The following is a 144,179-nucleotide window of genomic DNA, read 5'->3' as shown; positions in this document are numbered from 1 at the left end:
CTTAGAATCAGCCCTGTGCATACAGAGTTCAGAGTTATCCAAAGACATGAGAGAAGGTTACACAGATTTACGGCCTTCCCCCTCTGTGACTCTTCCTTCTCAGTACTTCCTTCCTCAATCTCCAGTTGATCGAGCCATCCGAAACTCTAGCCCTGGTCACTTAAGATTCTGGCATTATGGATTTCTGCTGGGGTCATAGGTCCCTGCACCATGTGTCCAAGGATGTGCCTTCATGAAATAAACATCCTGAACTCACCTACCAAGTTTCCTTTATCTCAAGGGTTAAATCATTTCCAGCCTTATCTGCTTTAGGTTGATCTCCAGAGTCTTAAGATAGTTGTTTTATTTTATATCTCCTCTAGAGATATAATAATTGCTATCTATGACAGAGTTAGTCATACATTACTGTACTATTAACAAAACTGAAACCGCCTAGAGATTTATTTAAAAGGCTAAAATCTTGATGAGAAAAGGGTTCATGGAATCAGAGACCTAAATGGGTTTGTTACAGTGATGGTATCATTAGAACATCTTAAAAGCTGAATGCAATTTTTTTTAAGATACAAGATTTAATAAAGACTGCTAGGAAACAGCAGATAATTAATAAGAATGGGTGACAAAAAGAAAAAAAGGTGACTGCTTTTGAACCTATGAGGAAATAGCCTTAGGAAAGAAAATAATATGGTGAAAAACTAGAAGAGTCCCTAATGATAATCTAGACTAATCACTTACTTACAGTTAATCAAAAAGAGGTTGTAACTTGTTGAAGTATATACTGGATAGTTAAAATCTCAAGAGTAGATCCAGGTATAGAGCCGTGTACAGAACCATCCAGGCATAGTTCCATGATGTCATCTTCTCTTAAACCTCACATTACTTACAGACATCATAAACCTATTTCACAGTAGACAATATTTTCTCTGTATTCAACAGTGTAGCCATACCAATGACATCTTATTTCTCCCTAATTTTCTAAATACAGATAAAGATGAGCTACAAAAACTCATGGAGATGTCCATAAATAAGGGATATTTGGCAGGAAAGCTAAATCACTATACTTATGTATATCATTTCTGTATCACTCACTCCACACGGACACTCTTAGATCTTAAAACAAGGTCTACAATGGCCTGGTTAACTTCCACTTGATGGGAGAAATTACGATGTCTAAAAGATAGAATTACAAGTTTTCACAAGATATGGCAAGAATTGGTTGCACATGCTGAGACACAGCTTCTAAAGGGATTTTGACAGAAAGGAGAGGGTAGGCACTTCAGGCAGACAGTAGGTATCAGATCTATTAGTGTCAACAGAGTAAGAAAGGAAAAAAACCTAAAGGTTCGAGGATGTCTTAGCAGGTTACTGGATTTCAGCCAGATGGAGCTCAGGATGATGACCAGATCCAACAAAATGGTTTATGGGAGAGGGGAGCCTAACCTCCACTCTTATATGTATGTAATTTCAATATATTAAAATTATATTATTAATTAATAATTATATTTTTATATTAAATTATTATTATTATTTTATTTTATACCTCCTCTAGAGATATAATAATTGCTATCTATGACGGAGTTAGTCATGCATTAGGTACTCTACTATTAACAAAACTGGAACCGCCTAGGGATTTATTTAAAAGGCTAAAATCATGATGATAAAAGGGTTCATGGAATCAGAGACCTAAATGGGTATTATTAATATAATATATAAACATATTATAATAATTATTAACATAATAATTAATAATATATTGATATTAACTATTTTGATATTGTTATATATTATATTACAATGTTACTATATATTATTGTGTTATATTAACATATGATATAATGTTATTATTAATAACTTTCACTGTTCTTCAAGTTACCATCTCGGTGCTCATCTCTACCTCTACCCCATTTTAACTTAGGCTAAGACAAAAATCTCCTTCTCTGAAACATTCATGTGAAAAAAAAAATAATATATATATATATATCCCCATGTTCACTGCAGCATGATTTACAATTCGCAAGACATGGAAACAACATATGTGTCCATCAATGGATGAATGATAAAGAAAATATGTCATATATATATATCTTACTACAGTCATAAAAAAAATTGAAATCTTGACATTTGTGACAACATGGATGGATCTCAAGAACATTATGCTGAAGGAAATAAATCAGAGAAAGACAAATACATGATCTTTCTTATATGTGAAATCTAAAAACGACAACAACAAAAATAAACTTATAGATACAGAAAACAGGTGGTTGCAAGAGACAGAGGGTAGAGGATGGGAGAAATCAGTGAACTATTTTTTTTTTTTAGTTTAAATAAAATGAATAAATTCTTTGTTTAAAGTCTCCTTCTGGGTACTCCCATGATTCTCTGCATCCCCGATGAAAGCTCAGCACAGTTATCCTAAGGTATTACCCATTTGCCTTGCCCTCCCCCGCCAGGTCAGCACCACAAGCACACATAATACTAGATTGTGAGGGCCTTCAAAACATGGACTATATTTTTTCATGTCTGTAACCCAAAGATCAACACAGTCCTGGGCACATGTTAGATACTAAGTCGTGGATAGTGGATGGATGGACGGTGTCCTAATGAGCGAGGGCCCTCATAACAAAATACCACAGTCTGAGTGGCTTAAACAGTAGAACTTAATTTTCTCACCATTTTGGAGGCTTGAAATCCAAGATTAAGGTGTCAGCAGGTTTGTTTTCTTCTCATGCCTGTCTTCTTGGCTTGCAGGTGGTTATTCTCTTTTTATGTCCTCACATAGTTTTTCTTCTGTGCAAGATTTAGACGTATGTCCAAATTTCCTCTTCCTATAAAGACACCAGTCAAATTGGGTTAGAGCCCATCCTAATAAACTCATTTTGACTTAATCATGTCTCTAAAGGCTGAATCTCTGAATATAGCCACATTCTGAGCTACTAGGGGTTAGGGCTTCAACAGATGAACTTTGGTGGAGACACGCTTCAGCCCATAATCAATGGCACGGTAAGAACACCTACCAGTCCAGAGTCTCAAACACAAGGAAACATGGCAGAACAGAGGTCTGAACTGAACTTTAGCATAAAATGTAAGCTGAGTGTTAAAAAAAAAAAAAAGAGAGAGAGAGAGAAAAGGGAATATGAAATTTGGAGACTGAAGATCAGGGTTCACATCGTAGTCAGCTTACAAACTGGACAAAGCACTTGGATAAACCTGGATTGTGATTTCATGAACTAAAAAAAAGGGGTTGGTAATACTACTTGATTTGCTTCACAGGGTTGTTATGAAAGTAAAATAAAATGTGTGAAATTCTTGGGATCCCTGGGTGGTTCAGCCGGGTAAGTGTCTGTCTTCAGCTCATGATCTCAGAGTCCTGGAATCAAGTCCCGACTCAGGCTCCCTGCTCAGAGGGGAGCCTGCTTCTCCCTCTATCTCTGTGCCCCCCCCCCACCTCATGCTCTCTCCCTCTCTCTCAAATAAATAAACAGTTTTAACAACGTGTGAAATTCTTTATGGAATTCTCTATAGACTTTCTACTACAAACACTAGTTTTTTGAGGTTTTGTTTTGTTTTTGGTTTTTTGGTTGTTTTTTTTTTTTTTTTTTTTTTTTTTTTTTTTTGCATCATTGACAGATCTTAGAAACAAGATCAGGGGATACCTGACTTAGAATTACTGCTGGAGACTGAAACAGCACCAAGCCTGAAGGTGAGGGATCAAGGGTCAGGGAATCTAAAAGTGAATCTTCCTTAACCAAAGGAATCTTGCAGCTCCTGGGCCAGGAATCTTTCATCCTTTGGATCAATTAGTTGGAAAAATAGGCATTAATAACATAAATTCTTTAGGCAAAACTGCTTAGAAGCATGTTAACCTGACCTAAAATGTGATAAAAAAAAAAGAATTTCCAAGGCATAGGTTCCCCTTTGTACTTTATATCGCTACAAAAGAATACTTCTCAAAACAGTACTTCATTCTGCTGTCATAAAATGTTCAATACAGCAACAACAACAAAAATAGTGCTTTTTCTGGTTGTTGCTGTCTTGTCTTTGTCTATCATGGTGATGAAAGAGCAAAAACAGTTTAGTTCCCTTTCATCCAAAATTTCAAATCCAGACAGAAACTGACAAGTATTTTTAAAAAGACAGGACTTAGAAAGAAATACTGAAATCATGGACATTTCCACCCTCATGTTAACAAAGGAAAAAGCTGAGAGAAGCTGGAGCAGGTCCCTAGCAGGTGAGGGATGGAGCGAGCCAGGCCCTCCTTCCCACGGAGTCCAGGGCACACGGGCCCATTCCTTACACCACGCCTCCCGGGGGCCCTGGGAAAGCATTCAGTCCCAAACTGCCTCAACCTGATGAAGCATTTTTAACTTCTAAAAATACATATCTGGGTATTTTGAGCATAATTACTAGTTATCTCTGAATAAAATCTCTAGAAAAATCATTGGCACTGTGGAATCCTTTAATTTACCAAGGATGGTATTTTAGTCTCTAGGAACCTCCATCTAAATTTAGTTTTTTTTCCTGCAGGAATGTTTCTTTAAAATGTAAACCCCATACTACAAGTTAGCCAATTACATCACTTCACCTTTTAGGCGGCTGATTTTTCCAAATATAGATAAATAGTGACTCCCAGTGGCAAAAACTTGTTAGTATCTGCAAACTAAACAAATAAAAATGGCATGCTCTCCTAGAACAATGTTGACTACTTGTGGAATGTTAGCGTCCAGTAAATATACCTTTATTAAAATAAAAAAAGAAAAAGACTGCATGATTCTCTCCTGAATTTTCATACAATATCTCTAATAAGGAGTGAAGTGTTATTGTCTAATTATTTTGCTGTTAAATGGTACCGTTTAATTCTAAGACAGAGACACTTTTTTCATGTTCACTATATTCTAAAAATTAATTGGAAAATTGATTTAAAAGCTGTAAGTACGAACATGAACTTTTAAACTATGATCACAATAAAGTTTTTTTTTAAATAGCTGACCTTAAACTATATTTTAATGTTAGTGCAACTTCAGCAAAACCCAGACAGAACACGATCCATATATCTAGAAAATTGTCTCGTATGTATGTGTTCAGTGAGTGAGAGCCCAGTAGTGAATTCAATCATTATTTCTGTGCTAAATAAATATTGCCATACAGGCTGAGCCTATGAAGACACCTCAAATTCTTGAATATTATAACACATATACTTTCCTTCGTAATGTGTAATAACTAAATGTAAACATTTAGTGTCTTTTCACACTTTTTTTGATTTTATAAGATAGCTCCAAAGTTTTCCACTTAAAAAGCTATAAAAATTGATTCTCTCTGGGGCACTTAACTGAAATAATATGATGATTCATATTTTTATATTTTTTTTAAGATTGTATTAATTTATTCATGAGAGAGGCAGAGACACAGGCAGAGGGAGAAGGAGGCTCCCTGCAGGGGACCCAATGAGGGACTCATCCCAGGACTCCGGGGTCACGCCCTGGGTCTAAGGCAGATGCTCAACCACTGAGCCACCCAGGCGTCCCGAGCTTCTATTTTCTAATAAGTCATTGTGTAAGACATTTTATATGGCTATTATTTCCATCACCAGCAGAAACCTTCATTTCTTTTCAGATTTATTTTCAACATAATAGAAATTCACTAAATCCTTGTGTGTGTGTGTGTGTGTGTGTGTGTGCACTGCATGCATACATTCATGCATATGGATAATTTGCAAATATCAAGGATCTTCTGTATTCTATAAAACTTTGAATTATTGCTGAGGTTTAAAGTATACATCAAAACATGCACATGAAAATGACACTGTCCCTGTGGTTAACAACAACTATGAACTCTCATTTAGAGTAACGGAGGTCTCAACGCACTTTGAAAGGGAACTCTTGGTAATATAAACATAAACTGATTTAGAGAAAAGCAAGCTAACATCATTTGAAGCTGAATATTTAAAATGTTTGCTCTGATGTCTATGAAACACAGAAAAACTAATTCTGATTTTGACAATAATTTGTTTACTCCATTTAGTTTGTAAGGACTCTTCAATTATCCAAATTATTTTGCTGTGTGTGGGAAGGGACAGGTCATTCACATGTGAGTATATTTTTATAAATTTAACAGAATTTTATTTCAGAAAATCTGACAAACTGCTACTTGGGATTTTTACTTTGGGACTTCTATTTCCAACTAAATGGTTTATTCATTGAGCTAATTATCATTAGAGTCACTTAGTTTCCCTGAGATGTTAGCATAACAAAAGGATGAACAAAATACATCAATGGTTGATTTAATTCTATGAATATATTTGGAATAAATTATCTCACTTTGGAAATTCTAATTTCCCCTATAGGACTAATACCCAATAAACAAGTCCTTGAATTTTATAACTGGCATATAGAATCAGAATACACAAATCTGTTGTTCTCCCATTTAACCTGAGACTATGAATACTACATACTGTTAAAGTAGGTTGATTAAATGCTTGTCAATGCAATATTATGTGGATTATAACTTTCTACTTGGGAGCATTTCCATGGTTAGCAATAACTAACCTGGATGCCCTGGAACATTCCCCTATATGATCAATGAAAAATTAATTAGAATGCTTATTAGTTTTGGGGTGCCTGGGTGGCTCAGTCAGTTAAGCATCTGACTTCATTTTGGCTCAGGTCATGATCTCAGGGTTCTGGAATCAAGCCCGCCTTGGGCTCTACTCTTAGCAGAGAATATGCTTGAGATTCTCTCTCTCTCTCTCTCTCTCTCTTTCTCTCTCTCTCCCTTTCTCTCTCTCTCAATCTGCCTCTGTACACACCCTCCTCAAATAAATAAATAAATCTCTTTAAAAATAAAGACTGTTTATTAGCTTTCTGTTACCTAGATAACAAAAACAGCAGTAACATGAGTAACCATGATAGTAACAGCAGCAACAGCAGCTTCCATTTATTGAGTGCTATGTGCTAGTCATTGTTTGAATGTCTTTCTGTTACTAGTCTTGGCTAACACAATCCTATGAGGTAAAGCAGAGGAAAAAGAAAATTCTTAGCAAGGTTATAGACCAAGGTCATATAAGTGTAAAGTGCTAAAGATTAGAAGTCAAAGGTCACAAAGGTATTTATGGATGTCATGAGTCTAAGTCATGCAGACAGTAAGTGGTAAAGATTATGTGTCCAAAGTCACATAGGCAATAAATGACAGAGGTTAGGTATTCAAGGTCAGATAGGTGGTCAGTGGTAGAGGCTGTAGGTCTGATAGGTCAAGATGACATGGGTGGTAAATAATCATGTTTCTGTAGCCTCCCTTCTCTCACTGGTAAACTGAGGGCTTTGGCCTGGGTGATTGTGGAGGACATTACTAGTTACTTGAAATTTATTTTTCCTTTTCTGTGTAGTCAGAGAGCTATCACTGACATGACTCCCTAACCAGTGCCCCTTGTAGACAGGTGTGGCCTACTGACCGATGTCACCAACGGAACGTCAGTAAAAGTGACACCACTTCCAGGTGTGGCCTACAAAACCCTGTACCGAGGGGGGAAAAATTAACTTTTATTTTCTTTAAGCCACTAAACTATTGTTAGTTCTCTCTGCTGCAGCAAACTTTACCTAAACTAATATGGTGAACATTCAGATACCTTAGATTCTGAAATTCTAAAATTTAATCAGAAAAATTAAAAGATGGTATATGCTATGCCCATAAATTTGAAAACAAACAAGTATTGATTTAAGAAACTAGGATCCCCAGCACTAGACTTCTTTTCCTCAGATGACTTACACATCACTTCCGAAAGTCACTTCCCTGGATTCTAATTGCTTTGTCTTTCTGTATATCATGGCGTTGCTAAATATCACATCCCCTTCATATTTCCCACTTAACATCCCCTATCATATTTTCCTAGACTTTTAATCCATACCATAACGTCAACTGCAAACTGTAATAAAGAGATCGTGCTATTTTCTACGGATAAGAAAATCCTGTCAGATCAATTTTCTAGCATTTGAAAAACTTTATGCTCAGAATCCATGACTAAATTGAAAGATATTTTTCCTTCTGTAATACCAATCACCTGAATTTTAATGAACATAAAAGAGGGCAAAACATTGTGAGAATAAATCAATTCTTTCCTTACCAGAATAGCAGCTTCCAATAAGTAGTACATGGAATAACTTATATTACGAAAAATATGTTTAATATTTTCTTGTTGAAAATAGTTCTGTGGAAATTATTTTAGGTTTGGCAAGAAAAGAGTACATTACAGAATAGTAGCAGTTTCATCATTAAATCTACAAGTATTTGGGAGTATCTGTGAGGTGCTCCCAGGGATCAATGTGTCACAAAGATGTATAAGGCGCTTAGAACAAAGCTGTAGGACTTATATGTCCTGGGTTCAAAATTTATTACAAAGCTACCATAATCAAAACAGTGTGATCCTAGTATAATGACAGACTGAGAAGCCAATGGAACAGAGAGCCCAGAAATAAATCCTAGCATATATATCTAAATGATTTTCAACAAGGAGGCCCAGACCATTCAATGGGGAAAGGGCAATATTTTCAAAAACTGGTTGGATATCCACATGCAAAAGAATGAAGTTGGACCCTCATCTGATAGCATGTACAAAAAAGTACCTTAGGATGTACCTAAACACAAGACCGTAAACTGTAAAACCCTTGGGGGTGGGGGGGAGAACAGGGCAAAAGATACACAGAAATAGATCTGGTAATAATTTCTTGGATATAATGCCAAAGGCAGAGACAACAAAAGAAAAAAAATAGACTGGACTTTGTGAAAATTTTTAAATTCTGTGCATCAAAAGACACTATCAACAGAGACAAAGGACAACCCACAGAATGGGAGAAAACATTTGTAAGTCATATTTCTGATAAGGGAATTCATATCCAGAATAGAGAACTCCTAAAACTCAACAATTAAAAATAAATGATTCAATAAAGGGCAACAGACATTCAGGAGACAATTCATAAAAGGATAATAGAAAAAAAAAGGGTAATAATTCTCTAAAGATATACAGATGGCAATAAGCCCATGAAAATATACTTAATATCACTAAGCATTAGGTAAATGCAAATCAAAATTTCATTGAAATTCTACTTCATAGATACCACAATGTGACACAGCTTCACACCCATTAGGAGCGCCACTATTAAAACAAACAAACAAGCAAACAAACAAAAACAAGTAGTGTTGAGGATACAGAGAAATTAGAACCCTTGAACATCATTGGTGGGAATATAGAATGGTGCAAGTGCTGTGGAAACAGTGTGGTAAAAAGCTAGAAATATAATTACCATACTGCCTAGCAATTCTACTTCTAAGTATTTAACCGAAAGAAGCAAAAGTAGACTCAAAAAGAGATATCTGAGTACCCATGTTTATAAAGTGTTATTCACAACAGCGAAGCCGCAGACTCAACCCAAGTGTCTATTGATGGATAAATGGATAAGCAAGTGTTTTATATACACACAATGGAATATGTTTAAGTCTTAGGAAAGGAAGGCTAACATATGCCACGACATGGGGTGAAACTTGAAGACACTAAGTTAAAAAAACCAATCACCAAAAAAATATATATATAAATATTACATGCTTCCCTTTATATGAGGCACTTGTAGGAGTCAAAAATCAGGGACAGAAAGGAAATGATGGTTTCAGCTGTAGGAAGGGTTATGGGGAATTATTGTGTCATTGATATACAATCACACCTCTCTCCATTGAGATATATGATATTTGATTTACAAACAACGATTATTTTGGGGTGCTTTTTAAATTTTTAAATTTGTTTTAAAGATTTTATTATTTAAGAACGAGAGAGACAGAGAGAATGAGCAGAGAGGAGGCACAAAGCAAGAGGAAGAAGCAGGCTCCCTGCGGGGAGCCCGATGAGAGACTGGGTCCCAGGACCCCGGGATCATGACCTGAGCCAAAGGCAGACGCTCAACCACTGAGCCACCCAGGAGTCCCTCAAAGATCCTAAATTTTAAATTGTGCTTGTATTGTGCTTCTTTTGGCAGCGGATATACTGAAATTGTGCTTGTATTCATTCATAGTGGTTAAAGTAGCAGAAACCCTTCTATTCTGACCAAACTAGGCAATTTCTACGTGCCTTTGGAGTTGCCGGCTCCTGAAATTTGACTTCTTCCTGGGGTTGTAGTAATACCATCACCCTCCAAGTTCTTCAAGATCCATGTAGATCTGCAGTGTTACTCACACGAGCCATACCTCCACCCTGTGCCTCCATTCAGCCCGACCCCACTGGCGTCTTCAGCCCCAGTTACCTGCAATCATTCCAACAGCTCCCAGCTTTCCAGCGTGAGCATTTGGGAAACAGCAAATTAAAGCCTGATCAGTTTCTTCTGTTACTTCCTTTGTCTCCCTTTATAATGTCCTGAATCTGTAATCAGCATTTATAAGGTTCAGAATATATGTCAAATATTGTTCTGGATGATGGAGAAATAAGAAGACATAGGACACAATTTCTTCCCAAAAGACACCGACAGCCTGGAGCACATAAGCCAACACATGCCATACAAGAAGTATGGGCAGGATATTCAAGGGGCATAAATCATGGCATGACTGACTATACCAGCGGAGCCTAGAAAAGACTTTAAGGATGGCACTGCATAAGGAACATATTGGAAGAGCAGTAGTCATATGGGCAGAGAGGGGGACTGCAAGCAGGAGATAAGAGGGGCGGGGGCCAGGTACAGAAGAACTGAAGCAACGTGAATAAAAATATGGAGACTTTAAACAATATGGTACAAACTGGAAAAATTGAGGGCTTTGGCTGGCATTGTAAAGAAGTCATAGTGAAATATGACTTTAGAGAGAGAATAAAAGGGCCAGTTCCTACTAAGCAGTAAACATTGTAGTACAGACATTTGAGTAATTCTGATGCATCGGGTTCTATTCTAGACTCAACCTGCATAACCTCATTTGAGTCTCACAAAGCCCATCAGTTTGCTAGTATTCTTATTTGATTTCAAGCATGAGGAAACTGAGGCACAGAGTGGTCTAGTAACTTGTGGAAGGTCACAGAGCTAGAAAATGGAAGATTAAAGAAGTCTGACATGAAAAATTGACCTCTTAGAAGGTCATGACATGAAAATTGACTCCCTTCAGCAGTGTATATTACATTATATTGAAAATGATGGGCCAATAAAAGGATTTAAGAAGAATAATCCTATGACTATTCTAATAGTAGGATGATACAGGATTAAAATTGAGATAGACGGCAGTAAAGGAAAAAATGAAATGCGAAGAAATTATGTTAAGGAAGTAGAGCTATGATACTCAGAGACTGATTACTGCATAATTAGCCACTCGAAAATTTAATGGCTTAAAACAACAAGCATTCATTTAAATCATAAATTTATGGATTAGCTAACACCAGAAGGTTTTAAAGGGCCTTGCTCGTGTATCTAAGTCAACTGGCAGGTGAGGGGTAAGATCGTTATGCTAGTCTTGGCTGGGCTCTCATCTCTAGGGCCTCAGCTGGGATGAATCAGTAGATTCAGCCCCACTCCATGTGGTCCTTTGCCCCCCCCCCCCCCCCCAGTGGCTAGCCCATGCTTGTTCTCAAGGCGGGAGAACAGAGGTCTTAGTGAGAATAGCAGAAGTATGCAAGGTTGCTTGATGCGTGGGCTTGGAAAGAGCTCCAACATCTATTAATCAAAATAAGTTTAAAGGCATTTCTCCAAAAATATACAAATGTACAAATGGCCAAAAGAACATGAAAAGAAAGATGCCAGGGTCATTAGCCATCAGGGAAAGGCGAATCGAAACCATAATGAGATACTGCTTCAAACCCACTAGTTAGGCTATGCTCAGTAAGACAGATCCTAACACGTGTTGGTGGGAATGTGGAGAAAGTGCAATTCTCATATACGGCAAGGGTGGGAATCTAAAATGGTAAACCACTTTAGAAAACCATCTGGCATCTCCTTAGAAAGTCAAACGCAGAGTTACCATATGACCCCGTGACATGAGTGTTCGTGGCAGTATTATTCGTAACAGCCAAAAAGTGGAAACACTCAAATAAATACCTACCAAATGACAAACAGACAAATAAAAAGTGGTAAACCTATACAACAGAATATGAGTTGGCAATGAAAAACAGCAACATCCTAAGACATCATGGACAACCTTCAAAACAGTATACGCCAAACCAAAGAAGCCAGACCCAGCAGACCACATGCTACGTGAGTCCATTTATATGGAATATCCAGAACAGGCAAAGCTATAAAGATAAAAGTCAGATTAGTGGTTGCCTAGCATCCAGGGGTTGGGGGGCTATGGGCAGTAAAGACAGTCACATGGCTACGTGAATATATTAAAAATTCCTGAATTGTACATTTTGAATGGTTGAATTTCATAATATGTAATTGTATCCCAATAAAGTTGTTAGGTTAAACAAGAAGATTTATTGTGCTCAAGACAAAGGGAAACTTGGATGACCTTGGAACTATAGATTTGCAAATATGTCTATTGTACTCGATACTAGAAAAAATTTCTATGCATAAAGTATAAATACGTGGAACAAGGGAAAATACATATTGTCATGTTTATTATATAATAAAGACTCTCTATCTATCACACATACACACATAAAAAATGTCATAGATTCAAGGAGAAAGGATGGCGATCCATCTCTTGATGGGAGAAGCTGCAAAGTCACCTTGTGGAGGGTATGGAGACAGAGAAGAGCGGATAATTGTGGGAAACAGAAGTGATGGGAAAGAGGGAAAGAGAAACTCAATGATGACTCCCTGGCTTCTTGCCTAAGAAACTGAGATGACAGTGGTGTCATCTATAGATGAAGCTAGTAGGACCCCCGCCCTGGTTTTCCCCAGAAAGTGAAGACAACATCCAGGCATGTTTCCAGGGGTCCGAAAGATAAATCCATACAAACAACAGAGTGAGAACGCCTGAGATACCAAGGTAAAATAGTCAACATAAGACTCAATTCTTTTTTTTTAAGAAGTTGTCATTGAAGAGTACATGTCGTATGATGGAGCAGCATGATCTACTGAACAGCGACAGGGTGTGTGGAAGCAGGCCCTGATTTCCTCTGAGGTCTGAGGCAATATGAAGTCCACTCACAGCTGCCAAATCCTACTTCTTGTGGGAATTCACCGAAATGAAACCATTGTCAGGGATGCTATATAAATAGGCTTTATATTCACTGAGTTCTGCTGTTTAAATAGAGTTAAAGGCCCTTCTAGGAATAGGAAAATTTCAGATGTGCTGTTATAGAAACGAGAGGAGTGGGTTGGGAGAGGGAAAGTCTTTGGGGCCAGGAAAACGGCTGAGGGCATTCTCTGTCGTGAACTAGGACACACTAGCACACAACAGAAAGGAAGGCATGGTTGTGGTCATGGGTCATAAACACTCACTTTTTTTTTTTTTTTTTAGCTCAAAGGAGACTTGTCATACTATCAATGATGTTTATGATTGAGGTTCATTTTTTTGTTTAAACACAATCTGCTTCTAATTCCTGATTCCAATGTTCAGTGCAAGTGTACCAGGAACGAATAAAAGAAACTCAGTTTTTTAACACCCTGGTATGTCAGGCTTTCCCCCAGCCTTGCCCCATTCCATATCTTGACCCATATTTCTCAATCCTCTCTTAAGTTTAGCCCATGCTGGTATCCAAGTGATCTACATCCTGTCCACAAATGTACCCTGTCCTCTCGTTTCTTCACCCTCACTCATCTCTGCCATCTGCCTATGCTTCTTCCTCATCATCTCAACTCTTCCAAGATCTTGCTTGTCATGACTTGCCATGACTAACACATGTTGGTGGTCATGGCAAGTCATGACTCCTAAACCAACCAATTCCATAAGTCATGACTCCTAAACCAACCAATTCCAGAAATTTACTGTGATTTTTCTGTTTTCTGAACTTCCACCACATGGTACCTCACTCTTGTCACTTATTCCACTCTGCCTTCTTCTAAAGTTTTCATTTGTTGCTTAAGGTGGGGAATTGGAGGTAAGGGAAGCTTTCAGTTACAAGACAAATTCTGGGGGTGTGAGGTACGGTATGGTGACTATGATACCACAGGGAAATTAAGGATACTGCATCATATATTTTGAAGTCGCTGAGAGTGAATTTTAAAAGTTCTGACCACACACACCAAATTCACAACTATGCGAGGTGACAGGTGTGTTAACTAACCTTAATGTGCTAATCACTTTGCACCATATAAATATATCGTCATCATATTGTATCCCTTAAACGTATATACGATGTTATATGTCAATTATATTTCACTAGAGCTGGAGAAAACATTTTTAATGAAAAAATAAAAGGTTTTACCTGTTTTACCCACAATTTCCTTATACATTTCCTTTGGACACATGAATTCAATCTCTTTCAATATGGAATTGCCAGGAGTAGGAAGTAGAGGAATGAGTTTACAGCTTCCCTCTGCAAACAAAAAAAGTTCCATTTTTATCTGCTTTATGTAAAAGTCTATAGACTTCCACAGAATATAGCATTTGAAGAAAAGTTCCTGTCAATTTAAAAAATGTTCAAAACTTAGCGGCACCTGGGTGGCTCAGCTGGTGGAGCATCTGATTCTTGATTTCCTCTCAAGTCATGATCTCGGGGTTCTGAGATCAAGCCCTGCACTGGGCTCCAGCTGTCCATGGGGCCTGCTTGGGGTTCTCTCTCCTTCTCTTCCTGCCCTTACCCCTCCCACTTGCTCATTCTCTCTTTCTCTCTCTAAAAAAAAAATAATGATGTTCAAAAATTATACTTATTTTGGCATTCACCCCATTCCAAACATTATCCCTTTCTCTTGGTGGTGGGTAGCAATATATATGAGCTAAAATTCGTTAGATGATTAAAATTGTCCTCTCCCTGCCAAAAGGTGACAATAAAGGGATAACAAGTAAGCGAAAGCTCGCATCAAATCAACTGGCATAGATTATTGATTGCAAAATCATTTGCTAAAAAAAATAGAAGTGGCAAACCATCAGAAAAGCAAGTGCTTAAGGTAATTGCATGAGCTCAACTTGGGTCAAACAGTCATAGAAAAGCACGGTCAGAACTTCCTAAAATGATAGGAACTTCTTAAAATATGTAGCAACCTGGTAGGTGGCCAAATTTTAAATTGTAGTGCTTATTCATCCCTCAACTCCCTACCTAAGCAAACAACCATAACTATATGGTATGATCTTAGACCATTTTAGTCTATTTCTTTGCTTTACCCACCCTGGTAGGCAAAATAATGTGCCCCCAAAGATGTTCATATCCTTATCCCTAGGGCCTGGGAATTTGTTACATTAGATGGCAAGGGGGAGATACAGTTGTAGATAGATTTAAGATTGTCTTTTTAAAGATTTTATTTATTTATTCAGAGACAGAGAGAGAGAGAGACATAGGCAGAGGGAGAAGCAGGCTCCAAGCAGGGAGCCCGACATGGGATTCGATCCTGGGACTCCAGGATCAGGCCCTGGCTGAAGGCGGCGCTAAACCACTGAGCACCCAGGCTGCCCAGATTTAAGATTGTTAATCAGCCAAAATTAGAATAAGGAAATTATCCTGGTTATCCAGGTGGGTCAATGCAATCATAAGGGTCCCTCAAATGGGGAAGAGGGAAGCAGTGGAGTCAGAACCAAAGATCTGGCATCATGAAACTTTGCTGGCTTTGAAGACTGAAGGGGGCCAAGGGCTAAGGAATCCAGGAAGCCTCTAGAAGTTGAGAAACTCAAGAAAATAGATTTTCCTTTGGAACCTCCAAGGAGAAATGCAACCCTGTCAACACCTTAATTTTAAGCCCACGGGACCCACTTGAGCATTTGGAAGACCAGACCTGTAAGATAGTAAGTCTATGTTGTTTGAAGATATTAATTTTATGGTAATTTTTAACAGCAGCAATAGGAAACTAATATACCTACAAAAATAGTTTCAAACTTCCCCAAATGTCCAGAAGCTGCTCTCCTATCAAATATCCTTTCCTATTTCAACCACCTGTCAGCACTCCCAAACTATCTTTGTAAGATGATAATTATAATCTGATAAGGTAGTGATGTTTTCTATAAATTTCTTTGTCAAAACAATTACTTGGAAAGATATTACTGAAGACTTGATGAATATTTAAGTCATGATTATACAGCTATTTTAATTAATGTCATTTAGACACCAATTTAGTAGCAAAATATATTTTTAAATCCTCAAATAGCACACAACAATTTTTATGAGGTATTTTATTTCTGAGAAGACAAATCTGCTATTTGTGTTATGAGTTGATCTCTTCTTAAAAACAGACTACTTAAGAAAACTAGTCATTGCGTATTCGATTTTCCAATAATAGGTACATAAGTGACACATAAGAGAACAAGGAGAATAAAGGTGTTATCTCACTTCTAATGCAATTTCGCAAAGATAGTAAAAATGTGTTTAGATGCCTATGAAAGTCAAACACAACTGGGAATTGCAGAACTCAAATTAATATTCAGGGGTGTACAGATTGCTTCTGTTTAAAAAAATGCTTTCATTTCAGTACCTTTTAGAAAAGTATGAGACTCTTCTTATCTAAACAATGAAGAAATCGTTACTGGATAAGATTCGGCAATGTACTACCAACCTTTGTAAACCTCAGTTTTTTATATATGATTTTACCAGATTACTCTCCCTCCATGGGTTAGTTCTGAGGATCAGATGAGATAATGTATTTAAAACACCTTGTAACCTGCCAAATCACTTGTTTTCTCCTTAGTTTCTACTATAGGTCAGACACCAAAATAGCCACACAAATAAGAATTAAACAAGAGTACAATATAAGACACAGAATGCTATGAGGATCCATGTCTAACACAAATCAGAAGGGAGATGGTGAGGTATTTCCACTCCTAGGAAATCAGAGTACCTACTATTTGCCAGGCACTATGCATAATCCTAAATGTTTAATGCATGTTGTCTCATTTAACCCTCACAATAAACCAAGGAGACAGTGATTTTACTTGATAGATAGATATTTTACTTGATGAGAAAGATGATGCTTATATAAAGATATGCTAACTAATTTTTCCAAGGCCTGAGAAAAATAAGAAATAAAACCAAAGCTCATTCATTTTTTTCATGGATTTATTACTGAGCACCTACTTTGTGTGAGGCATGTTCCAGATCCTGAGGTTGCAGTACTGAAGACAACAGATAAAAATACCTACCTTTGAGAAACTTATATTCTAGAGAGGAATATAGAATATATGCAAAATATTTATATACATAATTTATAATAATTATTATATATTAATAATTATATTATATATTAATTATTATATATTATGTATTGTATTACATAATATTATTAATATTATATTATATATTAATATTATTATTAATTGCTGATTATATATATATATATAAAACAGTAGATCATGACAATACCCACTAAAACAAGTGAAATATGGAAGTGAAATAGGAGGTGAGATTGAAATTTTAATGAAGATGGTTAGCAAACTCCTCATGTTGAACATGTTAAGTTTGATATACTTGATAGGCATCCAAGTGTATTTGTTAAGTAGGCGGTGAATGTATGAAGGAAGGTGACATTTGAATAATTGCTTAAAGGTAGTGGGAGAGTTAGACATGCAGACATTGAAGGGAAAAGTATTTGAGGAAGAATAAACAGCAGTCAGAAAAGTCCTGAGATGGGAGGTTGGTGCGGCTAAAGCCCAGCGAGAGAAGGGAAGAACAGCAGAAGGTGAGATATGGATGGTCATAGTGGAGGGGGGCAGCCCTTGTACTTCAGTCAGGTCTTTGGCATTTGCTCTTGATTAAGAAACAAAAACAAAAGGCAAACAAACCATTTGGGTTTTGATTCTAGGAGGACGTGCTTTAACAGGATCACTTTGGCTGCTAAGCCAAAAACAATCTGAAGAGAGGAAACAGGGAGACAGGTTAGAACACGTCTTCAGTAGCCTAGACCTTAGAATGTAGGGCCTCGGGTTAACAACAGAGTTACCCCAATATATTTGAAAGTAGAGTCAACGGGATTTGCAGATAGACTGAATTCAGGGTATAAGAAGAAGAGAGGAATCAAAAATGGCAGCAAGATTGGAAGCTTGAGCAGCCAAAAAGATAAACTGCCATTAATCTCTGGGAAGAGGAGGTTTGCTGGGAAATACCAGGAGCTTTGATTTGGATATGGGAAGTTTGATATCTTTATCAGATAATCATGAGTACTCGTGGAATAGGACGTGGGATATATCAGATTGTTGTTTACTGGAAAGACTCTGGGCTGGACAGGAAGATTTAGAAGCCATTGACATTAAAATGTAATTCCAGATCTGTTTGATTCCCAAACTCAGCTCCTAACAGTTGAGAACAGTTCTCCAGTGCATTCCTACAAGTCTCAGATTACCTTTTCAAGGATGTTTACACACCAAACATCCTCAGAAACTGGAGAGAGTGTCTCCCTTCAGGTTGAAAGGCTGATTTGTTTCCTGATCAAGATAATTAAGGTAACCTCTCCCTTGGAAGGAAAGACTGAACAGATTGGCTTGCAGCTTACAACTCCCTCATAAGACTGGTTTCCTAAACTCAGGGTTCCTCAGCTATGGTACAAACCCGTTGTGTGTGATGTCTACTAGGACCCACTCTGCATCATCCACAGATGATGAAGGGGAAACAAGAGGGACCAATGCAATCATAAAACTCATGCTGCCTGATGTCCCACGAGTAATAAACTATCTAGATCCACTTGAAACTCATTGCTTCTTTACTGACTAAATTTATGGAAATGTCTAGCAGCTGAAGTAGTAGCTGCTGCTTGGGGACTGTTTGACCACTTAACCATAACTACTATGTAAGAAAAACCATTGAAAATTTTGTAACAAGGGCAGAAGCATGATCTGACTTCAAGTTTGAAGATAAAATCCCTCTGATGCCAGAGGGAAAGTTGGACTGGAAAAGGAGAAATGAGTAGAAGAAGATAAACCAGTCAGATCAGACTGTTGTTGCAATAATCCACATAAGAAATGACAAAGGCCCAAACAAAGGTATTAACAAAGGGAACTGAAAAGAAAAGACAGATTTAAAAGATATTTTGGAACTAAAATCAATTGGCTTCCAAGTTGTGTCTTTACAACTTTTAAGTCAGAAAAAATTTAACTTTAGGTAAGAGAATTACTTGGGGTCACTTTCTTATAGGAGAAGAATGGAATGGAATGAAGAGTGTATCCTTGCTACGTCCCTGTCAGAACTGTTGACTTCTCTGTGCATTGTTCTCAAGCAACAGCCTACAGGACCACACCCTCAGACAACAATGTTCCTTATAGGAAGGATGGAAATGTCTTTCCCAGAAGCTTTGGGAAGGTTTCCCCTCATGTTGCATTAACCATATTAGACCAAATGCCCATGCCTTAAATGCACATAAAATTGAGAAAATGAAATCTAGCCCTTTCAGGTCTAGATTTGGTAATGGTACAGAGGTTCTAATAGCAGTGAAAAGATGGTTGGGACTGCCTGTTGGGAAGACAACCAATAGTGTCTCCCCGAGTAGCTGTGGAGGCAGAGAAAGAAGAGGTCAAAATAACTGCTTAGACAAGTGGCTTGGACCATTGTCCAGATGGCATTGACATTCACTGAGCTAAGCAATGCAAGAGGGGAAGAGAGCCAAAGAGGGAATCTTGGAAAGAGAAGCCCATTTGAGAAATTGAAAAGGAAAGACCATGAAGGTAATAAAGAAAATAGCAGAGGGGCGCCTGAGTGGCTCAGCCAGTTAAGCATCCAACTCTTGATTTTGGCTCAGGTCATGATCTCAGGGTTGTGAGATGGAGCCTACTTGACATTCTTTCTCTCTCTCTCCTGCTCCCTCTGCCCCACTCTCTCCTTCTCTGGATTAAAAAAAAAAAAAAAAAGGCAGGAGAGAGCAATATTTTAAGATGGATGAGAGGTCAGTGGTACTAAATGCTTCCCAGAAATCAAATAAGATGAAGAACACCCATCAATTTTAGCAACAAATATGTCACAGTAACAATTGCCAAGAAAGAAAAATAGATAGGGAAGCAGTTATAGATATATTTTTAAATTATTTGTTATGCTGTTTATTTTCTTATGAGGGCAATGTGAGCCCATAGGGGAAGAGCTGAAAGATAGGGGAGTAAGAATGATCAATAATGGTGATGCAGTGTGGTGGAAGGGGAGGAGGGCAGGGGGTAGGGGTGAATGGGTGACGGGCACTGAGGGGGGCACTTGACAGGATGAGCACTGGGTGTTATTCTGTATGTTGGCAAATTGAACACCAATAAAAAATAAGTTTATTATTAAAAAAAATGGTGATGCAATTGTACCTACAACTGCCAGGAAATAGCAGCACAGCCCTCAGACCTAGCACAGCCACCTACCAAGAATCTAGGATGGTCGGTAGAGCTCCTGCCTTCTCCCCACATGTAAAATATTGGGAGCCACTTCTCATTTCTAGCCTTTGGGGTCTTTTTATCGCTATTGTATATTCTAAAGAATAAATTTTCTTTATCAAGGTTAATTTTCTTACACTAATTTTCTTCGGTTTCCTGCTCACACAGATGGAGAGAAATAGAAGCACAATTCCTGTGGCAGTGATCTAAGACAGGAGAGTCCCAGTTCATGTGGAAAAGTGGCTGTTAGCGAAAAAAGATCCTAAAATTTTATATCACTCTATTTTCTCTTTTTCTTTTCCCATTCCCTGGTAAATCTTTTAAATGTCATAAATGAAAGTAGATAGTAAGTTGTATATTATAGCACATTTCAGTTTAATGCCTTTTTTAATAGTCTCTATTGTCTGTTATGGCTGTTCTGTAGAAGGCCGGCCGGAATGAACTACCGTCTATAAAGAACAATTGGAAAAACGAAAAAACAAAAAAATCCCACAGTTCATAAGAAAAGACTATACTAAGAGCACAGCCTGTTCTACTTCAGGTTCAATCATGCCCTCTTGTGTGTAAGTGTAGCACAGCAGCTCCCGTTTTGAAATACAGTGAAAACTAGCACCTACACTGTTCCAGGTTCTGTGCTGGGTGCTGGGGATACACCTGCGGGTAAGACCTACAAGGTCCTTATCTTCACGGAAATGATTTAGGACTTACTTTAGTTATCACAGAAGTTTAAATTCTTTTTGAAAATCTGCGTGCAAAGATTAAACATTTCATTATACGGTACAAATAGTTTTACCGGTTACAAAAGAAACAGTGTCAATAATTCCCTTAGTCTTATAAACCTAAACTATTGATTGTTTGCCCCTAAACTTTTCTCCCTAACTCCTCCTGGTAAAAATTTCATAATATGCTGATTTAGTATTACAGATATTATTTACAAAGATATAACCTTCAATAAAGTGCATTGTGATGTTTAATTTTAAAGCTCTTATTTAATCTCAGTGTTAGTTGTCACTGAGAAGCCTCCCAGGCTATAATTGCATAGTTTACACTCCCAGGAAAACTTTCTTTATTCAAATAGCAACAAGAGACAATGCTTTAGCCTACGTTATTAAAATTGAAATTTCCTAAATCTCATTATATGTTCTTACCATCTGCATTTTTATGATTCTTATCAAAAAAAAAATCTTGTGGAAAATCTCAGTGCTGATAAAAATGCCTCAAATTTTACTACCTGGTTTTTGTGGCTTTCAAAAAAAAAAAAGTTCTTGTTTTGATTTAAAGGAATGGCAAATCAGTTGTGATGGCCGATATTGATGACTTATTATGTAGCTCAGAGTGAACTTTTCTATAATGAATACAAATACAAGATATAAACCATGGTAGGCATATTTGGGAGAATTTGACTTTAATGAAATATCTAAATCAATACTTACCCATTCTAGCCTTTAATTACACAAAGACTATTGTTTCACCTATTATAGATCATCATGTGTTTCTTATCAGGAGATTGTGCAGTCATTCCTAAGTATGAAGACCCACGGAGTATTTCTCATTTAATCAATTGCCCAATCCCTCTTATTTTTACTATAAGAGTGTCTCTCATTCTCCTCTAGTATTTGGGGGGAGTATCCAGCTAAGGTTAGTCCTATGTGTAGAGACTTTAACTCCTCCTCTAAGTATATCAAATCCCAAATAAACCTCATTACTAGTTTAAAACACTAAGCCTGCTATGGACATGTAGCTTCAAATCAAGTTCCTCAGTCTCTCATTACAACTAAATGACTGATTCAAAACCCCACTTACATTAAAAATCCAAATGCCCCCATTGCCTTCTCAGACTGTATATCATATTTTCTCCAAGAGATGAATGATCTGAGCATTTTCCACTTTCCCCTAGGAATCCTTTTGCCCCATCTTAGAGTGTATATTTAAATATCTGGCTAAAATTATAAATGAAAGCTTGTCAAATTTTAATGCTCCTACAATGTCTGTTTTGTCTATGGAGGCCTAGGTCATGAACCAAGAACCTAAACTGACCAACGTTTACTCCTGTGTGATGCAAAAAAGGTAAGACAACATCTGAGGAATCATGAAACCCACCTCAGCAGATAGCTGCAATATCTGTATGAGCTCATGTTTGAGTGTGGAGGGATCCATACGTGATCACAGTCTATCTCTAATGCATTACAGCAGACGTGTATTAGTTAACAACTGCTCTAATGATGATGTGAAATAAGCCATCACCAACCTTTTTTTTAATATAAATTTATTTTTTATTGGTGTTCAATTTGCCAACATATAGAATAACACACAATGCTCATCCCATCAAGTGCCCACCTCAGTGCCCGTCACTCAGTCACCACCCCACCACCACCAAGCTTGATCATGATAGAAGGGGTGTAGGCCTAAGGAAAGAGAAAGAATTGAAGCCATTTCTGCAATCAGTATGCCACATGATGTCCAGTAATAATGACTATCAGATTATCTCCTTTGTGGATCAAATCAGATCTTACTTTTGCTTGTATTATAAACTCTAAAATTAAAACACACATGGAGGCATACACAAACTTTCGGGTCCCTCCCACCGACACTCAGCTCAATCATGCTAAGTTGGGATCCCTGGGTGGCACAGCAGTTTAGCGCCTGCCTTTGGCCCAGGGCGAGATCCTGGAGACCCGGGATCGAATCCCACGTCGGGCTCCCGGTGCATGGAGCCTGCTTCTCCCTCTGGCTATGTCTCTGCCTCTCTCTCTCTCTCTCTCTCTCTCTCTCTCTCTGTGTGACTATCATAAATAAATAAAAATTTTTAAAAAATCATGCTAAGTTGTTACAGAAAAAAGTCACTCAAGATTTAAACTCACTTTTCATATAAGGGCTTACAAATGTCTTCCTGTAATGTGACATATATCAAAAAAGATCAGGGACACCGGGGTGGCTCAGAGGTTGAGCATCTGCCTTCGGCTCAGGACATGATCCTGGGATCCGGGATCGAGTCCCACATTGTGCTCCCTGCATGGAGCCTGCTTATCCCTCTGCCTCTGTCTCTGTCTCTGTCTCTGTCTCACTGTTGTTCATGAATAAATAAGTAAATTCTCAAAAAAATAATAAAACAAAATTTTAAAAAAAAGAACATATACATACAGCACACCTAAGTAAATCCGAGGAGTTTTGAGGGCATCTATGTCAGGCTAGTGGAAAGTTGTATTAACTTCTTCATATTACATAATTCAGAAAAGAAAAATGATATGTAAAGTATTAAGAAAGCTGTTAAGTTTTGATTTGTACAAAACTTCCAAATAAAATATCTTTTATTTTTATTGGCTGAAAAATTTGAACTCATTTCCATGAACATAACATGTTTTTCTATTGACTTTTATGTTTGACATAGCTATAAGTAATCCCTGGTAAGTAAGGACTTCTGTTTTTTTTGTTTTGTTTTGTTTTGTTTTTTAAGATTTTATTTATTTGAGAGAGAGAATGAGTTGGGCGGGGTGTGCAGAGAGAGGAGCAGACTGCCCACTGAGCAGGAAGCCCGATGAAGGGCTAGATCCCAGGACCCTGAGACCATGACCTGAGAGCCTAAGGCAGCCACTCAACTGACTGAGCCACCCAGGTGCCCCTGATAAGGACTTCTTAATGAAGTCTCTTAGGTTGTAACATGGACGGGAGAAAATATATTACTTTTCCACTAACCACATCAACTCACTTCTCAGCACTGGACAGAATTGGGGTAGTAAAATTTCATTAAATGTTATTTTGAGGATCCAACCATTCTTTAAATCTAGCTGAGATGGAGTCAGGGAGATCTCATTCACCTTTCTGACTTAAATAAAAAATTGAACAAAATATATGAAACAACAACTCTCAAGAAACTGTACATTAGGCAGTGAAGGACAATGACCCCTGCATAATGGGGAATGAAAAGCAAGCCCTATGATTATCCCAGCTTAATGCCTAGAGAAAGTTCGACAATGTAGCAAGGGAACAGAACTAAGGTTGAGACCCACGGTTTCTCTGTGTTGAGGAAAGAAAGTTGGGAGTCCAAGAAGCCCTGGTACCACAGAACCGCAAGATTACAGACAACCTGAAAGATCTAAAGGGTGTTCCCCTGGAGGACTCAGCTAAGTACTGGTCAGTACAAACATAGTAGGAAACTACCTGCGGCTGAGAACCACCTGAAAGAATTAGAGGGAACCACACCTGAGGAGCACATAGGGACAGACATAGTTCCTGTTCCCACAACTAGAATAGAAACATCGTAATTCATGAGGTAACGTTATAATATTAACAATAAGGTTCTTGTTTTACAAGTAGGGGAAATTAGCTCTAGAAAAATCCCTACTCTATTCCCACCTTAGAAAGCCCAAAGGAAGCAAGCCATTTCGAAGTGGCTTAGCCATGTCCCAGAACAAATCTCAAGGATATTTTCAGAAAACAGTAATATCCAGCACACAAGAAAGTAAAATTCATGATGTGAAAGTCAAATAAAAATTACTAGGAATGCAAATAAGCTGGATAAGTTGAACCATAATGAGAAAAGATTCATCACCTGAAAGATAACCAGATACAACACAAAGTGATAAACGCAGACAAGGAAATTAAAGAAGTTATTATACTTATATTGCATATGTTCAAGAAGCTAAAGGAAAGATTGAAGATGTTAAGGAGAAACATGGACAATTAAAAAAAAAAAAAACAAAAAAAACAAAAGTTTAGGGATGAAAACTATAATATCCAAACTAGGAAATATTCTGTATTTTGTTAGGTCATTATACATGTTTTAACAGATTTAAGAAGGTTAAAAACATATTAAGTATTTCTTCGAACCATAATGGAATAAAAAGTAGAAATCATAACAGAGGAAAAACACACAAATATGTGGACATTAAACAACACTCTCTTGAATAACAAGTCAAAAAAGAAGCAAAAGGAGAAATCAGAAAATATCTTGAGAAAAAATGAAAATGAAAACACAACACAACAACTTAAATGGGATGCAACAAAAATATTCCTAAGAAGGAAGTTTATAGCCATAAATGCCTACATTAGAAAAGAAGATGGGATTCCAGGGTGGCTCAGCAGTTGAACATCTGCCTTCGGCCCAGGGCGTGATCCTGGAGACCCGGGATCAAGTCCCACATTGGGCTCCCAGCATCGGGCTCCCCGCAGGGAGCCTGCTTCTTCCTCTGCCTGTGTCTCTGCCTCTATCTCGGCGTCTCTCATAAATAAATAAAAAATAAAATTTAAAAAAAATTAGAAAAGAAGAAAGGTCTCAAACAAACAACCTAACTTTACAGATCAAGGAACTAGGAAAAGAAGAAAAAATCAAGCACAAAGTTAGCAGAAGGAAGGAAATAATAAAGATTAGAGCAGAAATAAACAAAATAGACAATGGAAAACTATAGGCCAATATCCCTGATGAACACAGACGCAAAAACCTTCAACAAAATACTAGCAAAATGAATTGAGTAACATAATGAAAGGATCCTGTACCATGACCAAATGGTATTTATTCCTGAGATTCAAGGATGGTGCAACTTGGGACACCTGGATGGCTCAGTGAGCATCTGCCTTCTGCTCAGGGTGTGATCCCTACCCAGGGATAGAGTCTGGCTCCCCCCGGGGAGTCTGCTTCTCCCTCTGTCTGTGTCTCTGCCTCTCTCTCTGTGTCTCTCATGAATAAAGAAAATCTTGAAAAAAAAAACAAAAAGGATGGCACGACATGACTCAATCAACCAATGTAATATACATTAACAAGATAGAGGGTAAAAATCATGTGACCATCTTAATAGATACAGGAAAAGGTATTTGACAAAATTCTATACCCTTTCATGATAAAAACTCTCAACAAACTGGGTATAGAAAGAATTTACCTGAGCATAATAAAGGCCATATATGACAAGCCCAAAGCTAACATCATATTCAATGTGAAAGGCTGAAAGTTTTTTTCTAAGAAACAAAAGAAATATATCTACTTCTAAACATAATACTGGAAGTCCTAGCAAGAGCAATTAGGCAAGACAAGAAAAACAAATGAAAGGCATCCAAATTTTAAAGGAAAAGCAAATTATCCGTTTGCAGATTACCTCATTTTAAATGCAGAAAACCCTAAAGATCCCACAAACTGTTAGAACTAGTAGATGGATTCGGTAAAGTTGCAGGATATAATACCAATATATAAAATTTAGTTTCATTTCTTTACAGTAACAAAGAACTATCTACACAGGGAAATTAAGAAAACAATCACATTCACAATATTATCAAAAAGAATAAAATACTTAGGAATAAACTTAACCAAGCAGGTGAAAGAATACATTTTAAACTATAAAACATTGATGAAAGAAATTAAAGACCTGGAGGGTATTATGCTGAGTGAAATAAGTCAATCGGAGAAGGACAGACATTATATGGTCTCATTCATTTGGGGAATATAAAAATTAGTGAAAGGGAATAAAGGAAAAGGAGAGAAAATGGGTGAAAATATCAGTGAGGGTGACAAAACATGAGACTCCTAACTCTGGGAAATGAACAAGGGGCAGTGGAAGGGGAAGTGGGCGGGGGGTTGGGGTGACTGGGTGAGGGGCACTGAGGGGGGCACTTGATGGGATGAGCACTGGGTGTTATTCTATATGTTGGCAAATTGAACGCCAATAAAAAATTAAAAAAAAATTAAAGAAAACTAAATGGAAAGACATCTCATGTTAACGGATTGGAAGACTTAACATTGTTAAAATGTCCATACAACCCATAAGCAAATCTACAGGTTCAATGCTACTCCCCATCAAAATCTCAATGGCATTTTTTACAGAAATAGAAAAGACAATTCTAAAATTCATATTTAACCACAAACACTCCAAATAGCCAGAGTAATCAGAGAAAGAACGAACCCGGAGGCATCACACCTCCCAATTTCAAAATATAAAACTGTAGTAATTAAAACAGTATGGAGCTGGTATAAAGATAGATATATGGGCAAATGGAACAGAATAGAGTCGAGAAAAAAACAAACACATGCATACATCACACAGTCAACTGATCTTTGACAAGGGAACCAAAAATGCACAATGGGGAAAGGATAGTCTCTTCAACAAATGATGCTGAGAAAGCTGGATATCCACATGCAAAATAATGAAATTGGACACAACACTCAACTCCAAAGAGATTCGAGACTTAAATGTAAAACTGGAAATTATAAAACTCCTAGAAGAAAATATATGGGAAGAGTTTCTTGACATTAGTTTGACAATGATTTCTTGAATATACCGAAAGCACATGCAGAAAAACAGAATTAAACAAGCAGGAGTAGTAGGAGTTCCTTACACATTTTGGGTATTAGCCTCCTAGCAGCTATACGGTTTGCAAATATTTTCCCCCATATGTAGGTTGCCTTTTCATTCTGTTGAAACTGAAACTTTTGAACACGGTTGGTGTGAATGTAAAATAGTGCAGCCACTATGGAACACAGTATGGGGATTCTTCAAAAAAATTAAAATATATAAAACTACCATATAATCCAGCAATCTCATTTCTTGGATATATATCCCAAAGAACTGAAATCAGAATCTCAAAAAGATATCTGCAGTCCCATGTTGATCGCAGCACTCTTTAGAATACTCTGAATATGGAAACAACCTAAATATCCATCAGCAGATGCATGGATTAAAAATGTGATACAGGGCAGCCCTGGTGGCTCAGTGGTTTAGCGCCTGCCTTCAGCCCAGAGTGTGATCCTGGAGACCCCGGATGGAGTCCCACATCGGGCTCCCTGCATGGAGCCTGCTTCTCCCTCTGCCTGTGTCTCTGCCTCACTTTCTCTGTGTGTGTCTCTCATGAATAAATAAAATTTAAAAAAAACTTAAAAAAAATAAAATAAAAATGTGATACACACATACAAAGGAGTAACATTGAGTAATATGCCTCTGCAATGAACCTGGGGCACATGATGCTAAAAAATTTTTTAAAAAATAAGCCAGTCACGGAAGGACAAATAATGCATGATTCTACTTTATACGAGGCATCTAAAAATAGCCAAACTAAGAGTAGCAGAGAATAGGCTGTTGCTTGCCAAAGGCCAGGGATTGGAGAAAATGGCAATCTGTCGTTTAATGTACATAAGGTTTCAGTTATACAAGATAAATAAGTTCTAGAGATTTACTGGATAATATACTATTACGTTAACAAAACTGTACTATATGCTTAAAAAATTGTTAAGAGCGTAGATCTCATGTTAACTTCTAACCACACAGAGTAGGGGACAGGGAAGCAACTTTGGGAGGTGACAGGAATGTCTATTTCCTTGACTGTGATGGTGACTGTGATGGTGGTTTAATGGGCGTATGCACATGCCCAAACTTATCAAGCTGTATGCATGAAATATGGGCAGTTCTTATGTATCAATCATACTTCCATCAATCTAGGTTTTTTTTTTTTGTTTTTTTTTTTTTGGAAAGAAACAAAGACATGGATAGGTTCCAAGTGAAGAGTGGAAAATATATATACCATTTGAAAACTAATCAAAAGTTAGAACGATGATAATAATATCAAAGAGATATCAGAGCAAAGAAGATTACTGAGGATAAAGAATGATAAAGTGGTCAAGTCACACTTTTCCCTGTAAGCATTTTCACCACGTAACTAATTGGCCACAGGCAGCTTTCCTATAAAAGATAATATCATAAAAAATAAAAAGGCATTCATTAAAAAAGACATAAACATAAAAAGAAGAATAACACACACACACACAAAAAAGAATGACAAAATTAAAAAGACTCCTGTGAAATACAAAACATTTGAATATATTTGAAACGTGTGTAATTCAGGTCAATGCTGTGCAAATAAAAGATTTTATTTTTGTGGATTGTAACTAAGCACTAGTCTTCCAAGTCTTTCATTCATAGTATTATTTATTTATTTATTTATTTATTTATTTATTTATTTATTTATTATTTGTTTATTATCTCCTCATTCAGCATCAAACTTGTCTTTTTTTGGCTCAAATTTCTGCCTTCATTAAGTGAGGTCTCCATTTCCAAATGCTGAGATGCTTATTTGTAACTGAGTTTTGTATTGCATCGTGAAAGCCTCAGTGTTCTTGTTTGTTTTTGGCACATCGTCACATATCCACTGATGGATGTTCCAAAGGTCTAGGGAAAATGTGAGTTCAACACCCTGTGCCACCAAAAAAAAAAAAAAAAGAAAGAAAGAAAAAAACACTACGAGGGCTAAGATTTCTGTAATATAAAAATGTGCCAATGGAGAAATGAAACCTAACTTCAACCGGTTGATGAAACCAAACTGTCAACCAGTTTTCTTGTTGTTTTGACTTTTATAGAAAAATTACCTTATGGCCAATTAAATATGCAGCGGAAGACCTGGGTGGCCGGGTGGTTGAGCATCTGCCTTTGGCTCAGGTCGTGATCCCAGGGTCCTGGGATCGAGTCCCACATCGGGGAACCTGCTTCTCCCTCTGCCTCTGCCTCTCTCTCTCTCTCTGTGTCTCCCATGAATAAATAAATAAAATTTTCCAAAAAAGAAAGGAAGGAAGGAAGGAAGGAAGGAAGGAAGGAAGGAAGGAAGGAAGGAAGGAAGGAAGAAAGAAAAGAAAGAAGAAAGAAAGAAAGAAAGAAAGAAAGAAAGAAAGAAAGAAAGAAAGAAAGAAAGAAAGAAAGAAAGAAAGAGAAAGAAAATGCTTGCGGCAGGTCTATGGAAAAGATGTTACTATGAAAATTCTGGACATATCTTCAAAGAAGCCACCAAAAATAAAAAAATAAAAATAAATAAAATAAAAAAACAAAGAAGCCACCAAAAGGCTTGTCTCTTATTTTGTCAAACTCAGAACTTTCATCTAGTGCTACAGCCAGCCCTGGGGAAAAGGAGCATTTGTCAAAAACTTCACAGTCAAGTGTTAGTCACTTCTGGTTGAGAGACGATGGCCAACCCAAATCTCTGCCCCGTTCAGGGGTGTCTCAGCAATGCAAGGTATATTTGACATTTAAAAATCAATCGCTGTGACTCGCTAACAGACTAAATGGAAAAACCAAACTATAATAGATGGAGGGAGTCTCTGATAAAACCTAAGGTCCATTCTTGCTTTTAAAAAAAATAATAAAAGTGATCACCCATTGGTGAAAGGTCTGATATTAGGGCTGGGGCAGGAAACATACAGAATGAGCCTAAAGTCTTTCTGCATCTGGGTCTCTGCTTCTATAATCCAATCCTCACCCATCTACCTCCTTCCTAAAACACAACCTGCTTAGTCTCTTGGCACGTTCAGCAAGTTTTTAAGTGGCTCCCCATTGCTGACAATAAAAGTCTTAAGTTCAACGCATCATCTAAAGGGGACTTCGTTTCACCTCTGGCTCTCTCTCTCTCCAGGTTCAATCTCTGCTAGTTTTTGAAATATATTGTACTCTTAGCTACACGGCAGCTGTTCAGAATGGGTGATGGGCACTGAGGGGGGCACTTGACGGGATGAGCACTGGATGTTATTCTGTGTGTTGGTAAATTGAACACCAATAGAAAATAAATTTATTATAAAAAAAAAGAATTCCATCTGCATACTTTTTCCTTTCCTGGCTGCATACTTTGTGCAAGCTATTTCCTGGGCGTAGAGGGCCCCCCCTCTGTATTCTCTTTCTCGAAAAAAATCCAGCTTACCGTGGTCCACTCCTGACCCACCTCCAATCTCTTGGGGTTTAGCTTTGTTTTGACAAACAAGTTGGATCATGGCACATACACCTGCTAAAACATCCTGGAGCAGCAGAAATCTCACAGGCCACGAATTCCAATACGTCATCTTATGTTTCTGTGATCGCTCTAGATCATTTCCATCTTTAATATTGGCTTTTACTGAAATCTTTCCCCCAGGCCCCATTCTCATGAGAGCAGGAACCTGCGGTCAATTATTTTCAGGTTCATCAAATTGTTTTAGAGTTTTCTCAGTCATCTCAAATATAAATCCTGCCCTTTCTGAGCATCTCCCCCCACCCACCCCCACCCCTTGCCTACCTTCGACTCAGAATGGAATCTAAGGTAGAGAGACTACTGGTGTTTGGAGGCACCAGTGGAGGCACCTCTACTGGTGCCATTTTCCCTTCCCTGCCATCCACTAAGATGATAGGCATCTCTTCATGCATATTTTGAGTCTCTGGCGCAGGGCCCCATTGGTATCTGCGGAAATATTTCTTGCCCACTGGTCTCCACTTGCATGCCCCATGCTGACTAAAACACCACCCCTGGTGCCTGTCAGCTACCTTCAGCTAGGTGGGCCCCTCAGGATGGCAGGGTATGACTGTTGTCTAATGCTTCTCTCAGTGCCCTGCGGTCGACAGGGGCTGTCATCAGGCATGTTTTCCTGTCACCCACACAGCCACCTCTATTACAGCGCTCCTATGCCACTGTGAATCGGTCACCTTCTCTGGGTGACAGCCTATTAAAACTTTTCTTCCAAACTGTCCATCCAAAGCCTTGGTCCGGATGACCTTTCTGTTAACCCTGCCATTCCTCGGGGCTTCATTTGGAGAAACGAGACACACGTCCTTTCTATGCTCGAATCATCTCCAGATTTAAAGGAAAACCTTAATTAGAGTCTTACGACTGAGAATAGTTGGCCTTTTTAGGATTTGCTGGGTGATTTCTATATCCCCACAAGATTTAGTTTACTGCAAGCAAGGACCGTGTGTCTTTTTTACTCATGTTGGTGTCTGGCACATAATAGGATCTTGGCAAGTATTTTTTGTTTTTTTTTTGTTTTTTTTTTTTTGTTTTCTTTTTTTTTGTTTTTGGCAAGTGTTTTTTGATTGGACAAATGAATAACTCACATGTCACTACCTTTGTCAAAAACAATTTTTCTGTTTAGTACTAGGTATTTTTCTTTTAAGGACAGTAACCCCTTGCTGTAATCACGGTGCAAAGAGAATGGCATATGGGTTGCAGGAGGTGAAAAAACGTCAGTCAACTTGAAAGAAGAGGAAGACAGGATATGATAAAGAGCAATGAAGGCAGATTAACCATAGTCAGTACTTGGAGTAGGGGCAGGACTTCTATTTCTAGTGTCAGAAACACAGAAAGAAGTAAAACCACTGGGCAAAAACACAAATATCCTTCTATGCTCCTATAATATCCCCTGCAAAGCTCTTTTTTATTAGCGTCGGGTCTTTTTGACCACGGTAGATGTATAATAGACCTTTGTTAGGTGATAAGTCCTAACGCTGGGAAGGCATTAAAAATTGCTTTTGTAAAGTGAACTCAAGCCCTACAGTGCAAAGAAATCTTGTCCTCTAATCAGTTCAGGAGAAAAACGTGGCCCTGTGAAGTCTTATCATTGACAACGGATCATTCCACTCTTGCCTGAAAAATTCCAGAATCTGACCCCAAGAAATATCCAGGATTTACATCCCATGAGGGGAACTTCAAAGAAAGATTAAGGACGTAGCATTTTTCCATTTGCCTTAACCTTGTCGTGTTCAAGGAAATGGTACCTTGAGTCTGCTTGTCACCGCATGTTGGTGGCCAGATGGTATTGTTCCTAAATGCTGGTTTTCATGGGAACATTAGTGAGGCTGAACGACCCTTATTTGAGTGACTTTTTTTTTTTTTTAAGATTTTATCTATTTATTCAGGAGACACAGAGAGAGAGAGAGAGGCAGAGACCCAGGCAGAGGGAGAAGCAGGCCCCATGCAGGGAGCCGGATGCCGGGACCTGAGGTCACGCCCTGGGCCCGAGGGCCCGCTGCTCTAACAAGCACCTCCCAGTCCTGCTTCCTTCCTCCCCCATCCCGAACAGGGATCTGTGCTGCCCGACTGGTGGCTGACTCTGCTTCCTCTACCTCTTCTGACAGTTGTTCCGCACACGTCCCCGTCCTACCAAGTCCCGAGCCCGGGGCCAGCTGCCCCGAAACGCACGCACTGGCCTATCAATCATCTTGAGTTGAGGCTAATTGAGGAAAACCCGGTGCGAGGATACTGAGACCCTCCTCGGTCACCCAGAAAGCAGGAAACCGAGGTGCCGTATGAAAGACGTCCTTCCCGGGCAGCCCGGGGGCCCGCAGGGTTAGCGCCGCCTTCGGCCCAGGGCGTGACCCCGGAGACCCGGGATCGAGCCCCACGTCGGGTCCCTGCATGGGGCCTGCTCCTCCCTCTACCTGGGTCTCCGCCTCTCTCTGTCTCTCATGCATAAATAAGTAAAATCTTAAAAAAGAAAAGAAAGACATCTGTGCTAGGAAAAGAGGTGCTTAGGTGGCTCGGTAGGCTAGGCCCCGACTCCTAATGGGGGGCGGGGGGGGGTCATGGTCTCCGGGTCCTGAGATGCAGCCCTGCCAGCGGCTCTGAGCTCAGCACCGATCCGCCTGGGGTTCTTTCCCTCTCCCCCTGCACCCCCTGCCGGTGTGCATGCTGTCGCTCTTTCCAAAAAAAAAAAAAAACCCTCTTATCATTAGAAATAGAGACTTTCAGGTTGAGAAAACTGTAGAAATCAGCCTGCTGCATTCCTGCTAACGTCCCTCTGCCCAAGCCCCCGCAGTAAGCTCCCAAGGGCCGTCCGCCTTGTAATCCGGTGCCGACACCCTCCTTGTGTGCAGCTGCTTCGGGCCCCGCATCTCCGGGATGCCCTGCACCCTGCGCCCCGCCCCGGACCCCCCGGAGTCAGACCCTGAGCTGCGCGCGCCGCGGGGACCCCGACACGGACCAGCGGCCCCAGGTGATGCTTCCGCAGGTGCGCGGCCCCGCCCGGTGCCCGGCTCCGCCCCGCCCTCGCGTCGCACGCCCCGCCCCGCCCCGCCCCGCCCCGCGCCGGCCCCCGGCAGCCTCTGAGGGCTGGTCCTCGCCGCGGCCGCGAGCTGGAGCCGGTCCTCGGGCTGGGCCCGCGCATGCGCACCAGCCGCGGGCTGCGCCGCCTGCCCCGCGCGCCTCGGGCGGGAGCACATCCGGGTCTTCGGGCCTGGACGCCGTTCGCCGGCCGGGGTCGCTCGGGGTCGCCCGGCGCTGCAGGCCTCCGCGGTTCCCACGCGGGAAGTGCCGGGGGGTCGGCAGGTGAGGCCCGGGTCGGGGCCCGGCGGGGGGCGCGGGGGGCGCGGGGCGGGCCTGCGGGGGGGCTCGCTGCGGCGCTGTCGGGGATCGGCCGCCGCCGCCCTGGATGCGGGCCTTCCAGCGGCGGGGTGGGGGGGGAGGGGGTCGCTGCAGCCACCCAGACACCGCCAGGTCGGGGGCAGGGGGAGGAAAGGAAGCTCAGAGCTGCAGTTCTGCAAGTCGGGGTGCCCGCGTGGATCCCCTCGGCCGGGCGTGCAGCCCGAGTCGTGTGCAAGTTGGGGTGCCGTGTGCAAATTGGGGTGCCGTGTGCAAGTCGGGGTGCCCGCGTGGATCCCCCTGGGCCGAGCGTGCAGCCTGAGTCGTGTGCAAGTTGGGGTGCCGTGTGCAAGTTGGGGTGCCCGGGTGGATCCCCGAGTCGTGTGCACGTCGGGGTGCCCGCGTGGATTCCCCGAGTCGTGTGCAAGTCGGGGTGCCCGTGTGGATCCCCGAGTCGTGTGCAAGTCGGGGTTCCCTCTGAATCGTGTGCAAGTCGGGGTGCCCGTGTGGATCCCCGAGTCGTGTGCAAGTCGGGGTGCCCTGTGGATCCCTCTGAGTCATGTGCAAGTCGGGGTGCCCGTGTGGATCCCCGAGTCGTGTGCAAGTCGGGGTGCCCGTGTGGGTTCCTCTGAGTCGTGTGCAAGTCGGGGTGCCCGTGTGGATCCCCGAGTCGTGTGCAAGTCGGGGTGCCCTGTGGATCCCTCTGAGTCATGTGCAAGTCGGGGTGCCCGTGTGGATCCCCGAGTCGTGTGCAAGTCGGGGTGCCCGTGTGGGTCCCTCTGAGTCGTGTGCAAGTCGGGGTGCCCGTGTGGATCCCCGAGTCGTGTGCAAGTCGGGGTGCCCAGTGGATCCCTCTGAGTCGTGTGCAAGTCGGGGTGCCCGTGTGGATCCCCGAGTCGTGTGCAAGTCGGGGTGCCCGTGTGGATCCCCGAGTCGTGTGCAAGTTGGGGTGCCCTGTGGATCCCCCTGGGCCGAGGGTGCAGCCCGGGTCGTGTGCAAGTTGCCGTCCTGCTCTGAAGTCGTGGGGTCCGGGCGCAGCGGCGGGCGCTGGAGTGAACGCGCGCCGGAGCAGGGTGCCGAGCTGGGTGACCGAGTGGGGCGCGGGGGGCGCGGTCACGGGTGGGTGCCGGCGGGGGGTGACGCCGGGGAACTGCCCGGGCCGCCCGCCCCGGCCTGCGTCTGCGAACACCGGCACACACTGGCAGGGACACGCTTTTGTGATCCGAGTGAACGGGCGCCCGACATTCCGCTTTCCTGGGTGTGGGTGCTGCGCCCCGCACCCGGGTCCGCAGGGGGCTCCCCGCGAGCCTGCCCGCACCTGCGCCAGGTGCCCAGGGCCTTGACCTGAACCCTGCGCACAGGCCCCTCCTAGCGGCGCCCCTATCCTAGTCATTCTTGTGACTGCAGAGCTTGGGTGCCTGGCCCAGGTGCGGCCCTCCCAGGTGTGTTGAGTTGGGAAAGGGACCTAATGTGGCCAGAACGGGAGACACTTGGAAGCCCTGATGTTTGGCCTCCCCACCCGACAGGGTTGGGTGGGGCTTGTTTGTTTGTTTGTTTGTTTTTCTTTGTACCAGTGATCAGGGCGCTGAATATTCTCGTGAGAAGTAAGCACATCTCTCAGGGACATGCCCTGTAGAAGCAGCTGCATCTGTTTTGCTGCCGGTTGTAGCGTTGAAATCCTTGCTGGCATTGGATCATTTAAATGAATTTAAATAGAGGCCAAAGTGCATTGTGTTGCAGTGAATTTGTGACTTGCTATGTAGGTTATTGTCTGGAAATGCCGTTTGTCTCCCGTTACTGCGCCAGACCCTAAGTCGTGATGGTCCTGACTTCTTAGGGTTTGGGCACCTGGGTGGCTCAGCCGGGCGCTTGAGCATCTGCCTTGTGCCCAGGTCATCACCCTGGAGTCTAGGATCAGGCCCCACACCAGGCTCCTTGCTCCGCAGCGGGTCTGCTTCTCCCTCTGCCTCTGCTCCCCCTGCCTGTCACCCCTCACCCCCTAAATCAAATACAATGTTGAAACATATTTTTTTAAAGATTTTATTTATTTATTCATGAGAGACACACAGAGAGAGGCAGAGACACAGGCAGAGGGAGAAGCAGGCTCCATGCAGGGAGCCCTATTTGGGACTTGATCCCAGGACCTCGGGGTCACGCCCTGGGCGGAAGGCAGGCGCTGAACCGCTGAGCCACCTGGGTTGCCCATGTTGAAACATTTTTAAAAAATAATAAAATAATTTCTTATTGTTATGCCTGAATTCTAAATCATTATGTTCTCAAGGATATCAGTGAGGTTTCATATGTTCCTTGTAAGAAGACCTACAATTCCCATTAATGTCAGGAATTTGACTTATTTTTGCATGTAAAGTGTGGGAACTCAGGACTGCTGAAGCCATTTGTAAAAGGTTGGTGTGGGTGACAGATCCATTTAAATATGAAACTAAGAATTAAAACATGGGAATTAAGACCATAGAACACAATGTAAATGTTATGAATCTTGTCGATATAAAAGTAGTATATTTTACAGAAATCTGAGTTTACGAGACTTTATATCTTTTGTGGTAGTGGGTCAGTCCACATTGTCTGAAATGGAATCATAGTTTTTTAAAAGACTGATTTCTTAATATTAGTGCAATATTATGTCTTAACCTTAGAGTATGCTTTTTAGGAACTAAAACTGCTTTTTATGAATGATTTCTTCTTTTTTTTTTTTCCTTCAGAGGCTAGCAGTTTTAGTTCACTTTAAACTCAGGAAGAATAAATATTACGCTTTTTATTAAAAACAGCATGTCTGATATGATCTCATTGTTAAAAATGATTTCTATACATTGTTTTTATATGTGCACATTAGATAGACCTCTGGGATGTTGTATGCCTAAAAACAGTATTTTATTTATTTATTTATCAGTCTTTATTTTTGAGCGTAGAAATTTTGATTTTTTTCTTCCTATTATACCTTTCTGTATAAACTTTTAAGAAGTGCAAGTATCGTTTTTATAAAAACCCTTAACAAAAACCCTTAACAAAGGGGAGGTCTGGTTTTTATAGTACTTATAGAGAGAGTTCTGGATTTCCATGACTAACCCAGAGGTGGGAAGTGATCCTTGCTACCAAACACTTGGATTCAAGATACGAAATCCTGCTTTGTTCGCCTTTAGGTTTATGTTGCTCCACGTACCGTCCCTGTCAAGACCGTGCAGTGTGGTGTCTCACAAAGACTTTAAGGGTGCCTTGGTGTTACTTCTGGCTTTGTCGTTTAGTAACCGCGTGACCTCAAATTATGTGAGTCCTTCTCACCTACAACCGGGTGTTATATTTACTTCCGAAGACTGTTGTAGGCACTTGCATTACCTAGCCCGCTGCCTGGAGCCCGAGGGCTGTTCAAAAGAGGAAGGCCGTGACTGCCACTCTGAGAGTACAGCTTGCATTTGTGCGTGTGCGTGTCTTTGAGAAGTAACGTCCTTCTTGAAGTCATGAGTGTTCAGACACTTAGGTTTGCGTGTCTGTCCGTTACCTAACGCGCTCTGCAATGGAATCTTCTTCTCAGGTTTGAACCTCTTGTCCTGGAAGCCGTGCGTCCCCACAATGAGGCTTGTAATTCTTGACAACTATGACTTGGCCAGTGAGTGGGCGGCCAAATACATCTGTAACCGCATCATTCAGTTCAAACCTGGACAGGACAGGTATTTCACGTTGGGATTGCCAACAGGTAATACACCATTTTGTTTCCATTCTAGACACGTAAAGTCATGGGATGAGAGTTTCCCCTTTTTTCTTGCCACATCACTGATTGAGCATGTCCGTATATAGAGCCAGAAATGTCTATCTAGTGTGTACATTTCATTACTGTTTTCTTGTATTAAAATTGCAGATCAAAAATAAATAAATAAATAAAATAAATAAAATAAATAAAAAATAAAATAAAATAAAATTGCAGATCACTTAACCAAATGTACAAGGAAATGTCCTAACTTAAGTTCTGGTCATAATATTTTTGTACCTTTTTCTAGCAGTCTTTTTTTTTTTTTAGGGATGCTACTTTCATTATTCATATAACTAGTTAGTAGATTAGCCTTCCTAATGATCAATAAGAGGTGCCTGACGTAGGTACTCTTGCCTTTTCATTTCACCTCCCCCGCCTCCTATGTTTTCATGATCTTACTAGCCCTTTACTATTTCTGTATTCATTTTCTTCTTTTAGAAATACTGTGAGTGAAAAATCAAAGACTGGTCTGTCTTCATAACAGAATAAACATAAGTGTGAATTGCATGTTTTAATGTACTTAGTTCCCTGTTAATTTTTTTCTTTAAAGTTAACCAACTGGCGTCCTTGATCTCATGGCACTTAATTTGATATTGTTGACTTGCCCAGGAAAGAGTATTGGACCTGGAATCAGAGCTGCCACTTTCTCGGTGATCGCAAGGCAGTTATTTATTCTACCTCCCTGATCTTTGGTTTCCTTACCTTTAAGAAGGATAAGGATAATGGTAGCTGATAATGTTGTTTGAGGCTCAAATAAGGCAATGTTTGTGCTACTCCTTTGTCTACTGTAAATACTGCATAAATTTAAGGTTCCCATAAGTGTATCTTATTCAAACAGTATTTTTTTTCTTCTGCTCCTACCCTCATATGTGCTAACGGCATAAAAACGACACACTTTTTTTCCACTGGTGTAATTTCCATAAAAGCTATTATTTAGCTCATCAAGTTGTTTGTTTGCTATTTTGCTTTTTGTCTTTTGGTCCAAGGAAGTAGATTTTTAAAAACTGTATGCGCCAGAAAATTGTATACACCAACAATTGTATACTGGCATCCTCAACACCCACATTTTGGAGACATGAGCCCCAGTGGTTGGACATAGTATCTCTGTATCACTTTGCCTGGGTTGCATCCAGGCTATGCTTTGATCATGCTCTTAAATATGATATAGAAATAAATAGTAATGTTAGTTTGGGAGCGGGAAATCTTCCCCCAGTCTGCAGGCAGTCCTAAACATGCTTTTGTGTGTTTAGATCTACAACTTTTGCTTTGTTTTTGGATAGTTTAGCTGCTAATAATATACCTGCCGATGGGGTATCTTGGAAGACCTTTGCTGGTTTTCCACTTTCCTCCTTCCTTGACCATTAACATGTTAACCATGCTCTCTCCTCTTCCTTGGTTTTGAGGGTTGCACATACACTTCTGCAACTGCATGTTGCATGCTATATTGTCCCTCCAACCAGGCACGGTTTCTGGGGAGTATCTGTTCCGTGTTTATTGACATGACCTTAACAAGCTTCACATGTAAGGGCCTGCATGCGTCCTTCCTCCCAAACTTACTCCCTGATTCCCTTAGTCTGAGGCACAATAGGAAAATTAGACTGCTTGTAGTTCAAACAATAGACCTGAACATGCTGGCTTTACTTACACTCACGTTGCTATAGTTCATATATACTGAAAACTATATGATCCTTGGAACCGAAAGGATCTCTCAGATCCCTGGCTCCTTAATCTTCAATCTTTTTGACCCGATCCTTTCATTCTCAAAATGGGAAAGATAATGCCAATTTCCCGAGGTTGTGACATTTACATGAGCTAATGTGTAGAGATACCAGTGTAGCATCTGGCACCTGGGAAGCATACAGGTGTCATCTCTGCCCGCCGCCCCAATCTTATTTCTGTTCTCAACCACAACCCAACCCTAACTTTTACTATTGGAATCTACCCCTTTTTCAAGACTCAGTTGAAATGTCATCTTCATGAATCCTTCCTCCAACAAACTAGACTATACTCTTTTCTTCTTTGATTTACAACAGTTCTCCAGACTTTTTATAGGTTATTTACAATATTTTCCTTTGTTCCAGTTGTTTTATATTTGCCTATTCCTGTCCTGTGAGGTTTAAGGATAGAAACAGTTTTCATCTTTGTTTTATCTGAATCATACTGAGCACTTGGTAATAGCTATTACAGTAAATGAGTTTTACAAAGCAGATACTAAAATGAGGTTTCTTTAACCAGTGCACCATGTACTATATCTTTCATTATTTTATTTTCTTCAGTGACTTTGATTAAAAAGTAGAAAATGAATGTGGGTTTTGTTTTTTTTCTCATCACCATTGTGACTTCTCCCTTTTTTAAATCATATGTTCTTAAGTTGAAGGAGTCCCATAAATAGTATTCTTCGACATTGAAACAAACACAGATTTGTTTATGTTTCTAGAAAGGAAGAAGGAAAAGCACATTTGTCCATCTTTTGAACAGGTTTTATGTTAGTGGGCTATAGTTCTTTGAGATGGAATTGTTAAATTTGATGTATAAATTATTAATTGCAATTTAAAACGTTATGTTTGCTTTAACTTTAAGAAAATCTCTTAGTCTTCACTTCTCTGAACCAACATTTATTATTTATAGCCACTTGCATTATTCTTTCATCTCAAATGAAAGGCATTTAACTTTATACATTTTAGCAGATATATGCTGAAGATAACAGAAAATAAGAAACAGAATCTCCAGTTAAAATCATAAAGGCTAATGTTCCTCAATCAGTCCTTGCCAATTTCTGAGTCTATTTTGAAAGTAGAGGCGATATTTAAATTTAGCTCTGGTTTCCCTTTTGATTTCATTAAATCATCAACTTGACTTTTCTCTGTTATCACTTATATGATACAAATCCTTCTCTAAATCAGCTTTTTCTCAAAGGTGGGGTGTGCGTGTTTATTTTAATTCAAATGTGCTTTCTAGAAGTTTCTAATCTTAGAATATACAGCATTAATTCCAAATGCTAGACAACTTCTAGAATAATTTTCCAAACTATAATCTATTGACAGATTTCCAGTTTCATTCAACAAATTCTAAGAGTTCAAGGTATCTTGCAAATGTCTGTATAATTTGTAATACATGTGTTTATTGAATATGTATTTAAATTAATAATTGTTTCCCTAGTAAATTAGAAATAGAGAAGATCATTGAGAGTAAAGTAAATAGAAACATTTTTTTAAAAAATAGATTTTTCATGTTATATTAGAAAATGGAATCTCTATCTGTTTTAGGGAGTACACCTTTAGGATGTTATAAAAAACTAATAGAATATCACAAGAATGGAGACCTTTCTTTTAAATATGTGAAGACCTTTAACATGGATGAATATGTAGGTAAGCTATATTATTTGAATATATTATTTGGATATGTTATGTTTTAAATGAATATAGTTTAAGAATTAATATATTGTATTTATGTTTTGAATGTAGTAGGATTATTTTTAGAAGATAATGTACTGCCTTGTGATGAGAGTTGGGAGTTTATATTTAATAAAAATCTGTATTTTTGTGATGCTAGCACAATATAGTGGGAGGAATACGGGACTAGAAAACAGCTCTGTTCATTCTTGGGCTCGGCCAGTTACCAATCATGCAACTTTGAGCCAGTCCCTCAATTCTTATTTTTATTTTTTTCTTAAGGCAAAGTTAAAACTAGTGTGGTGGGGATAAATTGAGTACCACGTATGTAAAACTAATTAATAAAGATTTTTCAAATATAAGTGCATTTATATTTGTGGCTATGAAGCTATTAACATTATTGATTTCTAACTTAACAGGAAAGATCTGTGATGTGAATTAACTCTGTTTTAAACTTGGAACATAGGAATACATTTTTAACGGTAGCCTAAATGATAGCTAAACAATTTTTGTGATTCAGTATACTTTGCATGCATATAGGAAAAATGGAGAAACCTGGACCAACTTTTCAGATGTGTGGCTAATTAATTTATGTTGAGTTTAACACATATATCAGTTCCTTTGGTAAAATTTTTGTGTGTTTTAGAAGTGAAATATGATGATTGAATGCATGTGAACTAGACTTCTGTGTTTGAGTTCCAGTCTTTCTCTGAGAAATGTGACCTTAGGAAAGTTACTTAACTTTTCTGTGCTTTGTTGTTTATCTATAAAATGAGAATGATAAAAGTAATTCTGTAGATGTTGTATAAATTATTTGAATTAATGCATACATGTAAAGTGATTAAAATAACATCTGTCATATGAAGCATATATTCCACATAAAAATGCCTTGAAAAAAAATGCCTTGAAGTTGGATATGGAATTATAAAGGTTATATATTCGTAAATAGCATTTATGGCTTAATCGGGAAAGTAAACTTTGGATTTATTCCTGGAAATACTTAAATTTTTATTGATTAACTTTTTATTTAGGACTTCCCAGAAATCATCCTGAAAGCTACCATTCTTATATGTGGAATAACTTTTTTAAGCATATTGATATAGATCCTAATAATGCTCATATCCTTGATGGGAATGCTACAGATTTACAAGCAGAATGTGATGCTTTTGAAAAGAAAATAAAAGAAGCTGGAGGAATTGACCTTTTTGTTGGAGGTACGTAAAACATTTTGTCATTAATCTTTACCTTTGTTTAATATAGGGAACACCCGTAACTGTCTATATAATATCCATTTATTAAGCTACTGATTCTTATTTTACTTTATTTTCATCAAAAAAAATATTAAGATTACAAGTTAAAATTGTTTAAATTATGTCTTGAGAAGTAAGTTCTAATACCTGCTAAACTTTTATATTAATCTCTTTAGAATTAACAGTTTACCCACCTTACAAAATGACTGATGTTTCTTTTCCTAAATGATAATTCATATATTTTATGATTCCTTTAAAATCCTAACCCATCAAGAATTTCTTTACCAAATTACAAGGTTAAATCTCTAAAAGTTCGCATGAGGAACAGGTGGATTTTAGCATGTCAGTTAAGAATGATAAAGACTTATCATCACCCTGTAGTGAATGTGAACTAAGCTGTATAACTGTCTTCATAAACTCCACATGAATAAATGTTTAATTGGCTAAATTCCACATAAAATTTATGTATATCTGTAGGCACAGGTTCATAATGTACCATTGAAAATAGGAAGTTTATTTCTTTGTAATGACAACATGGTTTTCTGTCTTCATTATGAAGCCTCTGAAACAGCTGCTTAATTGCCCTAAGGATAGTATAGCATCAACTAAACTGAAACCAAACTTTGCTTTTTTGCCAGAAGTTTTAGTATTAAACTAAACGTACTAAAGCTCTAAGTTAAGTTCTCCAGATATATCTTATATTTGATTTAGTAAAAGACTGAAGACTGCTTAAAAGTACATGAGTTAGATGTTCAGGGGAGCTGTTTTGAAGCTACTTGATGGCTGAGGTGGCCCAGTATGGTTGTGGTGGTTGGTTGCCCTTGGGGAAAATTGGGTATTACATACGGTCAGACGTGAATTCACATTCTGTGTTGGTCACTTATCATCTGTATGACCTTGGGAAGTTTCTTTTGAAATCCAGTATAGCTATGTTATTTGTAAAAGAGGATTAATATTGACCATTCCAAAAATAGTGAGCATTAACCATGGTATAATGTATAAAATGCTTTGCACAGTGGCTGGTGTATAATTGGTACTCCATTAAGTGTTACTTCAGTCTTCCCTTTCTGAACTGTAGAATCTGAAATAATTGTTGCTTAGTTCATTGAATTTCCTGGGTTTTTTTTGTTTGTTTGTTTGTTTGTTTTTGTTTTTTTTGTTTGTTTTGTTTTTAACTGAACTATCTCTAATGGTATCCAGTGAGATTGAAATTTTCCCTTTGAGGAAATTTTTTTCTCTACCTCGCACTGCCAGTGTCATTTACTTTATTTTGTAGATAGGATGGTTTTTATCTCAGCAAGAATCTAAGCTAAGATACTTGGCCTCTCAAAATAGAAAGTTACCTGTGTTTTAAATAAAATTCGCTAATAATATTACTTCAGTATTCCTGGAAAACATTTGTATTACAATATTGTCCATATGGTTCAGTTCTGAGATAATTACTATTTGTACTTGCCCATATCAAGGGTATTTGAATCCATGTTTGGGAACATTTAAGGAACGCATTACCCATACATTCTCTAGATTTTCTAAACTCCATAGCAAAATCAAGTAAGATTATTACAATGTATACCTAATTACTGTAACGTAATTGTATCTAATGTATCTGTATTTCAGTTATATTGAGAAATATTTTCACTCATTACCATTATACAAAAAGGCATGGTGGTTATTAGACGTAGCCATTATTAAAAATGCCTTAATGAAAAATATCTTTTTTACTTCTTCATTTGAATGTCTTTTTTTTTTCTTTCCTGTTAATTTATTTGCCTTATATAAGAATCCTTGTGACAAATCCTTTGGGGATTCCATGCCAGAAAATAGAATTTGCAAGGGGGGTTGTTGGGGGGGTACCTAAGAACTCTTGAATTCCATTTTCTCCCTTTGTCTGCTTCCCAGAAAGTATTTACAGCTTAAGGTAATGTTGAAGCCTGACTATCCCTTATCATAGATTTCCCCTAGAACTTTCTTCTTTTCCTATAGCTTTAAGTCACTTTCCATTTCTTTTTAGCTAAAGTTTTTTGGTTTATTTCCTCACGATAGGTCGTCTTAGTTTTCCCTTTGAAACACATGAAGTACAAATTATAATTATTTATGTGTATCACTGACACTTACCACTAGAAAGAACTTTGCTTTGTCTTCTAACCAATTTTTGTCTTAAGGTTCCTGTAGACATCCTTCCCTGACCAAAAATAAATCAATTAAGACAATTTCCTTGCCTCTTCATTAACATCTTCACTGTAGTCATGTCATGCCATTTTATATTCACCGTCCAAAGGACATGATTAGCCTGTGTATCAGGGGAGAGGGGCTAGCTTATTGCATTTTCGCTGAACTTTCTCCTATTTGGGGTCCCCGTTATTGGATGTACACTCATGGAGGAATCTCATTTGATTCTTTTCCTTTGTTGATCTAGGTTTGTTATTGGATTTTTCAAGATGAGGCTTGGTATTTGGGTCTTATCACTTACCCTTCTTTTGTTCCAGGATTTGTTGGTTAATAAAAACACTAAGAACTGAGCCAAATGGGATCAAAATATCAGCCTTATTAAAGGTAAAGTTGGGTTAGAGATTTCAGGTTGGGCTTGAGGCCAAAATGGGGTTTCCTATTCCTCCCCTCTGAGCTGGAAAGAGTAGAAGGAGAAGAGCTCAAGACTATGAATCCGTCCTGTCTTACTCTGGGAAATAGAAGAATTCCCTTTTCTCAGTAGAAAAGAAAAAGGAAATATGTACTGCCAAAAGTTGTCATTCTTCCTGTGATGACAATTGTTAAGAGGAAGGGTAAATGTAACATGCAATCCCTGACCCAACCCCAGCAATAAAATATTCAAGTATGACAGTTTACAAATAAACTCTATAAAGATTTTACTAACTTTACCATTATTTTAAGGTACTGTTTTTAAAAAAATAAAGATAAGACAGCAGGGAAAACTTTAACCCTCTCCAGTAGTTACATGATTAGAATCTTTGGTTTGCAAGTAACTGTAATCTACTTTGGGACCAAAAGTGAATTAACTGGAATGATGCTGGGCTAACTCACAGAATTGTTAGAAGAACTGAAACAGCCAACTCTGTGGAAGAACAAGAACCAAGGAGCCTCAGTCTCCAACGCAGGAACCTACGGATGCTTTCCTGCTGTGCTGCCCTCAGATACCACAGCTGCAGATGCCTGCCTTCTTTTCTGCATCCCTGCTCGAGTTTCAGGATTTCTCTCAGGAAACCTTGAGACAAGTATTTACCACTAGACCACACTCCTCCCGCCTCAGATACAGAGCAGACCAAGGCCCCCTAGTTGTGAGGGAAGCAGAGCGGGGCAGGAGGAGGAGAGGGAAACCATATCGAGCATACCAAAGAACAGTAGCCATTATTCGTTTATTGAGCCACTGGTTATTGAGGGCCTCCTGCGTGGCATGGATTGCTCTAAGAGGTAAGCGTAGAGTAATTAAGAGAAAGTCCTTATTCCAGTGAAATCTGCACTCTGCCCCACAGAACTGTGGGAACACAGGGAAGGCATGCAATCCAGACTCTGAGGTTTTAGAGATGTTTCCTAAGGGGGTGACTGATTAGTCTAGACTTCAAGACTGAATGAGGATTTGGCATGGTTTTTAGATTTCATGATTATTTCAATGAAAGTTTTGTAAAACTTTGTGAAACATTCTGAATGCTTTTAAAATAGTTTTATATCAGGAAGCTCAACCTCTGATGATTATTCACTGGGTGGGCGAGGGACTGCATTGACCTGTGCCGTCATGAACCGCTGCTGATACTTCCAGCCTTACTGTACACTTCTGGTGCACGTCACCAGGTAGAACGGAGGATCTTCCTATTTTTTCTGGAACTTGTACTTTCCTGGTTCCAGGCTTTCTTCTTTATACATACATAGAGAAATAAAATATTTGTACAGATTTATACTTAAGAGGAGAAACAATAGTTTTCTAAATCTAGCAAGAAATGCCCATCTATGATCTAAAGACTATATTTACAAGCGTATAAAAAATAAAAAAAAAAATCCATACATAGTAAGCACAGGCTTTTTATGTCACCACATTAAAAGTTCCTAGAATGGGGTGCTTTGGTAGCTTATAATATGCTCCCCAAGATTTTCATTTCTCTTTTATTCCATCAAAACCAGGTTATTCTTTGTCATAGTTTGTTATGATCTGAGAGAAACTGGTTCAGAGTCAGTAAAAGACACATATCTGTCATTAAAGTAAATATATCAGTGTAACAGGTATTTTGACTCAGAACTTGTGGGTTTACTTTTTCATCGAGGTGGTCAGAGCTCTGGACTAGCTGGTAGGGCATACGTATGTAAGACTTGCTCTATTTATACCATAGAAAGTTTCTTCATTTTATGAAAAGGTTTGCTTCCAATTCCATTCAAATAAGGAATGTCATTTTTTTTTTTTTTTTTTTACCTATATTCTTAGAGGCAGTCCTAGAATATCAGAGCTGGTAGTAGGTCTCCTTAAAGCAGTTTTTCCAGGTTGTGGTCGTCACCCATGAGTAGGTCACAAAATCAATATAGTCCTTCACATTCTGCATTTCCCTTTTGTAAGTTTTGCTAATGAAATAGAAAGGCTCCTCGCAGGGGTAGGTATTGTTTCATGCCGTTCTTGTCCTTAATTACGTTGTAGGTGTAGTTGTGTGTACTAGACTGCAGCGTCAGGTAGATCGCTTGCAGTAGGCCACGGCCAAAGGGTCTGAAGAAAACTACTGCCCTATACTGTCCAAGCTACAGGGAGGTCCACTAGGAATTGCACCCTGTAGACTAGGACCAAGTGAGAGAGTGTTGGCCATAAATACTGATGCGTAGGCATCCGAAGATTGGGGTTTGAGTCTTTTGTCTCTGTATTTAACTTAGTAAGCTTAAATTGTTACCTCGAATAGTCCTGTATTCTCCTTGCATGTCAGTCAGAGTTCCCTTTTGAGCTCACGAAAGCTTGAGGTGATGAGGGAAATAGATATTCCCAATAAGACTGTCTCACAAGATTGTTAAGTGTATGTGGTGTTGAGATGCGAAAAGGCTTTATCAACTGTAAAGCACGGTGCTAATATAAGCTAATATGCTAAATTTTACTGCTGTTGCGATCATGCTAGCGTAGTGCTGAGCATATGGAGAACCTTGGAATGCTCGTTGAATTGAAGACAGGAACAAATGTTTTAATGCAGGATTAGACGCCCGGTTATCAAAATAAACAAGGTGAGCCGTGTTTATGACTGTTTGCTCTTAAAAACAAGTTGAACCCTGAGAAATCTTATTTACTTTATGTGTCTATGTGTGTGTATACTTCTTTTAAAAGGAATCGGTCCAGATGGTCATATCGCTTTCAATGAGCCAGGATCCAGTTTAGTATCAAGGACAAGATTAAAGACTCTAGCAATGGACACCATTTTGGCAAATGCTAAATATTTTGATGGAGATTTATCGAAGGTGCCAACCATGGCTCTGACGGTTGGTGTGGGGACAGTGATGGACGCAAGAGAAGTAAGAATTCAGTATTCTTCGATGTCTATAGATTTTGGAGGAATTATGGCACCAAGTAATTTTGGTTACATCCTGTTCACAATGTAAATTGTTGTCTAGCTTTTAATGACCTATGTCAGTCTCACTGCCATGTTTAGAATCCAACCAAATTAAGGCTTTTGGGGCATATGTAAACTAGGAATTGTGCACCACCCCTTTGGGAACACTGCTACCTTTGCCTGTTCCTGCCTCACAATTTGAGTTCCTAAAATCCTACTGATCCGATGGTCTGTTTATAAGTGAAATAGGCTGGTGAAAGGTCTGTTCGAACAAAGATGCCATGCTGGTTAGCACTAAACTCTTTCGGGAGGCTCGGGATAATTTAGTGTAAAGTACATTAAAAGAAAATGTTTTATTAACTTAGAGAGAGAGAAAGAGAGCCCAAGCACGAGCTGGGGAGGAGCAGAGGGAGAGGGAGAAGCAGACCACCCGGTGAGCAGGGAGGGGGGCCTGACAACAGGGCTCGATCCCGGGGCTCTGGGATCATGACCCTTACCGAAAGCCGACTCCCAACCAGCTGAGCCACCCAGCGCCCCAGCACAGTGTACAATACTTCTTGACTGTGAGAGGGTAGCCAGTTTCTAGCAGAAAAAGAACCCATCTAAGTCCGGCTGGATGTGTCCCAAAATGGATGTACCTAAGAAGGCAGGGACTCCGAATAGCAGATCCTACCTAATTTTTAAATTTTTAATTGGGCTTTGATTTCCTTCCCTGAGAATAGCAGAACAAATTGCAGCCAGCTCATGATTCTGTGGTTCAGTTCTACAGAAACTTCCTTCCTGGTAACAAGATGGGGCAGGTTCGGAGGAAAGCAGACCGACAATACGTCTGGGCTGGGACACACAGATACAACTGTCATTCAAAATGTAGTTTTTTTTTCATCTAAAAATCATCCTTATGTGAAGAAAGAGCTTTGAAGGATTGAAATTCCATAGTAATTACATCGAAAAAAAGATTTTAGAGCCTGAAAAACTGAAAGTTCTGCAAATAGATTTGTTACATTTAACAAGATTTAAGTTGTGATAGAACAGGCTAATTGTTAGAATGAACGGTTACTCAGATCTGATTTTTTTTCTTTTGGTCATTTTTTTCCAAAAAGATTTTGCGATGCTACTCACCTTAGGTATTAGCTCCCGGCGTGACTACAGAGAAAACCATTATGGCAGAACTATTCTAGGACTTCATTGTTCTCCCAGGGGCCTTCGTGCTTTGATTTTTTTTTATAGCGTTGTTTTGACACAGGCATCACCCTCCATGGTCTTCGTTCTTTAACTGCGAGGAGCTTAACGTGTACAGATGTTCATTTGCCAGTGATTTTAACTGTGGCGTGAGCTGTTCTTCAACTTTAGTTTTATTAGGAACAAAGACAATAAAACCTGAAACAACGTGGGGAGATGCTCCTGTTAGGGGGAAGATGCACGTGAGTGGTTCGTGCATCAGGAAGCAGCTTCGTAATTAGGCGGCCCTGCTAGCGACCGGCCCTGAGGCCTTGGGAGTGACGCCTGGGAGTGTCACGGTTCCCCTGGGCTTGGGCATGGTCAGCCCGTAAGGAACCCCTTGGGTGGGCCCGAGGCCTCTGTGCTCCCGGGCCTCCCCCCGCCCCCCGAAACTCCCCTCCTTGACCGCACTCCCCATGGTCAGAGTGACTGTCTTCTGTTCTCTCAGACCACTCTGTTCTTTGCCTTTGTAGCACTTTCCACAGCTCCTGGTTGTTCTTGTAGTTGGACCGGTTTAACCTTACAGTCTACGCTGCCTGCACATAACAGGGCTTACGAACTGCGGGGCGTAGTGTGAATGGACTATGTTGAGACGTCACGTTGGACACAGTTCTGTCCGCAGTTTGCTCATTTATTTGAACCAGCAAATCCGATTCTTGTCGACCTTTGGCTCTGCCAAAAGCTAAATGTACCTCCAAAGGATTACAGTTTTGTTTTTACTGAGGTATATTTAAAGGTGATATCATATATTTTAAAGGCAATTTTGAAAGAGAAAACAAATTGTTTTCCACTATTGCAACATCTTTAGAATTGCTTTATATAATTAAAATACTTTGGATACTTATTCCTAAGGTGACGTAGGAAAAAACCAATAAAATCTAAAAATCTGCTTTTGATTTTGCTACCTTACTGAAAGTCCCCAAAGTCGGGGGTGACCGCTTCATTTCTGACACGCAGCATCTTTCCAGGCCTGTCCTCCTGGGCCTCTTCATCATCTGCACTACGGACCCCCCCCCACCCCTCCCATCATAAAACTCTTGCCATTACTCCTCTTGCGGAGCTCAGCGTTCCTTCCCAGTCTGCCTCCCAAGCTGTTCTCCCTTCACCAGCCCTTTGAATATGGTTGTTCCCTCGGGTCTCAACCTGGAGGCGCACATGGTCTCAACCTCTGCAGTGCTTCTGGGGATGCCTTTTTTTTTTTTTTAAAGTTTTTTTTTTTTTTTAATTTTTATTTATTTATGATAGTCACACAGAGAGAGAGAGAAAGAGGCAGAGACATAGGCAGAGGGAGAAGCAGGCTCCATGCACCGGGAGCCGACGTGGGATTCGATCCCAGATCTCCAGGATCGCGCCCTGGGCCAAAGGCAGGCGCCAAACCGCTGCGCCACCCAGGGATCCCCCTTTTTTTTTTTTAATAAGTCAATAGCAGTCACTCTTTGGAGCATTCTTTCAGTAATCTTGTCACCATTCCAAAAAGATAAAGTACTCTCAGTACAGTGGTAATACCACGTATCTTGTGCTCTTCCTGAAGCTGCACACTGTGTATTTCCACCTTCCAGCTGAGATCTAGATACCTAAAGGCGTATCCAAAATTTATGGTGTCCAAAATTTAAATTTCTCTTTCCGCCAAATTTGCCTTTCTTCTGAATATTATCTCCCTTGGTGAATAGCGGCACTCACCATGAAAATTCTCTGAGCTTGATACATGTCATCATCAGTTTCTTCTCTACATCTAATCAGTCACCAAATCCCAGCCATTTAACAAATAACTTAGAGGCAAATAAGGATCCCACCCTGCATCACCACTGCCTGTTAGTCTATTATCAGTTTTTTCAAACATTATTGCAAACCCCTTCTAAATCATAAAAATGGTGAAGATTCATTCTGACACATACATTTATATTTGCAACATGTTCTTTGAATCATAGGCTATTAGGAACTTGGGACCAAGAGCTTGGATTTTCTATAGTTTGTAAGACTTGTGTGCTAAAAAAAAAAAAAAAAAAAAAGACTTGTGTGCTTTTTATTTTTTTATTTTTATTTGTTTATTTTCTATTTTATTTTATTTCTTTTTTGACTTGTGTGCTTTTTAAAGGGCGGTTCTTGCATTTAAGTAGATCCCTAATGCTTCTTTAAATCTAGTTTTTGTTTCAACTTTAGATAACAATCTGTTCAACAAAATAGTCTTAGGCTTCTTTCTTTTACTTTCACTGTACTATCTGTTGTATCGATTGTCTGGATTAGAGCAATTTGGTTTATCATTCCTGGTTATATATTCTTTGTTGACCTGCAGTTCTGCTTTTGCAAAACAGCCTTTTCTTTTTCTTCATTTTCCCTGGTCACTTCTGCACATCAGTATCTCATGTATTTTTTTTTTTTTTGTCTCATGTATTAATAAGTACACACGTTATGGAATATTCAGTAATACTCCATAACAAGATACTATTTTACTTTAAACCAGAGAGAGTTTCAATATATGCTTGCCTTTTACCTTGAAGAACAAAAATAAATACCTTGATCTGTGAAGAAATATGTACCTATTCATTTTTATTTTACCTTCAGAGGAATATTGGTGCTAATAACATATTTTTTCTTAAAAAAAATGAAGCTTGTTAGTCATTTGAAACATGTTTTAAGAATTAGCTAACATGTAATGGTCATGACTTTTCAGGTAATGATCCTCATAACAGGTGCACACAAGGCATTCGCTCTCTACAAAGCAATAGAAGAAGGAGTAAATCACATGTGGACCGTTTCTGCTTTCCAGCAGCATCCCCGAACTATCTTTGTGTGTGACGAAGATGCTACATTAGAATTAAGAGTTAAAACTGTGAAATACTTTAAAGGTGAGCATTGAAATTGCAGAAGCAGACGGTGAGAATGTCCCATTGTAGAGGATCGGTAAGACCTCATGAGACTATGGAGTGACATCCTGCCCTGCGCCTGTTGAAACCGGCATCTTGCCAACACAGTAGCCAGTTCTTTTTAAGGAATAGAAGCCTCCACCTCAGATAATGGTAGCTTTCAGAATAGTTTCCTATTATTTTCATGAAGAGAAAGTCTTCCGTTTTCAGTAAACAAGATTTTTCTTGAAATCCAAAATTTAATAAAATATTTTACTTTCATACTGTATATTCAAGATTAAATAGCCCAAAAGGAAACGTATATATGTTCTTTCTGATTTTCTTGTCATGGTTCCCCTGTCCCACCTTCCTCACCAACGTTGGGTTAAAATCTCATCAGCAGATACATTGGGTTGCCCACTATATCATTGAATCTTCACGACTTCACATTATCTCCATATATCAGTTATAAGGGTTTGGTGTCAGCAGTTTGGAGTCTGCAGGTAAGCAGGGGTTTGGCTGACCAGCCTTCTGCACGTAGCTTTTCCTTGTGGCTCTTCGTGCAGTCTAGTTCAGTAATTCTTAAACCTTACCATACCAGGTTGTAAATAAAAAAAAAACCCACATGGTCTTGATGTAATGGGTGATTTAAGAGATTTTTCAAGGAAAATTTGACAATACCATTTGGAACCCATTCCCTGCTTAAGAGTGAATTCCACAGCTTTATAAATAGGTGCTTTATAAAGTACTTGTATTTTATATAGCAGATATGAAAATATTACATAACTGGTCTTTTATATATATTTATATATATATATATATATATAGGTAATTCACAGGGTGGTATGTATACTGTTGATCTTACATGAATGATTTTGTATTTTTAATTTTTTTACTCTAGTTACTAGCTATTAATTTATATTAGAAAAAAATATACTGAACCAATCAAACCTGTATTCCAGGAATATTATTGTTTTAACAGGGTTAAAGAAGTTACCATATTTTATTGCTTCTAAGACACATCTTTTTTCACATCTATCTTGTCTGAAATTGGAATGTGTTTACATTATCTGTTATCTAGTAGCATTGTTTCTTAATGGTCCATAAAATACTGTGTGTTTTATATAGTTTTCAGTGTCTCATTCATGAAATAATTATATAAATTTAAGTTATAAGTCATTTTAAAGGAAATCTTTAACTCCTGTAAATGTGTGAATGTAGCAAAAATCTTGAAGATGATACACAAATGGTTGAGGTTTGATTAACAGTGAACGAGTTTGATGTATGTAGTTTTATATTTGCACTTAGTTGTGAGCATTTTCCTGTTTCACTATTCTTCAAGAGCATTTTTAATGGCTATATAAGTCAAGTAGATGTATCATAATTTACTTAAACCTTTCCCTTACTGTTAAATGCTTCGATTATGTCCAGTCATATTTTTATCAAAAATATTTTTTTTTCTTACCAAGCCATAAAAGTATCAAATTAAACTGAAATATTGGCAAGTTTTAAATAAGTTAACAGGTAAAAGAGAAATGTCTGTGATGAGTTGTGAATAAGACCCTTCCTATGGAGTTTTACCCATATATTCCCAAGGAGTCTTTCAGGTACATTACAAATACTAGACTCCTTGAACAAACTAATAGGAGGAATCCCCATTATCCACATATTTTATTTTATTTTTTAAAGATTGTATTTATTTACTCTTGAGAGACCCAGAGAGAGAGGCAGAGACCCAGGCAGAGGGAGACGCGGGTGCCCTGTGGGGAGCCCGATGCAGGACTCGATCCCAGGACCCCGGGGCACGCCCTGGGCCCGAGGCAGACGCTCCACCGCTGAGCCTCCCCGGCGCCCCATCCACATAGTTTAATGCCAGACATTCATTTAACTTTCCCATATTCTGGTACCAGCAATCCTCAGGTAAACCCCTGGTGCTCATCAGGATGTCCCTTTGGTTCCTGTCATAACATGTCTGCATTTCAGGGAAGTGACCGCTTCAGCTACACGGTAACAGCCGGTCCGCCGATGACCAGGCTCAGTTCTCCACGGCTTGTTCTTGGGGTGCGCAGGTCTCACCGCCCAGGGAGGCGGATGTTCTCGTAGTCCCATTTCCAGAGGCGTTCACAGGCCCAGTAGGGCCGCAGTCCCCAGGGCCGCAGGCTCCGCGCGGGCGGAGCTGGGGAGGGAGCCCGGGGGAGGGGAGGCCGCCTCTGGCCTCCCGGTGCTCGCTCAGGAGGAGGAAGGGACTCTGGCTAATGGTGGTTGAGCTTGTGTGGGTCGTTCTCACGCCGGGTAATTGCTGCCCGGGAGGCCCTAGGCAAAGGTTAAGGACAGCGTGAGACAGGAGGAGGGCAGGTGATTACATGTGCTTTGTTCTTTTTAATTCATCTGCCCAGATCTAAGCGGTTCTGAACTCTGTTGAGGTGTAGACCCTCCATGAGAGGAGCGCTGCTCTGCGGAGGCCGTTGTGTGTCCACTGTGGAGCTGCATGTATTCTGAAGAGGTTCGGGGTGTCCGCCCCAGTCAGGGTGCCTCCCTTCAGGACGGAGGAAAGTGGAGCAGAGACGCCGTTCTGGGCCACGTGCAGCCCCCACGGACGGCAGGTGCTTCGCTTCAGGGTAGAGTCCTGACTGTTCTAAACCCGCTCGGCGACCGGCGCAGGGTCGTACCCACGGACTTACCTACCACTTCAGGATGCACTGGAGGCCGTGACCCCTGTAGTCCCCCAGGGTCTACTCACGTTCCTACCCTTTCTTCGGTCGTCCCTAAAAAGTGCATGAAAGGGCTCTAATTCTGTAGGTCCTGAACTGCACCGCACCTCAAACAGTAGAAGTCATTGGAAGTTCATTTCAGGATATACCTTTTGGAAGCTAGAAGTAAATCACAGGAAAGCAGCCTAATATTTCATGTTTTATTCGGATTTGTTTGATTTTGCTGATTTTATATAAAGCCTGTGTTTCACGTCCTTGAGAATATATTTTCAGGACCTCATCATCATGGTGAACATTTTTTTTGTTTGTTTATTCCTTTGTAAGCCCTACTCCAGTAGCTTGAGACGGAGACCGAATGAGTTCAGATTGAGCCAAAACCTTAAAAGTGACGTTTAGGATCTATGACATTTAACATCTTCCAGCAACATGACAGGAAGTCTCCACATTTGAGTACTCAGAATTTATTTTTTTTTTTCTGTTAATGATTTAAGTAGCAATGTTTTGCTTCAATCGAATTCTTGTGTAAAAAATGTCAGTTTTACCTTAAGTCAATATAAATTCTTTATGTATCATCCAAAATGTAAGTAATAAAATTTTCAAAATAATTTCTAGTTTGGAAACAGCTTACATGTAAAAGTGACAGCCAATGTGTAAACTTGATAGAGTTGAATTTTTAATTATTCTGATGTTTTGTGTTTTCAAGCTCTAATGTATTATTTCCATGATCAGAGCTGTCAGCAAATGAGAGAGGAATTGTTTCAGGTAGAACGATCCTAATTCTAGAAGACGCAGGTCTTCTAAACCGAGTATCTAACATGACCATTGTGTGTGTCGTCCCCTCTCCTCCTGGGTGTCTCCAGTCCCCATTTTACTGCCCTACATACTGGTTGTTGAAATGGACCAGGCTTTTCAGTTAAATTCTGTTTTAAATAGTATTGGTTCTGTTCAGATGGATCATCTGGTAAATCATTTCCATTAGCAAGTATTTTTTTCTTTGCTATAAAAATTACCCTTAAATGTTTATTTTTGGTAAATATAAATTGTATTTTCCAGTTAGTGTCATTAGCCGAGAAAACAGGCTGAAGTGCCTTCAAGTACATAGTCTAACGTGGTGTCAGTTAAAGAAGTGTAAGAAGTATCTCTGTCTGAAAGTAGTTGACTCAGCATCATAAAAAGTGGACTGATTAAGTGATTTGAGAAACTTTCATGAAAATAAAAGCTTCACAAAGGGACTTAAGTTTTGCTCACTGCATTATTTCAGCATCTAGAAGTTTGCCTGGCACATTAGAGGCATTTGATAAATTGTGGGTAGTTGGACAGGTACGTGGATGAGAGAACAAAGGACTATGAAACCACCTGAGTCCACGCGCTGAATTATATACAGTCACCCTGTGGAGCCCAAAGGCTATTAAATAGTAGTTGAAGAAAACTTTTTGAGTTGAAAGGATGGAAAGCCCTAGAAAACAGATAGTAGCACTCAGGTTGGAAGGAAATAGCACAGGCAACATCACGGATGTAAGGAAGAGCGAACACAGGAGCAACAAAGTTCCTGTTAATAGACTAGAGAACAGTTAAAGTATATTGATAAAGTGGGGTTATGTTGTATTTTTTTAAGTTTATTTTTTTTTTTAAGTAATCTCTACACTCAACATGGGGCTTGAATTTACCAACCTTCAGGAGTGGCATGCTCTTCTGAGCCAGCAGGGCGACCCTGGGCTGCATTATACTTTTAAAAAGGGAACGTAGAAGTTAAGGTCAAAAAGGAAGACCAGGGGATCCCTGGGTGGCGCAGCAGTTTAGCGCCTGCCTTTGGCCCAGGGCGCGATCCTGGAGACCCGGGATCGAATCCCACATCGGGCTCCCAGTGCATGGAGCCTGCTTCTCCCTCTGCCTATGTCTCTGCCTCTCTCTCTGTGTGACTATTATAAATAAATAAAAATTAAAAAAAAAAAAAAAGAAGACCAGGAAAAAAAATACAAGTAAGTAAGTAAATAAATAAATAAATAGGAAAACCAGGGCTCCAATGTCGTGACTCTTCCCTTCTTTTGAGTCATGGACCATTATGAAAACCTGGTGAAGAGATGGTCCTCCGAACAAAACCCACACCTGCACTCACACTTGCATACAGAACTTTGTATATTAATGCAGGAAATTCAAAGACTCCTTGAACCATCTCAAGTTCTATTCTATCCTAAGAGTTGAGGCTATATTTGATTTCTGCTTCCAGTTGTCATCACTTTGGGAGTCAGAAATGATCCAGTATTAACTTATTTGCATACTAAGTTTAACTCTTTTGTTATGTTTAAATATGGAGTGTTCAACTTTTTTAATGACAACCTTGGTTTTTTTTTGTTTTTGCTTTTTTTGTTGTTGTTGTTGGTTGTTTTTAGCTTCCTTCAGTATAGTTTATTACCACCCCTGTTGTAAATACACGTCATTAGTAGTAAAAATAATTGCCAGATGAATGGATAGGGTAATACTTTGGAGAACTAAAGCTACCTTAGTTTAACAACAGTTCTGAGACCCTGGGCTGGAGGCTGGAAGAGAAGTGCCAGAGGATCAAACTTAACCAACTCATAGATGTAATTAAAATATATTAACCAAGTCAGTATTCAAATTTATTATTTCGTTGAAGCTTTGAAGGGAAGAACTGCTTCTACTCTTTAGGGATCTCTACTCATTCTAGATCTACAGCTTCATAAATAATTACAAATTGCTATTTGCTAGGTAGTTACAGCTAAACATTATGAAACATGTGTATCTGCATTTTTCAATAAAATTTATTTTCTATCAGATGGGAACCAATGTATTTATTGTATCTTATAAACTCTTCTATTTTCTAAGGTAAATGAGGTATAATTCAAAATTAAAAATAAAACTAGAATTGTGTTTTTCTTCTTTAAGGTTTAATGCATGTGCACAATAAACTTGTGGATCCACTATACAGTATGAAAGAAGGAAATTGAAGGAGATTGGAGCAAAACTCTGCTTGAATGAACAGAACACTTTTATAAGTAGTAGATGAATTTTCAGCTATGCAATATGCTAAAACATGGGAATTTTTTGAAGATCGTCATTTTTGAAGTCCAATATCTGTTAAACATTCCATATTTAGAATGTGTCCATTTTATACTAAGATTTAGGAGAAATAGTTGGCTCTCACAAACAGCTGTTTATTATAAAGTACAGAAGGCACAGAGCCACTCTGTAAAACATCACAGAAATGAAATGTTTAAAAGATTTCAAGTCATTTTACATACGAAGAATCTACACATCAAATATCGTTCGTATGAATCCGGTGGCTTTCTCAGAGTTTTATTTTTTAATTACATTAAGACACTCCAAGCCTTTCAGATATCTTAACAAGCATTGCAGACCTTTACTTTTGGAATGTAATCTTTGTATTTTCTGTACATTACACACAAGCTTTTCTGCACGTGGTTGCCTTAGTCATCTTTCTGCAGTAGCATCTGGACATCAAAAGTCCTGCTAGATATTGTTGGAACAGAAAATCTGAAGAGAGGACAGTGCCTAAAAGTACAGTTTACGTCCTTTGGGAAAGTCTGTATAAGTGCATGATTTTTGTGCACCACCTTCTTCTATAGCACTTTTTTACAAATGTGCTTTTATTTTTATTTAATGACTTGGGTTCATGCTTTTAATATAAGTATTTTGGCAATTATGAACTTTATACCTAGCAACACACTTAAATTCTTTTGAAGACAATTTTCTGATTGTTAAACTTCATAAATGATTAGCTTTATTCCTTATGTCTAAAAGGATTACATGAAGTATATATAAAAGGAATTACTGTAAACTTTGCCATTAACAACTTGCATCATTAAATTGCAAATAAGAGTATATTGTTTTCTATCTTTAACTCAAATAAAGCTTATAATAAACAAATGTTACCTAAATTTTATTTCCAGAAGTAAAAACGAATACATGTATCTGATATATTCCAACATTATTAGTAGTATTGATTCTGCATTTACTTTGTTTGTTGCCATCATGCATTTAGGAGATATAAGTTAAAAAGACAATAATTTTACCTATGATTTCTTAGACACTCCTTGGGCAGTAAAAAAATTCTCCCTTCAGCATATTTTGCATCTTACAAGCCCATCCAGAAGGATTACTTTAACTGAAATGTGATTGAAATGTATTTACAATTAAGTTCCTTGACATATTTAAATAACAAATAAAAATTAAAAATGAAACTGTTGGTATAAAATGTTCCTTTAATTCCAAATAATGTAGTTCTAATTGCCTGGTTATAAATGGTCTTTAAATGACTATTAAGTCATATCGTCTTCCAGTCACACAGCTGGTAATAAAGAACTGGCTACCGGGCAATGCCCTATTTATCTTAGGAAGTCACAGTGTGATCCTAAAAATGCTAAACATAACTTTTGGTGCATGATTCACTGTATTTCTGTGCTTTAAATGTGCTAGCTCAAACACAGTTGAGCAGATTTCCCATCACTACCCTTCATGTCAGGGGGCTAGTTGTAGGTCCAAGTGCCCGAGCTCCTCGGCAAACTGATCTCCGGTCACGCTAGTCCCTAGCTCAGAGGCTTCTGGATTTCCACACGGCAATGAAGCCTGGTAGCTAAGAACGGGTATGGTTTGGATTAAAAACAGCGAATCCCAGCTTTGTCAGTAACTGGCACTGGCCACGTGTTAAGTCTGCGCTGCCCGCCCAGGTGACAGATGGTGGTGGTACCTTGACGCCTGGGAGCTCAGGACGGCGGCTGTCACGTGGTATACACCCCAGAAGTGGTGGCTACTCGGGTCCTCGTGTAAATTACTGTAGTGTTGGCAAAAGTGTTAGTATTGGTCCTCGGGGAATATACTTAGCACACAACTCTAAATCATGAAAATCATCTGTCTGGGAGCGTGGTTCAGGGGGAGAACTTAAACTCCTACTACAAAGTCTGAAAACTACATTTATCACTACAAGTAAAACTGCTTCCTACAAAGTCAGGATAAAGGAAAGAGAACTAAATCTGTCCCAATTCTACACACGCTAATAGAGCACAAAGCTTTAACAGCAGAAACGTGGTCCATACTTAGTGCCAGGTACCAACTTACAACCCTCTCCTGACAGTCACAGAACAGAACATCCTGTCTTAGACGTGATCTGTAAATGCTCTTCTGGTTTCAAATATACCACACAAAATACAAATATTGTTATGAAATCTCCTATTTTAACTATTACAGCTAGGGGGGGATAGGGAAGGTACCCGAGATCAGAGGTAGGATGAAATCACGGGTTAACACAATTTTTTTCAAAGATTTTATTTATTTATTTGACACAGCACGCGCACAAGCAGGGGGAGCGGCAGGGAGAGGGCGAAGCAGGCTCAGGGAGCCTGATGTGGAGCTCGATCCCGGGGTCCTGGGATCATGACCTGAGCTGAAGGCAGACACTTCACCACTTAACCACCACTCAGGAGCCCCTTCTGTACACAATTTTAAGTAAATCCCACTATCTTATAGTTACAATATTCACAATGTAATTACCTTTGTATAAAATGCATTGTAGGGAAGCCTGGGCGGCTCAGGGATTGAGCATCTGCTTTCGGCTCAGGGTGTGGTCCCAGGGACCTGGGATCGAGTCCCACATCCGGCTCCCTGTACAGAGCCTGCTTCTCCCTCTGCCTGTGTCTCTCACAAATATTTTTTTAAAAATGCATTGATAATCTTATCTCTAAAAGACATTTACTTAATTCATTCAAGGTAGAGGACAAAATTCAATGGCTAAATTACGTATCTTCTGGTAATACAACCTGCCATCTGGTTTGTTCACTAACCGGGTGAATGGAGTGAAGAGTACATACATGCTTTGAAACATGACAGCCATTTACGGGTTGTGTGATATCCAGTAACTTAATACTTAAAGCTCAGTCTCAATTACAACATCTGGAAATAATTATTAAACTGCCATTAATAACAGCTGCTGCTAATACCAGACACCTATCACTTTGCACCAAATGTACCTTAATTATCAAAATTAAGACAGCCCCTATCCTTAATTTAGATGTGAATATAATAAACTCTTTCAGACATTTATAAAAATTTAAACAAAAACTAGACAGCACATGTCCAGCTAGTATGGTATTTGACTTTAATAACTGACTCGTGAGGCACCTGGGGGGCTCAGTGGTTGAGCGTCTGCCTTCAGCCCAGCGCGTGATCAGCCCGGGCGTGCCTCTCTGTGTCTCTCTGGAATAAAATCTTTAAAAAAAAATCACTGACTCCCTATAAATCTGATTTTATCCAGCTAACAACAAACTGATACTTAAGATGATTTTGAAAATACTTTATCTTAGGCTTGAACTAGATAGAATCTTAAGTATGCTGAGCCTCTTAGTGTAAGAAAAAAAATGTGTGAAAACAAAATAGTTAAAATTCACTCAGCACTTACTATTGTGTCATACTCTTCAGAGTATTTATTTTTTTAAAGATTTTATTTATCCATGAGAGACACAGAGAGAGACAAAGAGAGGGGGGGAGGGGGGCAGAGACACAGGCAGAGGGAGAAACAAGCTCCACGCAGGGATCCTGACGTGGGACTCGATCCCGGGTCTCCAGGATCAGGCCCTGGGCTGAAGGTGGCGCTAAACCACTGAGCCACCTGGGCTGCCCTCTTCTGAGTATTTTAAACATACTACCTGATACAATCTTCACAGCAGCCTTGGGAGGTAAATTACAGTATAATCCTGATTTCACTAAGGAGTAAAGTAATAATTTACCTTGGGGAGTGACTGGAATAGAAATTTAAAACCAGGCAATATGGTTTCAGAATCCAAGCTCATATCCTGCCACCTCTTCCTTTTCAAAGAGCTAATTGATTATTTAAACCTAAAAATACTGAAACCAACAAATTTTATACTTTTCATTCTGTTGTCAACATATAGATTACTAAGTAAAATGAAAAGATACACAAGTTTTAATTTATGAAAATTCATTTTTTTCCCCACAATTATTTATCAGATTGTGTTCTCAGGACTTTTATAAAAGCATCTTTTGGAACTTCAATGTTGCCAATTTTCCTCAGTTTTTTCTTTCCTTCTGCTTGTCTCTTCAAAAGTTTCATTTTTCGGGTAATATCACCACCATACTGAAAAATATTTTTAAAAATTGGAAGTCCAAATCACTCCACAGAAAATTAATCATGTAAGAGACATAATACGATTATAATGACCTTACAATTATTACCCACGAGGCAGACGTCTGCAAAGTCACCTTTCTAACCTCCTCCAGAGCAGATCATAATTTAACATCTTCTCAAAGAATGATAAAGACTTTTATTTTTTGGGTGGAGAGGTAGATCACGAGGAAACCCCATGACATGTTATCATGTCAAAAAGAATTATCAATCTTCTTACTGATTCCAGTCTTAAGATTCTGGATTATGTAGCTATAGACTAATAAACTCACACAGCCCTAAGTGTGCCAGTCCCTACAATAAAGATTTAGAAAAAGCATCTACCATTTATTTCTCATAAGTGAGTTAAGAACTATGAGACCACAAATTCAACAAAGCAACGTAGGAGAGGTGGATTTCAAACTGCCATACTCTTCACACTTAAGACACAGTCATTGTCTTCAAAATGTCTCCTCATAAATTACATCAATGACACATGTTATCCTGGTCGTAACCATTATACTTCACTGGGTAGTACTTCATATAAGGACATTTTTATAAAGATGGAAAAACAAGAATTTATCAAAATGAGTATGTTATCAGCCAAGCTGAGATTTACCTATTTAAAAGAAAACTAGAGATGAAATGGTTATTTAAAAAAAAAAAAACATGGAAACCGATTTATTTATGCGCCCTTTGATTTTAAACTCTTGAAATAAATATATTATTACAAAGTAGAATACATACACATTTTGCCAAAACGTTTTTCCTATAGGCTTTCACACTGTAAAAAAAAAAAAAAAAAAGGAGATTTACATAAAAATTACATAATTTCAACACTCTTTAAAAGAATTTTATTTTCAAAAACAATTTCCACTTTACTAAAGATTTAAATGATCATGCCATACTGAGTAAAACGGATATAAACAAATAATTAGGTAGCTCAAATGCTCTTGTATCTATTTTCATGTATTTGACATAAAAGAGAAAATGAATTCAACATGAATATCAACATAAATTTAAGAATAAAAAAAGGTCAAGGCTTGTGGGTAGTCTTGATTAGGCCAAATTCAATAGTATGATCTTAATTTTAAGAATTATACAAGGTCATGTCTGGCTCAGCCTAAAACTGTTCCTACCACTCACTACTACTTCCAAAAAGTTTAAACACGGTTATCATCACATTACCAGCTCTACCAAATATGCATTAAGACTGACTGGGAAATAATGTATTACTTTTGTAAAACCCTTTTCAGGGCAATATGAAATAATTCTAACAAATCCACCAAGCAAATGCAAGCTAATCTATTTCTATGGGTGTTTCTAAGAAATTTGGAAGAAATTTGAAAAAAGTTCCTTTTATATGTATTCCATAAGAAAAGATAAAAATCTATTTTTTTTCTGTAAGGATTCTTCTACCTCCACACGCTGAGGTTAGAGTCATTTGCTACTTTCAACTGCACCTTCCAGGATGTTCCCTGGTGATCCGTTCCAGTCTGCCTAAGCTCTGGATATTCATGCAACTCAAAACCATTAACTAAAGCAAAATCGTGCTAAGAAATGAAAGTCACTGCAAACATAGGCATAAAATTTATTCCAAAACTATGTAAAAACGGTGGTTGTAATTTCACCGTTACTGATACGTGTAGGTTTGGGTTTAAACTACACTAAATGGCAGTTTCCAGCAAAGGAACACTTCCGACTTCCCAGAAATCAAGGAAACATGATACAAGGTATTTCCTGCACTTAACTGTTACCGGTAGAGCAGCTTGTGTTCTGATTTATACATATCACATCTCTCATAAAAAAGACCAGGGTCCTACTTGAATCAGCCTATCTTCTATTTCTACTATATGTCACACAATCAATGTACAATGCAAAGCTCAACATATTAGCATTCCTCTGCCCGTCATCTTTCCGATTTCTAATTTGGCTACTTCTGAGAAGTGATATTAAGTGCTTTAAGTAAAAATCATAATTTAGGGGCCCTTGGATGGCTCAGCTGATCAAAAGTTAGGCTCAGGTCATGACCCTGGGGTCCTGCTCAGCGGGGAGCCTTTTCCTCTGCCTGAAGCTCTTCCAGCTTGTGCTCCCTCTCTGATAAACAAATAAAATCTTTAAAAAAAATAACTAATTTAGTTTTGTCTTTTGGAAGAGTAGCTCCAAAAGTTTTTTCTAAAGCTTAAAAAGTTTCAGTTGCTATTAGCTATACTTACCTAGGAAATTCAGTGGTCATGAAATAAAATGAGTGGAAATAAAGCAATTCTTCAAACCCATGTCCATTATATCAATAATTCTAAAAAATACCACTCAGTGTAATTTAAGTAAATAACAATTATTAAAATAATTTATATTTTAATATAAAATATTTTATATTTTAATATATTATTAAAATAACAGTGCAGTTTAAGTAAATAACAATTATCACTTAAGTGGAATTAAAATCAGATTAGTGTTTCTACAAGTAGGAATAAGGCTTAAACCAATGTGAAGTTAAATTTTTTAATATCACACTTCATAATATAGTTCTACTCCTATCATTTCCAACCATTTATTCTAAAACAGAAAACAAAAATAAATTTCAACTCACGTTTCTCTTGCAATGATTTTACTTCCAATAGCAGCTTGAATTGCTATCTCAAACAGCTGCCTAGGAAGAGAATCCTTAAGACGTTCACATATGACTTTGCCAACAGAGTGTGCTTTGTCTCTGAGAGAGAAAATGTAACTATTTACACATATCCTAAATACAAATATTTACAGTATTTTTCTAGTACATACACATAATAGATGTAAAGGTGATTTCTTAAAGAGGTTCAAATGGGAACTCAACTGCCATAAATATCCCTTACTTTGAATCATGACTTTTCTGATTGTAAAAATATACCTATTACAGGAAATGTAGGAAAACAAACCATTCTTGCTACCTTTCCCCTCACCATAGAAAGCCAATGTTAAACATTTTAGAATGTGTGTTAAACATATATATGTCCTTCCAGTTACTTTCCTGCATAAGTTTGTTATTTACAGTTTGAATCATAGCATATGTCTATTTTTTATTGAATAGGCATTTTAATGTCATTAATATTACTGTACAATATAATTTTAATACCTTAAGATTATTAAATAGGTGCTCCATTATTTATTTTTATCAATCTATTTGTTGAATATGTAGGATATTATATTTTTCATTATCAATTTATGAATATAAAATTTTTTTTTGTTTTCAATTTTAAATCTAACACAAAGTTTAAAACCATTTCTTCTACTTTGCCTTACCCTGATGTGGGAAACATTTCTTTCCATGACATTATTCTTTTTGGCTATTGTAATTCTATTCTTTCATATTTAACAGTTTGGAAAGAGAAGCATGGGAAAAGAATGGAAGGAAAAACTAGTACAAGGAAATTTAATTACTTTTAAGTGTTTAAACTGTAGCTCTCAAATAAAAATAAGCAAGCAATGATTAAATAAAAACATGTCAAAACTGGTTCCTTTCACATTCCATGATTAGTTTCTATTTAACTTACTTGTGTACAATAGTCACTAGCTCCTCTACAATATTTCCATTCAGTAGAATATCCATTTTTACAAGCTCTGCAGTCTGGTAGCCTGCATCTTCATAATCAAAACTAACAAGGAAAAACATCCAAGTGATAGATAAACATACTTCCCAAGAGACTATTATTTTTCTTTGCAAAGTAGATTTTTTCTACCCATTCCCATACCCCCCCACCCAAAGATATAACTTTCTATCAAAATATTAAATATACATTTCACATGAACAGATCTAGATGACCACAGTGAGGAAGTCCCTCAACGTTTTACATTTATGAAATGAAAGGCAAAAGCAAGAGGAAAATAAAATGGTAAGCAAGTCTAGGAAAATGGGACACTGAAGACAAATGTCACCTTCTTCCCAATGTTTCCTCCCAAGAGCTGGCGGGCTGTAGACAACAGCATATATTCATAGCTCATTCGCAGAGATTACGTGTGGGCTTCTGTTTAGCTTTCTATTACCAGTTAAATAAATACTATGCCCTGTTAAAGGGTCACTATAAATAAGACTTTCGGATTTCACCTACTACTCTTCAGTTTGAATCTTCACAGAGCTTTTTTGGGGATGAAATGAGTGAATACATGTAAAGCACTGAAACAGTACCTGATACAAAAAAAGTGTTCAGAACACAGCCTCGCAAGCAAATAGCACTTCATTAGCATCAGCTATTAAACAATATAGTCAAAGCTTAGAATGCTAATCAAAACAGGTTTAACTTACAAAACTGAAGTCTAGTGAGAAGGAAAACTTCATGCTTACATGTTTTTTCAATTATGGATTAGACATGTATGGCCTAAATTGTCTTAAATTTTAAAACAAACTGATGCCAGAGCACCTGGGTGGCTCCGTGGTTGATCAGCTGCCTTCAGCCCAGGTCGTGACCCCAGGGTCCTGGGATCGAGTCCCACATTGGAGCCTGTGTCTCCGTCTGACTCTGTCTCTGCCTCTCTGTTTCTCTCATGAATAAATAAAATATTTTTTAAAAAAAAGAACAACAACAAAAAAAAAACCCTGATGCCTAGAGCTGGAAATGTTTGGTTTCTAAGCTTTTATAGCAGGAAGGTCACAAGTTGATACTAATACTCTTTAAAGCCAGCCTACCTAAAGTTTTGCTAAAATCCTTTCTTTCTTCCAACAAACATTAGGAATTTACTATATGAAAGATATCTTAAGTACTACGCAGAACACGAAGATAAAATCTACACATAGGACCTAGATTTCACCTGTTGACAATGTTAAAATCTTGTGTGCTCCAAAATTTTAGAATTTCTTCACTCATTTTTTTCAAAGGAAACCATTATACAAATGTTGTCTGTGTTTCCAAGCTGGCTAAATGGAAACCTAAGCTCATTCAAAAGTTATTCATTCCAGTGTACAACACATTGAGGAATGCAGGAAACACATTTAGGAGTCTGAAAGGCTACCTGGGGGTTTAAGGACAAACAGCTCCATCAAACTTCTGACCCAGCAGCACAAGAGTCTTGAAACTTGGTCTAAGAGAAAATGTTCCTTATCTCAGTCCAGGAAGGCTGACTATGGTCACAGACTATGATGCATTTTTATTAAGTTAGGAACTGACTACTTAACAGAAAGATCCATCCTGAACATAAGAATCACATTAATCCTGGAAGCTGGCATTCTTTTATTGTTACAGAGTTCAAACTTAAGCATGCTCTCTCATTTACTCTGAAGTACTCTTAAGTTTCTAAGCTAAAAGATTTTAGGACCACTTAATTCATAAAGTGGTATCTAAATGCGAATATGACTGACAGACTTGGTTACAAATGTTTGTAAACATTTAGCTTAGTCATTGTTCTTTCAACTACAACTGCTTTTTTTTTAAATTTTTTTTTAATTTTTATTTATTTATGATAGTCACAGAGAGAGAGAGAGAGAGAGGCAGAGACACAGGCAGAGGGAGAAGCAGGCTCCATGCACCTGGGAGCCCGACATGGGATTCGATCCCTTGTCTCCAGGATCGCGCCCTGGGCCAAAGGCAGGTGCCAAACCGCTGCACCACCCAGGGATCCCCTACAACTGCTTTTTAACAACAATTCATCTTCCTCTAAATCCCACTGCCACTTATTTGCTTACGTTATCGGAAAGAAGACATGGGAGAAAAAAAAAGGGGTGACAAAGTAGAAAAACTAATTCCTCAACACAAACACAAAGGATACTCCTTTGTAAACAGTTAGGATGACTCTTTCATTATAAAAAGCTCATTTTATAAAGCTGAATTTCCAGGTCACTGTAGCCCAGTCTCTGAACACCGGAATTTTTCTTTGAATATTAATATTAAATATGCCTGCACATGTGTGCAGATGCACGTGTATTTTATAGATGGGAATGGTCATTTTCCCATCTACTTCCCCAGCATATTTCATATTTTCTTTATATTCTAATATATGCTATCCATTAACGTAAGATTTTAGGACACTGTGGGCAGCTAGAGTTATTTATCCCAACATAAAATACTCCCCAAATGCTATGTTTTGAGTTGTTACTTAGTATTACACCTTCCTCCACTTCTATCAGGCAGTTCCCCCCATGTACTCCTGGTTTTCATAATGTGGACCACTTATTCTGGAGAAGATCAAGGTATTAAAGTGCTCACAGATCCAGGGGCACACCTCACATTTTTTACAGACTAAATATGTACATCTGTTTTCCAAATATATTCTGGTGCTCCTAGGAATACAGAAGCACAAATACATTTCAAATGTGCCACTGAGACCACAGCAACTTTCTGAAATCACATATAATTTTTAACAGGGGAGTATACTCTTTCATGAAGAAGACACTATAACTTTTTTATTAAAAGAAGGGTTAAGGGGCAGCCAGGTGGCTCAGCGGTTTAGCGCCACCTTCAGCCCAGGGCGTGATCCTGGAGACCCGGGATCGAGTCCCACGTCAGGCTCCCTGCATGGAGCCTGTTCTCCCTCTGCCTGTGTCTCTGCCTCTCTGTGTGTGTCTCTCATGAAGAAGTAAATAAATTCTTAAAAAAAAAAAAAAAAAAAAAAAGGGTAATGGTTTGATGAGTTGAAGAAGCTTGTTCTTCCAAAGCAAATTATGAACACTCTAACACTTACAAGGTTGTTCTAAGCCTTTCTATCCTTAGAGTTGTTTCTCTACTATTTTTAAGAGAACAGAGATTATTAAATGAGCTGAGAATTAGTATACTCATGTTGGTCAATATCTCAAAAGAATTGTCCAAGTATCTGAACTTCTTGTTAAATTTTACCTAGCATATCCAGAAGACAGGGATTTCAAGGAATCATAAAAATCCACCACAATTTCATTCAAAGGGAAGAGGTATTTAAGCATAACTCTATTTTGATCAATATACATCATATTCTTCTGAACTGCTCTTCGAGCCTAAAAAAGAAAAAAAAAGTGTACTTAATGATGAACCTATTTAAATGATTTATAATGAACATAGAAAGCTGTCAATTACCAACTTAAAAATTCCCTTACAGATCCTAATAAAGAGTGGGCAAAATGAAGGAATATTTACTGGTCTACTAAGAACTTGCAGACAATACTTGTAATACAGAGAGAACTATTTCATACTTCAATTGTAACATATTTAATAACAAAGCTTTAAATCTTTTATCTTTAACAATTTTATCTTTTTTAAATTATATAGTATTTAATGATAAACCAAATACAATTACAGATAATGTCAAAGTTCTAATTTCTTGTTTTACAAATACTTAGGTCCGAAGATATTAAGTAAATGGCCAAAGTTTTCTAGTTTGTGATTACAGAATTAAAATGCAAATCCACTAATACTCACTTAACAGTTCTTTCCTATATGCATCGGAATATTTCAAATAGTTTTGAGGATGATTTGTGGATTAAGTCATTTATTACATCATGGCAAAACTAAGACAAAAGGGAGAATATCCACCCTTTAGTCAAAAGTCTCAAATATTACAGTTATCTTTAAAACTATCTTCAATTCCAAAAAAATCATTCTTTTAGCTAGTCAGTACAAATAAGCATCAAACTTTTCTTTGGGCTAACATGTCAACTCAGTAAATTAACACAGATGATAAAAATTCTGGTTCTATTTTTCTTATTAAACTCAAACTGATTTTAAAAGTATCTATTTCATATAATAAATATACACGTGTGTAGACATAGATCTTTATGGAAACTTCTTACAAATTTAATGTGCTTTACAGAGAGAAAACTTTCAAAACCTCAGTGGGAAACCACTGTTGGAACTAAAATTTACTTTTATATTAAATTGTATTACACTTATACCTGGCAAAGCATCATTACTTTTCCAATATATTCATCTGGTGTGATGATGGTACCCAAAACAACCGGCTCCAAATATTCTGTAACTTTTGATTTATCAGGGAATTGTGCAGGATTGATGATCGTAATTTCCTTTTCTCTGTATTCCTAAAAATAAGAAAAATCATCAAAAGCTTAAAAAAAAAACTTAATTACCCTGTTTTAAAATTGGCTTTTAATTTATAGTAAATATTAGAATTTATAATAATTGCATCTGTTGAATAAAAACAAAAGAATTCCTAAAGGTTAGACTATTATCTTAACAAGCTTATATTTTAAAAACCATACAACTATAACCACTTAATAGCAATTTTATTAAATAACATCTGCTGGACATTTACTAAACACATCTCATGTACCACTCAGAAAAAAATATGTAAAAGGACATTTTAATCTGCCTTTTATAGGGCATTAGCATAGTTTCCTAAGTTAACTTTGATAGAAAATATTTAGATGTTAAAGTTAAAATTTGTTTAAACTGAATTCACTGCAATTCAGATGCAATACAATACTGTCTCTGTCATTAGCTTGAAATTTGAAATTTCCTATATCCAGGTAGCAATGACTGCTTCACTTTTCGTAAGATAAATTATTTATGACCAAAATTATATTCTTCATTTTTGTACTGGGTTTAGAACAGCATTTTAATTACTAATTCTGTTTTTTTATTCTCAGTAACAGGTTAGTTTTGACAATATACAGGTTTCTATCAGGTTAAGAAAAATACTGCATTAATTAGTTCTCAAGTGGCTTCTCCATTATTAGTCATAAAGTAATTCAATTCAATGCTACTAATCAAGAAATATTTCATGTAATAACTAAGTTAATGGTGTATAAAAGTTTCTCTTGCATTTTGCATACATACACACACACACACACTTTTTGGTTTTCCCTTGTATGTTGGTTGACAACAGTACCTTTATCAATTTTGCTGATGAAAGAACAGCTTTATATGGAACAGTAGGGGTTGTCAAAATTACAGAAGCATTATATTCTTGCTCCAGTCGCTGGTTGAAAACTTCCATATGCAAAAGTCCAAGAAATCCCAACCTGGGGGGAGAAAACGTCAAACTCCAAAATGTGTATTTCATGGGCCCTGGTTTCTTTGATGAACATAGTGTTACTTTGTGGGGAGGGGTGGGATTAAGTCATTCCAAATAAAAAAAGTCTGGGCACCTCGGTGGCGTAGTCGGTTAAGCGTTTGCCTCATTCAGCTCAGGTCATGATGGTGCCCCCCTGGGACCAAATGGGGCTCCTGGCTCAGCGAGGAGTCTATTTCTACCCCCTCCCTGACTGCTGCTCATGCTCTCTCGCTGTCTCTCTCAACTAAATAAAATCTTTTAAAAATCCAAATAAAAACAAAAAGTCATTCAAGCAATTCACGTCATAATTAAATGCTAGGCAGCCCGGGTGGCTCAGCGGTTTAGCACCACCTTCATCCCGGGGTGTGACCCCAGGGTCCCGGGATTGAGTCCCATGCTGGGCTCCCCACAGGGAGCCTGCTTCTCCCTCTGCCTGTGTCCCTGCCTCTCTCTCTGTCTCATGAATAAATAAAATCTTTAAAATAATAATAATTAAATGCTAGCAAAACTTCATTAAATAAGATTCAAAATTAAAAAAAAAAAAAAGAAAAACTTCTTTTGGAGTTCTACTTAAAACTGCTGTAAAGCTTTTCCATAGAACATGAATAGAGTATGAAACAGGCAGACGTTTGTTTTGGTGTGCTTTACACTAACCAAATATTCAGGAACAATGAACCACTTAAATTTCACTTTTCAATAAAAATTTGGTCCTACAGGGAGGGTAAAAGAATCTTACCTCCAGCCAGCACCTAAGGCAAGGCTACTATCGCGATGAACTGTCACACTGGAATCATTTATAGTCAGTTTTTCTACAGCACTCTTCAAGTTATTATATTCAGATTGGTCTATAGGATACATTCCTGAGAACACAATAATTTCTAATTATCACATGTGAAAATCTGCCTAAAAACCGAATATATAATGCTTCCAAGACCAAAATTAAACATTTAGCTTTTAAATTACTTCCCTATATTACAACGACCGCAATAATTGGTTTACTAAGAAAACCTGAATATTAAGTTACACTGGCTTCAAAGTATATTGCAAGTTTTAAAGCCTTAATGAATTTACAACTGTATTCACACTCCAAGTGATGTTTTTATCCTTTTGCAAAAATATAAGAAAAATAAAAAAGAACCACGGAATTAGGCCTATTAGAAAAATGCATTATTTCAAGAAACAAAAGTTGAAGACATCCCACAACCACAAATGAAATTCCCTGAGATGAAAAGCGGAACTAGAAATGAAAACTACACTGAACCCTTCACTCTGTACGGCAGATAATCTATTAAAATCAAAGATATGTTTTGCTTTTCTCAATTCATTGACAAAAACCATCAAGTTAGTGATTCATCAGATCCTTTTTCATCTGATCCTCAAGTCCTCATCTCTCAAATCCTCCAAAATCCAAATGATTGGCTTTGCCTAATCAAAGACAAACTTCCTAATTCCCAGGGACAGATACAAGGGGAGAAAAGCAGGTGCTGGATACCAGCACGGAGTAACCTGATGACCTCCGATCAGGCCTTCCTTCCTCAAGTATGTATCACACCACACAGAAGCGAAAGGCTGTGAAGTCCTGCACCGGAGGAGATGCACCGTCCTCTGCCGCTTACACTGGTACTATACAATGTTAAAGGAAGTCCAACTAACAGGAAGGCAGCAATAAATGTCTCCTGAGAATTAGTCATGAATGCATGCTAACTCAAGAAATATTCCAAATGCAATGGCCTACACCCCCAGGGAAACAAAAAGGAAATCCATATCACTATGTTCTTTTACATATCAGAGAGCCCATATTTTCCAAGAAGTCCTAAAAGAAAAAAAAAGTGTAGGAAATGATCTCCCACATAAAGCTTCAATATACATATGAAATTGACACATAAATAGCACTCAAAAAATGAAAACAAAAAGAGTATTCTGGAATTAGCTGTTATTGAAAACGATTATTTCTGGTAATTATTATTTCAATTTACAGAATAAATTGTCCCTCATCCTTGAATTTGTGAGCTCCTCACCTGCAAATACCATTGGTTTCGCGGATTTAAACCCAGGCAAGGGCTCCACTGGTTGTTTATGTAAATATAATGTATCTCCTATTTGTGCTTCAGTGACATCTTTCATCCCAGCAATCAGATAGCCCACCTGTCCTGCATATCTAAATAAAATTATTATATGGAAATATTTACTGCTTTAATGTTTCAAGTGCATACTCACAATTAGCTCTACCTTTCCTGGAAATTATAACATTTTCCAAATAAAACCTCATCTAATTCAGAGTAAGTGCTTCCTATCAATTCTTAACGCTAAACGGTCAGTAAAAGATCATGACCATGCCTTACAATCCATTATCAAAGACCTCTCCCACACAAGCCTATGGCCTTCTTCAGGACTCTGCCTGCCTTTGCAAATTAAATAACAGCTTCTAAAATATAATAGAAACATAGTGAAACTAAGTGCAGAAACATAAGATATTTCTTGTACTGTAAAACACTATTTTATTAATGAATTGTGTCATTGATGCACTTAAAAAAAAAAAAAAAGATTTTTAACCAAGCAGAGAAGTGTGAACTCTAAATGAATCTGAAACCAATTTAATTCTCCTTAGGAAAAGAGCACATCTGAAAATTTCAGAGTTTTAGCTTAGTTTTTGTTGTTGGTTTTAAAGCAAATTTCCTACATAGTAACAAACAACATTTAGGATATCAGAATCTTAAGTGAAGATACGATAACTGTCAATACATGATCTACATGATGGAACACAGATAAGAAATATTTGAGTAAAATTAAAATAGACTTAATGCCTCAAATAAAAAATGCAATGAGCAAAATAGTGCTAGTTTTAGACATTAAACTATCAAGTGTGACCTACACAGTCGCCTGATTCACTACCTTGGTTTTCACCTATGAGGAAACAAAGACCTTAGGTTGCCCCACGTACGTGCCAGGTGATTAATCTCCTCAGTACCTGGTGTAATGCTGGAGTAGGCACTCAAATATTCGTTAACAAATTCAGAATTCAGTTTTTCCAACGCACACTACCTTCCTAACCATGGATTCTAGTTAGTCAAAGTCTTACCATACTAAAGGAAAAATTACCGAATTTTTCTTCACTTTTACATCGAATGATCTACTTATAATGTACTTATAAATACATATAAATATACTTATAAAAAATCAAATACCAAACTGATGCCCAGTATAGTACGGATATGGGTGAAGAGAACTCTCTCTTTCACGGTCTCTTCAAATACATCAATATAGGGCCCAGTGTGCACCAGATCATTAAATTTGTTATGACTAGTCAAAAGGAATAAAAATATATCAAATTTATACCGTCCTTCACATGAGATTCCTTTTGCAAGAGCATTTAATATTTAGTCTCATTAAAGAATCCATTTGGGTTTTTTCTGAGTCACCCAACTGGGATCACCCTAAGCACAGCAAGCTGAGAAAGGCAGAGGTAGAAACACACACAAAGGTATTTTAATTACTACTGCAGATTACTTACAGTTTATGTGTTGGCTGCTCATTAGGATTCAGAACTCCTACTTCATTAACTTCATATGTCTTTTTAGTATGTGCAGATACAATTTTATCTCCTTTGGAAACCATTCCATCAAATAATGCTACATTGGCTATCACACCCCTATACTGGTCAAAGGTGGAATCAAATACCAAGGCTTTCAGAGAATTTTTGCGATGCACTTTGGGACTATTTAAAAATAAGTGAGAAGAAAATATATACATGATAAATTAAAATCTTAATAAAATGCTTATTTTTAAATTCAAATGTTATGCTTAATTTATTCTAGTACCTGAAAAAGGCTGATAACTGACAGCCAAAATAAAAAGATCTTCCTATGAAGTATAATGCCTATTTTTATATTAGTTTTAATTCAATCTTGAGTGTTAAATAAATGACTTTTAAGATCTACGAAACTGATGAAATACATTGATTCAGTATTAAAACACAGTAATTGCTAATGTATTCAAGTCTCCATATTCAAGGATTATTAGGAAGAGATCCATCCTTACCACCCTTGTTTGCTTTCTTTTTCTGTACTGTACTTGATTTCTATTTATTACTAAAAGTAAAAAAAGACTGTATTTTCACTCACAAGAATGATCTAATCTAAAATTACAGATCAGACTGATGGCCTTTGTCTGCTAAAGACAAACAGTAGAAAAACAGCAAAGTACTCACGGGGGTATTCTTTCAATGACTGCCTGAAGAACTCTTTCAACATTTGTTCCAAGTTTCGCAGAAATCTAAAAAAGAATACACAAAAAAAATAAGCATTTAAAGACTATTTTTCTATTCAGGTGACTGAGCTTTATAATTAGAAAAAAAGAAAGAATTCTAACAGTCATTAATTTGAAGAAAGCAGTAAAAAGAAGCACAAACCATATAATAACACTGACAAAACTCTTCCATTACAGTAGAGGAGTCTATGGTTCTTGGATTAAATTACAAAAGTATTCTGATTACCGTATGAAAAGTGGTCTAAGAGTTAAAAAAAAATCTGAGTAACAGTTACAACTCTGTATGCAATGTATGACTTTATATTTTTCCTAAACCTCAAGATTATTGCATATAAAGAGAATAAACAATATACATGCATGGCACACATATAGTTATAAGGCATATTACTACTTTCGTTCTCCAGAGAGCGAGCGAGCGTGAGCGAGCCTGAAGACTCAAAAAAAAAAAAAAAAAGGACACAACTCACCTTTGTTATTAGTAACTGGATTGCCTCTGAAATCCTCATTTCAAAGCCCATTCCCTAAAAACTACCTCTTAACCTTTAAGCTGTCTCTAGATCAGTTTCCCAAGTCAGCACTAATGACGGTTTGGGATGATAATTGTTTTAGGGACTGTTCCATGCATTTTAGGATGTTTAACAGAATCTACGGAATGTCATCAACCCACAAGACGACAGTAGCACCCATTCCCCAGAATGACAACGAAAATGTCAGGATCCCTGGGTGGCGCAGCGGTTTAGTGCCTGCCTTTGGCCCAGGGTGCGATCCTGGAGACCCGGGATCAAATCCCACGTCAGGCTCCCGGTGCATGGAGCCTGCTTCTCCCTTCTGCCTATGTCTCTGCCTCTCTCTCTCTCTGTGTGTGTGACTATCATAAATAAATTAAAAAAAAGAAAAAAAAAAGAAAGAAAAAAAAAGAAAAAGAAAATGTCTCCAGACGGTGCCAAATGGTTCCTAGGGGGCAAAACTACCCTCTAAGGAGAACCGCTGCTCTAGGCTCTAGTACCTTCTTTGCAAGGATCCTTTTAAGTTCCCGTGTCTACACCATTGAATAGACTACCTTTTCTCATTATCCATTAGCTCCCTGCCCCCTCCTTTCCCAGCTGAGACTCCAAGGTCCACTATTTATAATCACTCTGTTCAACCACTATCTATTCTCTCCCTATCTTAAGGTTGGTAAAACTCAACCGTGACTGCTTCCAACTATGTTTTGTCTTTTTCTTAAGGTTTTATTAATTTGAGAAGGGGGGGGAGCGAGCGAGCACACGTGAGAACAGAGGGAGAGGGAGAAGCAGACTCCCTGTGGAGCATGGAGCCCAAAGCGGGGCTCAATCCCAGGACCCCGAGATCATGACCTTAGCTGAAGGCAACACCTAACTGAGCTACCCAGGCACCCCAACAATGTGTCTTTTTAGGCCTACAATATAATCAGAGGGTTCAACATTACTGAGAAAAATCAAGTAACTGGTCTGGTTGGTTTCTTGTGAATTTATGACCACGCATCTCAACATGCAGTTAAACTTCCAACTTCCCAGGACGCGTCCTATAGTAAATTCACATTATCATTCAGTAGGGCATTTCACAACACCTTCCTTTCAATCACACATTTCCCCCTTTGGCCAATTCACTCTTGGTTGATGACTCCACCTATTATTTCATTTAAGAAAACAGAAAATATCACAAACTCCCTTACCCAAAAGATATAAATACACTTGTATTTATATTCACAACCTCTTTGCTGTCTCCCATTACATTTGAAAATTATTCCTTCTCTGAATACTCAATCCGTCCACTTCCTATTCTAAATCCTACTGTGATCCTTCTCAAGTTCTTACTCATAAATACCCTCAAACTGATAAGAACATAGTTTGGCTTCTGGACCTTATCTCTACACTCGTCCTTAGGAAATGATATTCATCTGTAAGACCTCAATACCACATATATGGCTAATAACTCCTAAATATCTATCTCTGACCCCACTCTCTACATGAATGTCTGAATTGTAGATTTACGCAGTATCTCTACTTGGACGTCTAATAGATATTTCAAACCCATTACATCCGAAGCAAAGCTTTTGTCTTCTCCTGTATCTTCTCCTCATATCGGTATCAACTACTACTATCAACTACTTGCTTTAAATCCAAAGCTACCTCATTCTTTTATCACTTCCTTACACGTAGCCTACGAGCAAATCTATCCTATCTACGAATATACATCAAATTTGCCCACTTCTGCAACATCACCATCACATACTTAGCCACCTCCCCAGCCCCTGAGCTATTACTGCAAGCTGGCTTCCCCTAGCTCTTCTTATTCTTTCCTAATGAATTCTCTATAAAGCACCTGAACGATCAATTTATTTTCCTCACTTGCTTTAAAATCCTTTATCTTAGAATAGTTTACAAACCTCAGCACAGCAAGTCTCAGCATGACTTGATTCCTGCCTACCTCTACAAAGCCATCTTACCTAACTTGCCTCCTTTCTGTTCCTTAAACGTGCCAAACCTTGCCAAACATGCAAGCCTTTACACTTGCTCTTTCCTCCTCCTGGAATGCGTTTCCCCCAACTCTTCATTTCTTCAGTCTCAGTTCATCAGAGATGCCCTACCTAACATACTCTGCATCTGAGAAAAAAGGATTTTTTTCTATGATACTCCACCTACAATTTCTTTTCTTTTTTTTTAATTTATTTATTCATGATAGACATAGAGAGAGAGAGAGAGAGAGAGGGGCAGAGACACAGGCAGAGGGAGAAGCAGGCTCCATGCAGGGAGCCCGACGTGGGACTCAATCCCGGGACTCCAGGATCACGCCCTGGGCCGAAGGCAGGCGCTAAACCGCTGAGCCACCCAGGGATCCCCTAAAACACAATTTCTTGAATGAATTTTCTTAACACCTCTCTTACTCAATAATTACTACACTTACTTCTTTCTTTACTTATGTAATGACTGCCTCCCTGAGGAGAATATAAACACAATGATTCAGGGGCTTCATCTATCCTGTTGATGCTGTGTGCCTAGCTGGCACATACCAGATTAGTATCTGAATGAATTTTATAAAGATACATTAAAATCAGAATGTTAATTATACTTTAATATGACCCAAGTTATGAAACCATAATTCCAGGACTGCCTTATGAGGTTTCTCTTTATAATAAGAACCACTGAATTCTGTATGTATCTATCCCCAAGAAAAAAATACTGCTTTTTCGGTTACTACCATGTTGTATATAATCATCCATCGTGTTAAGGTTAAACAAACAAAAATCACTCCGTCACCTCAAACTTGCTCCTTCAAAAATCAAACGAGATGGAAAGTGGAAGGTGAACATTGTATTGTTGCACTGACATACTTTCTATACAAACATACAGCTACACAAGGCTCAGGCTATTCAACACCTACATCATCATTGAAAGGTACATAAAATCCCAATTTAAAATAGTACCAACTTTGATATAAATAAAAATTTATTGTTTCTTAAGATTATTACTATAACAAGGTCTTTTGCAAAAAAAAAAAAAAGCTTTGTCAATTCAAAAACAAATACATACAAATGCCTTTAAATTATTTTGAACCTGCTATTTAAAGAACAGTATTTCCAGGGGCACCCAAGTGACTTAGTTAGGCATCCAGCTCAGGTCATGATTTCAGGGTCCTGGGATGGAGTCCTGAGTGAGGCTCCTCGCTCAGCAAGGAGTAGGATTCTCTTCCCCTCCTCTCAGCCTCTCCCCTGCTCATGCGCACACTGTGTGTAAAATAAATCTTTGACTGAATGAATGAATGAATGAATGGAGTAATTCCATGGAGGCAAAATAGTAACAAGCAATACTGTCATCAGCTGTAGAAGACCTGTTTCTTTGTCCTGACACATTAGCTAACTAGATCTGTAATCTTAGGCGATAAAATTTGTGAGCCTTAGTTCTTTTAAGTGGATCACAAGAATAATTCCTGTCTATCCTAACAAAGATTTCTGATGAAGATCAAATGAAATATTAGTAAAATATTACAAATATTAGTAAATATTTGTAAAATTATGAAAACTTTATATACCAATGGGCCATCAAATACTATAAAATTTCACTGAGGCCAATCCCCGAGATTTTTTTTTTTAGGATTTTATTTATTTATTCATGAGAGACACAGAGAGAGAGAGGTAGACACAGGCAGAGGAAGAATCATGCTCCATGCAGGAGCCTGATGTGGGGCCCGATCCCAGGATTCCGGGATCACACCCTGATCCAAAGGCAGATGCTCAACCGCTGACCCACCCAGACATCCCAATCCCTGAGATTTTTTAAAAGTGTAAATATGTCTTCAAAAAAAAGAGGATATTTTACCTTAATACATTCATTTCTTGGAATATCAAACACTTTTTCAATTTGCTTTTCCACTCTTTCAGGATCAGCATTCTTCAGATCTATCTTAAAAAAAAAAATTCATTATGTGTTAATACAGTAAAAAAAGATGTATTACATATTAATAGTATTCAGAGATAGTTAAGAGCATACCTACGATAACTGATACCTCTATTTTTCTTTTCAAAAGTGTTAAGATAATCCAGACATAGGCAATATAATTTTAAGAAATACATCCACTGAAAAACAGAGGGAAGACAACAGAGCATGCAATAACTTTACGCAGCTGGCAACTCAAGGTAGTAAAAGAGTTCAATAACAATTTATCAACCAAGATCATATAAACTGATTTTATAAATTAGATATAACTTATGACAGCGAACTGTCCTACCTATAAGCAACTTTGCATCTTTTAATCTTAACTCTAATAATGTAAACAAAATTCAACTGAATGCAATTCAGATTTTTTTTAAGTAGGCTCCACACCCAACAGATCCCAACTCAGAACTTGAACTCACAACCCCGAGTCCAAGACCTGAGCTGAGATCGAGCTGGACGCTTTACCAACTGAGCCACCTAGCATCCTGCAAAGTGGATTTTTAAATTAAGACTGTTAATTTTAAAATATAAAAGTTAAGGTTTATCAACAGTGCTCAGCTTAGGACTTCACTGTTATGTTCCATGTGTTATACTATTTCCCCCCAATTAAGGGCTTTTTCTTTTCCTATATGTGTTTTAGCGTAATAAACGTACTTTGGCTGCCCTGCATGTTGTTCCTTTCCTCCACAAATAGCCCTCAATTATTCCATGTCAATCCAGGGAGATGATCTTCTCAACTACATGTAAGGATTAGGAGATTGAGTTGCAATTCTATTACGTGCAATTCAAAGAAATAAATCTTACCAATATATTTAATATGCAGTTGAAGATTCCTCACATAAAAAATAGTATACTTAATAGTCAAACACTAAATTCACTTTTAGAAAGTAAAATACTAAAGGGTATTATTGTCTCATTAGAATTACCTTGTTTATAACTGGAATTACCGACAGCTGTGCTTCAAAGGCAAGAAAGAAGTTTGCTACAGTTTGGGCTTGAATACCCTAGAAAAATCAAGACAAAGGTACCGATATGAGCATTCTACCATCTATCACAAAAGCTAGGATTTAAAACCATTCCACACATCTTCACCAAAAGCAGAGTTATAAAAAAAGTATGGTATCTCACTCCCAGAAATCCGGATTGTTCCTTGTGAAAATTCCTTTCATATCAGGAAATGTTACTGGAGACAAAAGACTTGAAACATGAGCCCTCAAGGTCATGAAAGCCTACTGAAGGACACAGTCATGTGATACGGTTCTTAGAGCCCCGTATCCAATGTACCTAAGGCAGACACTGACTGTTCCTCAGTTCCCTGAGGAGCAAGGAAGGTTTAATACAACAAATACCCTGGGTTTTGAATGAAAACTTTGTGAGAAAATGAAACATATCAAAGACTTACTTTAATAGTACATCATAGCTCCTGAATATGTTTTTATGGTTATCTTCACACCACAAAATAACTTGGTAATGTTACTGACATATTTCCTTAACGGTAATATTTCCCAAATCACCTTAAAATCACCCAAAATGACCTGCGATATATTCATTTTCAAGTTCTGCTAAAAATTAATATTAAAACCCCAAATTAAGAACTCCAAAAATTGAGGTTTTGGTGGGATGAATGTAGTATATACTCCAACAATCCTTCATTCTTCTAGAAGATTAAAGTCTTTAAAATATGAACGAGTCAACCTCAGACTGCTTCAGTGCAATAAAATTGAAATCAACAGGACCAAAGCATATGATTTGGTCTAATACAATAAATCTTATTATTTTCAAACATAAAAATTCTATTTCCAAAATATATTTTTAGGAAAACTTCTTGAAACAACCAAATAGCATGTCACACCACATAAAATTGCAAGTACCTACCTCATTTGCATCCACCACAAGTAAAACGCCCTGGCAAGCAGACAGTGACCTGGATACCTCGTAACTAAAATCAACATGGCCCTGAAGAACAGAAAATATCCATACTTCTCAAGTGAGCTGAATTTTTTTTTTAAGATTTTTCTTAGATTTATTCAATCATGAGAGACACAGACAGAGAGGCAGAGAGAGACACAGGCAGAGGGAGAAGCAGGCTTCCTGCAGGGAGCCTGGCGCGGGACTTGATCCCGGGTCTCCAGGATCCTGCCCTGGGCGGAAGGAAGACGCTAAACTGCTGAGCCACCAGGGCTGCCCATGAGCTGTAATTTTTTAGGGAGAGGAATTACGGTCAATCTACTGAATCCCCTTGATAAAAAATTAATACCTTTTTTTTTTTAGACAATACTTGTGAAACAACTGACTCAAACATAAAAACACTGAGAAAACCAAAAGCAAAATGTTTAATGCTCAGTTCAAAAACTGAACAGGGATTTGTTTGCAGAATCAATCCAAGGCTGACTCAACAATAGAGACAAAATATTACATGTACCGGTGTATCGATGAGATTTAGAAGGTACTGCTTTCCTTCACAATTATAGAAAAGAGACGCTGTCTGTGCTTTAACAGTGATTCCTCTTTCTCGTTCCACTTGCAACTTATCAAGAACCTGTTTATTATTTTTTGTTTTATCAATTGCGCCTACAAGGAGAAAAACACTTACTGAGATTTCTATGGGCTTAAAAAAAAAAAAAAAAAGACACAACACTGCATATAAAATCAAAACCAAAATTTTAAAAGGCACAGTAAAGATGATGATTAAGCACTCGTGGATGTCAATTAACTATAGAACATAAAATGAAAATACCTGTTAGTTCCAGGAGCCGGTCAGCCAAAGTACTTTTGCCATGATCCACATGCGCAATGATGCTGAAATTTCTGGTATTTTCAACAGAGAATCTAGACATGTCGATTTTTTCCTAGAAAGGGAAGAAAAATAAAACATTTATGAGCATACATTTTGCGGGATATGAAACAAGTATACCAATTCCAAGAACATTCCTATAGTCTTCTTGGAATAATTTTATTTATAGGGCAGCCCGGGGGACTCCGCGGTTGAGCATCAGCCTTGGGCCCAGGACGTGACCCCGGGTCCTGGGATCGAGTCCTGCGCCGGGCTCCCTGCAAGGAGCCTGCTTCTCCCTCTGCCTGGGTATCTGCTTCTCTCTCTCTCTCTTTCAGGAATAAATAAAATCTTAAAAAAAAAAAAAAAAAAAAAAAGTAACTCCAGATTTTTAGTTGTAGGCATCCTCTTTAGGGTTTTACGAGGACCCACGCCCACGACTACTCCTGGGCCCAGCGTCACGAACTGCTCACCTCCCTCGCCGGCGCCAGGCCTCGAGATGCCCCGGAACAGCGCGAAGCACACCCGGGCCCAGCCCGCGCTGCCCACGCCCTGGACGCCGTCGGCCGCCTCCAGACACGGTGCACGGAAGCCACAGGACAGGGGAATCCCGGCAGGCTTCTAGGAGGCGGCGAAGCCTGCCAGGCCCCGCCCCCGAGCGCAGCCCAGCCCCCGGCCCGCCCCCAGCCCCGCCCCGCCCACAGGCCCCGCCCCCGCCCAGCGCAAGCCCCGCCCTGCCCCGCCCCGAGGCAGACCCCGCCCCCCGCCGAGAGACAACCCCCCTCCCGTCGCGCCTGCGCAATGAACGCCGCCCCGCTCCGAGGCGCGGTCGCGCGGGGCTCACCTTGCGGTCGGCCGGGCCGTCGGGGCTGCGCGGGGTCCCGGCCGCGGCAGCAGCCGCCCGGGTGGGCGCGAGGGCCGGACTCCGGGGGCCCCCGCCGTGCGGTCGCCGCCGCCCACAGCCTGAGCGCGCGCCCGTGCCACCGGCCGCGCCCCGCGGGCGTCCACATGCTGCGCGCTCCCGGGCCTCAGGGGCGGGTCTCCACGCGGCTCGCCGCCATCGCGCGCCCGTTCGCCCCGGTTAAGGTCCGGCGGGTCCCGGCGCGTCACGCGAGACGCCGCGCGGCTCCCGGCGTCGGCACGTCGCACGCGTGGTGACGTCAGCGCGCCCGCCCGCGAGGCCGCTCGGAAGGCGGGGCGGAGCGCTCGGCCCGGCCGCGGCGCGGGGAGTCGGCTTCGCCCGGGGCGGAGAGGGCAGCGCGGCTCCGAGGCCCGAGGCCGGGTCCTGCGTCCGGGAGGGCCCGAGCAGGGGTGCGCCCCGCGGAAGGCGGCCGAGCCTGCCCCCCAGCTCCGCCCGGCTCCCGGCCCCTCGGCCTCGGCGTCCGGGACGCTGGCCTCCGCCGGGATGGAGAGTGCGAGGCCCCGGGGTCGAGCCCCGCGTCGGGCCCCCTGCAGGGAGCGTGGAGCCTGCTCCTCCCTCTGCCTCGGTCTCTCCTCTCGCTCTGAATAAATAAATAAATAAATAAATAAAGTGCTGAGGCCGGCGTAGCGCGTCAGTGCCCGTCCCCCCCGACGTCCCCACGCTGTCCCCCCACGTGTCCCACGCCGGTGGCTGACAGTCCCCTCGACAGCCCCCATGACGTCCCCACGCCGGTGGCTGACAGTCCCCTCAACATCCCCATGACGTCCCCACGTCGTCCCTCTCAACATCCCATGACTTTCTCACGCTGTCCCCCTCGACGTCCCCATGACGTCCCCACGCTGTCCCCATGACGTCCCTGTCGACGTCCCCACGCCGGTGGGTGACAGTCCTCTCAACATCCCCATGACGTCCCCACGTCGTCCCTCTCGACATCCCCACGCTGTCCCCCTCGACGTCCCCATGACGTCCCCACGCTGTCCCCATGACGTCCCCACACCGTCGCTCTCGACATCCCCATGACGTCCCCACGACGTCCCCCGCGGTCCCCCGCCGTCCCCCTTGCTCTTCTCTGGACCGCGGAAAGGTGGGTGCAGACCGACGGGGCAGCAGCCGAGCAGAGCCCAGGGTCGCGCCTGGTCCCGGCCGCCGTCGGGCTGCGGTCACCGCGGTCCCGGCCCCGCCGATGCCTGCCGTCGCCTCTGCCCCGGGGCCCGCGTCACAGCGGCCTGAAGGGACAACGTCATCCACGGGCTCCAGCAGTGACGGGCAGACCGCAGCGGTCAGTGTCCTCCCCGGTTCACACACGCTCCCGCCACACACTCGGGGGTTCTTTACCGGAAATTACCTTTTATGCGTAATTTATTCTTTTTTTTAAAAAAAAGCTCTTATTTATTCATGAGAGAGGCAGAGACCCAGGCAGAGGGAGGAGCAGGCTGCATGCGGGGAGCCCAACGCAGGACTCGATCCCGGGACCCCGGGGTCATGACCTGGGCTGAAGGCAGGTGCATTTATTTTTTTTAATTAAATTAAATTTAACTTAATTTAATTTTACTTTATTTTTTATTTTATTTTTTATTTTATTTTATTTTTTATTTTATTACTTTTTATTTTTATTTCTTTTTATCTTTTATTGGAGTTCTATTTGGCAATACACAGCATAACACCAACGTGATTTAAGAGAAAGATTTGCATCATCACTGTAAGTCGAAAAAGCATCACGAGCTGTCATACGTTAAAAGTTAGTGGAATCAATAGATTTAAAAAAAAATGGGATTCAATGCTAAGATTTCACCTGTGAAAGGCTCTGAATCCGTATTGATGAAAAGCGTGGAGCAGCGGGGCCCCTGAGCAGCTGGGACAGCTGCGCATCTGCCTTGGGCGCAGGCTGGGAGGTGGCCCTGCCATCAGGGTCAGGCTCCCGTCCCCTCCTGCCTGTCCCCCCGTTCATGCTCAAACCATGGGCACTCTCCCTCTCTCTCTCTCTCTCTCTCAAAAAAACAAAACAAAAAACATAGATTAACAGGCATCAGACAAAAATTTAAAAACATTGCACCAAAGATTTTTGGCCTTGACCTCATTAGCTGCTTTGAAATAAAATGGAGAGCAGAAATTTCCCTGCAGGACTGAGTGCCCTTGATGTCATGCTTCTCTCCCCTGAAACCACCTCCTTATTTCCATCAGTCCCACGCTTCGGTCGCCCTGCAGGGTCTTACCTGGCCGACGTTGCATTCACAAACCCACGGATGAGACATGCACTCAGTAGAAAAACATACATAATTTATTTTATTTTATTTTATTTTATTTTTTAAAGATTTTATTTATTTATTCATGAGAGACAGAGAGAGGCAGAGTCACAGGCAGAGGGAGAAGCAGGCTCCATGCAGGGAGCCCGACGTGAGACTCGATCCTGGGTCTCCAGGATCACACCCTGGGCTGAAGGCAACACTAAACCGCTCAGCCACCAGGGCTGCCCCGTAATTTATTTTAAAAGAAAAATTTGCATCGTCCCTGTAAGCTGAAAAAGCATCAGCGAGCGTTCCTTCATCAGGTACTGTCCTGGATCCGGAAATGCAAAGAAAACGAGCAAATTGTCTGAAATCGCACAAAAAGGTGAATGGAAAAGGGCTGCATCTGAAACCAAAGCTGAACCCTTTGCGATGATCTTCACCAGCCCAGGTTTATTTAGTGTTCAGTCTGGGAAGGAAGGAGAGGTTGAGCCACCAGAGTTTCTTTCTTTCTTTCTTTCTTTTTTCTAATTTTTCTTTGCCACCAGAGTTTCAAGGTGCAGGTGTGCCTCCCTAAGGCCCTTGAAAGATGACAAGTTTTGCTCAAGGAGCCAAGCAGGGCCTGACCAAGCAGAGGAACCACAGGTGAGGTGACGGCTCATCATGTCCCAGGATGACCCTGCACGCTCCTGCCTGCCACGCTTGATGCTTCCTGCCACCTGCTGGCGCAGGGGTTCCTGTGGCTGTTCCCGCACAGACCTCGGAGGAGAAGGCGGCTCTGTAAGTAACTGCCCACGGTTAGTGACCCGGTGGCTGGGAGCCCAAGCAGTGCGGCTCCAGCGTCCCCACCTGTAACCCTTCCGTTCAAGTCCACTGGGCGAGGGCAAAGGGGTACAAACCTAGGACTTCACGAGTTACTTGTCCGTTAATGGTCAGTGGAGGCAAATGGGCAAGATCCGGGACAGGTACATTTCACTCGAGGCAGGGATTCCCGAAGAGCTCATGTGATTGAAAACTCCCAGAAATCGAGAATCGTGTCCCCCCCCTCCCCGGCCCCATGAATCACCGTGTAGTAGAGAAGTTACCGCCTTACACGCTGCATCAATCCACAGCAGCCCTATTTGCATGTATCATGTGTACGAATATTAGGACATCGGAAGGGCTTGCAGGTGGCTGGGGCTGCTCTAACAGAGGGCCACAGGCTGTGTGGCTTCAGCATTTATCTTCCCACAGCTGTGGAGTCTAGAGGGCCAAGACCAAGGTGTCCGCGGGGCTGGTTTCTCCCGAGGCCTCTCTCCTTGGCTAGTAGGTGATTGTCCTCTCCCTGTGCCTTTATATGATCTTCCCTCTGTGCTCGTGTCCTAGGCCCCTTTTACAAGCATGTGAGTCATTTTAGGTTTGGGGCAGCCCCAGAAACCTCACTCTAACCCAGGCACCTCTTTAGAGACCTCATCTTCAAATACAGCCGTGTTCTGAAGTGTACGGGGGTTAGGAGCACCAATATGAATTTGGAGCGGGGCGGGGGACACAACGTAGCCCATAACGAAGTGAATGATAAATAAAAATACATAAAACGATTTTAGCACCTCTAAGTTTGTTTCAAAGTTGGTCACGGAGCATTTTAACACTAGCATACTCTCAATAATGTTTAACGTTACAGTAGTGCTCACAAGCACGTGAACAAATTGATAAGCAGCACATGCGTGGATGTTAACTGAGGGTCTCCAGGACTGCTGTTAGGCAGCTAGAGTGCTGCCACCACGTGTCTCCAGTGGAAAATACAGCTTAGAATTCATTTTTTTTTTTCTTTTCTTTCTTTCTTTCTTTTTTTTTTTTTAGGATTCATTTTCTTTTTTTTCTTTTTTAAATTTAAATTTTTATTTTTATTTTTAGAATTAATTTTCTAAGTCTGTTTTTAAAATCTGCAATTTGGGACTTAGGGACACCTGGGTGGCTCAGCAGTGGAGCATCTGCCTTCGGCCCAGGGCGTGACCCCAGGATCACGAGATCGAATCCCGTGTCGGGCTCCCTGCATGCAGCCTGCTTCTCCCTCTGCCTGTGTCTCTGCCTCTCTCTGTGTGTCTCTCACGAATAAATAAATACAATCTTTTAAAAAAAATAAAATCTGGGATTATTTTCAGAGTTTCATGTATTTTCAGGTGAGGGCTGCACAGGTATTTTTGTATCACAAAGCAGAAGGTACGTGGAGAAAGAAGGAGAAAAGTGGCAGGAGTTCTATATGAAGGAAGCAGTTTCAGTCAAGTCTGTGAAGAGCCTTGAACAGGGTCTTGCTAGTTGGCGTCGTACTGTACGCAAGGAAATAACACATCTGGTTTTTGTCTTAGGGAGCTTGCTCTAACGATGGTGTGTAAAGAGGTAGAAGAGGAACACAGGAGAAGTGACGAGGCAGAAATGGGGCCAAAAGAGGAGAGGCTCCTATTTTTCTCCCCTAGATGAGACACAGTAAGGGCCTGAATGAGTTGCTGGCAGAGAAGAGGGATGAAAGAGTAATTGGTAGATATTTTGGAGCTACAATTAGGATTAATTGGATGTAAGAGGGAGGGAGGAGTCCAGGAGAACTTTCTATTTTCTAGCTTTGATATATTGGAGAATCTGATTGATGTTTACTAGAATGTGAAACTTCAATACTCCGTATCCAGCGGGGTTTTATAAATGGAGCCCAGGGGAAAAAAGCTCAGGGCTAAAATTTTGGAAACCACATATAAAAAAGACAATGACAAAAACCGTGGGAGATTTTGAGGTCAGAGAGTAGGAAATAAAACAGTTGAGAAGAGAACCCGACACACTAAGTAGGATGCCCTTTCATGGAACGACACAGTTCACAGACTGGCATGTATGATGCGTGTCTACATTTTTTTTTTTTTTTAGAAATTCCAGTAATTATCCAAGAGCGCAGTACGAAGCAAGGGATGCAAAAATGAAATAGATAACGGATGTGGTACTGAAAGGATTCGCAAAAAAGGGAAGAGCGCCATCAAGTATTACAGTGTCGTATTTGATAGGATAGAATACGGGCCAGTTGTTATAGGAGAAGAGAAAGAAGGCACCCTCCACACTCGGGGTGGAGGTATACGAAAAATCTTCATGTGGCAAGTGAATTTATACACACTTATAAGGACTTAGTACGTGCCACATACTCATCTAAGCCCTTTATGAATCTTACCTCAATTTTTGAAGCAACCGTGTAATTAGTATTATACCCCCTATGTTAAAGATGGGGAAACCGAGGCTTCGGCAGGTTAGTTTGTTTGCATTCACATACATGGCACGTGGCGAAGGGACATTCAGACACTCCTATGCTAGATTTCAAAACCATTCCACTGGACGTAAAGTCATGCCCCCTAAGTTGGGTGTAGTTTTAACCAGGCTGAGAATCGGAAGTGGTGGGTGGCATTCCAGGTCCTATGTGAGCAAAGGCATGACACATATGGGGAACTTCTAGCAGCTTCTAGCTTGCAGGAATTTCGAGTTCAGGAGGAGAGGAAGCTGGAAATCAGAAGTCAGACTTGGAAGGAAGAGCCTGGAGTTTATGTTGTAGGTAATTTCAGCCCCACTGCAACATTAGGAGGTATCAGGCAAGGGGGGGAATGTGGCAAGTCAGTGCTCGTGTAGGTCTCTCTGACAGCTGCTTGAAGGCAGGGGATAAGTTAGGTTTAGGAGATAAATGATGATAGCTTATTAGGGCAGTGGTAGTGTGGATGGAGAAGAAATACGCTTGACTGGAAAGTAAAATTGGCCTGCCTTGTAAAGGGAACTGAATGTGGAAAAGGCAACTTTTACAAAACCAAAGTAAAAAAAAAAAAAAAAAAGAAGAAGAAAAAGAAGAAAAAAAATTTCTATTTAATCCTTGAAATGTGTCAACTGGTCTGTGATTTTCATTCATCTGAAATAACATCCTTTGGTTTAAAAGATTAAGAATACAGAAGAGGCAGCATTTTGCTTTGTTTTGCCCCAGTGAGACTCTTGTGACAACCTTTCCAGGTGAAGACCAAGTCAACTACTTTCTAACTTCATGGGATATTAGTCTTTATTATGAAAGAAAAAAAAAAAAAAAAGAAAAGAAAAGAAGAAAAGAAAAGAAAAAGAAAAAGAAAAGAGAAGAGATAGAGAAAAGAAAGAAGAAGACGAAAGAAATGTATAGAAAGAAGGAAGAAGGAAGGAAGGAAGGAAGGAAGGAAGGAAGGAAGGAAGGAAGGAAGGAAGGAAAGAGAGGAGAGAAGAAAAAGAAAGAAAAAGAAAAAGAGAAAAAGAAAAAAACCTTTAAAGCAAAGCCTCTGCTTCACAAATTCCTCCACGAAACTTCTTGATTCAGGGATTTAGAAATGACTGAAATGACTTGCCTTTGGCATTCTCACTATTTTATTTTATTTATTTTATTTTATTTTATTTTATTTTATTTTATTTTTATTTTATTTTTTATAAATTTATTTTTTATTGGTATTCAATTTGCCAACATATAGCATAACACCCAGTGCTCATCCCGTCAAGTGCCCCCCTCAGTGCCCGTCACCCAGTCACCCCCACCCCCCGCCCACCTCCCCTTCCACCACCCCTAGTTCGTTTCCCAGAGTTAGGAGTCTTCATGTTCTGTCTCCCTCTCTGATATTTCCTACCCATTTTTTCTCCTTTCCCCTTCATTCCCTTTCACTATTTTTTATATTCCCCAAATGAATGAGACCATATAATGTTTGTCCTTCTCCGATTGACTTACTTCACTCAGCATCATACCCTCCAGGCATTCTCACGTTTGTTGTTTGGGTATAGAGAAGCCTGTTTGATGACCTCAGAGCTTAGAGTCTCTGACCTGCTGAAACGACAGGCTCCTCACACACCAGATTATGTCACACGTGAACGGCCCAGCCGCTGCGTTCAGCAGTCAGGTAAAGTAACTTCCAGAACCACAAGGGAATGCCCAGCACGGGCTGTGCCCCTTGAAATGTGTGTTTGAAGGCACAAATCTTCCCTAGGAAAACCATGAAAGTGGTGTCTTCTTCCAAATGCAATGTCAACGAGCGTTTGTATTTCATTTAAGAATACACAACTTAAAGGTTTTAAGCGGTTCGTTATAAAAAACTAAATTTCCAAATAAGTAATCCAATATGAATGTCAACGTGTAGTCTTTATCGTCTTAAAATATGGGGAAGCATAAGATTGGAAGTGGGGTTTTGTTTTTGTGGTTTTGTTGTTTCATTGGGTTTTTGTTTTTGTGGTTCTGTTGTCCCATTTTGTTTTTAAGTAGGCCGCACACCCAACATGCGGCTTGAACTCACAACCCTGACATAGAAGGCTGTGTGCTCCCGGGGCTGAGCCAGCAGGCACCGCAAGCCTGGAAGCATCTAAACTGAGAGCATATCTGAGCCCAACGTGTACAACAATAGCCACGGAAGGAGCAGCAGTAAGATTCTTGGTGATTGCAGTGTTTCTACCAGAAGACGAGCTGTCGTTCTGCTCCGAACCACACGGCTCGCTCGCCTCGGCAGGTGTTCTCCACAGGAAAAACTAGGTCCTGACAACCGGTGGAAGCCTGTGGCAGGAAATGTCCACTATAGAGATTGAAGGATTCATAAACAATCCAGAAGAGTGGGTTTCTAAGAGCAAAAATGCCAAGGAAAATGGATCTTTATTCCTTAAGGGAATTAATGTTTTGTTGACTCCATCTGTCTTTGGAAAATCACTTTGGCATCTACTTCTTACTTATTTACTTATTTATCTTTATCTTCTCTGTTTTTTTTTATTTTTTATTATTTTTATTTTTATTTTTTTTTAGAATCACTATTTGTACAGTTGCTGATCATTTTTTTTTCCTCTTCCAATTGCTCTGCTTTTTGTCATTAGTTTTAGATTCATGAAGCCCCTCACTAGTATTAATTTATTGGAAAGGGCGTTACCTTACGGCGTGTCATTCCATTTTGTGCTTATTTCTCTCTGGTGGTTGTGGGACTTACTTCTTTATTGCTCTGAAGGAAAGAAATCGCCACACCCAGGGTAAAGGACATGAGGAATGAATACTTTTGAAATTGCGCTAAGAATATGAAAAAAGTAAACAGCTGTCAAAAACAAAGAAAGGCCTAGAGCCTCTACTGAAAAGATCTCTGCGGATTGCAGTGGATTTAAGTTTGCAGTAAAGATGCGTGAGCAGAAATTGTTGGCACGTTCAGGCTGCCCGCCAAGCAGCTTTGCATCACAAATTAGCGTCTATCAGAAGCTTCTGCTGTGGCCACATCAAGAGGGCAGCTTTTTTCCTCAATGTGCTTATCCTCAGTGTTTCAGTAGGGATAGGAGGTGTTTTTATACTTTATAGTCCCAAAAATTCATTTTTAAAAAGATCGTATGTACGTATGTATTTGAGGGAATGAGAGAGAAGCCCATTCCCTGCGGAGCAGAGAGCCCAGCTCAACCCGGGGCTTGATCCTAGGGCCCTAAGATCAGGACCCGGGCAGAAGGCGGAAGCTTAACCCACTGAACTGTCCAGGCACCCCTCCACACACTTCATTTTATCGATGAGAGAATGGAGATCCAGAAAAGCTAAGTAAGTTGCCTGATGTCCGATGGGGAAGAAGACCTCTTTCCTTATTCGACGTAAGCCTCCTTATTTGCAGGAAATAATGCCTAGGGAAACCTCTGAGACAACACTCAGTGGCTGTCTAAGTGGGGAAAGTTGAGACCATTCTTCCCTCTGGAAAAGGGTGAGCTGTAGATCCTCTGGTATCGTGTAAGTGTTGTTGAATGAATCTAATGTCTCCCATTTCCTTTCTTTGTCATAAATGATTGAGGGAGAAATCATGTACGTGTCTCACATCTACAGGAGATGTTATAATGGCTATTGGTTTGGTTTACTGGATAAATTATCTGACTTTCTCAGGACAGGAGAGTTGCATAATATTGGCATGACATTTTTGAAGATGAGTTTTTGTTCATTTAATTATTATTATTTTTTATTTTTATTTTTTTAATTTTTATTTATTTATGAGAGTCACACAGAGAGAGAAAGAGGCAGAGACATAGGCAGAGGGAGAAGCAGGCTCCATGCACCGGGAGCCCGACGTGGGATTCGATCCCAGGTCTCCAGGATCGCGCCCTGGGCCAAAGGCAGGCGCTAAACCGCTGCGCCACCCAGGGATCCCTATTTTTTTTTTTTAAGAACTTACACAAAGGCAGTTTTACTGACAAGGCTCTTTTATGAGATCTGTTGTCACAAAGCAACATACATTCATCATCTCTGGTCAAGAAACTTCCCATGCTTCACTGGGCCCTGTGTATCACAGCCTATCACAAGGCTGGAATTAAGGTGTTGAACTTGGAAGGTCATGTGACCCAGAGTCTCCTCTGAACTTGCAGCCAGACAAGGGTCCATGACTAAAGTCACTCGGTGATTATTGGCAGCATTCAGATCGTGTTGACTCGGGATCCCATTTCCTCCCTGTCTGCTGGAGCCCTCCCGATTCTGTGCCACCCGGGCCTCTGCCACCCTGCAGCCTGCATCATTGGAGTGTGCAAGCCACGAGGACAATAGAGACAAGTCACGATCACTTGTAACTTGCTCGTGGTCATAGCACCCCACCACTTTTGCCGTGTTTTACTGATTAGAACCAAGGTAGTTGGGGCACCCGGGTGGCTCAGTGGTTGAGCGTCTGCCCTTGGCTCAGGGCATGATCCCGGGGTCCTGGGATCGAGTCCTCCATCAGTCTTGACTTTGAAGCTATGTGTGCATATTGTGCAGGAAACTTAAGTCTAAAAAAAAAAATCCATTGCATCACTATGTTTAGTGGGCATGTGTAAGGCACAATACGTTGTGGGCCTACATAAGAGAAGGGATGAAAACGGACACTACCAGAAACCACTTCAAGGTGTGGGCGCCCATGTTTCCCTCAGGAGCTCACCAACACTACAGATAAACCCTGGAAAACGGCGAGGGCACTGTATAAATCTGTACACTAAGTGCTGGAAAAGCTTCATTTTTTTCCTCATTATTAGATAAGAATAAACACATATAGTAATTCTTCTGTTGGTTTCTGTCATCAGACAGATGTTTCACTTGATCAGGTCATCAAGTGAAAGTATCATAGGACACGGAAAGCTCTATTCTCTCAATACACGTTGTCCCTGAATACCTCCTGCCTTTGACCCTACCCACAGCGGCAGAGATGGGAGGCAGTAGCTCCAGGACGCATCAGGCCATGAATAGCAAGAACTTCCACCCCAGTCGCACTGTGGAAACTCCCCTTCCTATTTCCTGACACCAGTGCTCCTTCTCGGTAGAAGTATCTTCTCTAAATACCTATGGGCCCTGGAGCAGATGGCAGGGTTTTTCCACTGGCACTTTGAAAAGCAGAATCCTTGGGTGTCTGGGTGGCTCAGCCCCTTAAGAGTCCACCTTCAGCTCAGGTCCTGATCTCCAATCCTGGGATCCAGCCTGCACCGGGCTCCCTCGGCATCGCCCCCTCTCCCTCTGTCTTTCCTCCCTGCTTGTGCTCTTTGCCCTTCCCCTCCCCCCTCTCTCTCTGTCTCAAATAAATAAATTCTTTGAAAAAAACCAGAATCCTTACAGTAGTGGCATGGCTGCTTTTTCTTCTATTTTGTCTAGAATCTAAGACTCCAGGGACCTCAGGAATCTATCTGCTTCTTTTCCTGTGAATGACTGTTCTGCATGACAGAAAGAATGCAGCAATAGTCAAAAGTCATTTTTCTCACTGTAGACTCATCAACTTTATCATAGAAATTCTTCCCAGATTCTGGCAGTAGGATGATTCCAAGCATCAGTATTTTAAGATTGTGGAGTATTTATCTCTTTCTAAATCCCCATGAGTATTTTTCCTGGGGATGGTGAGGCAACTTTCTAACCCAATGCCATTTTTTTTTTTAATTTTTTATTTATTTACGATAGTCACAGAGAGAGAGAGAGGCAGAGACACAGGCAGAGGGAGAAGCAGGCTCCATGCACCGGGAGCTCGACGTGGGATTCGATCCCGGGTCTCCAGAATCGCGCCCTGGGCCAAAGGCAGGCGCCAAACCGCTGCGCCACCCAGGGATCCCCCGAATGCCATTTTAAACCAGAGATCCAGAACATTTTTTAAAAATAAATGAAAAAAAAATGAAATTTTATTCAAAATATTGATTTGCTACTCTGTACACTACTTTCCCTACTTCTTGTTTGTGAATGAAAATATAAACACTTCAAAGTACAGAGTCGTTTGTAAAGGGATGCGTCTGTATCAAGACAATGTTTGAGTAAATGTCCATTAAATTAAAATTTTGAAGCATAAGTAATTAGTGAGGTCCTAGTGCCAAAGCTGGAGATACTGTTTTCTGAAATAAAATATTTTTTTTTAAAGATTTATTTATTTATTCATGAGAGACACAGAGAGAGAGAAGCAGAGACACAGGCAGAGGGAGAAGCAGGCTCCCTGCAGAGATCCCAATGTGGGACTCGATCCCAGGACCCCGGGGTCATGACCTGGGCCAAAGGCAGGCGCCCAACCTCTGAGCCACCCAGGTGTCCCTGAAATAAAATTTCTATGTTAGCAATTGTATTTAAATACATATAATATTTGGTCATTTTTTTTCAAACTACTGTAACTACTTTCACCCACTTGATATAATAAAATGCTCAAGCTTAGAATACCTTGGAAAAAATCTAATGGCACAATTGCAAAGGTATAATTATGGCAGAACATGGGAAAGCTTTTGCCTTTCATTACTGAAGGAAATATAGACAATGTATGCTTGCAACATTACTGATTAGTATCTAAGAGAGCTTAACCAAAATAATAAGTGGTACATTTATAAGAAAATCCATTCTTAGTGTTTATGTTATTAAAAATTGTATTTCTTTCAATTAGCAATCGCGCCTTGGGTAAACCTCATTGGCTATGATGCTGCCACTGTGCAAAGCTAAAATTTTATTTCTTTATAAAAAATAAGAGATTAATGTTGAAGTTATGTTTTATGTCTAATCGTTATGTCTACATAACAGATACCCATCACCTTCTTTTGCTGCAGTGGATTTTTTCATGTGGATCTATGTCATAGCAAAATAGAATTCATAAGAAATATTTCTGTGGTGAGTGCCTATAGATTGAGGGAATGGAAATACCTGCTCTTTTCCAACTTTATTTCTACTTAGAAGCATAATCATAACAGATAACATTTACTGAGCATTTACTATTTGCCCCACACTGTATTAATTATTCCTGTTATAAAAGCCTGTATAATCCTGTTTTATACACAAATCTATTTATGCTTATCTATTTATCTACATTGCTTATTGATTAATAATTTAGGCATATTATGAAACATGGAAAAATAAAATTAAGTAGATGAGAGAAGTATAAAATAGTCCCCAAGAGGTAGGTATAAATTTTATTCTTGTTTTACAGGTGAGAGAACTGAGGATCCATGTAGTTACAGAAGTTGTGGAGGAATTTATGTAATTCCCAGGAAAGAATTCCTATAAAAATTCTCTTGGTGTACTAAATGTATATAAATTGGATTCTGAGGGATGCCTGGTGGCTCAGTGGTTGAACGACTGCCTTCGGCCCAGGGCGTGACTCCAGGGTCCTGGGATCGAGTCCTGCATTGGGCTCCCTGCATGGAGCCTGCTGCTCTCTCTGCCTGTGTCTCTGCCTCTCCCTCTGTGTCTCTCATGAATAAATAAATAAAATCTGAAAGAAAGAGGAAAGAAAGGAAAGAAAGAAAGAAAGAAAGAGAAAGAAGAAAGAAAGAAAGAAAGAAAGAAAGAAAGAAAGAAAGGAAGAAAGAAAGAAAGAAAGAAGAAAGAAAGAAAGAAAGAAAGAAAGAAAGAAAGAAAGAAAGAAAGAAAGAATTAGATTTTGTTACTACATTTTAAAATGATTTTTATAGTAGTATGTTTACTAAGAATGGATAACTCACCTACTACTCATATCAACTTTCATAATTTCAGATGCAATTTATATTTTTGCTAATTAAGTCATTACCAAACTAAAAACTTCATGTGTTCAGTAATAATTCTGCTAGATTCCTTTTTTTTCCCTCAGATAAAAGTGCAAGCTAACAAGAAATAGCTAAATTGGAATTCAGTGATAAATTATGACAACATTAATGAGGGACAACCCTGTAATTCATTTTCTTACCATAGAACACATTGAGCTCTTTAAAATTCATGCATTGAAACAGTTTTATGCCCATTTTCATGTTACTATGTAATATTCAGGGCTGCAGTTTCAGGCTTATAAAATGGAAGCAGCATGGTCTTTAAAGGCGGATGATCAGGAGCAGATCTTACATGGTATTAACAAAGGAACATGTAGAGAATACTGACCAAAAAATATATATATATATTTTTTAAAGTAATGGAACACGGATTGTCTTGTATTCTTTCTGCCTTACCAAGAGTAGTAATTGATAGTCACAATGGAATCATTGTACATTAAACTTCAATACAGACAGCCCCAATAAAATAATTACTGATAAACACTGGTAACAATCCATTTCTCTGTCGGCAGAGATAGAAAGTCATGACACATTTTTTCTCAAGGATCATTGGCAACTGCTCGGCAGAAAAATATTTTTTGCAGGTTGCGCATAAATATTTAGTGTTTCCAAACAGGTACATCCCCAACAGCAGTGTTTTTGACAGCGACAGACAGTCTTTTGGGAGAAACAGTTTGAGTAATGAAAGAAAACAGGGCTGGATGTGGGAATTGATATTCCAAGTTAAGTCGGGCCCCATACTAGGGGGGTGGCTTTGCACAAGTCACTTAGCTTTCTGAGCCTCCATTTCTATATCAAAGGATTACAGTAGAGATGTCATAATGTTATGGGATTCCTAGATCAATACACAGCAATTAGATCAATTAGAAATACTGGGCTTTAAATATGCAATATTAAAAGTAGTGATCATCCATCTAAGCATTCATCTTTTTTTTTAAGCATTCATTTTTTAATTTAACATGTGTATGTTTGCCTAATTGTCAGATAAAGGGCGAATTGTTTCAGATAAAGCTGTTGATCAACTCACAATCTCTTCAACACCCGACAGATCACCAGAGAGAATAAGAAATTATGTGGATGGAAATTCTTCTCATGACCACTGCTAATTATAGTCAGCAACAACAGATTTTTTCTTTTCCTGATTTCGGTAAGTCACTATGCCATTAAAGGTACAGTTTTTATAGTCTTCCTTGTGTAAACTTTGTTATCATCTACCAATCTGCTACTTTGAAAGGGACATCTTACTTTCTTGAGTAATTAGAAACAGAAGTCTAAGAAGAACATGGTAGCTTAACCCAGGGTGACAGCAGTGGAGATGGAGAGACTTGGTTAGTGAAAGATGCATTTTTTTTAAAGATTTTATTTATTTACTCATGAGAGACACACAGAGAGAGGCAGAGACACAGGCAGAGGGAGAAGCAAGCTCCCTGCAGGGAGCCCGATGTGGGACTCGATCCTAGGTCTCCAAGATCACACCCTGGGCCCAAGGCAGGCACTAGACCACTGAGTCATCCAGGGGTCCCAGAAGATGCATTTTAGAGGTAGAGTCTGTAGTATTCATTGAAGAATTAGATGATTTCTTATAGGAGTGAGTGAGTGGTTTGCAACACCCTTTCTTGGAACAGACAAGAGAGCGTTAGGTTGGATAGCATAGAGATTTTTAGAAACCACTTTGGGTAAAATCAGTTACGATAAGCTCAAAATGTCTATGAAATACCGAATAGTCTGGAGCTGTGGGGAAAGGTGAGGGCTATGTGTGTGACTTCAGGACCTGTCTATACATGGACAGCGTATGGAGCCAGGAGAATGGATGACATCACCGTAGGAGAGAATTTATTTATTTATTTATATATTTTAAAAATATTTTTATTTATTCATTTATGATAGAGAGAGAGAGAGGCAGAGACACAGGCAGAGGGAGAATCAGGCTCCATGCCGGGAGCCCAACGCGGGACTCGATCCCGGGACTCCAGGATTGCGCCCTGGGCCAAAGGCTGGCGCCAAACCGCTGAGCCACCCAGGGATCCCCCATAGGAGAGAATTTAGAGAGGGAACAGAAGGATGGGAGGAAGGACAGGAGGTAGGGAGAAAGGGAAAAGAGGAAAGGAAAGAAGGATTGTGAACAGAACATAGTGAGTGCACTTTGTATCAGATGAGAATCCTTACTCATATTATCCAGTCTTTGATCATTCAGAACCCAGAAATATTTATTTGTGTAGTTGATCCAAAATAATTGATGAAACTGACTGTTTATAATATTGGTTTAAACTTTCTTTATTGGAGACATATATATCTCCACTATATACAAACATTATGTATATAAGAGGCTATTCGTTCATGGAAAAGAAATTTAAATGCATATTTTATTCACATACAATGTTACATGTATAAGATTAGCTCAAAGTATTCGGATGCATATATTAATGTTCATTAATGCACTTATCAGCAGAATGAAGTCCTTTTGTTTTTCAGTGTTTCATGGCTTATAGTTCACTTGAGGTTTAGATTAATTTCATTCTTATATGCCATTTTTGGACCATGTATTTCTGCAATTCATTTGGTCAAGCTTGTTTTTCATAAAGGAAAACTAAGTTGAAAAGCATGAAATCACAAAATGAGTTTAAAATTTAAATAGGAAAAAATAAAAAATACTAAAATTTAAATGGAAAAAAATAAATTTTAAATGGAGTAAAATTGAACATATTATCTGTGGTAAACTTTTCAGTGAATTTGTAGGTCAGAAAAAAAGAATGCACTCTGCGTCCTTGCTGTTACAGGAACGAACTTAACATTCTCACACAAAGAACTTTGAAAGAAAGAATGGAAAGTATGATGATCCAAATATGGCTACTATATAACAATTTGGCCTTTTCTTATGACATTAATATATGAGGACAAGGAAGTTGTCAGAATTCTAGAGATCATCCTCAACAGTTGCCCCTCTCTTTTTCCCTCCTATTCAGTAGAAGTTGAATCCTACCCTATCTTCTTTCCACGTATCTTTTTTTACCTGTTCATTACTAGCTCCATGGTTCCTCATCCACTTAAAACAACTTACCATCATTTGCCCAGAATGAACCTCTTACTTTTACACCTGCCCCAGGCTTGACCCTTCCAAGGCATCCTTTCCTCAGCTGCCCAGATTCTTCCACCAGTTCTGCTTCCATTGCTGTCCTAGTCTAAGCCACCTGTGTCTCATCCTCCTAACCAATTTCTGCAAAAACTGAGCATGTCATCCCATTGCTTAAAATCCTGCAATGACATCTCGTTCAATTATAATAGAATGTAGACCCCTTACCATGTCCTTTACTCTGGCCTCCGTCTATGCCACCAACCTCCATCTCCTTCAGCTTTTCCCTGATTCAGAACCACTACTGCATGATTTCTCTCTAAGCCACAAACTGCAAAATTCATGAGAATTTGCTTTAAATCCTCTTTACATAGCCTTTCAAGTGGCTTCTTTCTCAACAGTCAAGTCTCAGTCCAAGTGACCTTCTTACGAGGCCTTCACTGAATGCCTCCCCCCCTTTGTATTCTACCTCTTAATAGCATATGCCAACTACTTGATAGATTTCAGTTGATTCCTGAAATTATCTAGAATAATAATGTGGGCCCTGGACTTAGCTTACAGGTTTCAAACACTGGCTCTTTCACCTACTAGCTTCCACCTCTGAAAGTTATTTAATCTCTATTTCTTTTCCTCTAAAATGAGATAATCGTACTTCATAAGGTCGTTGCAAAACTTAAAATGATTTAAACCTAAAGTTCATAGAACAATGCCTTGCTAGTCATTATTATTTGCTGTAGATATAGTTGAATCGATAATAAAATATCTCTCTTTATAATTTTGTCCACACTTCTGTAAGTATGACATCTAGAACACAGTCTGGCACTCAATAGTAGATCCTCAGTACACACATAAGCCACTATTATCTGACTGACAGCTCTGATCAGAGAAATTCAAATTCCAAATGTTTTAAAATAATGTGGGAAAAACTGTAATTTATCGTTCTTGCCTTTGGCTCTAGTTGAAAATTTCTAACTGCCAAATATATTCACCCTTGAACAGCAGATTTCAGTTACTGAGATCTGGATACATGGGAAATCTCAGTCCTATAGAGGGGAATTTACATGAAGGAGATCACAGAGGAAATGGGCTTTCAGCCATGAGGTGGATATTGGCAGGTCCTGGTAGGATTGGGGAGTATTAGCCAGGATACCTGGGTCAGAACTAGGGAGATGACTCCTGGAAATGACCCACAGATACAAGAGGGAACCAACTCAGGTAGCTTCTAGGGGTGGAAATTGGTCAAGATTGGCTTGAAAACAGAACAGAACATGCCCTACCAATAAGCTCTACTAGATCAGATCACAGAAGTATACCCGTCTTGGGCTCTGCTGGAGAAGAAAGAAAGGAAAAAAAAAAATCAGAGGTAGATTATAGGTACCTTTCCTAAATGTTGCTTATGTAAGTTGGTTCAGATTTGGATAAAATTGGCAGTACCCCATTATCAGATTGTTGATAAAATCATTATGTTAAGGTCATGTACTATATATTGATTTTGGCTGCATGTTATTAGGAAATCTTGTCTAGGTTAAATATATTCTCATAGATTATGAAGCAAAAGGAAGATTAAGGCCTCTTGCTCTCCATTGCTTGCCTCAAATGAGTGATCTTAAATCAGAGTTTAATGGGAGATGCACACAGAGAAACTCAATCTACCATTTCACTTTATCAAATTATATGTCTCTATACCATTTACTGTGTTTGTAAACTTTAACAAGTCCTGTACAATATTGGATATCCCAGCTTTTAGCAGGGTTGGTTTGTTGTTGTTGTTCGCCTTGGCCTTTTTTTTTTTTTTTTTTTTTTTTTGGCTGTAGCATCTGTTCAGGGTGTCAGAGTACAAATTTAGAAACTTATGTGGAGAGCCAGCAGGTCATCATTTCACGAACTGATTTGTTATATATTTCTCAAGTAAAGCTACAAAGCTACATTGCTTGGAACATCTTTTGACATAAAAACTATAAAGGTATGTGTCTCATCCTTCTAAAAAACTTGGCATTTAAACAAAACATGAAACTGAATTATGTAAGGACTCCATTACCGATAGTCATGTTACATAAAGTGTTGCATATTACTGTATTCTCCCTTGAAATTACTCACTATGCTTTATAACAACATGTTTTCATGGACTGAGAAAGTTATGCTATTAAATTTTAAATTCTTTAAACTATAAATTGTTAAAAAAAACTTACATTCTCCTAGTCCAGATTTTAATTTGCATAATTCATCATAATTCATAGCTACTTTCATACACATTACTAATGAAAAGTCTTGATTTACTAAGTCAGATATATGAATTGCTGCATCTAATTTTAGAAAAACTTCCTATATTTCTACTGAACTGAAAAAACTTGATATATTTGGCAATTACTCGAATATTTCTGATTAATGAAGATCTTAGAGCTAAGGCTGTTAATGCAATTTCATTTGAAACTTATTATTAGCAGTATTCCATAAATTATTGTATTATGTGGATTGATCCTCATGATTTTTAAATTCATTCCTTTGAAATAAAATTTTTTCAAAGAAAAATAAAGATTAAAATGTTGAGTTGAATAACCATATCTGTCCACTTGAAAAAAATTCTCCATTCTGTAATTTTCATCCAAAGAGCCACTATCACCTTTTATTTTCTTCCCCAACTTCTTCTCTCAAAACTTTCTTCCTCCTTTTAGTATTTCTAGCCAAGTAGATCTAAGTCAAGATCACACTCTTCTTCGCTCCTAGTTAGTAGAACTTATGTAGAGTTTGTATAGAAAGAGTCCTCCCTTAGCTGAACTGAGCCTTTCTCCCTCTGACTTAGCCAGAAGCCTAGGAGCAGCAGGCAAGGAATGAGAAAAAGGAAAATGTTCCAAATACATTTTAGGAATTGGAGAGTAAAACTAGGAGATTGGTATGTAGGATTTGGGGATTTTGTGTGTGTGTGTGGGGCGGGGGGCAGGGGAGGCTGTTAGCATATTTTAAAGCTCTAGGAAAAATGAAACTCAAATAAGATTATCATCAGCCATTTGCTTTCTGGCTTCTCAACATGTGTCCACACATTCAAAGTGAGGAGCTAATATTTTTCAAGGGAAAATAATCTACATGTATACTAATTTTAAACTTTTTCTCTTAAACTGCTGAGAATAAGGAATTTGGTGGAAAATGTTAGTTCTTTCTCATCAGTTAAAGCCAATTTAGTTAAAGTCACAGTCCTCGTGAGTGAAAACTTCAGAAAAGTTAATTTTGAAGATATACATTTTATAGATGACTTTCTAGATACATTTCTATACCCTTTCTTAATACTTAGTTTAACCCATCCAAAGAATACTTTGTTCTCTAATAGGAATCCACCCATAATCACATCACCAATTAATCCTTGGAAATACCTCAAAAGAGGTTTTATTGACTCATAAAGTTCTCAGTAAAAAACATTCTTATTTTTCAGGATGTCAAACTTGGGACAATTTGACTCTGATTTTTACCAATCTAATTATACTATTGATAATCAGGAGCTGAGTTCTGAAGATTCTAATGCCTATGGACATCTTTATGTATCTGGAAAGTAAGTACTTTGAAAAAATGTGCTTTTATTTTAAGAAGTCATAATATTTTAGCAAGGGTTTCTACATAGGGAAGGCTTCCCTGGGGGAAAGCAAAAGCTCTCCCCAGCATATCTTGGTAAAGTACCCAAGAAGAAATATCAGGAAAGGTGAGAGAAGTTAATTCAGTTCACCTCAGGCCCATCTCTAGGTGGGTAGCTCGTCTCCTCTTCAAAATATCACTTAACAGGAAGCCTGAATACAGGCGCTGGATAGAACAGAACGTGTTTTCATTTTACATGATATTTTCTGGGACACTGCTCAAGAGATAGATTTTATTTAACTAGTAAACATTTCTTGAATGCCTGCTGTGTGTTGGGTATTAGAAGGGAGCTACAAACCCAAAGATAAAAAAGAAGTCTATCATCTTTTCCCTCATAAAATTTAAGAATTTATGTTAGTGGGTAATTAAATATGCAATTGTAATACAGTGTGAAAACTTTTTTTAAAAAAAAGATTTTATTTATTTATGAGAGACACAGGCAGAGGGAGAAGCAGGCTCCATACAGGGAGCCTGATGTAAGACTCCATCCCGGGACCCTGGGGTCATGCCCTGGGCCAAAGGCAGCGCTAAACCACTGAGCACCCCCCCCCCCCCCGCCGCCCCCAGGCGTCCCAATGTGAAAACTCTTAAATGGAATTGAAATAAACATATTTCAGAATGTGTTGGTTATTTTGCGTTGACAATTCAACTTGAGTTGAAAGTGAAAACGACTAAGAATTTAATATTTACCCTTTACTACAGGAAACGGGGCATTTAGGGTAAGAAGAATTGGTTCAAGTTCTGGCTCTAGCTTTTGTGATATTGGGAAAGACTTTCAGGCAGCCCGGGTGGCTCAGTGGTTTAGCGCTGCCTTCAGTCCAGGGCCTAATCCTGGAGTCCTGGGATCGAGTCCCATGTCGGGCTCCCTGCATGGAGCCTGCTTCTCCCTCTGCCTTGGTCTCTGCCTCTCTCTCTCTCATGAATAAATGGATAAAATCAAAAGAAAGAAAGAAAGAAAGAAAGAAAGAAAGAAAGAAAGAAGAAGAAAAAAGAAGAAAGAAAGAAAGAAAGAAGAAAGAACGAAAGAAAGAACAAATACGAAGAAAGACAGAAAGAAAGAAAAAAGAAGAAAGAAGAGAAGACAACAGAAAAAAGCATGAAATCCGACAGAAAACCCGAACGAAGCGAAGTACCTTACTACTAAGGACATTCAATCACGCATTGCCTTCCTCCGTCAGTCCGCCCTCGAACAGACAACCAAGAAAGAAAAAGAAATAAAAGAAGAAAACAAAACAGACTTTCAACTTCCCTGAGTGTCTTACACTGATAAATAAGGACATAAATAATACCTACCTTATGGAATTATGAAGAGCAGTTGGTGAAAATGTGTAGGAAACTGTGTTTTAAAGTTAAACTATTATTTAAATGTTATTTTTTCCTATAGCTATACCTTGCCATAGCAATGGACATTTTGTTGTCTCACGTCACTTAAACGGACTATATTTGTTCATACAGTTGCTGCTGCTTTGGATGTTCTTTTGTGGATCCAGATTAGTGAACTGTGGGAAGCGTCAGACCTTTTGACTTTTGAGAGAAATGTTACTGACCTCTTACTGTGTGTTGGATGCACTTGTAAACTTTATGTCAGTTAACTCATTGGTTCCCCACATAATCCTCAGATGAGGGCCATTATTTTTCCCTGTTTTAGTTATGAGAAGGCAGGGAGTCAGAGAAATTAAGGAACCTCTTCAGGGACACACAGTAATAAGAAATGGGGGTTGGATTTTAATTCAAAATTGTTTTATTAGACTCATTACTAGAGTGGGCATATAATTTATTGTAAACCTGAGACATTTTTAATAGTAAAATGCCTACTAGTAATAATGATGTTGGTATAATAGGAATAAAAAATTGGACCATCCTAGGAAAACTGGGATGTGTGGTTACTGTTTCTCATTCCAAGAAGTTTAAGCCAAAAAAAACACATAACAAATATTTCAAACTTATTAATTCTTGGAGTTTTGGTTTTCTAAGCACAGGTAAGTACCCTGGAAATTCCAGGTAAAGGAGGAAAAATTAGAATAAACACGACAGGTAGTGGGAACCCTTCTGTTCCAGCTATGCAAAGGATAACTAACTGGGAAATGGTTTCCACCAGCTGATCACTCCTGAAGACACGGCCAGATAGGTGCTGTTTCCTAGCTACTCCTGCTGAGCCATTCCTCTATGGTGGTAGGGAAACGTATTGGTATCAACTTTTTTTTTAAACTATAAAAGTTAAATATCTGGAGTTTAATCCCGTTCATGAACCCAGTCTATGTTGTCCAGCGCCAGCCAGGTTCCTATAAAAATCTCCTAAAATGAAAACCTATATGCTCCTTTCTTCCCTTGCTCTCTCTCTGAGTATTATCATTAGATAAATTAAGATACTTTTAAAAATATTTATTAAAAAATAAGACAAAAGGGTAAGGCTGTAGAGACTTGGCTCAATCCATTGCAGACTCTAACTACCAAAAAAGATCTTAATTTTATTTCATTTATGATTTACCGCTTTGGAAGTTCAAGATAAAGTGTCTGCTGCCAGGAAAGTGTTAATCAAGCAGGAGTAGTTTGAGCATTAAGGTGTTACAGGATGTAGCTCAAAACAGGCAATCGGCAATGAGAGTGATCTAATAAGATTTTTCTGCTCAGTTCTCCTGTTGTAGTGAAGGAAACTCGTCACCTTCTGTTTCTTTTCTCCAGATGGAATAAACACCTGGGTTGCATCTATAATCTACATTTTCAGAGTAAATTAAACTAACATGTCCAATAAGAGAGAAACAAGGCTCTATCCTCATACAGGGACTCACAGACCACAGCTTTCTCCCCCCGCCAAGCTGCCACCCAATTTTCTTTCTCCGTTTGATTACGCATATCAACATTGTCCAGAAATCAAGATGACGAAGAGATGGAAATTAACATCATCAAGTGGGGAAAATTCAAGATTATATTGTATTAAGGTGGTGGCCCAGCCTGCTTCAGTTGCTTAGCATTTAAATCCAAGTCATGATTTGGACACAGTAACATTTAAATTCCAATCCACACTGCAAGTCTCAGGAATTAGAAAAGGGCATATTAGCTGTGGTAGTTTTATGAGGTACATAAAACACAGAGTCAAGTCAGTGACTTACCCGGGTACATGGAACACCAGAGATTTGATCCTTTATTCATATGGTGAATAGTGAGTGCAATTAAAATACACCTAAAATCAAAATAAGATGTTGACCATCCTGGCAAAAGACACAGGGATCCCGGGGATAGTTATAAGCAATTAGTCTCCTCCTCTCTGTCTCTGTCCACCCCCATCCCTGTAGATAGGAGCTTATTTTAAAGAATGAATGAATGAATGAATTTATTTATTTATTTGTTTATTTATTTATGAGTGTGAGACCACACACACACACACACACACACACACACTCATGCATGAGTAGGGGCAAGGGCAGAGGGAGAAAATCTCAAATAGACCCCATGCTGAGCATGGAGCCTGACCTGGGCCTCAATCCCATAACCCTGAGATCATGACCCTGTGCTGAAATCAAGAGTCAGACGCTCAAGCAACTGAGCCACCCAGGTCCCCCTATTGGAGCTTGCTTAAAAATCTTTCTCAGTGGCATACTGATCTGAAAGCTGATTGTGCTTACTAAAACAATAAAAATATTTATTTTTATACAAATATTTAAAAATATATATATTTTAAAAAATATATATATTTTATATATATATAAATATGTTACTTATTTGAGAGAGCAAGAGAGAGAGCACGAGTGGCATGAAGGTCAGAGAGAGAAGCACACTTGCCGCTGAGCAGAGCCTCGTGCTGGGCTTGATCCCAGGACTCCCGGGATGCTGACCTGAGCCAAAGGCAGACAGGCACTTCAGCGACTGAGCCACCCAGGCGCCCCTAAAAATATTTATATTTATTTATTTTTTAATTTTTAATTATTTATTTATTTATTTATTTATTAAATATTTATATTTAAAAACAAGTTTTCTTGTTTTAGAATAAACAAGAAAGGAGTTTCCTCATTTTAAATAACTATCCAGTCATGCAGACAGGCATTATTTCCAATCACCTGTAGTCAGTTGTCGAGGCTGTATTTTCCAACTATATTTTTCTGCTATTTATTTATTTATGTATTTATTTATTTATAAATTGACTTTGCTATTTTTTTTTAAGATTTTATTTATTTATTCATGAGACACACACACAGAGAGGCAGAGACACAGGCAGAGGGAGATGCAGGCTCCATGCAGGGAGCCTGACGTGGGACTCGATCCCGGGTCTCCTGGATCAGGCCTTGGGCTGAAGGCAGGCACTAAACCTTTAGCTGAGCCACCCGGGCTGCCCTTTTTCTGTTTTTTTACAATGGGAAATCTATTCAAATGATTTGGAGAAAGACATAGATATTTTTGCAGAAAAGGGGACAACTGTAAAACTCCCTTTGAATGTTTTAGTAGGACCTGGACAGACCGATACCAGATCCCCAGCTTTTCTGAATCCCCCAGACATGATCTTCCTCTAGTGTTCCACACATAGTACATGGCATGTAGTCACCCAGAATCTGGAAACGTAGAAGTCAACTCCCCTGCCACTGTTCCCTAAAACACACCACCGTTCAACTGAGCCTGTACATTTTTTTTTTCTTACTGAAGATATTTAAAATGTCTGATTTTACTGACTCACCTGGAGACGTCTATAAATAAAATGTTTCTGGGAGTACAGACTAAATTTTTTTAAGTCCACAGGGTATTTTGGTTGTAGATCAGTCATATTGCTGTGTCAGGCCGTTGGAGGTAATGGTGTTGCAAATTCGGAAACCCTTCCTAGTTTGAGGTTCGGGAGCCACGCTCCTGTCACCTGGCCACGTGAAATATACCCACACTTTAATATTAGTTAAGATGTGCAGGTAAACTTTCAATGAACTGTACATATCTGTACGTATCTTTCAGTGAACTGTACGTACATTTCTTACCGCCGATTTACACCCTAGCTGTCCACGTGACCCTGGGAGTCAGCTCATCACCTACATGCCTCCTGGATCAGATTGACGGTGGAAAGGAGCATCAGGGGACCGTCAGGATGGAAGTCCAAACCTACAGTTTTGGAAGAAGAAAACTTTCAATAAAGTGTGCAGCTAGTGACTCTATGATAGGACACAGAAAACATATTTCCGTAATCATAAAAACTATTACCGAGTCTTTTAAAAATGATCTTCTATATTTGCCTTAAGATGAATGTGAGGTCCTGTTGCCTCAGAGCCAGGCAAAAAAAGTGTCCCCAGCTGGAGACTATGCCTTACCTTAACATCATCCGTCTGGAGACTTGCTGGAACTTTATAAACCCAGGTATGGATGGTGAAGAGGGAAATGCTGAAGAATTGGTGAACATACAGAGTGTTTTCTTTACAGACCAGGCATATGGCTATTGCTTTATTGCTCAGAGACCGACGTCCTGAATGAGTGTAGTGGAGATTCTCCTGGTAGGAAAACGCAAGACTGGTGGGATGTGGTCAGAGTCTGTTTGGGTGTTGCAAGGAAACCAAAATGATAAAAAGCTAAAGATGAACAGCACAGAAGGCATATAAACTCCTGGCCTCCTATTAATGCCGTTTTCTTTGAGGAAGAGACAATTCTATTAACAAATATAGAAGATGCCGTTCCAGGGCGTGTGGAGGGGTCTAGAATGCTTTAGTGTAAGTCTCAGGAAGAGAAGGCCATACAAATACATAGCTAATGCTCATTGATCATTTTTTGAATGCCCAACACCAGTCTAGGTGCTTTTTACTTAAGCTAATTTAATTTACAATAATCTTATGAGTTCCATTATTATTATTAATTATTATGTAAGAGACTTTTTTAATGGCTTGGGCATATTGGTAGAAGAACCTCAAGCCCTTATTCTACTTTGCTACTGACTAGTACATTTTTTATTTGGTTTATTTTTTATTTGGTTCTTATTGGTTCATATCTTTTGAGGTATAGTTGACGAATAAAATTATATAAGTTTCAGGGTAGTGATCAGACAATTCTCGACATTAACGTATGCTCCTCACCATCTGTCACTGTGCATTATTATTATGGTGTGATCGGCTATATTCCCTATGCTGTACTTGTCATCCCCGCAATTTGTCTTATAACTAGAAGCTTGTACTTTTTAATCTCCATCACCTATTTTGCCCATCCCCCCCCAAACTTGTAAACCTCAAGTTGCCTCTAGTAACCACAAGTTGTTGTTCTGTGAATTCTATTATGATCCTCCTTCTACAGATGAGAAAATCGAGGCACAGATGTGAGGTGATTAGCCTGAGATTATAACACTGGGATTGGAACACAGGCAGTCTAACTCCAGAGGCATGTTTGCTAACCACTGTGCTTGGTTTAAGATAAATTCTATCACTGGGCTGTTTTTACAAGCAGAAGTATAACCCCCGCAGAGCCAGGAAGCAGATGAAGAGCCGTATGACCACAATGTTGCCACTTGTCCTAAAGGAATCTTTTGCAGTCCTCTCACAGTTGTTTTGAGTAATGCTTACAGGGAGAGGAGATGCCTACTAACAAAATTAACGTTTCAACTCTACCAGCCAGAGTCGTTTCTTTTGGTCTAATTCGGTTGACACTTGTTTCACATGGAATAATGTGCGGAGTTTGAAATCGTCAAAATATCAAAAAGCGCCTTCTCCTAGAGCTAATTAAGATGCTCTGTAATCAAGGAAAAGAGGAATATTTCATTGATAAAACTCTGCAAAATTCCCGTTGCTATACAAAATACTGATATGATATAACCTTACCGTCTAAAGTACTGGGGACACCAATCTAACTCATGCAATTGCCTTTAATAGGTTAATAAGTCAGGGCTATGTGCTTGACAAAGCAATTAGTAAAGTATCCAAGATACAAGGTTAAGAGAGCACTTAGCACAGCGAGTACTGAGTAATGCATAGAATTGTTGAGTCACTATATGGTACACCTGAAATTATTATAATGCTGTATGTTAAGTATATTGGAATTAAAACAAATTTAAAAGATACATAGTTAAGTAAAACTATAGTTATTCATCGCAATTTTCAGAAAAAGGCCTAAAACCTGAGAACTGGGTTATTTTACAGAGTTTGTTGGGTAGAACTGTGTACTAACCATGTGTTAGTACAGTTTTAGTACAAAACTGAACTATCAGTTTTGCTTAGATTTCATTTATTGACACGTAGTGCAAGATGTTAGCGTCAACATGTACAAAATTATAAGATACAAAGAGAGAATTTTAATTCAGACACTGATAGCAGGGGACCGTGGTAATTTTCGTAGATAAAACCTTTGGGGGTTTCCTTTGTTAGACAAATTTTGAAATTATACTTTCTTAAATACATGGTGGGGGAATTTTAATATTACATCTCCATTATGATAAGGACAACCAGAGGCCGAGCTCCTGATATAGAAGTTTTGCTGGATGAAGGAGCACAGAGAGAGGAAAGAAAGGGAAAGGGATGGGATCTAGCTGGAAATGTGCACAATTTGTTTTTCCATTGTGTTTTTCTGTTCTCAGAGGTTGGCTCAAGGCAGCCAACTATGCTAAATTCCCCCATACGTGGAAACTGCTTGGCAGGGAGTAATCGTGAAAGTTCCCTCTCCGCAAGCCTGATTAGCCACACCAGGGCCTGAGTTACGGCGAGGCCAGGACAGTTGTCAGTGAAGTAGCTTTCGTTAGATGCTGGCCCATTGAGTCAACTTTATTTCCCCCCTTTAAGCTTCTAGAAATGCTTATATTTTAAAAAAAATGTATATATAGATCAAGAGGGGGCTTTTATCAGCCAACAGGCCATTCAGGTTCTTAGTTATAATTCATTTTTCATTTCTACCGGTACTTTTGATAGTGGTTCTATTTCGCTGGGAAAAGAAAAAAAAAAAAGAAAAAGAAAAAAAAAGGCTATGTCCCATGGCTAAGTGAGCAATCACAATAATCAACACTTGCTGTGGGGGAATCCAAGAAGTATCACCAGGTCCCTGAGCCTAATGAGCTTACGGTTGAGTTAGTGAATGATTAAATGCATATCTCTATCTCGGTAGCTTTATTTTGCAGAAAAGATGATTTTCTCTGTCAGGCTTACTCATATAAGGGAAGTTGAGTGTGTTACCCTTAGACTTCATATTAAGATTAATGTTGGAGGGAAAGTATGAAAAGCCATTTTGTAAATATTTTAACACAGATCACAGGGAGCTGCAAAGTTCAGAATCCTGGGCTGAATTTTTAGCTCAGCCTAAGGGGCTCTGATGAAAGAAACTTAAACGTGTTAATAAGGACAAGGCCTTAGGTGTCTCCCCCTTCCTTCAAGTAAAAATAATTTAAAATGACAAAAGAGTCTCATATACTTTCCTTCTTCCTTCCTTTTCTCTAGCTCTAGTAAGAAATTACGTACTCAGTGTTGTTTTCCAACTTGATCACGCAAATGGTGGAATAAAAAAAAAACAAATTAAAAAGCACAGTCAAGGAAGTATGGAAACATCATGTTTCAACACCACTAAATTGCAGGAAACCTTGTTTCCAAAGAAGGACGTTAGGCCAGCCAGAGAATCGTCTTAGGTCTCAGAGATCACTCACTGGGCAGGAACTGTCTGGGAATTGCCAGAGCCAGAAAGGCAGTTGATGTATTTGGTTTGTTTCCTGTGAATTGACTCTACTATTAAAATTGTGATTTTTACTTGTTGCTTCCATAGGTTTATAAGGGTTGTCATGTCTGGTGATGCCCCTGAAAATCAGTTAAAAGAAAAACAACATTGTATAGTCTGAGCACTGCTCAGACAGCTTCTCTCAGGACTCCAACCCCTGAAATATTACTCTGTGACACCGGGCAAGTCCTTACAGTCTCCATGAACCTTCATTTCTTTATCTGTCAAATGGGATTAAAACCACAGTTTTAACCTTCCAGAGTATTCATCATATGACAAAACATGAGCGAAAGTGTCCAGCACATTGCACGTAATCAAATAAATGTTAGTTGGTATGGATCTTTCTTCTAAAACCTTCTCACGACCAGTGACTTCATTTTTTTAATTAAAGGTAAATTTTAAGCAAGTTCTTTCTTCCACGGGTACATCCTCATAAACACTAAGAGAACTCATAGAAACTCATAGAAACTCATAGAAGTTTCCTTCCGTGATTTGTCACGCTGTCCCTTTCTGAGATGAATAAAAATTGGTATTTTCCTTTCTTCAGACAGCCAGCCGGTGACCAGCGTCAGCCTGCCTTCATCCCCCCGGAGATGCTCCTGCCCTCAGGTGGCGAGGCCCAACTTTTCCAGCCAGCGTCCAGCCCAGATTATTATTCACAGTCTTCCTACGTGGACAGTTTTGAGGAAGAGCCTCCTTTGCTAGAAGGTACACTAAGGAAGTGCTGTTCGTGTGTGCACAGCTGGGAGGCTGAGAGCAAGAGTCAGCACGTGGCCTGCACGTGCGTCTGGGCCGCATGCATCACACCTCGGTGCAGAGCCGGGTGTGCCAGGCTGAGGGGCTTCAGCGTTGGGGTTTGTCTCCTGTGAGTGGGGAGACAACGGGCGGCAGCGGGGGGCCCGGCAGTTACTGAGGGTGTCTTCAGTGTCTTCAAGTGCTCATCTTTCAGCAGAGTGGCTATACCAAGGGAACGACCCTTCCCACCCCAGGGAGCGGAGCCACTTCCCAATAGCAGGTCGTATCTTCTGCTATGATGCCTGGGAGCCCAGGGAGTCGTTTCTCAATATTTCTTTATCATGGAGACAAGCCAGTTTTTGTTTTTGTTTTTGTTTTTTTCTTCCCTGGCTCTTCCCTGAGGCCCCCTCATCTCAGCTACATGTGGCCAAATGGGAAGGAATATAGGATTGCAGTAAATGGGAAGGGATGTAGGATTGCAGTAAATAGCACTGCTGGTGGCAAGGAAACCACTGGACCCGTGCAGCTGAAGGTCCTTCAGGGATTTCAGGGGTCTTCTAACCATTGATTTTTATTTTTATTTTATTTTTTTAAATCCAGCCCCCCTCATCTGCTGTGTTTGCTGTTAAAGAAAATCAGCATTGATGCTAGAAGCAGAGGGACCGGGAAACTAAAATTCAAGTAGACGTAAATTTAAGAGCCACGGAGAAATAGTAATAGGTTAACTATTATGTTCTAACCCCTTTATAGGTGTTCAAGTGAGAAGGGATACATTAGGACTCCCAATATTCTACATCAGAAGACCAGTGTTTGCCTCATATGAACACAGCCAACCGCTTGGCATTAAAACATTCTCTTTTTTTTTGTGAAAGATGTAAACCACTTAGAGAAGCACAGAAAATTATGTAATAGATTTGTTGGCTTTTTAGAAGCCAGTTAGATTTTGGGATCAGTTATGTTTAACCAATTCATTCTAGTTTGCCTCTGCAGTGATAATCAATACCTGAAAATTATAAGCTGTCCTCATTAAACATTCTCCTTGATTCCACCAACATCTCTATTTAAAAAAAAAACAAAACAAAACATACACACACACACACCAGCTGGGGCTCCTGGGCGGCTCAGTCAGTCCAGCGTCCACCTTGGGCTCAGGTCACGACCGCAGGGTCCTGGGATCGAGTCCCACTGGGGGCTCCCTGCTCAGCGGGGAGCCTGCTATTCCCTCTCTCACTCGCTCATAGTAGAATAGGAGAGGTCTTGGTGAATCGGGTGGGCATAAAGCAATACTCTGTAGTTCTTGGCTACTAGGAAAGTCACATTTTTTTCATGTTGATTGACTATTCTTCTTGCTTTTTTTTTTTTTCAGATTTTCTTCTTGGAATCTTAAGATTTTTCCTTTCCTTGTTTATTTTTAGAGATATTTTATGGTAATGATATTTAATGATGGCCTGGAATATGTATGGCAAGCATTTTTTTCCTAGATGGTGTTTGCCATCTAATTTTTTAATAGAGCGTTAAAGCGTATAGAAATTTTAATATTTATGTTTTCAACTCTACAATATTTTTCTTAGTAAATTTCCTTCCTGATTGCTCTTTTGTTTAGAATGTACTTCTCTAGTTCTAGGTACTCTTTATATCCTCTTGTGTATTCTTAAATTTTTGAATTATCTTTCTGTTTTGCACTTAAATTTTTGATTCATTAAAAAATTATTTTACGTTAGTATGTGAGGTAGGATTTTTTTTTTCTTTAATGATTAACAAACTTGTCCTATAACATTTATTGAAAACAATCTTTTTGGCTTGTCTAAATGTCTCTACTGTGATATTCTAAACTTTAAAGCATCTTCCTCTAATATCTTATTAAATTCAAATAAGAAATATACTGGATTTCCCCTCCCATTTTATATAGCTTAGAGAAAATTCTCAGACTTTTTTTTTTTTTTCTGTGATTGTCCCCAGCAAATTGCTAGTGTATTAGGGATACAAGAGATTGCACCTAATATTGCATTTTGAATCTATGAAACTCTTGGGTGCTGATTCAATATGCTCTTCAGAGTGGGTGGCTTTGTGGAAGCCTCAAGCATCATCTGTTTCAAAGATATGAAAAAGCCATAGGCAGGGTGTCTAGGATAAGGTGATAAATGGCATTTGCTAGTTTTTATTGAGCACACGCCAAACAGGCTATCACATTATGAAGCTGTAATAATTAACATCCCTCACACCAAAATATGTTATTTGAAAATGTGCTTGTTTATTCCTTAAACACCTTGTTGTCTAAAAGACTCGTATGGTAGTTTTATAGAAGCATGATAACTTTTGCTATTTGATAATATACAATCAATATGTTAACAAATATATATCTTGAAGAATAATAGTCAATTCAAGTCTGTCAAACCAGCAAAATTACTCTGATACTCAGTACTTATATTTGTAGCACAGCCTGATGTTTATATTTAAAAGGCCAGTGCCACAATTTGCATAGAAAACAAAGATATTAATTCATTTTTATAGCATATATATCATATACTTTACTACCACTAGATGACAGCAAAACAATAAATTTTACATTCACATTTCACAGCAGTTTCCTCTTTTATCTCACACAATAAGGTGTTATATTAGGATATCTGCAATTAACAAATACTTTAATCTTATTTGCGTATCGTAATGAATTCGAAAACAAAATATTGTGAAGGTGTATTTTGGTAGAAAACACATAAAATCTTTTTTGGGGTGATGATGGTTAGTAGGTCTTAACGTTCACTCAACGGTTTCACGACTCGATGTTGAAACATGTGCAGAAGTTAATTATGCCGTCAAATAAATGTTTGAAATCAGTAATAATGTCTCATAAGGCATTTTTCATCTGAATTTCTTCAGGAAATCATTATTATGTTTTTTTGAGGGGAAAAAAGGTATTTTGAATGAAAGGCCACTTTCTCGTGGTAAATACTGAAAACATATTGCTAGCCTAAATGTCTTAATTGAAAATAAAGTTTGAAAACAACATAAGGCTTAGGCGAAATTAATTTAAACCACAATATTTCTCATTTTTAAAGATCTCCGGCTTTTTAAAAATCACATTGACATTCTAACTTCATTTTAAGTGTGATGAACCGCTCATCTTCTCTAAAGTGTATATTCATTAAGAAATATGTAAATATGCTGATAATAAAAAGGACGCAGCGTGGAAATTGACATAGGCATGATTTCCTCGCTATTAACTAGTCGCATTCTTTCTTTTCAAGCTAGGGATAGCGGTTGTCGGCCTGGATATGAACCGAGTGAAAAAATACCTTTATCAATGTCTGGCAAAAGCTTTTGGAAATGTCTAGGTCCCTGACAGAGGAGGGCCCCTCTAGGTCACGGCAGTCCCAAGCATCCGTCTGGTATTCTGTGTCGGATATGCAGGATATCAGGTGTCGGGGTCTCCTGTAGAAGCAGACCCCATACCAGACCCCATACCCGACCAAAGACCATTCCTAAGTCCTGGGAAGGGAAGCGGAATGCCTTGTATGAATGATTGAGGGGGAGAATTGGGCTCAATCAAAAAAAAAAAAATACAACCATTATGAGATTAGATATACACTGGCATCCGTAGCTACGTGATTGAAAGCAGGGTTTTTGTTCCTGTTGTTGGCGTTATTTTGTTCTGCGTAGACGGTGTGTGTGCACCTTCATGTCAACCTCTTCCTGCTTCTCCCACCCTCAGCTAACCACTCTTCCTCTCTGTTTCTATGAATTTGACTTTTCTTTTTTTCCTCCATGATTTTAGGTCCCACATACGACACTACACAGTATTTGTCATTCTCTGTTTTATTTCGATTAACATAATGCTCTCAAGGTCGATCCATGTTGCTGCAACTGGGAGAATTTCCTTCTGTCTCACGCATGAATATCCCATTGTGTGTAAACACCGTGTCTTCTTGATCTGTTCAAGCACTGACACACATGGAAGCTGTTTCCATGTCTTGGCTGTTGTGAAAGATGCTGCGTTGAACGTGGGAGCACACATATCTCTTCAGCATCCTGTTTCTGCTGCCTTTGGGTATTTATATACAGAAGTGGGATCATGTAGTAGTACTATGTTTTTTTTCTTTTTTTAAACTGGCCAGGTTCAGGGCTCAGGTCATAGTCCCTGGGGACTGACCCGCAGGGCTCCGAGCCGAAGCCACCACCTCCAGGAGCCCACGTCCTCAGCTGCAGGTGGACATGTTGCCAGCCTGGCCTGGTGACAGACCACAGTGGGCATGCTGGGAATGTGAGAGCCCTTTTATTTATTTATTTTTCAATTTTTGAGGAACTTCCATACAGTTTTCCACAGTGGCTGCATGAATTTACATTCCCATCAACAGTGCACAAGGGTTGCCCTTTCTCCACATCCTAACCAATGTGTGTTGTTTCTCGTCTCTTGGATAATAGCATTCTAATGGAGGTGAGGTGGTGTCTCATTGTGGTTTGGTTTGGTTTTGTTTTAGATTTTATTTATTTATTTGACAGCACAAGCAGGGGAAATGGCAGAGAAAGAGAAAAGCAGGCTGATCCCAGGACCCTCTGTTCACCACCTGAGCCCCAGGCAGATGCTCAACCCAACTGACTGAGCCACCCAGGCGCCCCTGATTGTGGTTTTGATTTGCATTTCCCTGAGGATTAGTGATGTTGAGCACCTTCTCACGTACCTGTTGGCCATTTGCAGGTCTTCTTTGGAAAAAATGTCTATTCACGTCCTCTGCCCAGTTCGTAATTGGATTGCTTGTCTTAGAGGGGAAAGCTTGGGTTCTTGAGTCAGATCCTCTAGCGTTGAAACCTAGACTTTCTGTTACTAGTTCTGTGACTTTGGACAAATCCTTTTTTTTTTTTTAAAAGATTTTATTTATGTATTTATGAGAGACACAGAGAGAGAGACGGGCTCCCCACAGGGAGCCTGATGTGGGACTCAATCCCTGGACCTGGGATCATGCCCTGAGCCAAAGGCAGACACTCAACCACTGAGCCACCCAGGTGTCCCTGGACAAATTCTTAGTATGTCAAAACCTCAGCCATCTGATGCATAAAATAAGAATAAAATAACAGTCCTAGCCTTATTACAGGTCTGTGAAATGAATTCATACAAATCTTGTAGAGCTCACAGCAAAATTCAGGGGAAACAGCAAAGAAAAAAAAAAGCCTATTCGATTCTTTTTTGTTGAAATGTATGTTCTTTATAGTAGTATATCTCTAATTATTCTGGGCCTCTGCGTTACTCTTATTCAAATTTAAAATAATAGAGGGAGGGTAGCCAGCTTGATTATTGATTCCTAAATAGTAAACCCATGTTCTCTCTTTTGAGTGTTCCTTTCTCTACTCAAGATACATCTTAACATTTATCTTTATAGAAGTGGTGGGAAAAGAAACTGATGTGTTAATACTTATTTCTGTATTCAGTGGGTGTCAGATGGCTGGTTTTTTAATGTTTTAAATAAAAAAGATGTAAGGGGGCAGGATCTAGCAGAAGGATCTTTGAGGTGGCAGTCAGAATTACTTAAAAGCAAGGTATTGGGAGATTTTATTTAAGATTTTATTTATTTTAAGATTTTATTTATTTGACAGAAAGAGAACGCACAAGAGAGAGTGCACACACTCATGAGCAGAGAGAGAGCATGAGCAGAGGGAGAGGGAGAAGCACACTCCCCACTGAGCCGGGAGCCTAGTGCTGGCTCCATCCCAAGGTTCTGGGATCATGACCTGAGCTGAAGGCAGATGTTTAACCGACTGAGCCCACCCGGGCGCCCTCTCAAATTAGGTATTTTTAAATGAGTTTGGATTCATGGACACTGAGCCCCACTGATTTTGGATATTTTATTCTACTCACAAAAGGGAAAAGTTAAATTGTCTCAAGAATTTAATCTTTGAGCACACAGACTCAACTACAGTAGCACTGACCTTCTTCAAACATGGGTGCAAGAAAGGGCCATCCTCTTTTCTCCTCTGCAGAGTTTCAGGCAGTTAGCATAGAACTGCTTTTCTCATCAGGCAGAGTAGAAATAATATCCCTGATCTGGGCTAAATATGTTTGGTTTAAATAATACTGCTAATTGAACAAATTATACCATGTTTGATATAAGTATAATATGATTTCAAAAGTGTTATTAAGGAAAAGTGGGGGAGAAGGAAATATCTAAATAAACAATAGGATGGGATTTTTGGTCTGTTAGCTACCATTTTACATTTTACTGTTTGAATGTAGAGTGTCTATATCTCAATTTTCTTTTCTTTTTTTTTTTTTTTATATCTCAATTTTCAACTCGATTTTAAGCTTATATTTGATGCCCTAAGGGAGGGAAATTTTTCCTCGATGTAATTATTTCTCTAAAGTATTTGTTTGGAAACAAACAAAAAATTTGTTTTTGATTTTTTTTTTCAAATTACTATATGTTACATAGAACTTTAGATTTTGAAGGAGTGACAATCAATCAAGTGCTAAGTAAATTAACTAGATATGTTAATTGTAAGTAAACATTATTCGTGTTGATTTTTTTATATATATTTATATTATTCCCTCCCCTTCTTTTTCCTTTTTGCAGAACTTGGGATTAATTTTAATCACATATGGCAAAAAACCTTGACCGTGTTAAACCCACTGAAGCCAGCAGACGGCAGTATCATGAATGAAACGGACCTCACTGGGCCCATCCTGTTTTGTGTGACTCTAGGAGCCACCTTGCTTCTGGTAATAGCAGCAAGCACCTGATTTTAACCTGTGTCCTTTCAAGCGTCATTTTTTGAAGAAGTCTTTGTTAGTACAGAAGAAACTGTGTTACTTTATAAAGTGTCACTTGTTTAACTGATAACTACTTTTTTTTTTTTTTTTTTTTTTTTTTGGTGAGTGAGACATAGTTGACCATAGGGACAAAGAGATGCAGCCCTCAAATATTACAACAGATAAAATATAAATGTGAACAGAATTTTAAAAATCAAATTACCAAGCAAGTTTTCCACAAAACAGGATCCTTTATGTCTTTCTTGTTATTTAGAAAAGATCCTCCATCTGAAAGAGTTGAAAAACACATGAATTTGGGAAACATAGGCCCAAATTTTATTTCTTGTTTTCTGTGACATTTCTCATCACACCAGAGAGATCCCTTCTCTTTGCTCATCATTTTCTTTGCTGGAGTGCACCTATAAAATATTTCAAATACCCTGTGAGGTATGAGTATGAGATGAGTTTCCTTGTTTCTATTTAGGTTATTATAAACACATTAATTTGCAATGAAACCAATGGCTTGATGTATTCAACCTATATATTTCTCTATTATTTTAGTTTTCTGCTTTTTATGAAGGCATTTTCCCCCTGACTTTACCATTTGTCTTGTGTATGGGCCTCTTTCATTTTTTAAACCTGGGAGTAATGAGATTGAGTACCAAAGAAGTAAAGAAAAACATTTCCGTGTAAGTTAAGTTTTGAAGAAATTCTAGCTCATACTTTACAAAATATTTCATTTAAAAAAAAGGAAGAAAAAGAGAAAATGAAGAAAGGTCTATGGTTTTAAACCAAATGCAGAAAACAGAGGATGAAAAAGATGGTCAGGCCAGTCTGAAAAGTATAGTTTGATTAAGATGCAAAGAGATAAACTTGACGGGAGAAAGAATACAGGAAATTAAACATTCTAGGAAAATCCCTTAAAATAATTATTAGTCCAATTCTCCATCTCAACAGCTCTTCACTTTCCATAAGTCTGTTTTCCCCAGTGTAGCTACAGTTTTCAAAAGCAGATGTAAAATGTATTTGCAACTAAATATTCACTTTTTACTTTTTTATTCACTTTATACCAATCAAAATACTGATAGTAATCTAGTTTCTGCATGGTAATATGGTTAAAAATCACATCACATTTATCCAATACAATAGTATTTAGTGATAACATCTTATTTTTTCCTTTGAACTAGAGCAAATGCAAATACTCTGTAAATCAAACACTATATCAACTAGAGTTTTAATTTAATCTCTAATATCCCTTCTGTCTTTGTCACAGTAATTTGATTATCTTAGCTATATACTAAGTAAAATCATGTCAATTAATCAAATATAAACAATTTAATATTTTAACCCATATTTCTTTTTCAAGTGACTTCTAATATAACAGCTGTTTGTTTTCCTATACAAAACATTACTATTACCGTCCCGTAAAGGAAAACATTAATCCAAGTAAAATCTCTTTTGGGTATATCCTGTTAGTTGGAATTATTTAAATATCTTCTTTTTTGTTTTAAGTATAAAGCAATATAGGCAAAGAACCCAACTGGAAGTGAGAAAATTGGATGCACCCCTAACTTTGCCTCTAGGTATGATCTTGACATTTTTGTTTTCTATTTCTTCATTTCGAAGACAAATAAAGGTCTATGTAAGTGGTATTAAGTGGTATTCTTGAAGTTCCTTCAGTTCTAAAATTTAGGGAAAGATGTGAAAATGCATATTTTCTGAAATATTTTAGGCAGACATTCTTCAGGTTAATTTTACCATCAGATGTGGTTACTTCAGAACTGACTCCAATAAACATTGAGCAAGAAGGACCAAAAGCAACAAAAAGTCACCCAAATATATACTAATGAAGTCAGATTTCACTCAGAGTCCATTTGAAGTTAAGCTGACCATGCCCTGGACATCTGGAATTAAAATGTAACAGAAAAGTTTATAGGCTGCTGTATGCATTGTACTAGAGAAAGCAAAACTAAATCCAAAACAATATTCAATTAGTTCATTTTCTCCAGACCTATAAGACTCATAGTCACATACTTATTTTTCTGATTTCTGAAGACATAAGGCGTGACACCATATCTTTTAGTGGCCCTTATTCATAGTGAAGGAGGCAGACCAAAAAGGACAGCTTCAAACAGCATAAACTGAGTTTTATTCTTGCTCTCAAAATTATTCTCACCCCCAAAACGAGGAGGATAAGTGGTTTAAAAGTGTGACTCCATTTAATTTTTCTGGTAGATCTAAGAATACAATCTGGAAAAGGATCATGCATGACTATGTGAAAACATAGTCAGAAGAATAATAAGTATTTCAAATCCAGATACAGTAATGAGGTTTGTACAAGGAAGGCCCGTAAAGTTTTGAGGTTAAAAAGAAATGGAACATTTGCTTTCCATTTCAGTTACAAGCCCTTTTTAGAATTTAACAGATTAAAAATGGTGGTGGCCCCTTCCAAATGGAATTACAGCTTAAGTTGGATAGACTAACAAGGAAGGAGATGAAGAGAGAGGTCACCGATTGATATTGAAAGGAACAGTTTTCCTATTAAATTAGTTTTGTCTAGCCTCTGTATACCCCAGTCTGTTCAAAAAACTACTTGGGATTGGGAAAGTCTAACTCTGTGTCCTTTGGTTGTGGGGAAGTTGCCTTTCACCATTACAACTTTTGCTTCCTCACAATTCTCCCGTCCAATTAAAATATCAAGTAGACTGTTTCTCTAATACATATAAGTGATTTGAAATGGTCACTATTTTCCAAGTGGAGCAAACTCACCCAATAGAACAATAGCTGATGGGCTTCTTAAGGATGTCCGTTAGCATTATTAATATTATTTCACAAACTAGCCATGAGACTACGGAAGTTAGTTGCTGAGAACATTTATGGCTAATGCCAGAGAGAATTCTGCAAGCATAGCCCAGGGACATTTTGTGAAAGGACTTGATAGTGACCAACCTCCCCCTCTGTACAGAGGAAGAAGAACCCAAAATGGCTAGGCAATTTGGAACATCAAAATGATCATAATATTCTCCATTAATTAACTGCAAAGTAAATCTCTCTTTATTCTGTAAGACATAAAAACTATAGATAACAGCCATGGAGAAGAAAACATGACGGCTAAAAAGCTCACTCTCTGAGTTTACCAGATCCTTCATTGTCTTGCATAATTTCTGTGAAAAACAGTCAGCCTGTTCAATATTTATCTAGAATTCCTAATCAGCTTATGCAAATAGAAACACCAAAAGCGTTCTTTACCGGAGCTTTGGCATCCTCAGGTAACAGACGTGAGAATATCCTCAGTTGAATCAATAGTAGATTGTGACTTTCCCTGGGTGGGTTTAATGGGACTATGTCAGCTCCCATCCCAAGGGCCTTGTGGGGGATGGTTCTGATTATGAGTCCTCAGAAAGTCAGTGTTGTCTCCTGAGCACCAGTGATTTCCCTTTAGCAGTACTTTTTTAAATTTTTTGATTCATTACCATTTGGCTTATATAAACCAGCTTTTCATAAGGTATGTTCAGTTAAATTGGTAATATGTGTTATGAAAACAGAGGATTGTTTGGGATATGCCAGGTTAGATAAGGTCGAGTAAGTTTGGGATATGCCAGGTTAGATAAGGTCGAGTAAGTTTGGGATATGCCAGGTTAGATAAGGCTAAGTAAATCCCATTATTTTAAGACCTGTGAGAGACCCTGTAGACATCCACGATCTAATTTTAGAGCCAGACTGGCTAGGTTCAAAGCCAAGTTCCACCACTTAACATTATTTTACTTTGGACAAGTTACATATTCTCTGCACCTTCATTTGCTCATGGGCAGAATGAGTATCATAATGGTACCTATCTCATCAGGCTGTTGTGTGGATTAAATAATTTAATACACGTGAAGTGCTCAGAATAGGACCTAACAGTACATCCTATAGATATTTGCTAACATTACTAATCTGCCTTATAAAGTCTTCAAAGCTAAAGTGGAGATTTCATTCATTCATTCATTCATTCATTCAATTATTAACAAATAGGGGGAGAACAAGCATATTCCTACTTATGTCTTGTACATCTAATAGATGATCTCTGCTAAAAACAAACAAAAACAAACAAAACAAAACAAAAAAAAACGACCTAGAAAATTTTCATCTTTTTTGTGGCATGCACATGCCACCCCAAATACAATAAGGAGGGTTTATTTTCAGGACCTGAATTCATAGGACAGCCAGTGTTTTTTCTCCCCAGAACTCCCAGCCTTCTGATGACCATCCTGGAAACACATGACACAGTGTTGAGCTGATTGGTTCTCAAATGCTCTCTGCCTTGTTGACATTTCAGTGTCCTCTTGATGTTGGCTACGTGTCCAGCTGTTTTCTTCCCGTTGTTGCAGGCAGGAAAGGTTCAGTTTGGTTACGTGTACGGCCTGAGCGCCGTGGGCTGCCTGGGGATTCACACTTTGCTGAGCTTGATGAGCTCCCCGGGGCTGTCCTGTGGCTGCGTGGCGAGCGTGCTGGGCTACTGCCTGCTACCCATGGTCATCCTGTCCGGCTGCGGCCTCGTCTTCTCACTGCAGTGAGTGTCTGCGACACCAGGTGCCCCTTGTGCAGTCTTCCCTTCCCTCAGGCTTGCCACACCAGGGCCGCAGTTAAAGCCTTCCTTATCTTTTGGGTCGTGGGATTGGGGGAACGTTGGCTATTAAAAGCCACACACAGATTCAGGGAAGTAGGTCCATTTTGGCTCAGGTACTGTTCCCATTTGGAGGATTTCAATGATAAAATAAACCAAGCACATTGGAAGTCGTTGCATTCTTCAGTATGGACTATTGTCCAGGGTGACATAATGACTGTAGAAAATTCATTTGTTTGATTTTGGAAGAGTAAGCACCTGGTGAAGGCTGACAGATTGGTTCAGCTCCCAGGCCCTCTCCCTTCCAGGCAGCAAGCACATGTCCTCCTCAGCTGGGCTCCTTGCAGTGAATTCCCAGGACCCCTGATGAGGACGTTAATGTCAGAGAACTCTATAGCCTATATGCTCAGCCAATAGATTTTTTTTTTTTTCTTTTTTACTTCCCGGGCAGTTAGCATTTGCGATTCATGACTATTAGTGAGGATCCAGTAGACCTGTTACTGTTGGACAGTTTCCCAGGGCACATCCCCCACTGTTTGGGGAGAGCAAAGACTGACACAGTCCTTCATCCCCTACATTCTCTGAACCCAGTAGACATTTGCCATCAGTGCTCATCCTTCCACATCCAAAGGAGGCATAATTTGTATTTTTTTCTTGGATGATCCATATTTTAAGTTATTAGCATTAATAATTGATCCATATTTTAAGTCATTAGCACTAATAATTGCTAATCGGACAATATATTATATAAAGAACTTACCAATGCCAAAGGTAGACATTTAAGGAGAGCCTTTAAAGATTTTGTTTAGATACCTCCTATAGTTTTTTTTTCATGACGTTATTGAGATGTCTTAGTTGGAAATGTTTCTTTGTCTTAACATGGTCTCATATTTATTTAGTTAGTTATTTAGCTCGAGTGGGAGGGGCAGAGGGAGAGGTGGAAAGAGAATCCCAAGCAGGCTCCATATCCAGTGCAGAGCCTGCCATAAGATCATGACCGGAGCCAAAATCAAGAGTCGGCTGCGTACCTGAGCCACCCAGATGCCCCAGTATGGTTTCATTTTAAAGGTGACATTCTTGAGCAAACCCTTACTTTATCAGCAAGTACTCAACATTTTAAAAAGAGAAATAAAACAGAAAATGGATGCCTTGAATATGGAATACAATGTCAGTTATATTTCTTGAGTCTTATCCATGGAAAAATACTACTTTTTGTATATCATGTTCTTCAGCAAGCTTTTCTATTTACTAAGTTGTTTGGTACAGACATTTGACATGTTAATACAGAGTTTAGTTCTACAAATTCTATTTTGTTAAATGCTTTTGCCAAAGGATGCTATAATGACTTACCATTTAAAAACTTTAAAAGATTATTTCCAGCAGAGTTAAGGTTTGGGGCACCTCAAGTGACTCCAGATTATTAGGGGAAGAAAATAAAAAACTAAAATGAGATGTTGAGAATCATTAGAAGTCTGGACCTTTTTTCATTAGATTTTCATTCTTTTTATTTTAAGATGTTATTTGTTTATTCACGAGAGACATACAGAGAGAGGCAGAGGCATAGGGAGAAGCAGGCTCCCTGCAGGGAGTAGGACTGATGTGGGACTCGGTCCCGGACCCTGGGGTCATGACCTGAGCTGAAGGCAGATGCTCAACCACTGAGCCCCCCATGCATCCCTAGATTTTCATTCTCAAATGATAAAGGATGACTTTGAAATCTCTTAAATTATGTTAAAGGAGAGTAAATTATCCAACCCTGAAAAATATTACACTGAAATTTCCTTTTGGGGCATATTACTATATCATTCAAATAAATTAGACATAATTTTACATTTTTGTTCATAAAAACCTGTGTATTAAACAAAACAAAAAAAGACCTTGTGTATTAGATCAACCCACAAATTATTTCTAATAGATATTGAACCAATGAATATAATCCTTATTAGAATGCATTTTAGATATTTTTGGTTTATTTATAATCCAAAGCATTATAAGCTATACTATATAGTTTTCCACTTGTTTTTCTTTGGTTCAGTTATTAAAAGTAAATATTTTTGTCATTACCACAAATAATAAACATAATTCTCAACTTCAGATTATACCAGGATCAAGTGAGACAGTGTCGCTTGATGGTGAAAGGAGTAGTGTGCCTTTGTAAAAAATACAAATTGTGCCTCCTTTAGAATTAGCTCTTGACCTAATAATGCCCGTTTTACTATGCAATTTTCCACGTGTCACCTCACTGATCCAAAGCTGTGGAGTAGATATCTTGTGATCTTTCCTAAATCTTACAGCTTATTTTTCCAAATAAAGCATTCTGTTTTGCACATAAGGAGAGAAATTCACTCTTTGCTACGCGCATCTCCTCTTTTTATCCTCATGGTAGCTAGACTTCACTACCGTATTTGCCCATTTCTTCTTAGAGAGCCAGGTGCCTCCACAGTTGTCTTTGAAGATATCAATTTGAACAAATCCATTCCAGTATTCTGAAAAATCCACAATACACTTATAAAAGGAATCTTCAGCAATGAGATGGGAAGCCACACACATGTCTGTGTTCCCTCCTTGAGCTGTGTCAGGCTTTGCCATCTCAGAAACCTGAAAAGTGGACCTGGGAGCAGTAGGGACGAGGCCCCTACTGGAATGCGAGGCCATTTATCTTTCTGCTCATACCATGCATACATTTGAGAAGACCGTGTGGGGAAACGAATCTGTAACTATAAAAGAAGACCCTAGTTTCTATAAAAGTTTTTCTGGAGTTGGGATTTGAGTGTTGACAGATGGGGGTAACTGCAAAAATTTGCATTTCTACTAGTTCACATTTTTACTGAAGTATAAAACGTTTACCTCTGATGAGGGGAATTTGGCTCACAGATTTTCAAGATGGCCAAGGCCTTTGAGTTTGTAGGGTTCCCCACCCTCATTTTACAAACGGAGGAAGTATTTAAAAATATTGTACCAAGGATGTTTCAGAGGCAGCTCTGACTCAATAATGTCTTTTTCCCTTGACAGAAGGTAATCATCTCTTTTGTCTTTGCCGTAGGGGCACCTTTGGAACTGTGTTGGCACTGGTCATCATTGGCTGGTGTAGTCTCTCCGCTTCCAAAATCTTCATTTCGGCCTTGGACATGAAAGGACAACAGCTTCTCGTCGCCTACCCTTGTGCCTTATTTTATGGACTTTTTGCCCTCCTAACAGTTTTCTGAAGAGTATTTGAAATGCTGTTTCAAGATTCTATTTGTTTCCTGTTCACATTACCCTGAAAATGCGTTAGCATTCAAATTTGGTAACATGATTTCTGCTTTATGGCTGTTGGGAGAATAATAAGCAAAGAGACAAAACAGCACTTAAGGATGGTACTCTAATAACTTGTTTGGTTTGAATGATGTTTTGCTTTTTGGTTTGGTGCATTAAAACATTTTAAAATATTTTAAAATAAAAGGGAATACAGTTGTTGTACTGATGGACCCTGCTTCTCTCAATGGATCTATTTTTAAGAAATTGTAGGTAAATAAAATCATATGATGACTGTGTAAAGTAAAGCAATGGTGAGTCTTTTGAGAAAAGTCCGTGACAATTTAAGCTGTGTTCACATGGTTAAGGTCACACCATCCAGCACCTTTGGAGAATTGAAGAGGAGGGTCATATGGGTTTTACTTACCTAAGAATTCAAAGAATCTCCTGTTTTTTAGTTCATTTACTGTAACAGCTGCACCTTTGTCCCAACAATGCATTGACTCACCACTTTTCAAGCCTTCTTTCTTGGTTTAGATGCCATGGTTCATTATTATAATTTCTTTCTCTCATTTGTCCTCAGTAACCTTAACCATTTGCTCTCTAAATAGACAAATGTGATGAGAGGATATTCTACTTGTTTCACTTTGATTATATTACTATATCTTAAATGGCTCCACAATTCTGTCTTGTGAATCCTAGGACATTACCCTACTGAATTTGCTTTCCCACCTTCCAAGAGGATCATATCACACCACTCCTTCACTGCTCAGATCTCCCAGCACACCTACCACATTTCTCACTGTTGGTTGATGACCTTTCTTTGCATTTTATTGAAAAATTAAAACAGCCAGAAGAAAAGTGCTACGTTTTCCCACCAACAAATCTACCGGACTATATGCAGCTTTCCACGTACCTGTATGTATATGTGTATGTGTGTATGGACACACACAAGAATGTTCTGCATTCCCTCCTGACACTGTCTCTTCACAGCCAGCCCTTCCACCTATACAACTAACGTTTTCCTCTTGATCTGCATAAATTCTAATTCTGGTTCCAACGTGTAGGGGTTTTTCCCACACCACCAAGCAATGCTCCAACACTAGCTGGATGCCTTCCAGTTTGACTTAGTTCTGATACTATCTACCTGGAGATAGTTCAGATTCCACAAGTTAAGGGCTCAGTCCACAAGTCTGCTCTCCTTCCCCATTTCAGATGATAATTGCAAGTCCAGGTTGTCACCTGTCCATCTGACCAACCGGTTATAGATTGAAGGTTCCAATGACCTCTTCTTTGGGTTTAATTCATTTGCTAGGACAGCTCATAGAACTCAGAGAAACATTTTACATACTAGATTGCAAGTTTATTATAAAAAGATATAACTGAGGAACAGCCAGAGGGAAGAGGTGGGAGGTATGGGGAAAGGGTACTGAGCTCCTGTGCCTTCCTTAGGTGCATCATTCTTCCAAGGACTCCCCATGTTCCCCTGGCCGGGCCGGAAGCTCCCTGGTCCTTTAGAGTTGTTATGGAGGGTTCATCAGATAAGCACAATTGTTTAAATCACTGGCTATTGCTGATTGAATTCAATCTCCAGCCTCTCTCTCCTTCCAGGAGGTTGGGGACTGAAAGTTCAACAGTTGGTTCCCTAAGCACCCAGCCCCCAGCCTTGGGGCTTTCTAGAGGTCACCTCATCAACATAACAAAAGACATTTTAAAAAAGTTTCAAGGGTTTTAGGAGTTTTGTGCCAGGAAGGGTGAAGGCCAAATGTATATTTCATACTATAAATCCCAATATCACACCTGTCACTCATCAGAACATAAATATGGTTCATTATTTCCTATCTTAAAATAAAAATCCTTTGATTCACTACCACTTCCCAGTTAGGCCTATTTCTATAACACAAATCTTTGAAACAGATGTCTGTTGTCTCTGCCTCCACTTTATCACCACCCATTCTCTCTTTCTTACAATCCAGCCAAGATTCATTACCCTGTTTATCAAGGCCACCTTTGTCATATCAGCAAATCCTCCGCATCTGGCTAAGTCCAATGGTCAATTCTCAGTCATTCATTTTAGTTGAACTCCTAGAAATTTGATTACCCTCTTCACCAACTCCTTTGCTGAACCACTTCACTAGACTTGTGGGGCACCACACTTTTTTTTTTTTTTTCCTATCTCACTGATGGCTTTTTCTCAATTCTTTGGGTTTTCTTCCCCTTCTCAATCTCAAATCTCTTCTGTATATACTCACTTGCTAGATGAGCTCATGTAATTGCATAGCTTTAAAATCTAATGACTTCCAAATTTCCATCTCCCATCCAGCAATCTCCCCTAAACTCTGGACAGGAACCACAAATCACCCAACTGCTCGGTCTAAAAACTAGTAGTTTGTCTTTATCACTCTTATTTTCACTTCCGACATCTAATCCATCAGAACATCCTGTTGACTCTGTAATCAAAATGTACTCCAAATTTGAGTATGTCTTATGAGCTCCTTCACTGCCAATGCTACATTAAGTCAGTATCATCTGTCATCTGATGAAAACAATCTTTTTACTGGTTTCCAGCTTACATGCTTTCTCCCCAGTAGGTTTTTCTACACACACAACCTTCATGATCTTTTAAAAATGTAAATCACTTGTATTATCCCAAGTCCAGGGCCCTTTAATGACTTTCATTCATATTTACAATAAAATTCAACCACCTTTTCATAGCTCAAAAGCTTCTTATTCAGAGTGCTCCTCAGAACAATAGCAATAGCATCCTCATTAGAAATTCAGAATCCCAACCCTCGCCCCAGACCAACTAAACCAGAGTCTGTGTTTTAACAAGATCCTAGATGATTTGTATACACAACAAAGCTTGAAAAGCACTACTGGAGAGAAGAAGGCTTAGCTTGCCTGATCTGACCATGTTTTGCCTTCCTGACCTCATCTTTCATTTTTGCCCCCATTCCCTGGTTTTATTGCTACGGCTTAGACCACCACGTTTAGCCACCTCAAGATCTTTATGACCGTTCAGTACCTGCAATATTCTCAATCTAAATCTTTCATATTAGTCAGGTCTCTGTTCACATTTTACCTCCTTAGATAGACCTTGACTGGCTATTCTTTCTGAAACAGAACCTCTCCTTGCTTTGCTCAGTCGGTTGAATTGCCTTACACTCCCAGAGTTCTTACGATACCTGAAATTATGTTATTGTTTCTTTCTTTTCTATCTCTAAATACGTGGAACCCAGAGACTTTGTCTAAATACAATATAGTTCATGACAAAAATAGCAGATTAAGACCTATTGAATGAATGAATGAATAAGACTGTGGTTTGGTATTGATTGTTGTAGCAAACAAGACAACCAAGGCTACAGCCATAAGAGAAATTACAGTGGCAATGGTGGGGGTGGGGTGGGAGGTGGAGGATAGACAATAAACAATAAACAGTAAATAAACAAGACAATTAGAAAAGTATGAGAAAAATACTAAGGTAAGAATGTGTAGAAAAGAAGGCAGGACTTCAGTAAATGTTGGACTTCTGTAGCTAAAACCCATTAATGGACCTGTTAGTAGTCATGGAGTTTTCTTAAGTTCTTGCTTTTTCTACTTGGACTGAGATAGTCCTATGGACTCTTTATCTAAGAGACCTGAAGTACGAATGCTATTTGTTTAAGTGATTTATTTATATAATCATCCTATTGCTTAGTGGTGCATTTGCATGATAGACTTAAAATTTTTACCTTGCAAAAGTGCTTTTATTAAAATAAGTAATAGGTAAAAATTGCTCTAAATTCAGGATGTAAGCTGACATTTTTCTATGCATAGAAATAGGTCATACACAGAAAAGGTTTGATGTTTTTACTATGAAAAATTATAACCACCACATAAATATCCAGATAAACAAAGTACTAAATATTTCATAACAGCAAGAAGTAAGAATAAATTCTATTTAATAGTTCCTAATGGCAAAATTATGAAATACATAAGAATCAATGTAAAAATAGATAATCTCTATGAAAATAATTACAAAATACTAGATTCACTTGTTAGGAAGACTAGAACATGCAGATGGATATACTGTACCCCAGGACAAGAAACTGAACTTTGTAAAAGAATATCCCCAAAACAAATATATAGGTTTCATATAATTCCAATTAAAACTCCAGGGGTATTTTTCTTGGACGTTGCCAAAATGATTTTAAGGTTAATCTGAAAAAATAAGCAAATATATAGCCCTGAGAAATCAGAAATAACCTAAAAATTTATTACAATAGGCAGTGAGTTAAGTCAATTCTTACTCATCTCTATAGGTGAATGCTAGGTAATGATAGAAAAATCATCTTGAAGAATGATAACATGAGAAAATACATGTATTAAATTCTCATAATTTTGATATTTACTGAGGACTTACTGTGGGTTGACATAGATGCTCTACAGTAATAACTCAATCTTCACAGTAACGTTATGAAGTGTTTGTATCATCACCTCCATTTTACAGATGAGGCTACTGAGTTATGAGAAGGCTAAATTACTTGCTCAATGCTATTTAACCAACAACCAGGATTTGAATCGGTGAAGTGTGTCTCTGGGATCCATAACCACCACATAACACTGCCTATTACTGAGCAAAAACCCTCATTACATCTTCATGGCCCCCAACATGTCTACCATTTATTGTGCTCACATGTATCCTTTCCTCTCGACTTTGGCCCACACTAGACACCAAGAAGCTTTACGTGATGGAGAATAACAGTATAGAAGAAGAATCCAGAATGTCTAAAAGGACTAAAATGTTGCCTGCATGACTCCCGGGCACATTTCTGAACTCTGGTTGGAATAAGCTATGCATATTCAGATCTAGTTAGCATTTAGATAGGAAAATCTCACAAAATACGGGCCTCTTCTCCATTCCAAGTAATGATGAATGTGTCATAGATTTGTACGGAATGGAGATATTTTTCTTTTCTCATAAAGGTGAACTGTATTTATTTCAGTAGAGCATATTCCAGAAGAAATGATAAAGTGAAAGGAAGCATAATTAGGGTACACAACTAGAAATACATGTTTTTGGTTTAATGGACTCTGACTACTCTTTTCACTCTCCCTTTCCTCAAATGTTTTCAGATTCTTTTATCTGAGAATGTAACATCTTTCCACTTTTCTGTCTTTACTCGTTGGATAAAAGTTACAGATTGTGTGCTAAGGGTAAATGGCACATTTGGAGTCAAGAAATGGCCTTCATTTCTACAGGAATGATTGGGGACATGTGCTGAAAATAAAAGTCCTGAATTACTTAGACTCAAGTGCCCCAGTTCACAACAGTTTAACTAGAGCAGTGGCCTTTGCAACATTTGAGGACAGATGTTTTCCTACTCTGCTCTGGTTCCCAGTGAAGAATGCCAACTGCGAAACCACACTGACGGTCTCCTGCTCCGCTTTTTCTTAGAGCACAGTAGGTTCTATACTGTTTCTTGGTGCCACAGTCAACGATCCATAACTTTTCAAATCTGTTTTCATTTCTAAGTGGAAGTTTGGAATGATTTTTTTTTTTAAGTTTAAAAACCAACCAGGCTGTATCACAGAGAATCCATGATGATGGTGACCAAATACATATTTTCAGAAAAAAACAATAGATTTTTTTTCATGAAGGTAGGATTCATGGGCTTTTACGCTGCTAATTAGCCATACAAAGTGGTGAAAACACTATGTATAAGGACTTTGATGTCTAAGAAAGAAGAAGGAAGGAAAGCAGATAGACAGAAGGTAGGAAGGGGAGGAAAGTAGGGAAGGAAGGGAATGGGGGACGAAGAAGAGGAGAAGGAGAATCCTAGATTCTGGGCTTGGGTTCTGCACAGAGACAGCTTTGTGGCTTTTTCACACAGAAAATGAAGTCAATGGTGCAGAGTTTGTATGGTCTTTATGAGGTCTAAACAAGCTGCTGCATAGACAGGACGTAGCCTAGTGCCAGCCAGGAACACAGTAATTACTCAGTAAATGGAAACTTGCCCTGGCTCTAATAGATCCTCTAGGACGAGCTTTTAAGAAAGACTCTTTGCTTTTCCATTATATCATGAATAAAATTATGAGTAAAGGATAATGGCTCTAATTGATATCCATGTTTAGTGGAAAACAACTGTTTTGACATAGTAATGCAATCGGTGAGGGGACTATGTCAAGGCTAGCTAAACTTTTTTAGTGTTATTAGAAATATTAACACAGTTCTATGAATTTGAAATAAAGATCTCCACTGAAGTCTAACTATTTGTCCACCAGGCATCGACGCCTCTTATAGTCAAGGTATTACCCTCCATTGACCAGAGCAGACACCAAAGCAGGCACTTAATTTTTTTTTTAATTGAAAGAAAATAAATGTATTTATTTATTTGACAGAGAGGGAGAACACAAGGGTGGTGGGTGGTGGGTGGTGGGTGGGAGGCAGAGGGAGAGGGAGAAGCAGGCTCCCCTCTGAGCAAAGGAACCCAATAGACTGAGCCCCCAGGACCCCAGGATCATGGCCTGAGCCAAAAGCAGACACTTAACCGCCAGAGCCCCACAGGTGCCCCTAAAGCAGACAGTCCCAGCCTCCCTGGTCCCTGGCGGCCCGGGGCCAGTGAACCAGGGTCAGCCAGTCAGGGCCTGCTGGTTGGCTCCTGGAATCCTGGTGAACTGATACAAAGGCCCAGGGACAATTAAACCTGCTCATGGAAGCAGAAGATCAGATGCAAGCTGGGGCAGCAGGAGGGAGGCCTGGGTGGCTCAGTTGGTGAAGCAACTGCCATCGGCTCAGGACTTGATCCCACCCCTCCACCCATGATGTTGGGCTCCCTGCACTGGAGGGAGCCTGCTTCTCCCTCTCCCTCTGCTTCGGCTCGGTTGTGTTCTCTCTCTCTCTCTCTCTCAAATAAATAAATAAATACACAAATACATAAATACATAAATAAATAAAATCTTTAAAAAGAAGGAAGAAAGCAAAGCAAGAAAGAGCAGAGGCAGCCGAGGCCCTTCCCGCGGCCTAGTGACCCCGTGGGCTGGGGCCGTGAGCTCACTGCTGAGCCCGGGCACCCTGGTCTGTCTTGCTTCTTAAAATGCAGAAAGAATGGAATTTATGCCTATTGAATAAGAAGTGTGAGCTCCCCTGGGCCTGGGGCTCTGAGGCCCTGGCCGTGATGGTTGTGCACGGGCCCAAGGTACTGTTCCGGATTTGTATGTTTACTGTCCTTCATTTTCCCAGAGAGACCACTGGAGAGAGCCCACAACAATGCATAGAGTATGCAAGGGTATTTTTATTCCTCGCGTTACTTCTGGAAACAGTGCACAAAAGCATTTCTCTTGTCTCTGTTGGGGCTTGGCCCTAGGTATGTCTCTGCAGGGCACCACAGGACCTGGTGAGACACTTTGCACACTTCTGACTTACACCCACCTTATTCATCTGCCTTGAGTCACGAGTGCCATTAAGAAACGATTCTTTAAAAAAAAAAAAGATTCTTAATTAAAATGATAAATCAGAAATATAAATAACTCCTCCCTGATATGCGTTAACGCTTTACTTATCCTATCAGAAATACCACCTCCAGGAAGATTTCCCCATGGTAAATTCCCTTCGGCACAAACTATTTCATAAACCTTTGACCATGTATAAGCTTTGATAAAATACCTTCCTTCAATAGCCATTAGTATTTACTTAAACGTATTTTCATAGATTACTATTTTATAATAATGAAAGATTCTATTTACTGATGTTTGCTCTCAATCATAGTTTAATCTTGAGAAGATTCTTCTTGAGGAGAATAAACTCATCCAAAAATTTTTTTTTTTAATCCAGAATATTTTTAAATTGTCACCAGAGACACCCTGGATCATGCGCAAAGACCAACAGAACCATGGGCCCAGCAGTCATTCTCTCCTGCGTGACCTGCCAATGCTGGTCCTCCACCGCAGCTCAGAGCTCGGTGCGTGCAGCCTATAGGAGTTGACCACCAGAGTCATTTGCGGTTTTGGTTGAAGTTGTTTCAGATTCTTCCACTCTGGTTTTCTACTTTTTTCCCCCTTTGATGGGTAGAAAAAGGAAAAAAAAATATGTGTGTGTACAATATGCTGGAAGGAAGTATCTATAAGGAATGAACACCTGGTGAGCACCTACCCTAGTTCAGTGTTTTATATAAAGATCTCACTTTATCATCAGAAAAAGCAATGAGTAGGTGCCTGTGTGGCTCAGTTGGTTAAGCATCTGCCTTGGGCTCAGGTCATGACCTCAGGGTCCTGGGATTGAGCCCCATGTCGGGCTCCCCACTCAGCAGGGAGTCTGCTTGTCCCCCTCCCTCTGCTCTCCCCCCAACTGGCCTGCTTTCTCTCTCAAGTAAGTAAATAAATAAGATCTTTTAAAAAAATAAAGAAAGAAAAAGTGATGAGAATGTATGCTAACGGAAAACATAAAGGAAGAGAATATGGTGCCTTCTCTACGCATCCCCACGGCGTTGCGTGTCTCCTTCTGTTGTGGGTGTTAGAAGGGCCTGAGTTTGTCTACATCTTCAGTGGAGCTAAGCGTCTGGAGGACACTGATCGTTCTGCTGTGCTAGGGTTGCTGTCACAAAGTTCCACAGACTGGGTGTCTTAAGGCCAAGATCCAGGTGTTAACAAGTCTGGTTTCTTCTAAGGCCTCCCCAGTGAGCTCCTGGGGGCCACCTTCACCTATGCCCCCATGATTCTTTCCTTGGTCAGGTTTCTCTGTCCTAATAGCCACTTCTCATGAGGACATCCATCCATCCTACTGGATTAGGCCATACCTCATTTTACCCTAATTATCCCTTTAAAGGCCCTCTCCAGGCAGCCCCTGCCCCAGGACCAGGCAGCAGTGGCCCAGGGCCCCGTGTCTACTTTCAGAGCTCCCCTGGGGCTGGTGAGGGCCCAGGTGGGGCAGACGACGAGGGCTCAGTGAGGTGCCAAGGGAAAGTCACAGTCAAGTACGACCGCAAGTACGACTCCTGGAGGAGTGGATCCTGGAGCAGCTCACTCGCCTCTATGACTGCCAGGAAGAAGAGATCCCGGAATTGGAGATTGATGTGGATGAACTCCTGGACCTGGAAAGTGATGATACCCAGGCCGCCAGGGTCAAGGAGCTGCTGGTTGACTGTTACAAACCCACTGAGGCCTTCATCTCTGGCCTGCTGGACAAGATACAGGGCATGCAGAAGCTGGGCACACCCCAGAAGTAGGGTCCTCGGCCCAGGTGAATGGTGGCTCCCACAGGACAATCGCTGCCCCCTGACCTCGTAGCAACAGCAATACTGGGGGCCCTGCAGCCAGGCCTGGTGCCATGAGCAGGGCTCCCCGTGCCTCTGGCTCAGGGGCCCCATCCCTGCCCTCCTCAGTTTTCCATTTTTGGGGTTTTTTATTGTTATTAAACTGATAGGACTTTTTGTGTTTTTATATTGACTCTGCGGTGCAGCCCTTTAATAAAGTGAGGGTATGCCTTTGGTGCAAAAATAAAAAATAAAAAATAAAAATAAATAAAAAAATAAAAGCCCTCTCCAGCTATGGTCACATCGTGAAGCACTGGAGCTTAGCACTTCAATGTATGAACTGAGGAGAGGGGAGCACAGCTCGGTCTACAGCGCTCTCCAAGGCCCCTCATTTTTATCTCCTTTCACCATCCTCTACAAAGGTTAGCGCCTGTTTCTCTCATACCGTCCATTTATCCAAGTAATTTCCTAATCTCTTCCTCAGGCTGCTAAGAACGATCTTCCATACCCCTCAGGACACCCCCTCCCCGTGTGTAGCATCTCCCAGGGAATACGGCCCCTGCCAGCAACTCCTGTCCCTCTGCACACACTCCTGTCCCTTCCTGACTCTGCTGTTCATGACCTACGGTGGGAATGACTGTCGAGGTTCTGGGCCCAACCCTTAGGAGGAGAGGCTGCTTCTGCCTCCTGGCTCTTGAAGCCTTGAACCCGCTTGTTTGAGAAGTTTCGGCCCCTCTGTTGGAATAAGACACTACACAGAGGAACGCTCAAGGCCAGAAACCTTGGTGACGAAGATGTTGTGGCCATCAGGCTCCTACCCTGAGAATACGTTGATGAGACCTCAAACAGAAGGCATGTCTCTCCCCGATCGCTGTCCTTCGAGACCACAGCCACCTCTGTGCTCACCTTCACTGAAGCCCCTGCCCCCCGTTTACCACCTTTGGAAGGACTGGTACCCTAAGCTTAGAGCAGTATTTGCACTAGCCCAGTACCCAGAGGAGGCAAAGGAGGCGGTCTTGCCTTCTGTCCTTACCCAAGAAGTTGGCTGGCTCTGTCCAAAGGGAACTCCAACCCTCTAAACAATTTGATGAAATTAATGTATTTTTAGGACAAACTCTTGCACTCAACATAAAACCAATTTCACGTAATTTGAAATCTATTCACTGGAGCAACCAGCCACAGAATGGTTCTCAAATATTCTTGAACCTGAAATGCCTGTTAAGGTACAATTGGTACTGTCAACATCCCTTGCACAATTTTAATGAGAAAAAAAATTAAAAGCACACTCTTCTGTATGGCCAGTCATTAATCACTGTAATGATAGCGGGGAAGTAAATTAACTGATACTATAACCTCTTCCCCTTCAGAAGCTAAGTAATCATAAAGGTACCACAGGAAAATTGGTTACATCTGAGCACATTTTTATAAGGAGTGATGATAATTAAAAACGTTAAAAAATCAAAGTGTTGGGTTTTTGTTTTTGTTTTGGAGTTTTCGTTTTGTTTTTTAGCTGAAAACAGAAATCTGAGAACTCCAAATATGGAGGCGGTACAGCAATTCTCATCTTTTCCCCACTGTCACTTCGTGCATGCTTCTCGGGCCAGGCCTTTACCCTCTTTCTTGTGGTGCCTCCTCCAGGGGACCCTTGTGTATCCACTGAGGATTTGGGATCCTTACGGGGCTGCTCTTTTCTCAAGGGACCTGCATATCCATGTAGATGGTGTGTCCTGCGCTCCACCTTCTGAGGGCCTCAATCACTGCCCTCGCCTTTATTTCTCCTCCATCGTCGTACTACTATAGCTGCTTTCTGGACTTTGCTGTTTGCTTGAATTATTCCATCTCAAAAGAAAAATTTCACTAGCATCATCTGTTCTTCAGTCCGTTCCTTTTTTTATTTCAGTATTCTTTTCCCGTCTCAAGACACTTCAGTTTTATTTCTATCCAGGCCAGATACAATGGTGTCTCACACTCAACTCCCATAGCCCAATGCACCTTCTGCCAACGGGCTTTGCTAAGCTGTAAACATCCTCGGATTAACATAAACTTCTGGTTTCCTAATTTTCTCCGTGGTCTTGTGGGAGAGGCTAGCAAACTGGAGAATTGCACAACGACTGATTAGTTTGATTTCAAGTTTATAAACTCAAATACCAAATGGGTTCTCAAAGCAACTCAATTTTTATAAGAGTAAAACATGTTTATTATACAACTCAGAAAAACAGACAAAAAACAAACTGGAGAGTAGAAAGGACCTACAACATCCTACGGAAAAATTGCCATTAAGATTTTGGTGCTGTTCCTCCCAATTTCATTTCTGTGTGTGTAAAACACAAAAGGTGCACATTATTTTCACAAAATGCCCCTTAACATTATAAAATGCACTTAGTCCAGAGTCCATGGGACTTATTTCCAGTATTTAACTTTTAATGAATTTCATAAATCCTCCCTTTTAGACACGTTACAATTTATGGCTAACTTTCCCCTGCTGGTGGATATTTAGGTTGTTAGTGACCAGCAACTCAAACTTTTTTTTTTTCTCTAGAATGAATGTCTAAAAATAGAACCTAGGAGCTAAAGAAAAAAACAATTCTGCGTTTCTCAATGTACTTTGACAAATCATCTTTGAGAAAATTGAGAACAGTAGATTTTGGTAACAGTGGAAGTAACAACTGTTTTGTCCTACATTCTAACTGAGCAGCATCTGAAGGGTTTTGTTAATTTAAGCGACCAGAATTTATATGTATTTGTTTGATTTTGAGTAAGACTCAGATTTTTCATGCTATACATTTCTTGGTACCTGTGAATGAGCTCTTCACATCATCTAAGTAATTCTCTGGACCGTTCCTGACCATCCCACTGTCCCATCCTTTTTAGTCTCTCTCAGTGGTCACAGCTGTCGTCTGGTAGTCACACGCTCCAATTCCACACCTTCCCAATTTGGCTTCCAATATTTCAAATGAAATCGAATCTCTGTGGTAAAGATATTCCTACCCCCTCCCTTCCCATACCCTCTGTCTTGTGTGCTGTGTACTGACAACTCAGGATCATTTCTCCCTTGATGTGCGTGATTTTGAATCACGCGAGTCAGAAACCTTGAGATTGTGTTTACCAAACTTCCACCTTGAGTTGTCCAGGTAAGATTCCAGGAAGACTTTTATGCAGGAGGTGTGGCTGGAAAGAAGCAGAGATGGATCATCATTGATCCTAGGTAGTGGTGGGAACGCAGGGGCCTTGGCAGGAGGCAAATACAGATGGTCCCTGGCTTAGGATGGTTTGACTTACGATTTTTTCGACTTTAGGAGAGTGTGAAAGTGAGCCTCCTTCCACAGAAACCGTCCTTCACATTTTGAATCTTGACCTTCCCGGGCAAGCGATCCGCGTGCATCACGACGACCCACAATGGCATGGCCTGCAGCCTGCAGCTCCCAGTCAGCCACATGGCAGGGGTGAACACTCACAACTGTTCTGCACACATCCAGCCACTCCGGTGTCCACCTGCCCTGTGATGCCCAATGAGTCAGGTGAGGTATTCAGCACTGTTACACGATTTTGCACAACCACAGGCTACTGCAAGTGTTCTGAGCACATGTCAGGTACGCCAGGCAGAGCTGTGACATCAGACGGGCCAGGGGTAGTAAGTGCATTTTCAACTCATGCTCTTTTCATCTTATGAAGGGTTTCGTGGGGCCCTAAGTCCATCATAAGTGGAGGAAGATCTGTGTGAGGTTTTCCCACCTTTCAGGTATTCTCTCCTCACTCATCCAGTTTGATGCCACAGGCAGTGGAGATTACCACCGGCATTTTCCCACAATTCCCATATAACTTGAATTCTTGAGTTCTAGAGGCTTCACTGTTAGGCGCCCAGCTCCAGACCCAAATCCTGTGTGATTGTCCAGGCTGCACCAAAGGCAATCACAGGGTGTTACTGAGCAGGTGTCTGAGGGGGAAGCCGCCCTCATCATAGCAGACCTGTGGCATAACCAGGGCATTGAAACCCTCTGGAGGGAATGACAGTCAAGGAGTCAGGCTCCTCTGGGCCAGTCACATTCGTCTGCACATTGGAAACCACTTCATGAGGCAGCCAGGGTGGGGGGCCTCTGCATTTCCCAGACCTTTCCACTGCTAGCCCCCCTGCCCGAGTCCCGACCACCCACTGATGGATCCATAATGAGGTAGAGGCCTCTGTTCAGGACTCCTCCATAGTGATAGGACCCCCTGCCACCCTTACCACACCTGCCTGGGCCCTGGCCAGGGCCATCCCATGGGGAAAAACAGAACATGGGGAAGCCGGGGTCTCCTTTCGTCCCTTGCTGGCACTTGTGGCAACAAGTGAATAAACGCTTGACTTACTTTTCAGTTTGGCTTGTTGCCCTAATTGATGACATCACACCCGATCACCAGACCCCCTCATCTTTGCTCTTCTGGTCCTCACGCTCTGTGCTAAATCCCGTCCAACATCAAATACCTGGGGTTGTTTCTATTGTTTTGACAGAACCCTTACGGAGACGTGTAACTAGTGTCTCTTCTTTCTCTGCCACTTACCAGGAGGAAATGTCACATTTCCTGCTCAAAGTTAATAATTCATTTTCTCAGTCATTTATTCACCTATTCATGTAAACCTATTTATTAAATATCCGGTACTGTGTTATTATCACTGGCGCTGTGTTAGTTCCTGAGAATATAAAGTGAAGATGGTTTACGCCCTCAAGGAGTCCATTGTCTTGACTCTAAGACACAAGTGGACTGATGATTACGATTCAGACATGATCGCAGGGTGCCATGGGGAGACAGAGGAAGGTCACTCAATGCAGTCAGTGGTTACGTAGTTACACGGCAGGTGGTATCTCGGCCCAGAAAAATCATATAATAAAATTTGTTGAAGAATGCTGACCGGAAATGAGAGTTTGTCAGAGGGTATGAGGCTGAGGAAAGCAGGAAGGGGAGAAGCAGGGAAAGTTCCCATGGCCGGAGGAGTGGGGGTACTTCAGCCAAGAAATGGAAAGGAGAATCAAAGGAGAAAAGGAGAAGCAAAGGAGGAAAGGAGAAACTCTAGGCAGCCAGCCATGTTGTTCGATCTTGAGGGGGTGAAGGAGGGGGGAGGAGAGATGGCCCTGGACATCAGGAGATGGTCAGCACTATGAGGACTTATACACTGTGGAGGACCTTGTGCTTAATCTTGAAGGTAGTCAGGAGCTATCGAGAAATTCTCTGCAGACAAGCTGCTAACTAAAATATGAGTCCCTCGAGCAATTTTATCTCAATTAAGGTCTTTCTGTAACACGGTGCTGAAGGTTACCAGTTCTCGGAGGTCTCTAGGCAACTTCCTGTGAAGAAGCAGGGGCACATGGAGGCATGTAGACAAGACAGGGGTAGAGCCCACAGCCAAGGATCTTGCTTTCAGATTCATTGGTAACCAAATAAATTAAATTGGATAAATTAAAATTGCAGCTCTATACTACATTCGCCCTTAAAAATGAGCAAAGATAAAGATGAATGTTAATACTTATGAGGGTGTGGTAAAGTGGACACTGAATCGTAGTAGCTAAATTATTATAGATTTTTCTGAAACTCAGCTTAATATTTGCCAAGAGCCTAAAGATGTTTATGTGTCTTGAGCCAGTAATTCCACTTTTGTGGATAATAAATGCAGGTAAGGATTATCATTATGGCTAGGAAACAAAACTGCGACAACTTATGACGCTGTGAAGAATAAGAGATAATGCCTGCAAAACACCTGAAACTCTCCCAGGACATAGAGGAGCTGAGTGTTAGGAGTCATTCTTCTTTTGTATCTTGATTTAAAATATGCTTACACAGTAAATAAATGAGTGAGCAAACCACAATATGTGTTGACTGCTCAGTATGCGCCAGGCCCTATGCTTATTGCTGAACACATAGTTGCAGATACAGGGGCCTTGGTCCTTATCCTTATACTATTATCTATATCATAGACCTGAAAACTGACTCCAAATAAATAAGTAGTATATTTAAATAGATAAGCAGTGCACATTGAAGGAAAAGAACATGGTACAGTGAGAGAAAAACAGAAGAGATTAAATTTGGAGATGTGAGGTCAGGTCAGGACAGCACTTGCTGATCAACTGAGCCTTAACTGGGAACCTTATTATGATCTGAATTGTGCCCCTAGCCTTGCCGTTAAGATGGTGAAGCCCTAACCCCTAGTGTGATTGTATTTGGAGATCGGGCCTTTAAGGAGGTAGTTAAAATTAAGTGAGTTCATGAATGTGGGGCCCCAATGCTCTAGGACTTCTGCCCTTATAAGAAGAGGAAGAAACAACAGAGAGGCAACTCTCTGTACACAGAGAAAAGGCCACGTGAGGACACAGAAAGAAGAAGCCAATTTCAAGTTGAGGAGCATAGTCTCACCAGACATGAACTCGGCTGTTACCTTGATCTTGGGCTTAGAGCCTCTAGAAATGTTGGCAAATCCATCTCCGTTGGTTAAGTCTTCTGGTCTATGGTATTTCGTTTTGGCAGCCTGAGCGTCTTACATAAATCTGAAGGATGGAGGAGGCGTCCCTGTGCACAGTGAGGAGCATCTCCAGGAAGACAGGACAATAGACGCGAAACCCACCCTGAAAAGAGCCTGATGTGCTTGGACAAACCAAGGAAGAGCCGTGTACCTGGGGTCCTTGGAGCCATCGTGAATATTTCTGAGCTATATTTGTGAAATGAGGCCAATAGGACCTGGCGACTAGTTATGGAAATAATAAATGGATTTTGGGTCTGGTGGACCTGAGTTCCAGTTCTGAGGAGTAGAATGTGTTCGACATTGGAGAAGAGACCAAAGTTGTCTCTGCTGGCAGTGACTGAGGCACTGGTTACCACTGGGTAGGTTCAACCCTTGCATCTTGCAGACGTCGGCACCTAAACACAGAGAGGTGACGAGTATTAAGGGGGATGAAACAGGCACACAAGATGCTAGCTGGCGTCAGGCACCCTGGATCTCTACGTCCCTTTCATAGGTTTTAAAACAGCCCATTAAACTAAGCACAATTTCTCACCCCAATTTGATGTCTCATAATTTGCCAATGGCACCAAACCTCGATTTCTACAAAAGCAGTCTCCACGGTATCTGAATAATCTTTTTAAGATTTATTTATTTATTTTAGAGAGAGAACAGAGAGCATGGATGCACGAGAAAGGGGAGGGGCAGAGGGAGAGGGAGAAGGAGAGAAAGAATCCTCAAGCCAACTCCCTGCTGAGCGCGGAGCCCACCGAGGGGCCCCCTCCCGGAGCTCTGAGATCATGAACCCTGAAATCAAGAGCTCCTGCTTAAGCGACCAGGCCGTCCAGGCGCTCGGGTATCTGAATAAATTTAAGAAACACGGAAACTCCAACCTGGATGCATTAACTGTTACTGTTCTTTTCAAACGTATTTGCATCTATATTCTTCTTTGAAAATTTTATTTATTTATTTAT

The 144,179-nt window shown here is 39.6% G+C and overlaps 3 protein-coding genes and 1 pseudogene across 13 annotated transcripts; 3 read left to right on the top strand and 1 right to left on the bottom strand.

Annotated features, from left to right (window-relative positions):
* The first annotated feature begins 34,246 nt into the window (after positions 1-34,246).
* On the top strand, positions 34,247-59,345 carry GNPDA2 (glucosamine-6-phosphate deaminase 2). 2 transcript variants are annotated; one of them, XM_038555985.1, is made up of 7 exons: positions 34,247-34,395; positions 37,976-38,137; positions 41,458-41,559; positions 42,615-42,797; positions 48,136-48,320; positions 52,248-52,422; positions 58,035-59,345. In XM_038555985.1, exons 2-7 carry the CDS (start codon positions 38,014-38,016, stop codon positions 58,094-58,096), a joined length of 831 nt encoding a protein of 276 aa, XP_038411913.1. In that variant the 5' UTR covers positions 34,247-34,395; positions 37,976-38,013; the 3' UTR covers positions 58,097-59,345. The 2 variants fall into 2 exon arrangements, with proteins under 2 accessions (XP_038411913.1, XP_038411912.1); XM_038555984.1 differs by lacking the exon at positions 58,035-59,345 and adding an exon at positions 54,816-56,367 and having other exon boundaries at positions 34,264-34,395.
* Positions 58,283-83,659, bottom strand: GUF1 (GTP binding elongation factor GUF1). Its single transcript, XM_038555983.1, has 17 exons — positions 83,567-83,659; positions 82,687-82,798; positions 82,372-82,520; positions 81,825-81,905; positions 80,876-80,953; positions 79,833-79,916; positions 75,437-75,501; positions 74,741-74,944; positions 73,248-73,387; positions 71,966-72,089; positions 71,065-71,197; positions 70,112-70,255; positions 69,084-69,217; positions 65,814-65,915; positions 64,874-64,993; positions 63,031-63,067; positions 58,283-62,256 (listed from the first exon to the last, which is right to left on the bottom strand). The coding sequence occupies exons 2-17, from the start codon at positions 82,784-82,786 to the stop codon at positions 62,119-62,121; spliced, it is 1,833 nt and encodes a 610-aa protein (XP_038411911.1). The 5' UTR covers positions 82,787-82,798; positions 83,567-83,659; the 3' UTR covers positions 58,283-62,118.
* Positions 83,660-84,806: 1,147 nt separating this feature from the next.
* Positions 84,807-127,742, top strand: YIPF7 (Yip1 domain family member 7). 10 transcript variants are annotated; one of them, XM_038555979.1, is made up of 8 exons: positions 84,807-84,923; positions 86,418-86,649; positions 97,910-98,008; positions 103,356-103,472; positions 112,743-112,903; positions 119,494-119,639; positions 124,040-124,221; positions 127,319-127,742. In XM_038555979.1, the coding sequence occupies exons 4-8, from the start codon at positions 103,357-103,359 to the stop codon at positions 127,479-127,481; spliced, it is 768 nt and encodes a 255-aa protein (XP_038411907.1). In that variant the 5' UTR covers positions 84,807-84,923; positions 86,418-86,649; positions 97,910-98,008; position 103,356; the 3' UTR covers positions 127,482-127,742. The 10 variants fall into 10 exon arrangements, 9 of the variants coding, with proteins under 9 accessions (XP_038411907.1, XP_038411908.1, XP_038411905.1 ...); XM_038555977.1 differs by lacking the exon at positions 84,807-84,923 and adding an exon at positions 85,269-85,343; XM_038555976.1 differs by lacking the exon at positions 84,807-84,923 and adding an exon at positions 86,074-86,254.
* Positions 127,743-135,358: 7,616 nt separating this feature from the next.
* LOC610748 lies at positions 135,359-136,738 on the top strand (annotated as a pseudogene).
* Positions 136,739-144,179: the final 7,441 nt, after the last annotated feature.

Source organism: Canis lupus, chromosome 13 (assembly GCF_011100685.1).
Source record: "Canis lupus familiaris isolate Mischka breed German Shepherd chromosome 13, alternate assembly UU_Cfam_GSD_1.0, whole genome shotgun sequence".
In the NCBI taxonomy this organism is placed as follows: Eukaryota; Metazoa; Chordata; class Mammalia; order Carnivora; family Canidae; genus Canis; species Canis lupus.
The sequence above is the reverse complement of the archived record's forward strand: the minus strand, read 5'-3'. Positions and strand labels throughout refer to the sequence as shown.

Coding starts and splice junctions, on each gene's coding strand:
- YIPF7 (XM_038555973.1), top strand. CDS start 102,760: ATGAGAAAAAGGAAAATGTTCCAAATACATTTTAGGAATTGGAGAGTA. Junction 119,640..124,039: donor TAGGAGCCACCTTGCTTCTG/GTAATAGCAGCA, acceptor CCGTTGTTGCAG/GCAGGAAAGGTTCAGTTTGG. Junction 124,222..127,318: donor GGCCTCGTCTTCTCACTGCA/GTGAGTGTCTGC, acceptor TCTTTGCCGTAG/GGGCACCTTTGGAACTGTGT.
- GNPDA2 (XM_038555985.1), top strand. CDS start 38,014: ATGAGGCTTGTAATTCTTGACAACTATGACTTGGCCAGTGAGTGGGCG. Junction 42,798..48,135: donor AATTGACCTTTTTGTTGGAG/GTACGTAAAACA, acceptor TTCTTTTAAAAG/GAATCGGTCCAGATGGTCAT. Junction 52,423..58,034: donor AACTGTGAAATACTTTAAAG/GTGAGCATTGAA, acceptor TTCTTCTTTAAG/GTTTAATGCATGTGCACAAT.
- GUF1 (XM_038555983.1), bottom strand. CDS start 82,786: ATGTCTAGATTCTCTGTTGAAAATACCAGAAATTTCAGCATCATTGCG. Junction 72,090..73,247: donor GAAACCAATGGTATTTGCAG/GTGAGGAGCTCA, acceptor TTGTGTTCTCAG/GAATGTATCCTATAGACCAA. Junction 71,198..71,965: donor GCCTTAGGTGCTGGCTGGAG/GTAAGATTCTTT, acceptor TTCTCCCCCCAG/GTTGGGATTTCTTGGACTTT.